The following is a 144,179-nucleotide window of genomic DNA, read 5'->3' as shown; positions in this document are numbered from 1 at the left end:
GCATCCTGTTCTCACAGTGGCCAGCCAGGTGCCCATGTGAAGCCTTCAAGCAGGACCTGAGTGCAAGAACATGCAGCAAATTGTTAGTTGTTTAATAAATTATTGAATTTTTACTCCTAGGGAAGGGGATAGGTGGCTGTGGTATTTCTTGCCTTGCATCCCAAAATAATGTGGCTAGCCTTGAGCACTAAACATCTTGACTTTCTTGGGCAGGGAGAGCATAATTTGCTATTCCACCTTAGGCAGCAAAATGCTTTGGACTAGTCCTGCCTGCGGTTCACAAAACAGATCAGAGTAATTTCATGGGTAAATCATAGGTAAGAACATTAGAAGAACCTGCTGGATCAGGTCCATGGCCCATCTAGTCCTGCATGCTGTTCTCATAGTGGCCAACCAGATAACCGTGCGAAGCCTGCAAGCAGTACCTGACCACACGAGCACTCTCCTCACTTGCAGTTTCCTGCAACTGGCATTCAGAAGCATGCTGCCTGGCTCTGACCATAAGATGTACATGGGAGGAAACTGGGTTGACAGCAGTCACAAACAGCAGATTAGGATAACCCCTTGTGCATTCCATACAATGCCCTCACCCACCTCTGTAGCCCCAGGGAATTCTCTTATGTGGCGACCGACTGCAAAACCCAGTCACCTGCAGCCCAGCTTCAAGTACAGTTGCAGCACCCGCCCCCTCTACTTATCCTCGCCTTTCCACCACTTCCCCCAGCCCTGGGAAATATGCCCAGAGAGCAGTCTTCTATGCAGTCCCTTCCCCATGCAGGGAAACCATCATCACCATGGCTTCCTCCCTAGTGGGAGACCCCAAACCCCAATAGCTCAGAGCCGGCTACACTCATCCAGGGAGCAAGAGAGGCAGCAACTCCTAGTTGGAGGAGGGGTAGGAGGCCTTGGCGGCAGCACCTGCTTAACGAAGGAGCCTGAAATAGGAGACAACTTTAAGTTTTGCTTGGCTCAGAAGAAGAGGAGGGACTGTCTTGAGCCCCATGGAGCATTCCTGGAGGGATCAAGAAATGCAGAAAGACCAGAGAGAGGGGCTCAGTGGCTTGCAACAAGGAGGTGTGAAAGGAGAAGGCTTCAGCACTTTTGACAGTGACAGCTGCTTCCCCTTTGCTCTGGCTACAACAGAGGGAACGCAGGCTGACCAGGAGCCAGCCCCTTCTCCTCCCCTCCAGGCCACCTCTTTGCCCAAGCTGCCATGCTGTGCATATCTCCTCTAGAGGAGGAGGATCTCAATGAGGTGTCGCTGCCGCCATTGCCCCAGGCACGCAGACAGCTACGTTGGCAGGCTCAGCTGCCCCCCATGTTTCCAACTAGGAGGAGGACCCACTTACTCGCGCATTCCTGTTCTTGACACCTTCCTCATGCAAGCAGAAAGAGCCCACACCAAACTTACTTAGGGGTGTGTGCCTAATTGCTGGTTTAAAAATAATGAACCCTGAGAAGGAGAGGGGGGCTTTGAAGCTGCCCACCAATAACAGTTAGCACATGGACAGCACAGTGAGCAGGTGCACAGTTCACCTGGTCACAGTCTTCCTCGCTACGGTGAGATGTTTTGTATTTCTCTTTCAGTCATAGCATTTATTTATAAATTTGAGCTGTACCTGTAAATTAGCATACCCAAATTACATGAAAATCCGTGTCCTCTTGTCTCTTTTTCTGAAGATACGTAAGTTGTCACCTTACCTACTTGTGAGCACCCCAAAGGTATGTTTGGCCACTGTGAGACTAGAACACTGGACTAGGTAGATGGTCTGGTCCAGTAGCCAGGCTCTCCTTATGTTGTTGTGAGCCTTAGACCTCTCATACCCTTAATCTGAGCGTACCTACACACATATATGGGGTGTGTGTGTTTGCCTGGTTCATTGGGGGCATTTTTTTAGTCAGTCAAAAGGTTTTCAATTAATTAATATAGCCAACTAATCAGCTAAATATTGCAGCTCTTTTTTAATGTGGAATTTTATTACCAGGACATGATTCCTTCCAGAAATGAAGTGACATGATTGTCAGCACTTGAATTGCTTGGCAAGTCATTTTGAAAAATACATCAGAGTTGTGGGGAAGTGAAAAAGCTTTGATTTGCTAGAGGTTGTATTAAAGCTCTGTGTCTTAATGAGCTCGCTCAGTTTAAAACCATTGTATATGTGTGTTTACAGCTGTGTCTTAGTTAAATGTTTGGCTTGCATTATTTATAAAGGCTTAAAACTCAATAAGGAGATTTTGAAAAAACAAGCTAGCGAGTGATGAAACCAAGGACTTAGAAAATATATGTTTTCAGAAAAATAATATAACAGCTTTGGTGCTCAGTTGCATACCAAATAGGGCTAGCTACCCAGCAAGTAAATTGTCATAACCTGATATTGCACAAATTTACAAGTATGCCAGTCATACTTGGAGCTGAAGGAGCAGAGTGAAACCAGGCCGCACTGCTACAGAGTCCTGCTCCTCTCAGTGGGACTCTGATTTTAATTTCCAGAGGACATTCAGAGCTCTTCTGAGGTGATGAAGTGCGAATGCACACTTTCCCAAGAGTAGGCCCAGCAGAATTTGCTTCCATGTGTATTGGGCTGTGATTTATGTAGAGGAGATGCATAGCTTGTCACCCACCAAGCTGAGCAGAGCTCACCAAGAGTGGAGGCCCCTTATGCATCCCCAAGAGAGAGGAAAAGCATCACCAAAAAAGAGGACAAATTAGGATTCAGTTTTGCATAAAATTTGCACATGCTCATTTATATGTATAGATGAAAACTTAGAAAGAAATACTTCTGAATGGCGACTGACCAGGTGGCCCCTGTACCTGGTGCTCTCTCTATGCTTGCGTTCTTAAGACTCGTCCATCTTTAAACCGAACTTGACCCTTCAGTCACATAGAGCACTTGTTCACATTACCCAATACCTAACTTATTTTTAACTACAGATACCCGTGACTGGGCATGGACTCTTTGTAACAAAAATTATGTCTTAATCAGTGCGAGGCCTGGGAAGAAGCCAAGAGAGAAATTGCATTCTGCCAGTTCTCAAAGCTAATCAGGGATTATGGGAGGTGGAGTCTAGCCATGTTAAGGCAGACACAGGCTCCATGCCCCTGCTCTAGGTAGAGTAGATTAGCTCGCTTTTGGTTCATCACACCACAAGATCTAGCAATGGGCTTTATTTTGAAAGATTTTTTTAAAATATAAAATTACAGCGTTGCCCTTCACAATTGGGGTCAACAGTTTATCTTCCAAATAAAGTTAACAAGAGTACAATTAACAGGATGGTTTGGCTTCAGGATTGTATAGTGGAATCCAAGTGCAATGTCTCCTTCACACACACACACATACACACAATATCAAAGAGAAACAGTATTTTTCTCTTCTCTGACAACATGTTTCAATGTCTCTGACAATATCACCAGAGGAATATGCATATTTATATTCTCACAGGGCTTGGCACAGCTGCCTTGCAAAATGTAGATGTGAAGCACATGACAATCGTGGCCACAAAGCATAAACACATGAAAATAAAACTTGCAGACCAGAAGTTTTAAAAGAAATTTGTATTATTACAAAGTTTGCATAAGGAAAAGAAGGCAGAGGAAGTTGCTCTTGCCCATCTTGCTCAGTACTGTCTTCACTGACTGGCAGCAGCTCTGCAAGTGCTGTAAAGATCTCTCCTCCCCCCCTCACCCCTTCACCTTTCTGATCAAAAGGGAGGGGCAGCGGAGTCACTAGCGGGAGTGCTGGGGGGTGCGGACCTCCGGCGCACGCCCTCCAGGCTGGCGGTGGAAGGCCCGCCCCGGCTTCACTGCCAGCGAGCGCGCCTGCTTTCCATCTCGCCCGCCCGCCTCCGAGCAGGAGTTGGCTGCGCCGACCCGGAGCGCTTTTCGGCTCCTTTGCTGGGCAACGGCACGGGGCGGGGCGGCTCTGGGTGTCACCCCCCTCAGGGTGTCACCCGGGTGCAGTCCGCACCCTCCGCACCCCAGTAGTGATGCCCCTGGGGAGGGGCAGACAAAGAGTACCCCAAGGGCCCCAGTCCTACCTCTTAACTGCAGAGGAGGCTTCGTGAGTCCCTTATTCCTGTTTTAGGAGGGCCAAGACTTACTTATCCTTGGGTTCCCCATCCTGCACCCCCCCTCACCTGCCAGTGCTCCCTTCCCTTCTCCCCACCACCTGAAGTTCCAGCTATGGTTGCTGCTTTCTGACCCACTACTGAGTTATTTGATGCAGAAAAAAAATCCTACTGGTATGCCCTGTGTTATTCCTACCTGACCTTTCCCACTATGACTCGGGTTTGCTGCCACTGTGGCTACTCTCCCTCGCTCTCCCTCTCCCTCCTCAACCACCTTTTCCCTTTATGTGTTGGCGCAAGAGCATCCTGCACAGCCAGCTATGATCATACAATGTCACTGCCAGCTAGAAATTCAGTGGGTGAGAAATTCAGTTCTGTTCGCATTTCAAGCCAAACCTATCAAATTTACACTTTCTGAAAGAGCACAAGAACTGACACACAGCCATCTTTCAAAATTCGCACTTATTTGAATTTTGCCATGCAGTCCGACAACCAAACAATGGTTACAAAAATGCATATAGTAGGGGAAAGTGTGCATAAAAATGAATATGTGAGTAAAAATAACATAAGAAATGCAGTAGATGAGGACAAATTGCTTGCAAGAATGTGTACGTTAGTCTGTGTTAGAATTGCTTTTTAATATGTTTTTTAATAATATGTTTTTAATCCTTTTTTAAATACGTTTTTAAAGCTTTTTTAAAAATGTTTTTGTTTTGTTTTAATGTATTTTAAGGTCTGTTTTTATGACGTTTTAAAGTGTTTTTAGCATTTTTGTTTGCTGCCCTGGGCTCCTGCTGGGAGGAAGGGCAGGATATAAATCCAATAATAAATAAATAAAATAAATAGAACTTCCTGCAGAAATGTACTGATCAGGAGAAATTAGCACTTTAATGCTGGAGAATGTTCATGGGGATTTAAAAGAAAAGATTGCTGTGGAAATACAGAGAACTGAATTTAAGATTGGGAAAATGAGAAGCAGAGAGAACCGCCACTGACAGATCTTTCCATCCCTACTGCCAGCCCACCCATGTTTACATCTGGCGAGGCTGACGGTGCCGGTGCGTGGAGGGTGGCCGACTCTCTGCATTAGTTATCGCCATCAAAGCACCTTGGAGAAGGGCCAGGGCTACTGCCAGAGAGCCTGCTTTGCATGCCAAAGGCCTCAGTTGAATTCCTGATGGCACATCTAGAGGCAAGGCGTGACTCTCTGCCTGAAATCCCAGAGAGCTGCTGCCAGACAGTGTTGACAGTACTGAGCTAACTGAATGGACGGTCTGTCTCAGCGTATGACAGCTTCCTCTGTCCCTAACATTAGGTGAGATCATCAATAGGTGGTTCTAATATGTGCTGTTATTTGCTTTAATGCCAGAGCCACAATACCAGACAGCAAATAGATCCGAGATAGTCCTGGAGTGATGTAAACTTAATATTTACCCCCCAAGCAATTAACTCAGCTGGCAATTTTACATTTTTGAGCTGTATTTCTGGAGATGCATCTCTGCCAGCGCGTTTCCTCCCTTTTGCTTTGTTGTTGAGCTACTTCTCTCTGACCTACTGCAAAGTCATAATGGTGGATGGTAGAACTTCACCCGTTTGCATTAAATGACTCAAAGGCTGATGCCGGATGGCTGAATGCTGTGAATTAGCAAGTACTCTAAGTGAACACGATAAAAAATAAATCAAGGATGCCGCATTACTAAAATGGGCTTTGTTCATTTGTTTCTGACAAGTTCGAGTTTAGCGTTAATTATTCATCAGGCTTTGCAGTGAACTCGCAAACGGTGCCGCAGCGTACTTTGTAAAAGTAATGAAGTCCGTGTAGCAGGAGCTTGTGTGGTGCCTCTTGCTTGTGGCAGCTTTGCAAGAAAAAACTGAGAAGACTCACCAGCCGGACATAGGAAGCTACCTTATACTAAGACAGGCCACCGGTCCACTACCTCATCTTCTCTGATGGGCAGCAGCTCTGGCATAGGTTCTTCTCATCACCTTTCCATCCCGGCATCTGGAGATTTCAGGAACTGAATTGGAGACCTTCTGCATGCAAACCATGTGTCTGGAAACCACTGAGCTTTGGGCTGTTCCCAAAGTGTTTTTTGCAAAAAAAAAAAAAAGTTGAGTCTTTACTGTAGGGAAATGTGGAACTTTGCAATTCCCCTAGATGCACTGTGAGATGGAGAAGCATGCTTTATTAAAAAAGTTAAAAAGTAATGTAAAACCGCATGTTGTTTTTGAAGCTCCGTTTGGTACAGAATGCAACCGACCAGATGATTGTGGTGGCTACGTATGGACAGCCAAAGTCAGTCCAAGGCATTTTGCTGCCTGAAAAGACAAGGTGGTGCCCCCATCGTTCTGTGAGTTGAATCTCATTTCAGCACTGGCAATGGGACAGGGCAACAGGCTAGCTTAGGGAGCGGACACAGCTCTGTCTAAGTAGCACACACAGCTCTGTCCCCCAGGTGTAAGTCTGTCTTGCTCTGTGGGGAACCTGTGGCCCTGCGCCTGATGGGAGCTGAGATCCAGCAACATCTAGGGAACTCCATTTTGACTATCCCTCAACTCCAGTTGCTATGAGGAATAGAGGCCCTAGTCTTCCACACTTATCTCTTCATGATAGAATCAGAGAGTGGCTTGAAGACCCTGGGAAAAGGGAACCCTTTTGCTTTGACAGTAACTGGATGTAACGGCATGAGTTCATGCGCACATTTGCAAAATGAATTATTGTGTGTTTAAATGGATATTGCTCTGTCTCTTTCTACTAGAAACCCTCCTTTCAGCCTTGGTGCCTTTAGCTTTTATGACGGGTTTAAATCAGCATTTTTTATAACTCTTTTCTAATCCAGAGGTGTGATTTTCGTGGCTGTGCATTTTTAACATTTTCAAAATTGTTAACAAGTGGAATAAAGACAGCCGACATGTCATTACGTTCTCCCCTGCGGTTGCAGAAGACGTGTCTTTCATCAGCTTTCTTTCTTTACATCGCCTCCAACACTTGCAGATGGAAATCATAGCCTGAGCCTTGTCCCGTCACACATTGCTGAAAATTGTTCTCTGCCTACTGAACACAAGCTGGACCAGCGCAATGTCTAACAGGCTTTGAGTTACAAATCAGAGGTCCCTGGTTCAGTTGCTGCATTGGTCAGGAACTCTTTACTTGGCCTTAGCCAGCCCAGTATCTCTCCGCCTCAGCCCCCTTCTCCATCCGCAACAGAGATAGTGATATTTGCTTACCTGAGAGCAGGATTGGAACCTGTGTCCCTCCAGATGTTGTTACACCATCCCTGCCAATTGGTGGCTGGGGCTTATGGGAGATGGAGTCCAACAACATCTGGAGGGCCACAGATTCCCCATCCCTGCCCTCCTGTTGCTAAGGCCACATATGTTGAATGGAATAATGGCATATATTACCCCCCGTCTATTTCCTTTCTTTTCCTCTGTTGTCTCCTCTACATCAAATCGTAGAGTGTAGGTTCCTTGGGGCAGGGATTTGTCCTCTTCTCCTTTGTAAGGCCCCATGCACATTAATGACATGATAATGAAGGAAAGGAAGCATCGCGTTGGCATTTTGTGACCACTTATATTTACTTGTGCGGTGGATTCAAGATGCATCTACTGCCCATTTCAACTGTTATCTTCTTGAGACTGGAGGCTGAAAACCCCGGCCAACATTTTATTATTTTTTCTTAATGTCATTTGCTATTTAATTTAATTTTTTGTATAATGTATTGCTTTATTGATGTATTGCCTTGTTGATGCATTTTTATATTTGTGTTTACTTTTTCTGTAAGCCGCCTTGAGGGCCATTTGGCCGAAAGGCGAGGTATAAATAGACATTAACATAACATAACATTATTCTTTATTATTTTTTATTTAAGCTATTTCTATACCGCTTAATATATAGAAAAATCTCTAAGCAGTGTACAGAAGATAAAACAACAGCAAATATAAAAATATACAATAAATATACAATAAAGCCACAATACAAATGCATGCATAATACAAATCGGCAAATAAATATCAAGACAATTGCTTTGCACTTATCCACTCAACATCTCTCACCCTCCTGGCATTCACCCAGGATCCAACACAAATTGCCCCCAAAGTGTCACAAGCTTCCCAGGGGATCCCAAAGATGGCGAACAGAAGGATGTGGGGGCAGCTGGAGGGCCAGGCCGCCCCTGCGCTGGAAGGCGCCGTTGACGAAGGGGCCATTCTTGCTGAGGAAGTGTAGGTAGAAGGATGTTTCTGCCTCACTCTTTCCAAAACATTAACACTCATCACAAGAGGCTATCACAGAAAGTGTATGTACGAAGACAACAGTTCCAAAGCACAGGTCTGATGTCTTTCACACCTCAAAATAGGAATGCTGTAAAAAAAAAGCTGGAAATTGCATGTTCCTCACATAACAATACCATGTTGCTCTTCTGGTGGGACACAATTTACATTTTGCCTAACGGAACATATTCTTCCCCCAAATCCTACACCTTCTTTTGCCAGCAATTGTGCAATACTGTGTGTGTGTGTTTATTATTTAATTTATATCCCACCCTTCTTCCCAGCAGGAGCCCAGGGCAGCAATATGGTCTACAGGAAGCACCTTTCACACTTTATCGAAGCAGGGGGAGGAGGCGAAGAGAGACAAACAGCACTTGAATTGCATTTTAATTGCAGATCATTGTTAAATATGCAGCAGTGGGGAAGCCTTGCTGGACAACCTCCATTAGACTTGCATTGTCATACATCTCATTGTTCCTGGTATTGTCTTCATGACAGCTATATCTTCCATGGATCTTTGCAGGTGGGACACTGTTGTGAGCATGCACATCAACATCCCAGGCACAAATGTCTCGAGGAGGGGATTCCATAAATTGTGATGCCACCACAGAAAAGGCTCTGTCCTCTGCTTTTACAACCTCACACTCCCTTCACAGATGGCCCTCAGAGGACTGTACCTGCAGTGACATAGCCAAGGTCAATATATGCAGTCACACCTCAAAAAGGATATTGTAGAATAGGAAAAGGTGCAAAAAAGGGCATCCAAAATGGTCAACTCCCCTATGAGGAAAGGTTAAAACTTTGGGGGCTTTTTAGTCTAGAAAAAAAACAAGTAAGGGGGGGGATATGATAGAGGTGTACAAAATTATACCTGGTGCGGAGAAAGGGGAAAGGACTTAAGGTGCCTGGACAGTTTGAGCCGGTCTTCCTGTTGGGCATTTCAGAACATGTCCTGGCATTGTGCTTCCATAGCAGAACTCTCTCCTCCCATACCAAGTATGGTTTACACAAACCAAACAGGAGATGCCCTTGGCAGGCACTGATTCATCCAGCTTGCACCGAGCCGAAGTGTTAAACAGCAGAGCCTGCAGCCTTCCTTTTGTTTCCAAGTACGGCACCGTGTAATGGACCAATAAAGCATACAGTTATTGCCTTTTCAGATGCCAACTGCTTCTTGAGTGGCATTAGCAAGCCAATACAGGGCAAGTTATAATAGTCTCTGGCAACTATAAAAGCAAAGTGAGACATGACACTTTTCAACTCAGCAAAAATCTGAAACGGAAAGGGGGACACACATCCTCGCCGAGAAAAGCAGGATCCCAGGTTGCCACCCCTTCAGACCTTTGTCTCTCTGCTTCCAGGCACAGCTGTCATGTCTGAGGAGGCTCGGGAAGGAGAAAGCTACAGCTGCCTCCGGCCTGGTCTCTCCCTCTCTTTTCCTTGTTCACATGTTGTTAGCAAATCCCTTCCCTTTTCCCTCCTGGGGTTTCCACCCTTTGGTCCTCCTTTCATCTCAGGTTGCTGTAATGTGGCCTCCCGTTGAATGAAATGGAAAGCACAATCATATAATAATAAAAATCACACCACAATAGCAACAGGACAATGTGTTGTTTTTGTCCCATTGTGGCTGCTGTTGGGCCGCTCAACATGATGACATGTCAGTGTCTTTCTGGGTCAAGCACAGCTGACTTGTGGTCTCGGGAGGGGGAAAAATAGCAGCCCTTGCCTCGTCACTTTTCAAGATGCCAGATCAGCATGAAACATAGCTAAAGATTGTCCTCTGTGTTGTAAATGTAACCTCGGTGCTTGGATCAGTAGCCCAGGGAACTGGTCAGTTGACTTTTTGCCTTGCTGCTTCCTGAAATCTTTACAGCCACCAGTAATATGTTGGCTCCTGCATTGTGTTCACACACAAGCCCTGTTCAGGTTGAACATCTCAACAAACAACACCAACACAGTGTGAAAAGAAGCAGCAAGGCCACTGGTGGGTGTCTCTGGCTGGCCTCCTATCACACCCGTCTTGAAAGATCATTCCTTGTTGCCAATTCACTTCTGAGCCCAAATTAAGGCATCAACATGGAGATATAAAGCTCTAAATGACTTGAGCCTCAAATATCTGAAGGAAGGCCTTCCACATCAACCTGCTCAGTGTTGAAGTTCAGTATGGGAGGCCCTGTTAACAGTGCTGCCACCGTCTGTGGTCTGAGGGGCAGTGGCACATGAGAGGGCCTTTTCTGTGGAGGGCCCCCTTCTGCAGGGTGGCTAGCACCATCACTGTGCTGCATTTCTGTGTATTACTGTCTTGTTACCCTGTTATTGGTTGTTCTGTGGTTTTATTTACGCTTGTTTCAACTGTGACATTTTTGTAACCTGCCTTGGGACCATTTGGTGAGGGGAAGGATGTAAGCACAAAAAAATAAATAAATGCCTGTAGAAGGCACTGGGCTGTGTGTACAGACCCTCCCCTGTCTCCCCCATTCCAGCCTTCTTGTGATGAGCCGGAAGGTCTAAGCACATTGTCACCCTTCCTGGTTGAAGGGAGGCTTCTAAGTGCATCCATCTGCTTGGGAGCCACCTTCAGACCTTCCAAGCTCAATGCAGGAAGGTCAAGAGTAAAGTGGGTGGGGTGGCAGATGTGCCCCCTACTCACATTGCATAATGCCTGAATGAGGCTTTAACATTATTGCATAGAATGGTAAGGGCTTAGCTGCAGCTGAACCCAGATCTAGGCAGTAGTGTAAATTCAGAAGTGCAGGGTACCTTCATGATTGTCACAACCATGCCACCTCTCCCCTTTATTTTGCTGCTGGGTTGATAATGAAATCCTTGTTATGCCTTCTCCCACAACAGCAGACCTCCTTAGGAGACAATAAGCATGAAAGGGGAAAGTGTTATCTACTGAGAAGAGTCTTCTCAGTAGCTGACTCACCTCCTTTCACTCTGATTGGCTCCAGTCAGCAGGAAAGGACAAGGAAGCATGTTAGAACATTCTTCTCAGTGGCTAACACTTTCCCCTTTCATATTGATTTGCTCATAGGATGCTGGAGATATAGGGACCCTGCTCCCAAAAAAGTAAGGTGTCTAAGACCCCCCCAAGATCCTGGATGACTACAAAGCAAAGAGCATATGCAGAAACTAGAAACTGGAGCCTGAAGTGTACTAGGTACCATAAAATGGCCGTAGCTTATAGACCACATGCTTTGCATGCAGAATGTCTCCATTTCAAGGCAGATTGGAAAACACTTCTGAGATTCTGCAGAGCCGTTGCCAGTCTGGTCCCCTCCATTCTAGACTATTTTTGGCCAAGCTGGCTGAGGCTGATGGGAGTTTGTAGTCCAACAACATTGAGAAGATACCGATTTGGAGAAGGGTGGTGAAGCAGACAACACTTAGCTAGATGGGCCTGTGGCCTGACTAAGTATAAGGCAATTTCCTTTGAGAGCGAGAGAAGTTTTCAAAGATATAATTATTTATTTTTATATATTTATTTAGCCCCATCAGTGTGCATGGTGCTTTAGAGAGTGCAAGAAAACAGGTCTCTGCTGTGGTTTGGTCTTGCTGTGTTCTGAAACCATAGCTGAAACAAACCACAGTTCTTCAGTTTCAGACGTCCCAGGGAACTGTGGCTAGTCACTTTAAAACAGGAAGCTTTTGTTCTTTGCAGGCATGGAAAAGGAGAGGGTGCTAGCAAGCTGCAGCAGTTCATTCTCATGGCTTCCCCATCATCAGAATCAGCCCTGCAGATCTGGTTTCTGGCTTCAGCTGGAAGGAGCTGTCCCAGGTCCTAAATATTTGCTGCTTAATCTGTTCCTTTGCCACACCCAGACAAAACACCTCCGTGGGTCCTAGTCTAGACTAGGAATCCAAGTTCCTCTAAGGTAATAGAGCCTTATCTATTCCTCCATCTTTCTGCTTGTACCTTGGGGAGCTCCTAAGGCATTTGTAGCCAAGATCAGTAGGAACTGGCCTGTAATTTTGTAAAAAAAGTAGCTAAAATTAATGGAATCTGGCAGAATGACGGCGCTATTCATACAAAAGATCATTTAATTTCATGGCAACATACCGGTATGCATGGATTTCCCACCCTCTTTACTTTTGTTCCAAAGAGGGCTATTTTTAAAAATTCAGTACTTGGTTTGACATTTATGGGTTAATAAATACCAGCCATATAATTCTGCATCCAGGTTGAATCTCACATAACTATAATTATCAGTGAAATATGAGCACTATTTATAAGCAATCTGAGACACTCCAAAAGAGTGCTTATTTTGGTTCCCACAAAAGAATGTGAACATCAGAGTGTAGAAAGAACAAACAGAGCCAATGAAACTCAAATCATTTATTGTAAAAAAAAACCTCACCAGGCAATCAAATATACTAACCTTATAACTGTGATCTCCAAACACAACTTTCCTCCTTGCTCACTTAAAATAGAACTTATTTGAATACGTTTGAAAAGTTGGTGGATGGGGGAGGGCAGGGAGCCCATGTTCCTGCATTTTGGGGACAAGCCTACAGATCCTGGTGCTCTTCCAGAGCCCTTCAATTTATAAAGGTAAAGGTCCCCCCGTACTTGTAGTGTGAGTCGTTTCCGACTCTCAGGGTGACGTCTTGCGATGTTTACTAGGCAGACCGTATATATGGGGTGAGATTGCCAGTTCCTTCCCCGGCCTTTCTTTACCCCCCAGCATATGCCAGGTATTCATTTTACTGACCACGGATGGATGGAAGGCTGAGTGGACCTCGACCCCTTTTACCGGAGATTCGACTTCCTCCTTCCATTGGAATCGAACTCCGGCCGTGAGCAGAGCTTCGGCTGCGTTACTTCCGCTTACCACTCTGCACCACGGAGGATCTCTCCTTCAATTTATACAGCAAGTTTAATTTCAGGAACATATTGAAAAATGAAATGAACTGCCTTCAAGTCGATTCTGACTTAAGGCGACCCTACGAATAGGGTTTTCATGGTAAGCGCTATTCAGAGGGGGTTTACCATTGCCTCCCTCTGAGGCTGAGAGGCAGTGACTGGCCCAAGGTCACCCAGTGAGCTTCATGGCTGTGTGGGGATTCAAACCCTGGTCTCCCAGGTCGTAGTCCAGCACCTTAACCACTACACCACACTGGCTCTCCAGGAATATATTATATGAAATTTATTGCACTCATCTTCACAACTCTGTGTGAGATTGGTCACACATCCACTATGGATTTAAAAGCCATTCCCTTTCTCTTGGAACTCTGTAATATTTAGCAGAATATTTTAGCCAAATTTTCAGCTGAAACAAAAATGTAGGGTTGTGCAACCACTTTGGATGAATCCTGAACAGAATTGGTTCAGGGGACTGCTGTGGAGTCTACTTTGCCCACTTTGCCCAAGACTGTCTTTATTGCCTGCTGCTGCTCCACCTGCCTTCTTGGCGACCTTGCTGCCTTTCAAGGTAGGAATTCAACTCTGCACTTAGAAGCTGCTCTTAGTGCCTGTCTGGCTAGGGAGGAGGCATGTGATCCACTCGCCAGTGCCAATTTGAAAGCATTCCATTGCTTTATCTGGCTGGTATCGATTGGAGTTCATTCTTTGTCTGCTAGCCGCTGCTCTTACTGATCTGTTTCTTCTCCCTCAGAAAAAATATTGATATTAATATCAATATTTTAAAAGGAAATGTTGATAAATTAAAGGAAATATCAATACATTGAAAGAAATAGCAATAAAACTATAGATATTAATATCACTAATTTAGATGCAGGCTGTCAGGCCCAGGATGCGACTCAGGAACCAGACCAGAGGTTGTAGTTAATTCGTGTTTTATTAGAGTAATGTCCAACAAAGACTGCGCTTTCTCATGAAGCAATACAGGGATACAGGTCCTGCGACATTGGGAGAAAGTTGACAGAGCAAGGGGCTGCTTCCCGCCTGTTCTTTAAGAAGGGGCTAAACGGGCGCGCAATCTTTCGCTCCTCCTTAACTGCCCCTCAGGTACTGCCCGCCTTCCCCCCCTTCTCTCCTGTCTTTTCAGCTGTCTGCGTGTGCGCGGTGAGGGGGGAGGCATCACCTCCTCCTCTTCTGAAGCGTCCAATTCCCCTATGGGTGATAAAGGAGGAGCTGAGGGTAAACCATCTCTCCGCCTTTCTGCTGTGATCAGCCCTCCCTCTTGCTCTGAGCTGCGGAGAAGGGAGGGCCTGGGAATGTCTGGGGGGGATTCTAAAACTTCAAGGCTCTCAGGCTCCCCGTTGCTAGGCGACCCTATCTCTGGCATGTCCTCTGTTTCGGCTTCGCTCCACAGAGGGTAAGTTCCTCCCTCCTCCCTCTGCCAGCCATTTGAATCCTCTTCTGACAACCCCCCAGGAGCCCAGCTCATCCTCCCGACACCATCCCCCTTCTCAAGCTGTGCCCCCCTCCCCCTGTCTGGCTTGGGGCGGTGAGGAAAACGTTGATGGAAAAGTTTTACTAACTCTGGAGCATGCACATCATCTGCATTTTCCCATGATCTGTCAGCCACTCCATAGCCCTTCCAGTGAATCAAATACTGCAGCTTGTGGCGTCTGATCCTGGAATCCAAGATTTCCTCAACTTCAAACTCAAGCTGCTCATTTATCAGGAGTGGGGACCCAGGAGGCTCCTCCAGCCGCAGCTCACTGGGAGGGGCAACTTTCGTCAAGAGGGATCGATGAAACACAGGATGTATTTTAAACGTGTCAGGTAGCTTCAGCCGGTACGCCACGGGATTAATTTGAGTTTCTATTTCAAAAGGACCCACCCTTTTGTCTTGTAATTTTCTACATTTGCCCGGCATCTGGAGGAAACGGGTGGACAGCCATACCTGGTCTCCTGGTTGAAGGGGGGGGGGCTCCTTCCTGTGCAGGTCATCAACTCGCTTGTACTCTGTTTTGGCTTCGTTTAACTGCTGTTTCAGTGTTTGTTGCGCCGCTTGCAATTATTTTAGGAAGTCCTCAGCTGCCGGTACCAGCATTCCTTCTGAGCTGCTTGGAAAGACTTTAGGATGGAATCCATAATTCGTGAAGAATGGGGTTTGTTGAGTGCTGGAGTGTAGAGAATTGTTGTAGGCGAACTCTGCAAAATGCAAATATGATACCCAGTCAGTCTGTTGATAGGACACATAACTTCTTAAATATCTTTCCAAAACGGCGTTCAAGCATTCCGTTTGCCCATCTGTCTGGGGGTGATGGGCGGAGGAGAGTTTTAATTCCGTCTGCAACTGTTTCCACATTGCTCTCCAAAATTTGGCTGTGAACTGAGTTCCTCGGTCTGAGACTACACTGTTTGGCAACCCATGCAGTCGGTAGACTTCTTTGATGAATAACTTGGCCGTTTCCTTAGCCTCTAAGGCCCCTGCACAAGGGAGGAAATGCGCCATTTTGGTGAGTAGATCTACCACGACTAAAACGGCTGTCATTCCTTGGGATTTGGGTAGATCAGTTATAAAATCCATGGAGAGATCCTTCCAGGGTTCATGTGGGACAGGTAGTGGTTGTAACAGTCCTGCTGGTTTTCCTGTTTGTGTTTCTGTCCGCAGACAAACAGAACAGGACTTTACATAGCTTTCAATATCCCTACGCATTTTAGGCCACCAGAAGTCCTTGGCCACGTTCTGAATGGTCTTGTAAATCCCAAAGTGTCCCGCTGTGATGGAATCATGGCACTGGCGTAGGATTCTGAGCCTTAATTCTCCTTCTGGCACATATCTGGCTGTTTTGAACCATAATAGTCCAACAACTCTGAGATCAGGGGCAGCGGGTAGCTGTTGGGGATGGTGATCTGGTTCAATGCGCGATAGTCGTTACAGGGTCTGAGTTCCCCCCCCCTTCTTTTTCACAAACAATAGTGGCGCTCCAGCAGGGGATTGTGAGGGGCGTATGAATCCTCGTCTCAGGTTTTTATCCAGGAATTCCTTCAGGGCCTCCCTCTCAATCTCTGTGAGAGAGTAGATTCTCCCTGATGGAATGCTGGCTCCTGGCACTAGATCAATCGCACAGTCGTAAGGGCGGTGGGGGGGTAAAGTCTCTGCCTCCTTTTCATCAAACACATCTTTGAATTCTTCATACTTTGGCAGCAGGGTCACTTGCTCGATCTCTTGCACTGCCCCCGCTAAGGTGTTCTTGATTCCTTCAGGTTGACAGTTCTCCTGGCAATACTGTGAGGTGAACCACACCACCGCCTCCTTCCAACTTATTGTGGGTTCATGCTTTGCTAGCCAGGGCATTCCCAGAATCACCTCAAAGTTCGAGAGATCTGACACGTATAGCGAAATGAACTCTTCGTGCCCAGGGATTTGAAGTTTCACTTCCTCCGTGGCTTGTGTCACCCCTCCTGACTTCAGGGGTCTCCCATCGATAGTCTCCACAGCTAGGGGAGCGTTCAGTTTCCACCGGGAAATTCCATGACGCTTGACTAACTTTACATCAATAAAATTTGTGGAGGCTCCACTGTCAATTAAGGCAGTGGAATTAAACACCACTCCTCTGGAAGTTGTAATCCGAATAGGCAAGACCAACACCCCCTTTGAGGGAGGTTGGATCGTTGGGGGGCCTTTATACAACGCTGCCCCCAGTCCACCGGCCTGCACGTGGACTGGGTGTTCTAGTTTCCCGACGGCTCAGCTTTCCCCCCTTTTAGTCCACAGTCTCTGGCCACGTGGCCCGGCTTTGAACAATAAAAGCATAAACGTTCTCGGTGGCGTCTTTCCTTTTCTTCTTCCGACAGTCTTGGCCTAGCCCCTCCCTGTCCCTCAGCTGCATTACCTGCCATTCCTGCAGAGGGAAGGGTCTTGCTGCGAGGTGCCGAGGCTGAGTATCTCAGGACCTCCTGCTTCCTTTCCAGGCGCCTTCCTTCCATCCGGTGATCTATCTGTAGGCATAGCCAGATGAGCCCTGGTAGGTCAGCGGGGGGGGGGAGGTCCTGGCCAACTCATCCAGGATTTCAGCATTTAATCCACTCCGGTACATAAACATCAGGGCGGCGTCATTGTAACCAGTTTCCTGGGACAGAATTTTAAAAGCATTAGTGTACTCGGAAACAGTCCCTTTAGCTTGCTTCAGAGCGCCTAGTTGCCGCGCTACTGTTTCAGCTCTTTGCGGGTCTTGGAACATCTCGGTCATCTCCTGTATAAATCCTCTGTACCTTCTAAAGACAATATCTTTTCTCACAAGATACGGAGTCACCCATTTTGCAGCTTCTCCCTCCAGGAGGCTAATCACGAAGGCCACTTTAGCCCCATCGTCTGGAAACTCCATGTGCCTGACATCCAGATATAACTCACATTGAGCCACGAAAGTTGCCAACTGATCACTTTGTCCCGCATATTTTGGGGGCAATCCAATGGGAACCTTTACTGCGGCAGCTGGAGGGGCTGTTTGCATCTGGTCTATCGTGGCCTTCAAGGTTTGATTATCCGTCTTCAGCGCCTTGACTGCTGCTAGCAGGGCTTGGACATCCGTCTGCAATTCAGCTACCTTAGTCCTCAAGAGTTTCACTTCTTCCGTCTCAGAAGTGGGGTTCGTCCCCCCCGCTGCTCCCTTTGACATCTTGTCCCAGTCAAGTGAAGAGAGCATTGTGGGTGATTTAGGTGGCTCTGTCAAGCTGTCAGGCCCAGGATGCGACTCAGGAACCAGACCAGAGGTTGTAGTTAATTCGTGTTTTATTAGAGTAATGTCCAACAAAGACTGCGCTTTCTCATGAAGCAATACAGGGATACAGGTCCTGCGACATTGGGAGAAAGTTGACAGAGCAAGGGGCTGCTTCCCGCCTGTTCTTTAAGAAGGGGCTAAACGGGTGCGCAACCTTTCGCTCCTCCTTAACTGCCCCTCAGGTACTGCCCGCCTTCCCCCCCTTCTCTCCTGTCTTTTCAACCGTCTGCGTGTGCGTGGTGAGGGGGGAGGCATCACCTCCTCCTCTTCTGAAGCGTCCAATTCCCCTATGGGTGATAAAGGAGGAGCTGAGGGTAAACCATCTCTCCGCCTTTCTGCTGTGATCAGCCCTCCCTCTTGCTCTGAGCTGCGGAGAAGGGAGGGCCTGGGAATGTCTGGGGGGGATTCTAAAACTTCAAGGCTCTCAGGCTCCCCGTTGCTAGGCGACCCTATCTCTGGCATGTCCTCTGTTTCGGCTTCGCTACACAGAGGGTAAGTTCCTCCCTCCTCCCTCTTCTGACAACCCCCCAGGAGCCCAGCTCATCCTCCCGACACAGATTATATGTTTTTACAAAAAATCCATTGTAAAAACAGCTGTGGAAAATCACTACAAATAAGCAAATTAATGGGAAATTTGGTATGAAATCCGAATTGGGCCAAATTCTAGCACATCCCTACTAGGGAATGTCTTCCTTTGACTTTAACTACCTGGAAGACTGAATTGCACCCTTCTGTCAATTTGTTTTTTACATTTTCATGGAACAGGCCCAACAGGAGGGTGAGAACTGGGCATGAGTGAACACTCAACTGACTATACCATCCTTTTTTTAAAGCACACACATGCACACAAAACCCATGGACCTATCTTCCTACAATTTGGTAGGATTAATCCCCTCTGGAAGGGGCTACTTTATCTCCAATTTGTGTGCACTTATGTGAAAAGTCAGGAAAGTTATGACCATTTTCCTTTGACAAAATTTATTTTTATTTTTCACTTCATTTGACTTAAACTGGAATTGAATTGATGCAGGTCTGAAATAGAGATATACAGTATGCTGTTGAGGAGAGTGAGATACAAAAGAGAATAGGGGGGCTCCTGCACCCTAAATAGTTGTATGGAATACTTGCTTGCATGACAAGCACAGGATCCCTGTTCTCTTCTACATCTGGCCACCCTAATCCTATTACTCCCATTTTACAGATGGCAAGCTACGGATGAAAGGTAGCAACTTGTCCAATGGCACAATGTTCTAAAGAAATCATGAATCCGGACTTCCGGGAAGGGTGACTTAGCCTGTGCCTGCTTTTGAGACGGGCTCCTGCCTCAAAAGAAGCTTATTCAGATATATCAGTCAGTTTTTTCTTTTTTTTTTGACTGATTAAACTTCTCCCGGGTAGGGAGAAACGAAGAGATTAACCTCAAAGCCTATTTTTGTTGGGACGACCAGATCTCATTAATTTATGGGACGAGGTCCAGCCGACGAAGGTGGGACGGATTTTCAACAGCAAGCTCTATCTGTTAAAGCGAACGTTCATCTTATCTTCTAAGAGAGAACGCACTAACAGGCAAGCACCCTTCTTTCTATATTTTTCTTTTACTTGACTTAAATTGTTGCTGTTTAAAAGAGATTTGCCAGATTGATCGGTTTTTGACATCTCACTGGGGAGCCGTAACTTCTCTCTGCTACGCACTAATTAATAGCTTATCTCTGTTTTTGTTGCAAAAAGCTGTCCTGGATTTGCATTCTAAAGATATACACAGAAGAGGGATTTCTATTCCAGATTTTTATTTTGAAAAATATTATACTGTTTTGAGACTACTCTCTTTTTGGTCTATTTTATTTTGACGAATCTGTTTCTTGACGATTGCCATTAATTGTTTCGATCCTGGGAACTGCATTTTGTTTACTTAACTATTGGAGAGATAAGGCTGTCTGCTCTGTTTATACTGTGATGTCACCAAGTTTGGAGTATTAACCCAATTGTTGCTGAAATAAGAAGTGGTTTTCCTATATTTTTCTTTTAAAATGGCAATTAAGAAAGTGGCTGAGAATCTGGAAATAACTATGTTTCAGAAAATAATGGATGAGATTGAGATAATGAAAATTGAATTGAGTAAAATGAAGCAGGAGATTAAAGATATAAGGGTCCCTGTGAGAGAGGTGACCCTGGAAGGGGTCCCTGTGAGAGAGGAGACCCCGGAGATTGGAACAGGGGTCCCTGTGAGAGAGGAGACCCTGGAGACTGGAATAGGGGTCCCTGTGAGAGAGGAGATCCCGGAGATTGGAACAAACGTGGAACAGGAACAAGATTTGGAGTCTATGGACTTTAGAAATAAAATCTATTGTTTGGAACTCAATGTTATCTCTGAAGAAATTAATGAAGATTCTAGAGATAAAGTTATCAATGGCATGGACTATCTTCTGGACTGGAATGATGTGATGGAGCCCAATATAGAGAAAATCTATGGACTTAACTGCAGCCATGTGACAATGGAAAAACTTTTAAGAGATGACCCAGTGTATTTTGAAAAAAAGAACAGAGATATGATTTTACAGCAGTATTTCAGCAACCTATTCAGAATGGATGGCAAGAAAATATTTGGGATAGAGGTAATTCCCATCAGACTCTTACTATATGACTATGGCTTTGACAGCAAGATTATTATGGAATACTGATAATGGAAGATTGGATATTGAAATTACTGGACTTAACAAGACTACTGAAGATGGAAGATGGAAAATGGAATTACTAGAGATAATAGAACAATGGCTACTGAAATTACTGAACCTAACAGATTCTGATGTGATGGATTAATTGAAATGTTTATTTTGACTATGGTTATGACAATAAGATTATCATAATTAGTAATGAGATGGATTAATCGATATGCTTATCTGGAAAAAAAAATTGATAGATATATTTCTTAAAGAATTGAAACCTCTCTTTGACTTTTTGTGGAAAGAATAAAGTAATGTTTATGAGATTTGATGATTAAGTAAGATAACTACTGGAGGAAAGTGATTTTATAATATGACTTAAGAGACAGGATTGTTATATATTATAGACTTATAACTGATTTGATCTTTGACAAATGGGAAGTCAATATTTTACTCTTTATTTTTTATTTTTGTTTTTTTTTTCCTTTTTTTCTTTTTGTTTAACTATTTTTGATTTTGTTTTTTGTCTTTGAATGTTTTATGATTTTGTCTTGTATGTTTTATGAAAATCTGAATAAAAATTATTGAAAAAAAAAAAAAGAAATCATGAATCCATAGCGGAGGTAGTCTACAGCCCTACTACTTTGAACATGTCGGATCCCGTCTGATCTCAGAAGCTAAGCAGGGTCACGCCTGGTTAGTACTTTGGATGGGAGACCGCCGGGAAATACCAGGTTCCGTACGGTTAGAGGAAGGCAATGATAAACCACCACTGAATACCTCTTAGCATGAAACCCCTATGAATACGTCCAAAAAAGATTCACAGGGTCGCCATAAGTCGTAATCGACTTAAAGACCTATAATAACAACAACAGCAGAGGTAAGAACCAAAATGACATCTCAAAGTCCCCATCAGATTTATCAGACTTCAGATGAAGCCCATCTATTCTGTTATATCTGCTTCTAAGCTCAGCATATTTTTGCTTTCACAGCTCCTGAAAAGTTTTGGTTTTGTTACTGCGCGTTGCTAGTGATGGCGTCTGCAGAAAAATTAAAAACTCACACATTTTCTGGTATAGAAAGCTGTCTCCAAATCACATCCAAATCAAATCCCCTCCAAGAGAGTTTCACCCAGCTGCAGTTCCCAGAGCTTTAAGAAATTTGTGCTGAAGAAAAGCACAGCTGGTGCTCCTTGCTCAGAGGCTGTATGCGTCAGAATGCCAGTTGCTGGAATCCACAGGAAGAGAGAGTGCTCTTGCACTCAAGTCCTGCTTGTGGGCATCCCGTTGGGGCATCTGACTGGCCGCTGTGAGAACAGGGTGCTGGATAGATGGGCCACTGGCCTGATCCAGCAGGCTCTTCTTACGTTCTTAAATCAATCCAAACCCCGCAATTTGGTTGTCTTTCCTCCTACCTACCAGTAGATGGCAACATTGGGCAGAAATGAACAGGTAGTCAGCCTTTGCCAACCACATACCCTCCAGATGTCTTGAGCTACAACTCCCATCAGCCCCAGACAGCACAACTAATAAAATATCATAAAATAAACAACTGTACTGGCTGGGGCAAATGGGAGTTGTAGTCCAAAATAACTGGAGATGACCAGTTTGACAACGGATGCACTATTATCAACAAAACGTTCAATCACCATCTTTAAAGTTTAATTACGATATATTTATCAACCTGCCCACCTTCTTGAAAACAGGGCACATCTACAAATTAAAACACTGTGAAGATAAAAAAAAAAAGCGTATGTGTAAAGCCATAGAGAAAAGAGCATGCTCCACCAAGTGGTGGATGCAGGAAGTGCAGAGAAAACAGCGTCCAAATCCAACATGCCATATTCAGTTGCATGTTGGATAGGGTTGTACTCAGAGCTTGGAAAAAGTTACTTTTGTGAACTACAACTCCCATCAGCCCATTCCAGTGGCTATGCTGGCTGGGGCTAATGGGAGTTGTAGTTTTAAAAAGTAACTTTTCCAAGTTCTGGTTGTACTTTATGTTTTACTGTGACTGTTGAATAAGTTAACAGGCAGGCGGGTGCTTAGTCCACTTGTGCCTTCTTGTCAGCCAGCAGTGCAGCTGGATACTGGTTCTTCCTGAACAGCAGTGACCTCTGGAGAGCAGGGGTCAAGGAGCTGGTCAAGGAGGGCAGAAGGGAATGACTTTTTCTTTGTGAAGAGGTAAGAATATTGAAGAGCTGAACCTGGGAACTGCTACGTTTCGCTGGCAGAATCACTACATTGGTGAAATCACACATAGGAGGAGAAGCTGGACAGGCACCTGTCGGATATGCTTTAATTTGGATTCCTGCATTGAGCAGGGGGTTGGACTCGATCCTATGATCCTATGATTCTAAGCTTAGAGCTGCCCTAATACCTGGGATCCAGGCGTAGCAAATTCCTATTGGCTTGAAGCTGAAGTGCTACAGACGCCTCTCCGCTGCCCCCTGCTGGAACAAGATATTGCAGTGCTCTCAGGTTCTGCATCCAAAGAGCCCTGTTTGCTGGCTGCATCCCTGAAATGACTAGGAGTGAGGCCTGAGGGCGCAGACTTCCTTTGGCATAGCCAGACCTTGGGGAGAAGGTGGGACATGGTGAACTGAAATATATTTTTGTACTGTTCCCTGTATTGCTAATCTTTTGTTGGTTCACTGTTTTAGGAGTGTGCTATGTTGAGAGAAGACTGCTACTCAGAAATCCAACTTGGAGTCCCAGGTTTCCTGGGTGGGGTCTTGAGCCAGAACTTAGTATAAGAAAAATATCCCCTAGACACTGAACCCAGCCCTGGGTGCTGACCCAAGGATCACATAGGCATTATCTCAATTTGTGGACCCCTCTTTATCACTTCCAGTAGGGGTGGGGATCCTTCTTCAGCTCAAGGGCCATATTTCCTTGTGGTCAACATTCCAGGGGCCACACAGCAGTGGTTTATATCACCAAAGAGTGGGCGGAGCAAAGGATATGACACTTACAAGCCATCTAAGAGTCAGAAGTTTACACACACACACATCTCTATATCCCCCATTTGGGCAAGCAAGAGATGCTATCACAGCATCACACGTGCCAGCCAGGCAAAAGCACTCAAGGAGAATGCAAAGCTGGAGAGGGGGGGCTGTGGCCTGGGGGGAGGTGGAGATGCCTGATGAGGGGAGGTTCAAGACAGAGAGGTATGGAAGGCTGCAATCAGCCCTGGACCACAGCAGGTTCTTCACTCCAACTTATAGTTATCACGGGGCAGTTTCCAGAGCGTCATAAACTGAACAGTTACAAAGAAAAGCATTTTCATTTATTTAAGTTCTTATAAACCATCCTTTTGTAAAATCACAAGCAGGCATTAAAACTAATGAAACAAAACAGAGCAGCCTTATGTGTTTACTTGAATATGGATCTCTGGTATCCGCGCTTCTAGGAGTGAGGTGTTCTACAGTTGGGGAGCCACAACGGAGAAAGCAGAGTGGGCCAAGCCTCCAGGAAGACAAAGGAGACACCCCCCCTAACCTCAGGGCCCAGGAAGGATGATACGGAAGAAGACGTTTTGACAAATATGCTTAATATACATTTAAACGCTTAAGAGTTAGAGTGAATTCACCCGGAAATTCTCTTAGCAAGCCCCATTGAAATTGATGGGAATGGTGCAAAATCATAGCAAAGTGCCTTAACAACACAATCCTAGGCATATAAACACAAAAGTAAATCCCACTGAGTTCAATGGGTCACATACTCTCATAGGAATATAACATATAAGATGTATAAGATAGCATAATGCTGCCCTGGGCTCCTACTGGGAGGAAGGGTGGGATTTATTCGTATTGTTTTGTTGTTGTTGATGATGATGATGATAGCCCTGGTGGATCTGGTCAGAAAGGCCTAACTAGTCCAGCATCCTGTTCTCTCACTAGCCAACCAGATGCCCCAATGGGGAGCCAGAGCAACCAGGACACGAGCGCAATCACCATCTCCCACTCATGTCCCTCTGCAACTGAAGGCAGTACTCCTGTGAACCAAATACAAGGCCTAGAGCACATCCAAGGATCCTTTCCTCCCATGGTAGAGGCACCTGGTGTCTGCAGCAGGGAAAATGCCCCATTATTTGGCGCTAGCCACCATGCTAGACATAGCTGCTTCGTTCACTGAGCTTTTCTTTCTCTCTCAAAAATTATTGTTTTGATCTCACTATAAATACATTGCCATATGTTAATTACGATGGCGGTGATTATGATTATTCTTGCTGTTGCGTTGCTGATCGCACGGCATGCAGCTCTTAAAAAAAAAGAATTCCCTTCCTCCTGACCTTTTTTGCTTAATTTTTACTCAACTTGAATGAGAAGATATATGCCAAATCCGTTCTGAGGATGTCTTATCTGTGCAGATATGTTTTTCCCCTTAATTTGTTCCCATTAAAAATTAAGTTAATTGCTAATAAGGAAGAAGCAGCACTGACCTATAAAAAGACATAGCAAGATATTTGGCTTCAAACATTCTTTAAAAAAAAGAGAGCAGGGCGATACGGAAAAAGAAAAGACAACCACCCTGTTTTGCGCTTGTTGGTACTTCTGGGTTCTTTGGCAGAACAGCCGTTACACTTGAAGTGTGCTGGAACACTTTGCAGCTTCAGTCAATTGCTTTCAGCGCAGTGACTGGAGCAGGGGGCAGGTAGAGGAGGTGCCTTGGAACAGGGAGATCTCTTTCATTCTGTAAAACAGAAGTCTTGGGAGAGCCTGGAGAAGGAAGGCCCTTGGCTCTTGGTAACATCATTTCTACCCTCTGCAAAATGAGGTCATTGCAACATTGCAAAAGATTGCCAATTCTAAATGTTTTGCTTGGGAAAGTTTTGGGAAAGAGTGGATTTAAAATGCCTTTGAGAAGTCCATGTTGTAATGGAAAGTTATAGGGAAGGAAGGTATCTACTTAGGCAGAGTCTTTGCTCACCAGTGCTGATGACACTTTGGTCTCCATTTTGTGAATTATTTATTAATTATATTTATGAGAGACCACATAAAATGATAGTCTGCAGGCATACATTCTGCCTTTCTCCTGTTGTGGGACTCCAGGTGGCTTCAGCTACAGAATAAAACAGTTACTTCTTCCAGGATTCTTGGGTAGCAACAATCCAACAGACATGACCAGCCTGCAGCCAGAAGGTTGCCAGATGTCTGGAGCAAACACACAGGTGCCCATCACAGTATGCCGTCTAAAGAGATAAGCTGGTGGCGTCCCTCAGCAACAAGGGCGTGAAGCAGATTGGGGAGACTATGATGATGATGAATTTGCTTGTTTGCCAAAGGTCTCCAAGAGACTTACAACACGTTTATAAATCTAAAAACATTCTACTATAAAAATAGAACAAAACAAACCCCGTAACAGCCCCAGGAAGATTTGGCAGCACACTAGTAACAAAACAACATTGTGTCAGTCTATCAAAAGCCTGGGGGGAAACATAGATCTTTACCTGGTGTCCACAAAGGCGCCAAGCGGATCTTGCAAGGGAGAGCATGACACAGACTGAAAAGGCTCTCTCCTTTGTCACCAACCTCTGAGCCTCCCTTAGAGCAGGAATCCAGAGAAGGACTCAAAAGATCTAAGGGTCCGGGTAGTTCCATATCGGGAGAGGTGTTCCAGACGATAATTGGGTCCTGAGCCATAAAGAGCTTCATAGGTCAAAGCCAGCATTTGGAATGGGGCTCAGAAATGTACAGGCAGCCAGTGCAATGGGAACAGGATGGGACTTATATGCTGTGTTCGCCTTGAACCCATCAACAATAAGGCATTCTGCACTAACTGAAGCTTCCAAATAGTTTGCAAAGGCAGCCCCGCATAAAGCGTATTGCAATATTCCAAGCTTGTGTGCATAGATTACCAGAGCATAGACTGATATAGCCAGGTTGTCTCTGTCCAGATATGGTCATAGTTGGGCCACCAGCCTAAACTGATGGAAAGTGCTCCATGCTATCAAGGTCACCTGTGCCATAAATGACAGCAGTGGATCCAAGAGATCCCCCAAACTATGAACCAGCTCCTCCAGAAGGAGTGCAACCCCATTTAGAGCAGGCCACACAGTGATAAGCTGATCAGAGGATCCACCCATCAACAGCAGCTCAGTCTTCGCTGGATTAAGCTTCAGTTTATTGGCTCTCATCCAGTCCATGATCACAGGCGGTGCAGCAGATTCAGCTGCCCCCCCCTCCCGAAGCCTGAGCCAAATCGGGCCCATTTGGATGTTTTTGGGCCCCAGCCAAGTCGGGTTCTGAGAGCCACAGATTGCCAGAGAGGCCTGGGGCTGTCAGGAGGTGGGGCATCAAGCACAAGGCATCTGGGGTCTCCTTCCACCATGATGAGCACAGCCAGTGATCCTCCAGGGTTGTGAGGCTTATTTTGTAAGGGGCTTTCCTGCAGGAAAGCCCTTTGCAAAACCGCATTGCACAGGATTGCTCCCTCCGCTCACAAGCTGAGGGAGTGATCCTAGCGGATGCTGGTTTACAAGGGCTTTCCTACAGAAAAGCCCCTTACTAAATAACTTTTGCAAAACAGGACCTTGAAGGATAAAACTGACCACTCTGTTGGTTGGGGGGGGGGGGAGATGCAATGTCTTCTTCCCTTCCATGCCATATGTTTAATTAAGGGCTTTTAACCCTAATTAGACATGAGCCCTGCCCCCCCAATCTTAAATGGGAGTGACTCCAAGCAGAGGTGGGTGGTCCCTGGGCTGACCCATGGCAGGTTGGCCTGATCCCTCCCTCTGGATTGGAGCCACAAGGCAGATGAGGGGGGTCGGTGCACAGCCCTAACAACCAAGCAAGGATTCAGCGCATCCACTGCCTCACCTGCAGAAGATGAAAACGAAATAGAGCTGTGTGTCATCAGCATATGCAGATGGCAATGCACTCCAAATCTCCATATGACCGTACCCAGCGATTTCATGTAGATGTTAGACAACATGGGGGACAGTTCCCCATGTTGGAGAGCCCTCGGAGCCCAGAAATGCTCACCACTAACAACCTTCTGGAGCCATCCATCCAAGTAGGAATGGAACCAGCACAATGCAGTGCCCTGATACCCAACTCAGACAGTCACCTCAAAAGGATACCATGTTTGATGGTATTGAAAGCCGCTGAGAGATCAAGAAGGATCGACAGAGTCACACTCCACCTGACACAGGTCATCGTACAGGGCAACCAAGGCAGCTACCATACCAAAACCAGGCCTGAACCCAATTGAAATGGATCTAGAAAATCTGTTTCCTCCAAGAGTATCCGGATCTGGTTGGCAAACACCCTCTCAAGGACTTTGCCCAGAAAGGGGACATTTGCTGCTGGTCTGAAATGATTAAGGGTCCAGGGAAAGCTTATTGAGGAAAGGTTTTACTAGCACCTCCTTCAGATGGCCTGGGACCACTCCTTCCTGCAGTGAAGATCAACTACCTCCCTGGCCCATCCAGCTGTCTCCTCCCTGCCAGATTGTATAACCCAAGGGGGCAAGAGTCCAAGACAGAAGTGACTGCATGAACCAGGCCAAGTACCTTGTACTTCAGGCCACAGCAACTAAAACTCTTCCAATGACATTGGACAAGAAAGCACTCCAGACACCTCACCAGGATCATTAGCACCAATGATGAAGTCATTGGGAGTCCAAGCCCTAACACACTCCCACCCTGCAATATGGGCCATTGTTGGGTTGTGGCGCATGATTTGCTATCGCAACCCATGATCTGATGCTGGCATGAATTGCAGAGTGGGAGCTCCTCCCTCCCAGCCCCAGTCACAAGGGGTCTTCTCAGGCACAGGGGCACTCAGCCAGTGCCCGACCTGGCCCCCCACTGACACCAGACCTGCCATATCTTGTGCCTTGAATCCAATGAATCTAGTACACTGATATCATGGAAGACAGAAAGAAAGGTTTCGTATTGACAGCGTTCCCCGCAGAAACATGTACAAAGCTCTCAGAAATGCTCAGTGCTCTGGGCTGCTGGGAATGCTGCTTGAGTCTCTCTCAGAAATCCACAGCCAGGGATATATCCCTCCTGGATTTAAAACCTTTGCCCACAAAGATGTCACAAAAAGCCCTGTTGTGCCTCCCTGTTTGGCAGAAAAGGGCCTGCTCCAAAGAGGATACCTGAAGGTGGCAGCTGTTCTGGAAGCCACTTATCCACAGTTGGCGAGTTGAACAGGAAAATGGCCCTGAGTAGAGAAATCAGTCCTCAGAAGCGGGGATATAATAGAGTGTGGGCCACTGTAATAATTAACATTAATGATCTCTGGGAAGGCACAACATGTATAAAACATGAGGACAGAGTTTAGGGCTGTTGTTCATGCACTCTAAAATATGCCAAGCAGCGGAATTGTTTATGTTCAGCCTACAAAGAAGAGCCTGGAGCTGCAACATCCAGGAAGAATGCAAGTGATTCATCCTCAGATCAATAGTTTGTGAAATGCATTCCATGTCCCAAGGGACTCCCAGGACAGTTACACTGATAAAGAGCCGTAATCTCGGCATGGAGGGAGCTCCCTGCACAGGCTGCAGATTGCTCTCGAGGGAGGAGAGAGAAAAGTATAAAAGGCAACAGATTGGGAGCTGAAATGTGTGCCCTTATCAGAGCCTTCGGAGTGTCCAAAATGGGATGACTCAGAGACTGCTGTGACCCAGCCTCCTGGGTCTTGGGTGGCCACGGCAGTTCACTATAGAACTGGCAAGCTTTGTCCAGTGATCACACAAAGTCATCCTGGTCAAAAAGCCATCCCGTACTCTCCCACACCCCATTTAATCCAGATTTATCATTTCTGCAGGGATTGTTTTTACTTATTGGATTGCCCATGCTTAAATGCGAAGATAATGTGGGACACCGTTTTGATGAAAATGACATCACATGGACGCTGCGAAAAATTTGCATGCAGGAGCAACACTGAGTCCACAATAAACCATCATGTGGAAGCAACCCATGTGCCTTCTGCAGAAGGCAGCCCTGTATTTGAAGGACTGGCTGGTCTAAGATGAGTAAGAAGGGAGACCTGTAGGGTTCATGAAGCTGGCCATCAATAGCCAAAAGACTTAACAGACCCACAGGTCACTTGATCACAGTATTTCCCACTAGGGTGAGATTAATGTATTTCTGTTTTAAGATAATGTCCATCATCATAAAACCTCTCCTTGGATTGGGACTGGGAGGCCTGAATATGGTGCTGGGCCAAAGAGACAGGTTAGGGAAGCTGTTGGTGTACCACCCACTCTGCTGCCCAACCGTTTTCCTGAGTTAGCTGGCCAAGCAGGTCTCCAGCATGGCGCTGGAGGAGCCCAGGACAGCAATCCTGGGTGACTTCAGCATTCATGCTGAGAAGGCCACAAGTCCACCTCAGGATTTCATAGCCTCAGTGGGACTGTCTTAGATGGGACTATCTCAGTTGGGATCTTTGCAGCAACACAGGGAACATTTAAACACCACCCACCTGGAGCCTAAAGTGATACATACCATCCTCTGTGCCACCTCTTGAATCAATACACCAAACTACCCCTGGTCCTTAAGGTCCCTGCTGGAGAAGCCAAGAACCCCAGAATGTGTTGGGGGGGAATAGATGTGCTACAGCAAAAGCTAAGAGCAGCCTGTCTCCTGGCAATGGCAGGTGGGAAAGCGAGCAGCCCTCCTCTAATGCCCCATCGCATCCACACGAGGGCAGAGAGACTTTGCCAACCACTGTTTCCCCTGCCTTGCCCCACCACCGCCCCTAGGAGCCTTCCTAAGGGAGCTGCTTCCAGAAGACTGTCTTGCCTTTTGCCTTGAGGAAGAAGGTGCGGGGAGGCAGAAGAGGTTGTTGTATCAGCTTTGGGGGTGGCTTTTGGAGATGTTGGCTTGCGCTTTACTCGTTGTTGTTGTTATAGGTACTTGTTGTTATGTGCCTTCAAGTTGATTACAACTTATGGCGACCCTGTGAAGCTTTTTTGGATATATTCATAGGGCTTTCATGGTAAGAGGTATTCAGAGGTGGTTCAGCACTGCCTTCCTCTAAGCCTATGGCACCCGGTATTCACAGGTGGTCTCCCATGCAAGTGCTAACCAGGCCTGACCCTGCTTAGCTTCTGATATGGGGTGCGTTCAGGGTAGTATGGCCTTGTTGAGCTTTCCGCTGCTTTTCATTGTGATGGGTATTACATGATTCGTTTTAGTGCTGCAGTGATTGTTCTATTTGTCACGTATTGTTATGCTACAGTATTTGGGCTGTTTGCTTATGTAAACCGCTTTGAGCACCATTTGTGGGAAATGCAGTATATAAATAAATTGACCGTTGACATCAACAAATATAGATGAGATTAAAACTGCGATGAAAACAGAGAGGAAGGAGTGCCACAAACCGCTGCCAATATTTTAGAGGAGGGTAAAGGCTGGTCTAGCACAGTGGGGAGGAGAGCCTGGTTGGGAGTCCAGAGTCTGTGAGTTCAAATCCCCACTCATGTCTCCTGGGTGTCAAGGGCCAGCTAAAAATCACCCCACAGGGAGTGGCTCAGGGGTTACATGCCCTGCCACCTGTGCAGCCGTGGGTAAGCTGCATAGTCCCAAGGAGCCCAGTTGCCCCCAGCTGGCAGTTGCAGACAAGGAAGGGGCTGGCATGTGCAGCCGTGGCAACCTGAGCAGGCCCTAGCCAGCTGGGGAGGACTAGCCTCAGTGGGAGGCAATGGTAAACCCCCTCTAAACACCCCTTACCATGAAATCCCTATTCATAGGGTCGCCATAAGTCGGGATCGACTTGAAGGCAGTCCAAATGATGCTCTGGCAGCTGGAGAGATGAGCCTGGCAAGGCTCACCCAAGCAAGCCGCCTCTCCCTGCCATCTGCCCAGGAGAAGGAGACAAAAGGGGGGTGGCTCAGAGGTGCCCCTGGCCAGAGTGGGGAGGTTGGCGCTTCCTTTGCGCCTGGCGGCTACAGCACCTCTGGCGGGCTCTTTGTCAGGGCGTGTGTGTGTGTTTCTTTTGAGCTTTTGCAGCCGCCTGGCAGCCACCCCACCCCAGCCACCCCCTTCTTCCTTGCACCCGCCTCCCGGCCTCTGTGTGGTGCCTCATCCGCGTCCCTGGCCGCCAGCGCGGGTGACTTTGCTGGGCTTCCGGAGACGGCCTCGCGGCGGATCCCAGTAGCAGCAGCAGCAGCCGTCGCAGGCGCCTCGGGTGCCCTCCAGGATCGTCCTCGGAGCAGGGAGCCTGGCTGGAGACGCGGGACATTGACCAGGGAGCGGAAGGCTGCGCGTCAGTTTCAGCGCCGGTAAGATTACAAGCCGCCCGCCGCGCCCCGGGGTCCGCTCCGCTGGGCGCCTTTCCTCTGTCGAGACCTCGCCGAAGCCGGCGTGCTTGGAAGCTCCCTTCCGTGGGCGTCCGTGGGACCGATTGGCTGGTTTCCCTGGCCCCGCGTGCTTAGGGCTGGCTGGGGCAACCCTAGCCACGCTTGCTGGCCCGTTCAGGAGTAAATCCAGCGGCGAGGCGGCGGCGGCCAAGAGTTAGTTATTGCAAGAAGCAAGCCAGACTAATGCGCTTGAAGGGCACCTCCACTCTTGCACTACCTCCAAGAGCAGGTCTTGGAACCCTGCTGTCCCCTCCTCCCCCCCAAAAAATCTCCTTGCACCCAGCACCAGCATCTCCACCAGCTTGTCATCCAGGGTTCAAACGGGCACCTGGGTAAACATCTTCTGCCTGCTGCTGGAGAGGAGGGAAGTTGCCCCAGCCTTAGGCGGCAATCCCCTGGGAGGAAGCCCCATTGGATTTAAGAGGGTTTACTCCCAGGAGGCATGGTTAGACGTGCGCTGTGAGGCCCCAATCCCTGCTGTAGCTCAACTGAAATATATGGAGCTGAAACAAAATCAGGGACCTGCCCATTAGAAAAGGTCTGGTCCAGGCCGCCCAAAGCTCATTTATTTATCTGAAAATTATATCACTTAAAATAATAATATTTCTAAACTGCTGACATAAATGCAATGAAAATACAACAAAAAACATTCCATGTGGTCTGCTATCAACCAGATAAAACCAAGACGAACACAAAATAGAAGTATTATTTTTAATTTTAATTTATTTATGTCCTGCCCTCCCTTACAGAAGGAACCCACAGTGGCAAAACTAGATATTACAAATGCAACTACTTAGACTACACAATAGAGAATTAAAAATGAAGAATCAGCATGCAGCTTGGGTAAAGAGAGTTTTAAAGAGGCGTTTAAAGATCTCTCCTGTCTTCCCCTCAAAAAGGGCCAGGGAGAGGGCATTCCAGAAGGTGGGTGCTATGACCAAGAAGGCCCTGCTTCCACCTTGTTGTGACAATCTGCTGTGGAACAACCTGCAGGATCCCCTCGGACAATATTAAAGATCAGCTTGATCTGAACAGGGAGAGGCAGTCAGATAGGCACCTTGGTCCCAACTTGTTTAGGGTTTGAAATGCCAACCACAAAATCTTTACCTTGGCTCACAAACTAATAGGCAGCCAGTGTAGATCTTTCAACCTTGGTGGGATATGTGTGATGCTGGCCACCTTACCCTAGCCACTGGGTGCCACATCTTAGCAGCTCCATTTGGCAGTAGCTGCAGCTTCCAAACCAGGCTCAAGGGTAGCCCCAAATAAAGCACATCAGAGGAATTGAATCATGAGGGTACCAATGTGTGGACTACCCAGGAATGGTCATTGTTGGGGCACCCACTGAAGCTGGTATTGGGTGCTCCGAGCCACTGAGGTCACCTGGGCCTCTAGTGACAGCAATGGATCTAGGAGCACCCCCAAACCACTCACCTGCTCCCTCAGAGGGTGTGAAGCCCAATCCAGAGCTGGTATACAACCCAATTCCTGGAACTGGAAAATGCACGTCCATAAGATTCTCCATCCTGCTGCCATTTCCCTTCCTTTTTTCTGTTGTCTCCTCTGTGATTGCAAGGTCTTCTGGGCAGGGATCTGTCCTATTATACTTCATCAAGGGAACTGATTGATGGCACTACAGCCAGCCAGCCATCACCAATGTGACAATAAAAATGGAAATGGACTGCCTTCAAGTCGATTCCGACTTATGGCGACCCTATGAATAGGGTTTTCATGGTAAGCAGTATTCAGAGGGGGTTTACCATTGCCTTCCTCTGAGGCTGAGAGGCAGTGACTGGCCCAAGGTCACCCAGTGAGCTTCATGGCTGTGTGGGGATTCGAACCCTGGTCTCCCAGATCGTAGTCCAACATCTTAACCACTATGCCACACTGGCTGTCAATGTGACAATAACTCACTTCTTGAGTCAGGCCCAACGGGATTTGTTTCTGAGCAAGCGTGGATTCATCTGCATGGGTTATTGATTTACTTCTTTTATATAACATTTCTATCCCACCCCTCTAATATCCTTGCGCCGCTCAGGTGCCTCACAACCATTTAAAATCACAATAAAATATGAAAATGCATATGAACACAACATTAATGGCAGAGCTCACCAATAAAAATGACCTGCGCAGATAGTACGTAGGAGACAAAATGCCAGAATAAGCTTGTATTTACCAGCTGGAGAAATAAAGGCAGAGAAGGAGCCATTCACACTTCACTGGGCAAAGTATTCCACAGTATTGGTGCAGCCATGGAAAAGTGGGTCATTCCAGAAAGGCCACCATCTTATTTGGAACACTAATCCTTGATATAGTGGTGGCAGCAAAGATGCAGCTCAGAGGGTGACGACAATTTCCTACTGCATACACAAGTGCAGATCTAGATCTTCATTACTATACAGAGCAGGGTTCCTATCACTGATTTCAGTATCAGAACCAAGATCACAGCCCTTCCACACAAAACTCCACTCCTGTTTTTTTCCTTCGCAAACTTTCTTGAGGCATTGCCAGATGAGCTGTTTATTGAGCATTCAGCCTGACTTGTTTGCAGGGAGATTAAATGACATTGGCTATTTAGCAAGCATTCATTCTGGGGGTTAGAGAATGTTGCAAGCGGGTTCGTTGTGCAAGACCTCCCAACAAACAGAATCCTGCAACCTGAATTTACTGGTATATGATTGAATCCCACCCGAAAACAGTGACAGTCTGGATGTCCCCATAGTTTCAGCATCGTAATTTGGTGGCTGATGAGAAAAGAGTTTGGTTGCTATTGGTCAACAATTATGAGTCATAAACCAATGCAGATCTACCTTGTGGCTGACCCCAGATTTCAAACTCACAACTCCCCTGTAACTCTAATTATCCCCATATAGCAAACTAGGGGGCAAAATAGTTTGACTAAAGCCATCTCAGCATGCCTGAGGCCCACCTAGGCTGGATTAGTGTTGGTCCTCTTGGTTTTACTGATGCTTTGGAATATCCTTTTGAGATGTGTATGGTGTTTTATATGGTCTAAATTGTATTTTGGTGAAGGTGAAATATTGTTTTATGCCGTATGTACTCAGTCGATCACTGCACTCTTCAGGTGAGGGCCTCCTGTGGATACCACCTTATCAAGAGGTCCATTCTGCACAACATGCAGAAGCGGACCTTTAGTGTCGTGGCCCCGACAGTCTGGAATTCCCTCCCCTTAAATATTAAACAGGCGCCATCTCTGTTAACTTTTCGGCACCTACTGAAGACCTTCCTCTTTCAGCAAGCCTTTTAAGTGGAGACCTCATCCCAGTCTGCGGCTGCACTGGGCTTGTTTTTAATATGCTTGCCTTTAATGTTTTATCACTTGTTTGCTACTATCACTTCTTGTTGTTGTGAGCTACTTTTGAGAGGAAGGGGGATGATATAAATTTAATAAATAAATAAATAGTTTTGAAATGTGGCTTGTAAGCTGCTTTGAGGAGAAATCTTCTTGAGAAATGGTATACAAATTTATTAAATCAATATAAATAAATGAGATTGTGGCTGAGGCAAGATAAACTGAGGAAATGTCTTGCTAGCCAATATGCGTGTGAGCCTCCGCACACGATGGGGGATGGGCTTCCTTTTCCTACCCTTGTGTGCTTCCCTTTCAGGAAAGGATGTGTGACACAGCCCTTACTCTATAAATACTCCTCTTTTTTAAAAAACGTTACTCATTCACAATCTTTTCTTCTTCCTCTTCTTTGATTCTTTCTTCTAGCCTCCCACATGCTCTTCTTTCCTTCCCACGCTTTCGTGCTCTCTCCGGCTACAGGCCTGTTGCCTGCTTGTTGTGCAGCTGTGATGTTCCGTTCACAGCACTCTTGCTGCTGTTTCCTCCCGAACTGCGATTGCTTGTTGCAGGCCACATGTTTCCTCCTCCCCCCATGACAGTGCTGGCTGGCCTGAGGGGAAGAGGGTTTAATGTTTGTTAGTTAATATATAAAATCTCTTGACGTGTTTTTTGGGAGGAGTCACTGCACATGTTCAGAGGCACGCTCCTTTTTTGTACTGTGGTTGTAACCTGGCCTTGGAAACAGATTCCAGGATTGAGTCCTAATGAATATGGAGTTACCAAGTCACAAGCTGGCATACTGCTCTGTCGCTATAACTGCCCTGTAACCAGGGCTGGATGAATGTCCATTCTGGCTTCTCTTAGTTTCTCCAATCTTTTTCAATCTTAAGTTCAGTTCTTGACACTTCAGATCAGTCTCTGATTATTATTTAAAAAAAAAAAACAGGCCTCATGAAAATTCATCAGCATTTTAGTGCACTTTTCTCCTTATATATTCATTTTTGAAAGCAATCTCCTCTAACGAATGCATTTTTTTTCACGAATGCATGCATTTTTATGTACACTTTCCCCTAATATATGCATTTCTGTACGCACTTCCTGGCTGGAGAACTGCACTGGAAAATTTGGAGAAGTGTGAATTTCAAAGTGTGGCTGAGTTTCAGTTTGTGTACTGTTTCGGAAAGTATGAATGAGGTAGATCCACCTTTAAATGTGAACTGAACCCCTCCTCCGTGTCTGCACCCAGGTAAAACCATTTCAATGCACACTTATTGGTGGTGGTGGATCAGCAGGGGGATTCTTATGCTGACTGGGGCTGACAGGAGTTGCAGTCCAAAACATCTGGAGGGCACCAGGTTAGGGAAGGCCGCTCTTGGCTGATGTGCAGCCACCCAGGGGCAGTTCCAGACCAAGTCACCAATCGCTTCCCCTGCCACTCTTGTCTCCTGCTCTGTTTCACGGCCAGGCTCCCTCGCAGCCCCTTTGCCCGACTTCCTACTGTGTCAAAGCCCTTAATGGAACATTCCGTCAGGATAACGGATGGACAGCAACTCTGTATCCCTGAACCATGTAAACAAGTTGTATAGCTCCAGGCCTTGTGGTGTTTTATTAGTTAGGACGGCAAGGAAGTTTGGTGTTGTTGACCTCTCCTGGGCAGGCTCAGATTTATTAAAATGCCTTCTTTCTGCTGCTTTTTTATTATTTCTTAAGCTTGCTGCTTTGTTTTCAGTTCTACTGATGGAATGCTTACAGGTATGTGTGTGTATATATATATATGTGTGCCTAAAAGTGAATTTTCCAGTTCCTTGCCTGTGCAAATATCCCCCCTGCCTAGGCCGCTTACCCACCCCCTCCAGCTCGGGTCAATAGTTTTAATGGGGGTGAACATTTTTTGAGACTAGCCTTTCTGTTTTTCAATTTCTTTGTGGGATTTCAGAGTTATAAAGGGTTGCTTTCGGAGGTGTGTAATTGGTACCTGTGGCACAAAGCCAATGAGTTGTAAAAAGTCTTTCTTTCCACTGCAGGACCTGTGGCTTCCCCCGGCCCTTTGATGCCCTGTGTTTGATGGGGGGGGGGGGGTTGTTCCACTTTGCATGATAGCAGGTTGGGCATCTAGGGCTACCTGTGGCCCCTTGGCCTAATTTCAACAGCCTTCTGCGAATGCTCAGTACAGACCTCTGATGACAGCAGCCTCTTCCCCTCCTGGCAGCCTACTAAGGAGGGACGAAGGAAGAGGGGAAAGGAGTGGCTCCGCCCACTTTTGCCTCTGGCCCCTCCCACTGCTGGATTCGGCCCTGCCCATAGTTGGCATGCGGTTCCTGGGAGATGATCCCTGAAGGATTGCAGCCCTTGACAGAAACAAGGCTGGCCACCTCTGCATTACAGTATGGGAAAACAGTGGGGAGTTTTAGAGGTAAGCAGGTCAGTATCATTGGGGGCCTTCCCAGGCCCACACCCCCACAAGGGATCCACTCCTCACCCCTGGAGCCCCCTGCGACCTCCCACATGCTGCGGCTGCCTCCTCTCTGGGTCTGCAAGCAGTCACAAAAGTGCAGAGAGGGTGCTGCATCCTTCACTTTCCTTGTGCTGCCCTGCTCTGCCCAGGAGAAGAGGGCAAGCAGATGGAAAGTGATGGCAGCAATGAGGGCGGAGGTGCCCCCCCCAAAAAACCCCTAGAGCCAGCCCTGGAGGCAAGGGCAAGAAGTTTCCGCTGCATGCAGAATCCCACCTACACTGGGAAGCCAGCCCGGAGATCTACAAAGGGCCACCAGATGTCAGAGCAACAGCGAAGGTTTGGGCAGTTTGGGCGGCGGACTTTTGAATAGAAGTGAAGAGGCTGAAGTCTTACCAGTTGCACATCAGTCCAGTGAACCTGGTGGGCAATTCTGGCTAAAATGCCTCCCTCCTTAATTTGTAATGGTGGACCCAGGACATATTTTGGAATGAAGCAATTAGCCTTTTCATTGCCAGATGCAGAGCTTGGAAAAGTTACTTTTTTGAACTACAACTCCCATCAGCCCAATGCAGTGGCTATGCTGGCTGGGGCTGATGGGAGTTGTAGTTTAAAAAAAGTAACTTTTCCAGATGCCATTGCACGTAGGGAGGCCAATTGTTCCAACAGACTGCTCCAGCCCTGCCTTTCATAGCAGCTTGAAATTTAGGTAAGAACATAGCATACTTACCAGGAGCAAGGACATCAGAAGAGCCTGCTGGATCAGGCCAGTGGCCCATCTAGTCCAGCATCCTGTTCTCACAGTGACCAACCAGGTGCCCATGGAAAGCCTGCAAGCAGGGCCTGAGTGCAAGAGCACTCCTCCCTCCTGCAGTTTCCAATGAATGGTATTCAGAACCATACTGCCTCCAGCTATGGAGGCAGACCATAGCCATCAGAGCTAGTAGCCGTTGATCGCCTTCTCCTCCATGAATTTGTCCAATCCTCTTTTAAAGCCATCCATGTTGGTGGCCATCCCTGCCTCTTGTTGGAGTGAGTTCCACAGTTTAAATATGCTGTGCGTGAAAAAGTACTTTATTTTGTCTCTTATGAATCTTCCAACGTTCAGCTTCATTGGATGTCCATGAGCTCTAGTGTTATGAGAGAAGGAGAAAAATGTCTCTCTATCCACTTTCTCCACGACATGCATAATTTCACACACTTCTATCATGTCACCTCTTACTTGCCTTTTCTTTAAACTGAAAAGCCCCAAATGCTGCAAATTTTCCTCACAGGGGAGTTGCTCCACCTGCCTGATAATTTTGGTTGCCTTTTTAAAAACCTTTTCCAGCTCTACAATAACCTTTTGGAGGTGAGGCAGACAGAACTGTATGCAGTATTCCAAATGCAGCCACACAATAGTTTTATATAATGACGTTATATCAGCAGTTTTATTTTCAATACCTTTCCTAATGATCCCTAGCATGGAATGTGGCTTTTTCACAACTACCACACACTGGGTCGGCATCTTCATTGATCTTCATTCATCTTCCACCACAACCCCAAGGTCTTATTCCTGATCAGTCACCACCAGACTCCATGAGCACATGTGAAATTAAGAGAGAGAGAGAGAGTTTCCTCCAATATGCATCACTTTACACTTGTTTACATTGAGTTGTATTTGCCATTTTTCTGCCCATTCACTCTGTTTGGAGAGGTCCTTTTGGAGCTCTTCACAATCCCTTTTTGTTTTAACAACCCTGAGCAATTTAGTATCATCAGCAAACTTGGTCACTTCACTGCTCACCCCTAACTCTAGGTTGTTAAAAAGCACAGGTCCCAATACCAATCCTTAGGGGAGTCCACTTGCTACATCCCTCCATTGAGAGAACTTCCTTTTATTCCTACTCTCTGCTTTCCTTTTCCTAGCAGTTCCAGAGCCACAAGAGGACCTCCCCTCTTATTCCATGACTGTGAAGCTTACTCAGGAGTCTTTGGTGAGGCATCTTGTCAAAAGCTTTTGAAAGTCCAAATACACTTTGTCCACTGGATCATCTCTGTCTATATGCTTGTTGACACTCTAATAGGTTAGTGAGACAGGACTTACCCTTGCAGAAGCCATGCTGGTTCTGCTTCAGCAAGGCTTGTTCTATTTGTTGTTGTTATGTGCCTTCAAGTCGATTACGACTTATGGCAACCCTATGAATCAGCAACCTCCAATAGCATATGTTATAAACCACTCTGTTCAGATCTTGTAAGTTCAGGTCTGTGGCTTCCTTTATGGAATCAGTCCATCTCTTGTTTGGTTCTACTCTTTGATCATCCCAGAGTGCAGGACACAGAGTAATGGGCTCAAGTTGCAGGAAGCCAGATTTTGACTGAACATCAGAAAAAACTTCCTGTTAGAGCCATATGACAATGGAACCAATTACCTAGAGAGGTAGTGGGCTCTCTGACACTGGAGGCATTCAAGAGGCAGCTGGACAGCCATCTGTTGGGAATGCTTTGATTTGGATTCCTGTATTGAGCAGGGGGTTGGACTTGATGGCCTTATAGGCCCCTTCCAACTCTACAATTTTATGATTCTATGATTCTACTCCCTTCTGTTTTCCCCAGAATTATGTCTTTTACATGCTAGGTTATTTTGCCTTTAACAATACTTTCTACCACTATCCCCAGGACAGATGTTAAGCTAATCAGCCTATAATTACTGGGATTCCCCCTGGATTCCTTTTTAAAGATTGGTGTAACATTATGGAAGCGGATCTGAGGGACACATTACAAAATCTTGGGAGAAGTTCAGCAATCTCACATTTGGGTTCTTTGAGAACTCTCTGGTGGATGCCATTTTGTCTATTATTTTAAGCCTAGAACTTCATCTCCCATCACCGCTATTTGTGATCGTGTTTATTCCCCTGCTCTGGAAAGCGTCACCTAGAGCACACTGACCTGCCACTAAAGCACTGGTGGCATCCCTCCAGACCTCTCTGTTTGGCTCTTGGGACTCACTCTCGGCCACTCCCCTCCCCAGCTCACAGCCTCTCCACACACCCCTTGAGTGCCGTTGCCTGGCTGAAGGTGTCCCTGAACTGCAATAAGGCCTCCTGCTTGCCTGGGTGGAGAATGGAGTGACGGGCAGGTGTGTAAAACCTCTGGCTTCTGCATAGCTGAAATGTAGCCAACTGTAAAAAGCAGGGCTGGAGAGCCTTGGCTTTTCAGACATGGTTGGACTCCAGCTTCCATCAGCCCCAGCCAGCATGGCCAGTGGCAAAGAATGATGGGAACTGGAGTCCAGCAACTGGAGGGTCACAGCCCCACCAGCCCTGGTACAATGGTAAGAGTCACACCCGTGGCTCTGCCCAGTGTTGCCTTTGGATGTAAGATGTACTCTTTCCCCAAAGGAGGATGATCGATGATCAAAACACTTTGTTGGGAACAAACTCAAACAAACGTTTGGCACCAGGAAAAGCCCACCAGAAATCCCTGGTCCCTAGAGCTTTGTGTAAAACCTGGACTGGAGCGGCTCCAGACCCTAGGGAACTCGAACGCACATAACACGTGGACTGGACTCCCCAACGTTATATGGGCTCCATCTGCCATGGACAGGCAGCTCCTGGGCATTTGCCCATGTGGAAATGGAACCTTCGAAAAAGGTTCCCTCCTCAGCACTGATGGTTCAAGGCAGAGGACAGTTGGCAATCTTAGCTACAAGTTTCATGTTGCTGTAAAAGAATATGGGCAAGGTGTGGGAGACCCAGGGTTCGAAAGAAAGGCTGCACAGCCAGTTCTAATAGCATCCCTTTGCAGCCTTCCTCACAGCCACCTGAAACAAAAGAGAAGCATATCAACCATCACCAGAAGGTTATCAGAAATGTCAATCCAAGGCTTCAATCCTCCAGCCAATTCCTCTGAAAGCATCCTGTGACTTCCCTGGAACTTCTCCAGTGTAAAAGATCTGGAGGCTCACAGCCCTAAATGTTTGATGTGCTTTTGTTGCAAAGGTTAAATATACATAGTATTGTCTAAAGATTATGAAGAAGTAGCTTTGTAAACTGTTGTTCTACTGAAGGGCCAGCCTCCCAAAGTAGAAACAGCTTTGGGTCCTCGTCCCTGAAGTCCCATTCAAAAGGTTGTTCTCCAGTTATACAAAGCAGCCTCTGCTATTTGGCAAGGGCACAAGGGAAAGCGCATTTCAAAGCAAAGAGGATGAAAATGATTAACAGGATTACGAGAACACAAAGATTTTTTTTACCTCTGGGCAGCAGAGACTTTGAAGCAGGCCCAAATACAATGAAATCTGGAACAAAATTCCCACGTCGGCTGGATGGCAAATAGACTTGTAAATTCATGTATTGAACCGCCTAGCACAGAACAGTTGGGTCATTAAAAATAATACTTTTATTAGGGACAACCATGCAAGTTTTTGAGTTACACAGAACTGTTCTGTGAGCTTTCTCCGATAGTGCTGTTTATGCCCAAAGCGTAGTCTGAAGGCACATGAGGCCACCACCTTGCTGAAGCTAAGCAGGTCTGGGTCTGGTCAGTGCTTGGATGGGAGACTGCCAAGGAACCACATGTATGCCACCTTGGGTTCCTTGATGAAAGCAAGGCAGGGTATTAATGTAAGAAAATAAATAGATAAATGCCCAGAAATTGCTTCCTGAATGATTATTATATGGTGTCACACGCACATACACACACACACACAACTCTCTCTCCAAATCCTTCCTCAGAAGTGCCATCTAAGTCCTTTTCTCCAACTGAAATGAAGCTTAGAGCTGTAATCCTGTGCACATTTACTAGGGTGTAAAATTGCAATCTTATACATGTCTACTCAGAAGTAAGCTGCACTGAATTCAATGGGACTTACTCTCAGTTAATTGTGTATCGTTTGCATACTTACCTGGGAGTACGTTCTGTTCAACTCAATGGGCTTGCCTCTGAGTAGACACGTTTAGGATTGTACTGCAAGACATTGAAATGAGTAAATCTGTGGAAAATTTCACTGTACATAACTCCATATATCACATTTGCTTCTTCACCCTTTGTGGTCTTTCCTCCTTCCCACCCACCCCTCTATAGCTACATTTAGACTGTAAACTCTTTGGGGTAGGGGCCTGACATTTGCTTGTGTTTCTCTGTAAAGCACCAAGTACAATGGATAGCACATGACAGGGCCTTTTCTGTGGCTGCACCCCGCTGTGGGATTCTCTTCCTTAGGATGCTTTTTTGCCCACCCTTGCCTCTGTTTACTTTCCAGTGTCTGTTTGAGACAATTTTGTTTAGGCATGTTTTTCAACAGACTGTATATGTTTTTATGCTGAGTCTGGTTTTAATTATATGTTGCACTGGATCTTTTATGGCTTTGAGAATTTGTGTTTGCATTTTTTAACTTTGTCTTGTATATACACATATCCACACTTGTTCATATGCGAAGTTGTTCATGTTCTTATTATAATTATTTTTGATACTCATTTTCATTTGGCTTCCTGTGACTTTGTCTTTCGTTACTCATATTTGGGGAAATGAGGGCAGCTTTCCTAAGGATAATTAGGGCCCCACCAGATGGTGGGGTTTTTTTTAATGTGTTTGTTTTGTAGGTATATTCTGCAACATCATCATAATTTATCACCTGCCCTTCACCCAAAAGTCCCAGGGCAGATAACAACAGTTTTAAAATACTGCATTAAAAACAACCTAAAATCATAAAATAGGATGGGTCCTAAAAACATGTCATTAATGCAATAATTGTGCATTAGTGGTGGATTTATACCGGACCATCCTCACATAATTCCGTGGGGAGGAGAGCCCGGCTGGGAGTCCAGAGTCTGTGAGTTCAAATCCCCACTCGTGTCTCCTGGGTGTCAAGGGCCAGCTAAAGATCACCCCCACAGTGAGTGGCTCAGGGGTTATGTGCCCTGCCACCTGTGCAGCCGTGGGCAAGCTGCATAGTCCCAAGGAGCCCAGTTGCCCCCCAGCTGGCAGTTGCAGACAAGGAAGGGGCTGGCTTGTGCACCTGTGGCAAGCTGAGCAGGCCCTAGCCAGATGGGGAGGACTAGCCTCAGAGGGAGGCAATGGTAACCCCCTCTGAATATCTCTTACCGTGAAATCTCTATTCATAGTGTCGCCATAAGTCGGGGTCAACTTGAAGGCAGTCCATTATTATTATTATTATTATTATTATTATTATTATTATTATTATTATTATTATTATTATTATTATTATTATTATTATTAATCATAATCATAATCATAATCATAATATAATTACCACCCTTCACCCAATGATTCCAGGGACGATAACCACAACTTTAAAATATGACATCAAAAACGGTTTTAAAAACAACTGTCGGACAAAAAAAAGTTACAGGATTTCAGTGGGAAGCTACAGAACAATGCAGTATGTCCACCGTGAAACTTTTGCATGTGCAAATGGTATTGAAAGTGAGTTCACCTCTGACCACACATACACCATCATGAGCACAAATGATCATGAATGCACAATAAAAAGAATGTCTGCAGGGGCCGTTACTTGGGATAAACCCCATTGAATTCAGCTAAATTTACTTCTGCTTTTGCTGATCTTAATCTGACTAGTCCCGCAGCCTGGATATTACACAGAGGGGGGGGCTTTAAAAAGTGTTTGCATAAAGGCCCCTTTTCTCATTTTTGGATACTGATGTGAATGTTTTGGACACTGATGTGTTGCCACCGTAGCAATTTTGGGGCATCCTCTGTTTTTGTGCTGAATATAAGCAGGTTTTGTTTCCTTCTGTTTCACATTTTGTAACCTTGTCTCTGTGAGGTATTAACATATGAGAAAGATGATGACTAAATATGTGTTTTAAAGACAGAAAGAACCCCTAGACTTCTCATATATGTATTGTTCCCTGCTGATTCCAGAAACCCAATTTTGTCTCAATCTCTCTCGGCATTTTATGGACCAAATTACAGACAGGTGACAACTCTGCTCAGGATGGTGTTGTAAGGATCAAACAGCACAATGCAGTTGTAACCAACCTAAAAAGCAAGTGAAAAATGAAGGGCTAGTAAAGATGATGATGATGATGATGATTGCCCAGTTCTTCTTCCATAGACTTCAGGTGTTGCTTTGGGATTGTTGTTTTTTTAAATTACATTTATATCCCATCTTTCCTCCAAGGAGCTCAAGGTTCTCCTCCCTCTCTATTTCATCTTCACAACAACCCTGTGAGGTAGGGTAGGCTCAGAGACTGTGACTGGCCGAAGGACACCCAGCAAGCTTCAGGATTTGAACCCTGGCCTCTCAGATCTTAGTCCAACATTCTAGCTACAATGCCACACTGGAATGTGTGATATGAGTTTTTAATAATCTTTTCCCCATAGCTGGTAGTAATTTGTGCTGTGGTTTCCTTCCCCCCCCCTTCACATACCGTGTTATCCATTATTGCCACCAGCTCTGCTGTGGTATCCTTGGAGAGGAATCGAAATAAGGCTGCCCCAGTTAGTGAAGCCCAGCGGTGATCGAATAACACAAGAGAATCAAACTCCAAATGTCTGGAAGAACGAAAAATAACTAGGTATTAAGCGCATTGGCTGTTTGCTGTGAGCAAACAGCAGGAATATATTGGCAGGTATAAAGTTGCATGCTAACCAATGCCAGGGAAACAGAAGGCTGCGAGTGCCTCCCCATGCCTCTTGCACAGTCGTCCAGCTCGATGAGTGGCCATCAGAGGATGGGATGCAACGCAGCCTGAGCAGGGGTGCAAATGGGTGTTAGGGTTAGGGTTACACTATACTGAGTTCCAAAAACAACTTTAAACTGCCCAGTAGTTTCTTTTTAAATGTGGTCTAACAGATTTTCCCCAAGTAAAACAGCTTTTCCCCCCAGATAAAAGATTAAAAGCCAAATATCAGCCTGCTCAGAGGCTTAATATGGGCAGCTGGCCAGGCATAGAATGAAACCCAAACTGATCAGCTCCTTTACTGTCTGCCTTTTGCATTTGCAGGTGAAGTGTCCTGGCCAACTCCGTTGGAATCAGACTCACACTCACTGGTGTGTTTTTCTCTGCTATGTTTAGTGTGGAATTTCAGCTTTCATAGATCAGTTTACAGATTACACAGGATTTTTTATCTCTGCACAGCTTAACTAGGCATGACTACTCAAAGTGGAGACGTTGTCGCTGGAGTTAGATACACCCCCTGAGACCCTTTAAGTAAGTTTGGGGTGGGCTCTGTTTGCATGGGAAAGGTTCCACTCCTCCTAGGTTGAAAAGCTGGTACTCTCTGTGCACGCCTGCACATCTGTCTGCGCCTCATCAAGACCTGCTTTGGACACTGGCTTGGGTGGAGCCTCTGGTTCCTTCTCTACAGGAGGCGCACACAGCGAAGGGAGGTGGGAGGGAAGGAAAAGCGGCTGGCCCATGGTCAAACAGTGTTCCTGCAGTTGTAACTGGAGCTAAGTTCGAGGTTCTAGTCTTGGTGTACAAAGCCCTACCCAGCTTGGGACCAGGATACCTGAAAGACCATCTTACCTTTTATATACCCAGTCGATCACTGCACCTTGCAGGTGAGGGCCTCCTGCAGATACCATCTTAGCAGGAGGTCCATTCTGCACAACATTGGAAACAGACCTTTAGTGTGGTGGCACCTACCCTGTGGAACTCCCTACCCTTAAATATTAGACAGGCGCCATCTCTGTTATCGTTTTGGTGCCTACTGAAGACCTTTCTCTTTCAACAAGCCTTTTGAGCAGAGACCTTATCCCAGTCTGCATCTGTGTTGGAATTGCTTTTTGAAAGCTTTTTTTAAAGAAACATTTTAAAAGATGTTTTGTTTTAATGTGTTTTAAAGTTTATTTTTATGATGTTTTAACGTGTTTTCAGTGCTTTTGTTTGCTGCCCTGGGTTCCTGCTGGGAGGAAGGGCGACAGATAAATCAAATAATAAATAAATAACTAAGGTGGAGCTGTCACTGTCTTCTATTAACACTCTTATTCACTCTTGTTGCGGGTCAGATTTTTATATAGTGGTTTTCCGTGGCTATATCTAGAAATTGATTTTTTAATATAATAAAAATATGTGTCTAAAATATTGATATTAATATTGATAGTTTTATTGATATTCCCCTCAATTTATCAATATTTCCTTTATCATCATTTCCTTTCAAAATATTGATATTTCTTTTTAAAATATTGATGTTAATATCAATATCCTTCCTGAGGGGAGAAACAGATCAGTAAAAGCAGCGGCTAGCACGTAAAGATCGAACTTGAATCTGTTAGGCCTGTTAGATCTATGGATTGCTTTCGAACCAGCACTGGCAAGCAGACCCCATCCCTAGTTAAGGGTGTCAAGAGTTGTTAGGAGACCCCTATTCCCCTTACAGAGATACAGTTTCCAGAGTTCCTTGGGAAGAGGGATTGACTGTTAAATAGGGATGGGGTTCGGTACTGATCCACCATTTTTTGTTTTAGCAATTGCCAATTCACAGTTTTTCCAGTGAAAAAAATTACTGAATTGCTAACAAGAATGCTAATGAAAATGTTTATCCTGTAGGCACTTGTTCCACTGAGTGAAGAATGCATCAGCTTAGAGGAAAGCTGATTGCAAAGATTAGGTCAAAATCCGGTAATAAATCAAATTTAGGGAATATTCTCCCCCATCCCTTCTGAGAATCAATCCATCCCAAAGAACTCTGGGAATTAATTTATATTTTGTATTTTTACCCCACCCTTTCTCCAAGGCGGCTTACAAGGTTCTTCTCCCCTACTGATTTTATCTTCACAAGAATCCTGTGAGGTAGGTAAGGCTGCAAGAGAGTGACTGTTCCAAGTTTACCCAGCGAGTTTCATGGCTGAATGGTAATCTGAACCTAGCAGATCTCCCTGACACCTAACTTGTTGCTGCCATACTACAAATGTCAGCATTTTGGATTGGCATTTGTTGTTTTTGTTTGCATATGTACCCCACCCTTCCTCCTAGGAAAGAACTTAGGGTACATGGTTCCCACTCTTCCCATTTTGTCCTCACAACAACCCTGTGAGGTAGGCAGGTTAGGCTAAGAGACAGTGACTGGTCCAAGGTCACCCAATGGGGATTTGAACCCAGGTTTTCCAGGTCCTAGTCTGACACTCTCGCCACAGCACCCACACTGGCATGAAACCACACAGGGTCTTTTGCTGACACATCTCACCTTATTTCTGATCAGGGACAGGGAAATGGGGGAGCACGTAATGAAAGGTGGTGACCCCTTTCTTGGAAACTAGCAGGACCCTGGGCCTGAAAGTGTTAATCTAGTTGCTGCTGCCATAGTGTGGCTGTGTACCATTTTTTGTTTGTATTTTATGCTTGAAGTTTCAGTGCCTCCACCCATCTTCCACGGTGACTTCATTAGCAACAAGTTGCTAATTAAATTCCATATTTATGACTGGAAAATAAAAACCATTGGCCCCTTTGAAAATAGATTTTTATGACTTCAGGCTCAGGCAACTGACTCAGCAGTTCGAGATGTGCAAAAGCTGGAAACTTAAAGGCTTCCATGAGAAAGATAAACAGAATGAGAAATGACAGATGGAAAGACTTCTTGGAAATCCCAACTCGTTTCTGGGCTGTATTAATTTTTTAGCACAGGGGAAAAAAAACAAAAACACAAAACCATAGTGCTGTGTGTGAGCTTTCTTCAGCCGCTATTGCAGAGGGCTTTTGCGGGTGGGAGCATATCATTAGGCCAAGGCAACACAAAAAACCTACAGAATTTGGTTCTGGATATGAAATTCAGCCTCTTAAGACTCTTTTGCATCATTTGGGGGGGGGAGGGGAAGTTTCTAGACCTTATGATTGCAAAGATAAGCTACAAAGTGTGTGGGTGTTGTCCACTGAAATCTCAGAAGCTGAGTAAGTTTTCTGGAGGTTGTAGGTGGGGCCTCAGCACCCTCCATCATTCCATGCTTCTCCCCCTCATTTGCAAAACCAAAATTAATGATGCAAAGCAGTATACAGATACCAAATAAATTATGCAGAACAAGAGGAAAACATGGACAGTACTTAATTTGCATGAACTGAGCCTTCCTTAGCATGGAATTCAGATTAGCTTTTTCAATGTGCTTTGAATGGATGGTGTATGTGCGGCCAGAGTTTCAGGGTTAGTTTTGTTATAGCACTGAACACATGCTTACAGTTTCTCATTCTGAAAGATAGGCTGGTGTTCTTTACTGGCCAGCAACTAATTTTTTAGTAGAGGCCATATTTGTGAATTGAGCAAGAGCTAAGGGACCAACTGTTAGCTCCACCCACTCGCGCCCTTGCACATCCTGGGCCAAGGGTGCTTTAACTCCTTCCTCCCCAGTGTGAACAGTGACAGAGGCTTCCACAGAGTTCTCCCCTAATAGGCCCCAGCTGCTTGCTTCCAGTTAGACACTTGCTTGGGGCTTGTATGCAGGAGGGGAACTTCTTGGTAATTCCACCGCCCTCAGAGGTTTGGAGAGGGGGTGGTGACCCAGGAGAGGGCATTCTGTGTGGCAGCCCCTAAGCTGTGGAACTCCCTCCCCACTGAAGTACATCTGCATCCTCACTGCACAATGTGCAGCAAATGGTGATGATCCACCTCTTTACTCCTACCTGAAGCGTATGTTTTCAGGATCCACCCTATTCCTGTGCTTGTGATTTGTTTTAATTGTTTTTAACCTATAAAGACTTACATGGCTTGGGAACACAATACCTGATGGAATGCCTCTCCCGATACAAACCCACCCGTGCACTACGTTCAAGATCAAAGGCCCTCCTCCGGGTGCCTACTCCAAGGGAAGCTCAGAGGGTGGCAACAAGGGAGAGGGCCTTCTCAGTGGTGGCCCTCAAATTATGGAATGATCTCCCTGGTGAGGTGTGCCTGGCGCCAACACTGTTATCTTTTCGGCGCCAGGTCAAGACTTTCCTCTTCTCCCAGGCATTTTAGCATGTGTTTGAAATTGTTTTTATATTGTTTTAAATTTTAAAATTGAGTTTTAAATTGTTTTTAAAATATGTATTTTAAATTTGTATATTTGTTTTAATGTTATTGATTGCTGTAAACCGCCCAGAGAGCTTCGGCTATGGGGCGGTATACAAGTGCAATAAATAAATAAATAAACAGCAATAATAATAATATAATTGGCCAGAGCGCAAAAGAGAGCTGTGTCAGAGCTTTTTTATTGAGGGGACAGCTGCTAAGATGCATTCATAACAAGGAGTTTTTTGGAACCAGGAGCCTGCACATATTCATCCCACGGAGCCCAAACATATTGCTTTTTCGGGTCGTCCTCACAGCACCCTGCGACCTTAAGCCCATTACTCCAAGTCTGATCGGTTTTTATTGGGATGTGTTTTTAAGTAGTGTGTTTGGGGCATTTAAGAGCAGTGGGGTACATCAATATTCTTCTGATGGCTGACTTGGCCATTTCTAATATGCAATTCACAATGTCTAAAAAAGGTAATTGTGAGAAACTACTTTTTGTGCCCATTGTTTAACAACTACAGCAACTTCCACTCATGAAATTTTAGGGAGGCAGACCCCAGAAAGCAAAAATAGAGACTGTGATTGATGAGTGATAAGATATCAGAAAAGAGGGACCCCCATCCCCAGGGCCGGCACCGGGCATGACTGGGCCCTTGGGCACCAGCCTGCCCCAGGCCTGTGGCATTGTAGCCGAACCTCCCCATACATGCGGCATGGGTCTAATAAGCCCACCTGCCTGTCCCTACTACCTCTCCTGTCCCTGTGAATGACATTGGCACTGCACATGCATGCCTGCCATCAACCAAGATGGCGGCAGGGGCATCAGCCCCTTAGGGAAGCATGTCATTCACAGGGACAGGAGAGGTAGGTGGGACGTGCGTGCAGGCTTATTGAAGCCTGCCCTGACTGTATTGGGGGGGTGCCTGGGAGCTCCCTCTCCACTATCCACAGCAGGGTTGGGAGCCAAAGCTTCTGCACATCATGGAATGGGAGCACTACCCTCCCAGCTTAAGGAGAGGCCCTTTAGGGGCCCTCAGCTAGGGCCCAACCTGGCCGCCCTCTGGTGCTGGCCCTACCCATCCCTGACAGCAGGAGAATAATCAACTGACACCTCGGTGCCACTCACAGTACTCAAAAAGAAGGGTCCTGCCAGTGCTTGAATGAAATGGGGGGACAGTCCCCTTAATCTTTCATGCTGACAGGGCCAGCCCAAGACATTTTGCTGCCAGAAACAGAGCACCCAATTCCTCCACACAGACTCAGGCAAACACTTTCATGAAAATTCATCAGCATTTTAGTGTGAATTTCTTGTAATTCAGTTAGGAGTTTTGCATGCGGTATTGACCCATGCACACATTTTGGCAGTCAACGCCCCCATATCTAATGCATTTTTGTATGTTATTTTCACTAATATCTGCATCTTATGCACACGTTACGCTCGTATATGCACCTTTGTACGCATTACTTGGCTGGAGAACACATTGCAAAATTCAGAGAAGTGCGGATTTTGAACGATGGCTGTCTTTTGTTTCGCCTATGGTTTTGAACGTGTGAATTAGGTTGCCTTTGAATGCAAGCTGGATTGAATTTCTCCCCTGTCCCTCCACTGAGGATACTATACATCCTTTTGGGGGTTTTCTGCTGTAAGAGGAACCATACTGCAAGCCGCTCTCAGCCCCTGAGCAGAGGAGAAGGGGAAGCGAGGCCAGCCTCAGCTTGTTCTCCCTGCTAAATATAGGCACCTGGTTTGCAAAGGCCAGCGATGGGTGGGTGGCTGATTCCGGAAGCACGTTGCATGGTTCTGCAGCAGCAACAGCAGCAGCAGCAGCAACAGCAGCAGTGCTTTCAAGGGGCGCGCACAGAACGAGAGGAAGGAGTATTGGTCTGCAAGATCTAGATGGGAAGGAAAAAAGAGCGAGACTCTGCTGAGCAGCTGGATGGTCTGGTTGTTTGAAACGCTCCAGCAGCAGAACCGTGTTCCTCTTGTGTTGCGTTGTGACAAGCAGTGCCTTCCTGCTCCTTGCAAGGTTCTAAGGTAGGCTGATAAATTAACGTAGCTCCTAGGTGGGGTTTTGCAGAACTACCGGAACTAGAAAAAGAGAGTCCAGCTGTCCTCTTTCCTGCCTTTCCAGATGTTGATGGACTCTACTTGCCAACAGCCGCAGTATCCAGCGTGGCCATTGGCCAAGGACAATGGGAGTCAGAGTCCAGCGACATCTGGAAGGCCACAGGCTTCCCACCTCTGTCTTCGCAGGGCTTGGGTCCATCAAACCTGTAGGAACACCTCCTGCTACATTAATCTCCTTATTTTTGAGACTGCCCAAACTTTATGGTCACCAATTGAGGCCCTCCTCCGTCTCCTGAAGTTAAGTGGGTGGTGACCATGGAGTAAAACCTCTTCAGTCACAGTGATCCATCTTTGGAATGTCCTCCCCAGAGACACTTGCTTGGTGCTAACTTTGATGTCATTTCAGCACCAAGAAAAGAGCTTTTTTATTGTAATATAAATTGCCTTGAATATGGTTTTTATCTGTTCTGTGGAATTGCTGCTTCTGCTGCTTCTGTTTGTATTTTTGTAGAGCTTTTTCTGAGCTCAGTGGGGCTCACTCCCAGGTTAGTGCGTACAGGATAGCAGCCTACGTTGGGCGATTGTGCTCATGCCAAAGGGGAATTGGGAGCAACTCCTGGCTTCCCAGAGGAAGGGGCATCTCTCTCTCTCTCTCACGCACGCATGCACGCACACATACACACACAGAACTGCCACCACAAGTTTGCTAAAAAAAAGCCATCTTGCCCTGTGCGTAAGAGAAATCTAAATGTCAAAAAGTGATTCCCCAACCCCATTATTTGTCTTTACTGTTTTACTGTATATATTTCTATTGCTGTTTATTATTTTAATTTTTAAAATGTATACCACTTTGTGAAGTAAGAACGACCCTCTGGGAGTACAGGCTGCATGCACGTTGGCTCTGCATGCATAATCTTGCTTTTCAAAGGTTCCTTCCAAAATTATGTGGAATATGCATAGGGGACGGAGCCAGTGGGCATAATCCTGCTCCCTACCCTCTCTCCTAACAGGCATGTTCAGTCTTCACCACTGTTCTTCAACCTTGGGTTTCTAGATGTTGTTGGGCTACAACTCCCATCAGCCCCAGACCACATGGTTGAAGAACAGTAGTCTGTGCCAATATAGTATCTGCAAAATATAGTGTTGCTCAAGGATTTCGTTTGGACTGCAAAGTGGCCCACCTGACTGGCACTTCCTGAACTAATATGCAGATCAGAACACACATCAGAGTCACCCTTCTTCAGTTTTTAGACTTCACTAAATTTTGCAATACAGTCCTCGGCTCAACGATTGTACAAAAATGTGTACAGAGATGCAAATTTCAAGATAAACTCGTGTACCAAAAATTTGATTTTTTAAAGAAAAAAATCAGAATTATGCAGAAATGGGATGGAGTTGACTTGTGAATTATGATGATGATGATTGATTGATTGATTAAATTTATATCCTGCCCTTCCTCCCAGTAAGAGCCCACATGAAATAAACACATGAAACTGACCGAGACCAAAACAAACCCATCCATCCCTATCGGCACAGCCCTCATGTAACACTGATGTAAAATACCATCAAACTCTAAACATGGACCTGGTAATCTCTGTGTGTGCCCAAAAGGCTCCGAGATATAAATGAAAGGACTGCCGCAGCTGCTTGTCTGTGTATGAATGTCTTTTAAACCAGCAGACTGGAAACATGGCCAACAGATGCACCAGAGGCGAATGCAACGTTCAAACGGCAAAAAGTCCAGCTACTCTGAAGCGTTTGCCTTCCATTGTCTCTGTAATCATCACCCCTCTCATCATTATGCATGGCAGCGCAGAGGGTGTGTAGATTAAAGCCTTTATTAAATGCCAGTCTTTCATCTCCTTGCTTGTGACTTCTGAAATCCCTTTAAATAGATGCATTAAGTTCCTGTGGTAAATTATAAAAATTATTGTGCCATTAGTTTGATTTGCATGCTCTGATCTAACACTTATCTCAAGGATGCCAAGATCCATCTCTGGACCTCAGTCTCTTTATTTCTGCACTTGTGTTTTGCTTGTTTGTGTTTCCTCTTATTGGATTCCTCGCTCACCCTTTCCATTTCCCCATTATTATTATTAATTATTATTATTATTTTATTTATCAAATGTATATCCCACCCTTCTTCCCAGAACACTCGAAAAGATCATAAAAACAGACTTTAAAATATACTAAACAAAACATCTTTTTTTTAAAAAGCTTTAAAAACATCTTAAAAAGCAATTCCAGCACAGACACAGACTGGGATAAGGTCTCGACTTAAAAGGCTTCCTCTTACATTTGAATATTCAAAGCTGCCCATTCCAAGTAGGATGAATCTGAGAGGTGGGTTTGCTCAATGGGGGGACATCTGCCCTCCCTGACCTGTGTACATTCATAAGTCTACCTGTCAAACAGGACTGGGGAGCCTTTGGCCCAAACACAGCCCTCCTGATCGGCCCTCTCTGTCCACCCGACGTGAACATAAGAACATAAGAAGAGCCTGCTGGATCAGGCCAGTGGCCCATCTAGTCCAGCATCCTGTTCTCACAGTGGCCAACCAGGTGCCTGGGGGAAGCCCGCAAGCAGGACCCGAGTGCAAGAACACTCTCCCCTCCTGAGGCTTCCAGCAACTGGTTTTCAGAAGCATGCTGCCTCTGACTAGCTGTGGCAGAGCACAGCCATCACGGCTAGTAGCCATTGATAGCCCTGTCCTCCATGAATTTGTCTAATCTTCTTTTAAAGCCGTCCAAGCTGGTGGCCATTACTGCATCTTGTGGGAGCAAATTCCATAGTTTAACTATGCGCTGAGTAAAGAAGTACTTCCTTTTGTCTGTCCTGAATCTTCCAACATTCAGCTTCTTTGAATGTCCACGAGTTCTAGTATTATGAGAGAGGGAGAAGAACTTTTCTCTATCCACTTTCTCAATGCCATGCATAATTTTATACACTTCTATCATGTCTCCTCTGACCCGCCTTTTCTCTAAACTAAAAAGCCCCAAATGCTGCAACCTTTCCTCGTAAGGGAGTCGCTCCATCCCCTTGATCATTCTGGTTGCCCTCTTCTGAACCTTTTCCAACTCTAGAATATCCTTTTTGAGATGAGGCGACCAGAACTGTACACAGTATTCCAAATGCGGCCGCACCATAGATTTATACAACGGCATTATGATATCGGCTGTTTTATTTTCAACACCTTTCCTAATTATCGCTAGCATGGAATTTGCCTTTTTCACAGCTGCCACACACTGGGTCGACATTTTCATCGTGCTGTCCACTACAACCCCGAGGTCTCTCTCCTGGTCGGTCACCACCAGTTCAGACCCCATGAGCGTATATGTGAAATTAAGATTTTTTGCTCCAATATGCATAATTTTACACTTGTTTATATTGAATTGCATTTGCCATTTTTCCCTGCCCCTGTTCCATGCCCCCCAGAAGCACTTGGCTGGACTGTGTCTTTTTGAACTCTGCTTCTGCCTAACCCTTGCCTGGATGGAGAGATGTGTATGGCAAGTAGGGATGAAAAGATCTGCCAGTTTTGATTTTCTCAGTTTCTCAGATTTCCAATCTTAAATTCAGTCTTCCACATTTCTGCAGCAATTTGCTAATTTAAAAAAAATCCTCATGAAAATTCTCCAGTATTTTAGTGTGAATTTCTCCTAATAATTTTTTGTAGGCAGTTTTGACTCATATACACATTCTTGCAAACAATTTCTTGTCATATAATGCATTTTTCTGCAGTTGTCACTCATATATTCCTTTTTTATGCACGCATTTCTCTAACAAATGCATTTGTGTAAACATGCGAACTGCATCACAAAATTCAAATAAGTGTGAATTTCCAAGGCTGCCTGCGTTGCAGATCTCATATTGTTTCGGAAAGTGCAACTTTGATAGATTTGGCTTGAAATGCGAACTGAATCTAATTTCTTGCCCATCCCTAGTTTGCAGAAACCTCTGGTTTTTACAAAGCTGGCCTGTAGCTACAGAGGTAAGAGACATCTGTTCCTCTGCCCACTTTAGCTTTGGGGCCCATGAGGCAATAGAGCTGTTGGGGTGAAAATGGCTCCCTGCCCCTGCTCTAAGGAGCCCCTGTGCATGTGAGCAGACTCCGATAAGGGTGTTCTAAAGAATGTATGTACACTGGTGCGGAGCCCATGTGTACACTAGGGACAGAAGGATCTGTCACTCTCTCATTTTTCCATTCTTAAATTCATTTCCCAACATATCGGCAGCAATCTGTGAATATTTTTTTAATTGTTGCGAAAATTCTCCACCATTTTAGTGAGAATTTCTCCGAAGCACATTGTTGATGCAGTTTTGACTGATGCGCACATTTTGCAAGCAATGCATTCTGTATGTTATTTTCACTAATCTTTTCACAATTTGTGCATACTTTCCCCTCATGCATGCATTTTTTGAAACATTGGTTGGCCAGAGAACAGCATCACAAAATTGCAAATTCCACAGGATGGCTGTGTTTCATTTCTCATATCGTTTTGGAAAGTGCAAAGTTGATGAATTCAGCTTTAAATGCAAACTGAATCTGATTTCTCTGCCATCTCTAGCACACACTGGTACACAGCATAAATAAGTGGATGGGGTTCAGTTGTACTCGGGTACACCCCTAAATCAAAAAACACTCCATGTATTATGTGTTTGTTGCAGGAAACAACACTTTAACGTCGTGGAGACGTGTCCCCTTGGTGCACTTGGGGGGGGGACTTTGGGGCAGGAGTCCAGGGCCCCACTCAGTAGAATGAGCAGGAGGGGCCCCAAAAGCACAAAGTTGACTCTTGCCCTACCCTGTTAAGTCCAGAGTCTAAAATTACCAAACTGAGCATTCCCAAACACATATGCACATATGTATGGCATCCATGCTTTATGCAGGAAATGCTGGCATTGTCAGGAGCAAGTGTAATGTGCAGAGTTACCCACACTTTGAGAACCCTAACTACCACTTGATTTTCAAAATGAATTTAGGGACATGACTGATTTTGTTGTAAGCTGGGCTGGCAATGGTTGGCCGTAACATGAAGCTTCTTTGTGGTGGTGGTGCATTTGGACACAGGAGCGGAAGAGCAAAGTGAGGGGGTGCGTGGTGATCCTTCAGTCCACTTCTGGTTCCTAAACTCACGACAGGTTACTTCCATTGCATCATTGGGCCATCCTTCTCTCCTGTTCTCCTCTTCCCCTTGTTCCTTTGCCCTCTTAGAAGCTTTTTTTCTTTAGGCAGCTGTGCAAGATCTGCATGAGACACAAGACTAGCAAATCTTGTTACATGCATTCGGTGGTGTCACATGTTAAAGTTTGAGAGCAGATGTCCACATTGCCAAATTTGTGTTCACCACCACCATTTTTCACATATTTATCAAGTTGTTTGCTGGTATAGCGCAGTGGGGAGGAGAGCCGGGCTGGGAGTCCAGAGTCTGTGAGTTCAGATCCCCACTCGTGTCTCCTGGGTGTCAAGGGCCAGCTAAAGATCACCCCCACAGGGAGTGGCTCAGGGGTTACGTGCCCTGCCACCTGTGCAGCCGTGGGCAAGCTGCAGAGTCCCAAGGAGCCCAGTTGCCCCCCAGCTGGCAGTTGCGGACAAGGAAGGGGCTGGCTTGTGCAGCTGTGGCAAGCTGAGCAGGCCCTAGCCAGCTGGGGAGGACTAGCCTCAGAGGGAGGCAATGGCAAACCCCCTCTGAATGCCGCTTACCGTGAAATCCTTATTCATAGGGTCGCCATAAGTCGGGATCGACTTGGAGGCAGCCCGTTTCCATTTTGCAAGGGTCACCGTTTTCATCTTTTCATAAGCTACTGGTGTTCTTTCAGGCTCCTCTACAGTTGTCTGTAAATTCAGCAGTCTAATGCAAAAGTTTTAAAACTTTACTGCATTGTTGACTACTAGACTGATTTGTGTGTCTTTGGGAACCCCCACATTTTTCTCGCAGCTTGAAAGGTTTCTGAATTAAAATGTGGCTCCTTCTGCACTCCGATGCAGCTGTTCTGAAAGCACAAATTGGCTGCCAAGAGTACCTAGCTGGAGAATTTGTACATGTAGCAACAAAGGAGTGGGTGTCATTCAATAAGACGGAATGGAGGAGTGGGGGTGCCCCAGAATGACAAAGGAAAACGTAGGTAGGAAAATACCAAAAGTTTAATGAGGAGCATGTATTTTTAAAAAGATCTTGTAAAAAGCCCAACGCGTTCCGGCTAACAATATACAGCCTTCATCAGGGGCAATTACTGAATGTCTGGATACATACGGTGGTTTTAGACAAAAATGCTTTTAGGAGGGCATTGGTGATCAATGATCGTGATATTGATCACCAACGCTCTCCTAAGAAACAAAAACAGGCAGAAAGAAGACTTGCATAATTGCCATAGTCTTTTGAGAGAGTTTCAAGGAACTTCTCCAGGTTACATTTGGTGATGTAGTGACGGATGGGCAAAAGCTAACAACAGGAGAGAAATGAAAACCAATAGTGCAAGAAAGAGCACCAGAATGATCCAAGCCCTGGAGTGCCTTCCTTCTGGGGAAAGGCTAAAGCATCAGAAATGTTTTCTTTAAGGGTGAAAAAGCTAAGCAGAGAGTCCCGATAAAGTTTTGCAAAAAAATATGACTACCACACGGGTGATAAATTTTTCTTCCTTCCTCACTGATAAGACTGGCGCTTGAGGGCATCATGAAATGTTTCTGATTAGCAGTAACGTCCCCAACATATAACCTGCTACATATCCATGCAACCTATGATTAAATGCCAGCGTGTCGCACTACGAGACTATGTGAGATGTGGCAGCAGCAGTTAGAATCCATTAGCTCAGGTGGCTTGAAAGGGGGTTAGACAAAAAGTTGGGGGGAATTAGTAATGAGAAATGACAAAATGTTGCCCTTAGTTCCAGCCTGCCATGCCTACTTCCAGGATACTGCATTCCATACCGACTTGTGGATTTCTCCATTTCTCCCTTGCCTGTGGTCACTGAGCATGCATAGCCCTCATTAGGCTCTGGGCTATTCCCCCACCCTTCAAGTGTTTTTTCCTCAAAAAATGTTGTACTTCTGCAAACCTTGAGATCCCCCTGAGCCTGTAGATACCTCCTTCTTGTGCATGATAGTGCCGTTTGAGCTATTAGTATACATCATGGTTAAACTGGAACCCCCACACGCACAGGCAGTCTATCTGTAAATGCCAGGCACTGGGAGCAAGTGGGAGAATAACACTGCCTCCCCACGTCTCAGGATGTTGGATTAGATGGAGCTCTGGTCTTCTGGTCTAATACGTCAGGGCTGCTCTTGTGTTCTGACGTCAGCTGTGGAGATAATCCCTGCTTTGTTTAACAATACTCGAAACTGAGTGAAGAGGTTGTGGATAATTATTCCAGTAAGTGTGCAAGCCAGCAAGGTTGGATGACTTGGTTTTGCTCTTAGTGGGTTGGTGTTGCAGCTTGCAGCAGATCTGTTTGCCGGTGGTATTGTATACAAATCAAGGTCTGGGGTCACTGCGCAAACCCTTAAAAAGGTGGATATTAAATTAACTTGTGGTATCATTTCCTGCCCCCCTTCTGTCTTCATCAGTCTGCTTCATTATTTATTTATTTGTTTAATTATTTGATTTATATTCCACCCTTCCTCACAGCATTGACATTTGGCCACACAGGGGCAGTTTTCTGTGGCGAAGGATCTCCATTGTATAACACCAAATAATTTATAGACAGATGTGAAATACTTTTGCTGTTCTGTTTAATAAGGCTGGGAGCAAATTCTCACCAGCATCTCTTAGGTATATGTATTTGGGCAATTGTCCCAGCTAGTGATATAAAACAGTCGCATTTATTAGGTGTGGAGTCAATAGAATTAAATGCCATGCCAAGATCTATATAGGAGCATCTCCAGTTTGGCTTCCTGGTTGTTAAATCATGGCTGCAAAACACCATGTAGTATTCTCCATGGCCACATACAGTGCTTTATGTTGTCATTTCAATATGACCTAGAGCCCTCTCCTTTTTAATTTTGCCGCTCTGTGATCCAGGCAAGCCGGCTGTGGCAGAGGCAATGGTGCAATTCTAGCCACGACTCTTTCCACCCAAGAAATTATTTATGAGTTGAGCCTAAAGAAATCCTACACTGGTGTGTAAACATGCAGACATGTTACTTCTACTCAGAGTAGAACCAGTGAAACGAACAGACATAATTAACGTAGGTTCGTTCATTTCAGTGGGCTTCCTTTGAGTAGAACATAGCTAGATAAAACCCATATATGCTACAGATGCACACAAGGAATGTGCCAGAGTTCCACCCAATTCAGAGTTGGTACCTAATTTTCCATTAATTCACTTATTCACTATCATTGCGGATTGATTTTTTATGTAGTGATTTTCCACAGCTATTTTCAAAAATGGATTTTTTTAAAAAAAATCCGCATTTAAAATATTGATATTATTATTGATATTTTATTGATAATTCCTTCAGTGTATTGATATTTCCTTTAGTTTATCAACATTTCCTTTACAAATATTGAAATGAATGTCAATATTTTTTCTGAGGGGAAGAAAACAGATTGGTAAAAGCAGCGCCTACCAGACAAAGAACAAACTTGAATTGGTACCAGCCTGTTAAGTCAACAGATTCCTTTTGAACTGGCACTGGCCAACAGATCCCATCCCTATTGCACACTGAACAGCAGAGAGGTAGTCCTACTGTGAGATGGGTTTGGTCGCCACCAAGGCTTTTGTGTGAACTTGCCTTCATCGCCCTGTTGCCCTCCAGTTGAATAGGACTACAGCAAATATGCTGGTTGAGGCTGATGGGAGTTCTAGTCCAAAGCATCTCGAGGACACCGGGTTGGCAAAGGCCTGGTAAAGCTCCCAGGCCAAGGAGCCTTAAACAATCAGCCCTGTGTAGCACTCTCACTTGCTTGGACCTACCCTGAAGTCTGTCTAGGCTATGGGTCATCCAAGGACATATTGGGGTGGTTTGTCCTGATTTCCCTCTCCTTGTTTTCACACCATTGCCACAACTCTGGGCCTGCCTCACCCCAAAGTTGGCAATTATGTGACAGCCTTGGGTCTTGCCAGGGACACTCTTAGTCATGATGAGTGGCTCAGGGGTTCTGTACTGCAGTCTTCTGTGCTGGGACCTGGATGTCTCTGGGAGGTTTGCAAGTGGTTCATAAGGACTGTAGCATACCCTGCCCCCTTGTGTTATGCTCCCATCTCTAAAATGGCCAAAGGTTTTCTGAAGAAGAAAAAATGCTGTTTATGCTTAGTTCCTTTCTTAGATATAATGTACATCATGGGTGTTGCTTGACTAACTTTCTGGACACCTGCACTTCCACTGATTCCCCCACTCGCAGAAGCTGCCCTCAGAAGCTTTTGGTCTCTGCTGCCTTTTGGTTCGGCTCTGAGGATGAGACTCCAGGTTTCAAAAGATCTATTCTCAAGGCCTCGCAATGCTTGTTTTTAAAAAGAATAATAATGATATTCCAGGTTCTTCGTACTTCTCAAAGTGAAGTTTTAGGTCTGACCTGGATTGCGTGGCTACCAGATGTACACACACACACACACACACACACGTGTTGACTGTGGCACATGGAAAGAACACCCCAGATTTTGTGATGAAAGCTGGTTTGCTCAATTAGTGCCTACATTATTGGCGATATTTCTAATATACATTTGGTGTAACTGGCAGGTGGAAGTGTAGTGGCAAATTCAGAAGTGCAGGGTCCCTTCATGATAGTCACACCAGCCACTGCCCCTTCTAAAATTATACAATAAAATGAGCTTTCAGTCTCTGACTTTGTTTGGAGTACTTTCCCTTATTGATGCATTGCAAGAATCAGTGCAGATCTCCATGTGTTGCCTTTCATCTAGATCTAGAAGGTAAGGAACTTCCTTGGCTGAGTTTGCGTTCTTTGTTGCCGTGCTAAGACTAAAGGGAAGTGTGTTGGCTATTGAGTAGAGTCCTCAGTGGCTGACTCACCTCCTTTCATTCTGATTGGCTTCAATCAGCAGGAAAAGACACTGAAGAATTAGGAACCCTGCTGGGGCCCTGTTCCCAAAAAAGTAAGGGGTCTAAGAGTCCCTGGGACCCTGGACAATTACACCCCTGCTGGCAAGCATCTAGTCCTTATGAGAGGTGAAATAGAGGGAAATTCTCCATTGAACAAATAAATGAACTGTCTGTCTCATTCCTGCAGTGGATAACTTTGAAATCACAGGCTTAGAGCAGGTGAATTTTACTAGGCTGCTCCACAGATAAAGGCTACCTTACATACTAAGCATTTTGGATGCATACATGACATTTCTGCAAGTAAGCAAAAGCTTAGCCACTGTGGCCATTCTGATATCTTATTTTAAGACACACATATGGCATATTCTTCATTTTGAGTCAACCCACGATGGTGACTTCACACCTGCGATTTGCAACTGATGCCACAACGTTTCCATGACACTCGAGCAGTTTTTACAAGGTGTTGCATTGTACCTTAAGTGGCACTCAAATCAGAGGCTATAGAATATACTGCTGGAGAGCAAATGTGCTAAAACTGAAATGTGTTACAGCCATTTGAATCCCTTCTTGTGCCCTTGCTTGAAGTGAAGACAGCTTCATTGCACCAAAAAAAGAAACGAAAAAAGACAGAGCAAGGAAGAACTTGCCACAAAAAAAAGGATCTGGCTGGGTTAAGAACAGCAGCAGTAGCAGTTATGATAAAAATTATATGATTATTTATTTATTTATTTTTATTTATTTATTTATTTTATTACATTTTTAGACCGCCCTATAGCAATAAGCTCCCAGGGCGGTGTACAGCATAATAAAACAGGTTAAAATACAAGTGGATGTAAATACAATACACAATAAAACATAATTAAAAATTTTCAATTTTAAATTCAAATTTTAAATTTTTTTTTAAAATGCCTGGGCGAAGAGGTAGGTCTTTACCTGGCACCGAAAAGATAACAAAGAAGGCGCCAGGCGTATCTCATCAGGGAGGGCGTTCCATAGTTCGGGGGCCACCACTGAGAAGGCCCTAGCTCTAGTTATCGTTCTCCGTGCCTCCCTATGCGTTGGGACACGGAGAAGGGCCTTCGACGTCGAGCGCAGCGACCGGGTAGGTACATAGCGGGAGAGGCGTTCCGCCAGGTATTGCGGTCCGATGCCGTTAAGGGCTTTATAGGTAAGAACCAACACTTTGAATCTGGCCCGGAAACATATTGGTAGCCAGTGCAGCTGGGCCAGGACAGGTGTTATCTGTTCAAATTTTTCTGTCCCAGTAAGAACTCTGGCCGCAGCATTCTGCACCAGCTGAAGTTTCCGAACCGTCTTCAGAGGTAACCCTACGTAGAGTGCATTACAGTAGTCCAATCTAGAGGTTACCAGAGCATGGATAACTGTGGCAAGGTTCTCCTTATCCAGATAGGGTCGTAGTTGGGCTACCAGCCGAAGCTGGTAGAACGCATTCCGTGCCACCGAGGCTACTTCAGCCTCCAGTGACAGGAGCGGATCTAATAAGACCCCCAAACTACGGACCTGCTCCTTTAGGGGGAGTGTAACCCCATCTAGGGCAGGTCGGACATCAACCATCTGGGCAGAGAGCCCCCCCACCAACAGCATCTCAGTCTTGTCAGGATTGAGTCTCAGTTTATTAGCTCTCATCCAGTCCATTATCGCGGTCAGGCAGTGGTTTAGTACATTAACAGCCTCACCTGAAGAAGATGAAAAGGAGAAGTAGAGCTGCGTATCATCAGCATATTGCTGGAAACGCACTCCAAATCTCCTAATGACCTCGCCCAGCGGCTTCATATAGATATTAAAGAGCATGGGGGACAGAACTGAACCCTGTGGGACCCCATATTGGAGTACCGAGGGACTCGAGTAATGCTCCCCAAGCACCACCTTCTGGAGACGATTCTCGAGGTAGGAGCACAGCCACTGCCAAGCAGTGCCTCCAACTCCCAAGTCCGCAAGTCGCCCCAGAAGGATACCATGGTCGATGGTATCAAAAGCCGCTGAGAGATCAAGGAGAACCAACAGAGTTACACTCCCTCTGTCTTTCTCCCGACAGAGGTCATCATACAGGGCAACCAAGGCTGTTTCTGTACCAAACCCTGGCCGAAAGCCCGATTGACATGGATCCAGATAATCAGTTTCATCCAAGAGAGCCTGGACCTGGTGAGCGACCACACGCTCTAAAACCTTGCCCAGGAACGGAACATTTGCTACCGGTCTATAGTTGTCAAGATTTTCAGGGTCCAAGGAAGGTTTCTTTAGGAGCGGTCTCACCACTGCCTGTTTCAGGCAGGGTGGTACCACTCCCTCTCGTAAAGAGGCATTGATCACCTCCTTGGCCCATCCGGCTGTTCCGTTCCTGCTAGCTTTTATTAGCCATGAGGGGCAAGGATCCAGAGCCGAAGTGGTCGCCCGCACCTGTCCAAGCACCTTGTCCACGTCCTCGAGCTGAACCAACTGAAATTCATCCAATAAAACAGGACAAGACTGTGCTCCGGACACCTCATTAGGCTCAACTGCTACAATATTGGAGTCAAGGTCCCGGCAGATGTTTGTGATCTTATCTTGGAAGTGTCTCGCAAACTCATTACAGCGGGCTATTGATGGTATTATTGCGTTCTGAGGACCAGAGTGTAAAAGTCCCCGAACAACCTTATAAAGTTCCGCTGGGCGGTTAGAAGATGACTGAATGGAGGCAGCAAAGTACTGCTTCTTCGCTGCCCTCACCGCCTTCACATAGAGCTTGGTAGAGATCTTCACAAGTGCAAGACCACAGCCGTCGGGAGTTCGTCTCCATTTGCACTCAAGCCGTCTCCTTTCTTGCTTCATCACTCTTAGCTCCGGGGTAAACCACGGAGCCAATTGAGCTCTGCAGAGGAGAGGGCGCACTGGGGCGATCGTGTCAACTGCCCGGGTCATTTCCGTATTCCACAGATTGACCAGGGTTTTGACAGGAGCGTCAGTTTTATCAGCCAGAAAACTCCCCAGAGCCTTCTGAAAACCTTCAGGATTCATTAGTCTCCGGGGGCGGACCATCTTAATTGGTCCTCCACCCTTGCAGAGGGGAGAAAACATTGTGAGCCTACACCTCAATAGGCGATGATCTGTCCATGACAGAGGAATAGATGTAAAATCCCTCACTCCCAGATCACCATCCCCTGCTCCAGTAGCAAAAATTAAGTCTAGAGTGTGCCCCGAAATATGCGTAGGGCCAGTAACAAATTGAGACAGCCCCATGGCTGTCATGGAGGCCATGAAGTCCTGAGCCGCCCCAGACAAAGCGGTCTTGGCATGAATGTTGAGATCCCCCAATACCATAAATTTGGGGGATCGCAACACCAAACCCGAGACCACCTCCGTCAGCTCAGTTAGGGAGGCTGTTGGGCAGCAGGGTGGACGGTACACCAACAGTATTCCCAGTCTGTCTCGCTGACCCAACGTAATATGGAGACACTCCAGACCATTAGCTACCTGGATAGGGTGCCTAATGAGAGGGATGGAACTTCTATAGACCACAGCGATTCCCCCTCCCCGACCCTCGGATCTACCCAGATGCTGAACCGAGTACCCAGGTGGGCACAGCTGGGAGAGATTAATGCCTCCCAGATCGCTCACCCATGTCTCAGTAATAAACGCCAGATCGGCCGCCTCATCCACAATTAAATCATGGATGAGGGAAGCTTTATTATTTACCGATCTGGCATTAAGAAGCAGCAACTGGAGATCCGAGAGTTGGCTGATAGAACTACCAGCAATCCTGTGGATGTGGGGAGGACCGGAACACGGTACAGCCACCAATTGTCTGGGCCGAGTTCCCCTCAACCGGCATGTCCTCCTCACAACACCATACCTCCCATTACCCGTCACTACGCTAACAGGGGCCCCCTCTGGTCCCCCCTCCCAATACCCTATCCTCCCGCCCAGGCACATAATAAAATAAAATAAAAATAAAATAAAATAAAAATACACACACACTCACAACATACAGGCATACAAACATCCACTCATTCCATTCAGGTCTACACAACAACCACAGTCCCGTGCTCCATGCGCACCAACGCAGCTCTCAAACCGTTCTTCCTGGGAAAAGCGCCACCTGGGGCCTGGTCCTGCAAGGTGCCCACGTGCAGAGCAGGAGCCCAAGAAGGAGAGAGCAGAGATGTTGGCCAAGCAGCAGCAGCAGCAGCAGCAAAGCAGGCAGATGGCTCTCCCTCCCTGGGCAGTGATGGTCCTCTTCCCTTGCAGGCACTGGATCTCCCAAGCCCCCTCAGCCAGCCGGCTTATATATCCCTTCCAGAGAAGGGACAGGTGGAACAGTATCAGGCACAGCTGGCTGAGTACCTGGAGCCTGGTCCTGCGAGGTGCCCACGTGCAGAGCAGGAGCCCAAGAAGGAGAGAGCAGAGATGTTGGCCAAGCAGCAGCAGCAAAGCAGGCAGATGGCTCTCCCTCCCTGGGCGGTGATGGTCCTCTTCCCTTGCAGGCACTGGATCTCCCAAGCCCCCTCAGCCAGCCGGCTTATATATCCCTTCCAGAGAAGGGACAGGTGGAACAGTATCAGGCACAGCTGGCTGAGTACCTGGAGCCTGGTCCTGCAAGGTGCCCACGTGCAGAGCAGGAGCCCAAGGAGAGAGCAGAGATGTTGGCCAAGCAGCAAAGCAGGCAGATGGCTCTCCCTCCCTGGGCGGTGATGGTCCTCTTCCCTTGCAGGCACTGGATTATGATCTTGGCTGCATGTTTGTAAAGCTATGAATGTTATAATAACAGTCTTGTGACACCTTAAAGATGAACAGATTCATTGTGTTCTTACTTTTGACTTTATTATGATATAAGCCAACCTTTGCCAGCCTGGTGCCCTCTAGATGTTTTGGACTGCAGCTCTGTGCTGGTCGGGGCTGATGGGAGCTCTAGCCCAAAATATCTGGAGGGCACCACGTTGGTGAAGCCTACCAGAAGCTTTCAAAATGGTTCTCATATGTTATCTCAGTGATGCTGACAGCAAGACTGTAAGATAGGTCAGTATTGTTAGACCCATGCTGCAGATGGATGGGAGTGGAAGGCTGAGGCTGAGAGACCAGTGGCTCAACATGGCATGCAAAATTTGAACTGGAGACCTTCTTCCATGGCATGCTCATAGCCACAATCAGGTGGTGGAGCCAGAGCCATTAACTGGGAGAGCCACCTAGTTCTGCTTTTGCCCCCATCCTCATCCCTGCTGGGTTCTACAAGGGCAACCCTGAGCAGAATGGAATGACGAGTTGTCCCTTATGTGTACCAGGACCTCCCTTCTGGCTGTCTTCAGGGTCCAAGCATGGGATGTGGAGAAGAGAGCGGACACTTTCCCTAAGTCTGGGAAGCCTGGTCAGGGAGGCAAGACCATTACCATGGAACAGGGGAGCTACACTGAAGATTGTGGTTGAAGTTGCTTATGCACACTTATTTCCCTGCATTTTGTTTTGGGACCTCCAGATCTTAGGAGATTTGCTGGAGCCAAATCAGAAGCAGAACTGAACAAGCAACTTTGTCCGTCTTCTAGAGGAAGGGGTGGGCAAAACCTGCCCTCCAGCCCTGACATTGGGTGACCCCACCCCCTCATTTACAGACTGCCAGGGAGAGGTGGGAGGTCATGCACTGTGTACACATACCTGCAGGGGGTACTGTAGTATGTAAGCCCTCGCTCCAAGCCCCTACACACACACACATACCTCTGTTATAATGAAGGGCATTAACATTATGATAATATGTTGAGATTATTTATTTATTTATTAAATTTATACCCCACCCTTCCTCCCGAATGAACCCAGGGCAGCAAACATACCAATGATAAAACCATTCAAACATCTTTAAAACATCTAAAAAAGCAGTTCCAGCACAGACGCAGACTGGAATAAGGTCTCTACTAAAAAGGCTTATTGAAAGACAGAGGTCTTCAGAAGGCATCAAAAAGATAACAGAGGTGGTGCCGGTCTAATATTTAAAGGGAGGGAATTCCAAACGGTCGGTGCCTCTACACTAAAGGTTCCTATGTTGTGCGGAATGGACCTCCTGACGAGATGGTATCTCCATGAGGCCCTCACCTGCAGAGCGCAGTGATTGACCAGGTATATAAAGGGTAAGGTGATCTTTCAGGTATCCTGGTCCCAAGCTGTGTAGGGCTTTATACACCAAAACCATCACCTTGAACTTAGCCCGGTCACTACCTGACAGCCGTTTAGCCATTCTCCATCATTATGGCACTGATCCAAGAAAGCCAGCGAAGTCAGACAGGATTGAGAACCAGGAAGGTCCCATTCAGATCTTATGGAATCTGTGATATCCCACAACTGTTGTGGTAAAATTGGTCGTCCAGTTTCTTTATAATGTTTTTTTCACTGAGAGGGCCACAGCACTGAGGCTGCTGAGGGGAAGTGACTTAGCAATGGTTCCAGATACTTGTGGCCACAGCTGCGTGAGCGGAGGATATTTTTGGAGCTATTTAAAGGGTGAACACATGTTTGCATACCTGACTCCTTGTTTGATGTGCACTTGTGCAAAAGGAAATGCTGCATTCCTTGCAGCCATCTCCCCAGCCACTGGGCCATGGGATTGCCAGGCCAACCTGTAGTACACACACACAGACTCATGCATGTGTGTGCTCCAGAGAGCTGAGTGGGATCGTGATTGCTTGTGACATGGAGTTAAATCAGGAGGAAGTGAGAGCCCTGATACATCCTCTTGCTTGCTGAGCTCTGCAAAATTAATCTCTTCCTCTTCCCCACCATTTATTCCAAAAAACATACTCTGTCTGCTTTGGCCCCTCCTGTACCACAACAAACAGCCAGAAGAGGAATTTACAGGCTTGTGGTGAGAGAATTGCAGAGTTAACAAGCTGATGGAAGTCTCACTCCAGAGCCAAATGCAAGACAGTAGGCAAAGCCTGGAACGCGTGGCTTTGAGCTGCACGCTGCAGCCCCTGTGACTTGAGGACAGGTTGACTCTCTCTGGACAGATTGCTTGCAGTAGTTGAGGGCATTGCTCCTCGGTTTATTCTGAGTGACAGGCTGTTTTGGTTTTTAAATTGTGCTTGGGTTCTTCCAAGGCAACTTGCATGGTTTGTTGTTGCATTTTGATATGCTGCCAAACGTTCCCATGGCTGCGTGGGGGTGCTATAGCTATTATTTTGTTATTGTGCATTGTTAGGTTTTTATAGTGTGTGTTATTTGTTTTCGTTTTAACATTGTGTAAGTCGCTTGGGCACCTTGGGTATCAAGCGACTAATAGTAATAATAATAATAATAATAATAATAATAATAATAATAATAATAATAATAATAATAATAATAATAATAATAATAATAATAATAATACAGCAAACTTCATAGCTATGTGGGAAGCCAAATTCACATCAACTACTGACTCTTTGGGGCTTAATTCCATGTTACCCACACACCATCTTTGTGTTCAGTGAGCTAGCTGTGCCCTGCCTTCTTCACATTAACCCAGACCTCCCCCTGCTCTAGTCTCTTAGACCAGGAGGAACCCTGCTGCAGGTCTATATGTGGAGCTCTGCCAAGGAGCTTTATATAGACCCTTTAAATAAACTAAAGCTTTGCTTCTCCCAGGAGGACTTTTGGCTTGAAATCTATGGGGGGGAGGGGGAGGCTTGTACTAAAAGAGCGCCCTCCGCCAGTAGGCTCACCTTTTTTCACTGTTGCTTCTCCCGGCAACAGAATGGCACTGGGGGTGGGGGCAGGCAGTTGCCATTTTTCCTGGCAATGCTATCACTTGATGCTGTAAGGTCCCTCCCAGGGGACTTGTGAGACATAAAAGGGGTGGCCACCCAAGGACTGCTGGCAAGGTCCCTGACCCCTTTGTCCCCGTTTTGCCTACCCCAAAATCAGTGTAACCCTTTTCTTCACTGTAACTTTGTTGTGGGCAGTGAAATTAGCAGGAAGCGGGCATTTCAGCTCAGGCTGAAATTAGTTGCCAACTCCTGTGTGCGACCTTCTACACATTTAAAAAGGTAACGGTGTCCCCGGCCCGCACTTGTAGTGCGAGTCGTTTCCGACTCTTAGGGTGATGTCTTGCAACATTTACTAGGCAGACCGTATATATGGGGTGAGATTGCCAGTTCCTTCTCCGGCCTTTCTTTACACCCCCCCCCAGCATATGCCGGGTACTCATTTTACTGACCACGGATGGATGGAAGGCTGAGTGGACCTCGACCCCTTTTACCGGAGATTCGACTTCCTCCTTCCATTGGAATCGAACTCCGGCCGTTACCGCTTCCTGAGTTCAATCGAACTTCTTTTCTTTTCTAGCAATAGAAAACCCTTGGTTGCCCTGATGGATGCCTTGCATCAAGACCGGGAGTGAGACTCTGCTTCTTATCCCTGTAGCTTTTGATACTGTTGACAGTGGTACCCTAATGGGCCAGGTCCGTGGGTGGCTATTGGAGGCACTGTTTTTCAGTGGTTTTGCTCCTGCCTACGGGGTCACATTCAGAATTCTGGAGAATTCAAAATGGCTGGCATCATAAAAATGGGTGCCTCCCTTGCCTCTCACTGGGGGCTGCCATTATATTGGATGCCATGGGGGGGTGGGAGAGGAGAAGAGAGGAATCAAAGCTTACCAGTGCCAGCCCTGTGCATATCTAATCCCCAGTGAGAAAGCCCATCAAGTTCAAAGGAACTTACTCCCAAATGAACAAGCTAAAGAATCAACTAAATGATTTGAAGAAACAAAGTTTATTTATTATTTGATTTATATCCTGCCCTTCCTCCCGGCAGGAGCCCAGGGCGGCAAGCTAAAAGCACTAAAAACTTTAAAACATCATAAAAACAAACTTTAAAACACATTAAAACAAAACATCTTTTAAAGAGTTTGTTTAAAAAAGCTTTCAAAACATCGTCTAAGATTAAAAATGTTTTTAAAAAGAAGGTTTAAGAACATATTAAAAAGCAATTCCAACACAGACTGGGAGTGAGTCAAGTTGGAGTCAATTTCATAAAGCCCCTTCCTCCTCAAATGACTGGGTCAATTTCACAAGTGCTTGGTGGAATCAGGCTTTCTTACCAGACCTACTTCATATGGAAGCAGAGTAGCCACTCCTGATAAAAAGTCATGTGTCCCTTCCATTGTTCAGGGTACCGAATCTTCCTGAATCATTCTGTTCACTGACCAGTTCATCCTCTAGGGAGGCGAATCAGAAATGGACGACTGCATGGAGACCCTGAAAGATGAAGAAGATGCCCTATGGGAGAATGTGGAGTGCAATCGTCACATGTTGACCCGGTACATCAACCCAGCCAAGCTGACCCCTTACTTGCGCCAGTGCAAAGTCATTGATGAGCAAGACGAGGATGAGGTGCTCAACTCACCAATGCTGCTCTCCAAGATTAACCGAGCAGGTACAAGCAGGTGACTGTAGCTAAGCCAATTCAGACTTTGCGGTGGGACCACTCTTCCATCAGGGCCTTTGTACCCAGTTCAGGGCTCCTGATAGGGTTAAGCCAATTGAAAAGTTGGCCCTGGAACAGAACCACTTGATTCTGTTATGGAAATATATATGATGGGATATTCAGCGTCTGAGCTGTATGTGTGTGTGTATTTACCTAAGTAGCAGGCTTTTCCCCTGAATTTAGATCACTGAGACTTAGTAAAATAAGAAAAAGCTACTTTATTTATAGAAATACATAGTAGATAGGAAAGGCATACCTAGTTCTAACTGACTAGCTAAGTTGCCCAGACTTGCGTATTGCCCTCGTGGCTCAGGAGAGACAGCAAGGACAGCGATGTCTCCTCTCTCCTCGGACAGTCGAAGAAGAAGACAAAGGAAGGAGGGGCAGATAAGTTTTCCTGAGCATATCAGTTTACAACGGAAGGAAGTTAGGTAGAGAAGAGCACAGGTAAAGGTAGGCAAGGCTAGCCAGCTGGAGGACCCTAACTCCATCTTCCTTCTGGAATACAAACAAAAGAACCCCAAAAGGAGTTGCTCTTGCCCCACTTCCAACAGAGTCTTTGTTGTCAAGAGTTCTCCTTGCTCCTTAAATGTCTTTGGGATAGGGTGTGGATTGCCAAAAACCTAGAAAAAAGTTTTTGTCAGTTAATGGCTGGTACAGTAGGGGCCCGCTTTTCGGCGTTCCGCTAATATGCCGACTTTCAATTAGAGTAATTAGAGTAGGGCCCCACTCTTGTAGGGCCCCACAGTGCTTGTTCCGCTTTAACGGCATTTTTCAGGCGTTGGGCACCATTTTATTGACTGAGCTCCGCTTTTCAGCAGGTTTGGCTTTTAGGCGGAGGTCTGGAACGTAACCCACCGTATGAGTGGGGCCCTACTGTACAGGAAAAAAATGGCATAGGACAATTTTGTCAAAACTGCAATTCTAAATGAATAAGCAGGTTCTGAAGACACACTGACTTTTTTCAGGGTACACGGGGAGAGTTGTGTAATGTTTTGGGGATTGTGAATTACCCTGAACCAGGGGTGACTAACCTTTGACCCTCTAGACGTTGCAGGACTACCAAGTCCCAACATCCTGACCAGTGGATAAGCTGGCTGGAGTTGCTGGGAGCTGGAGGACCACTGGTTCCCCCCATTGGGAGGGCCACCGGTTCCCCATCCTTGGGCTAGCAGCTCCTTTCTTGGTTTCCAACTGGAGTCTTTCCAAGTCCTACCTGGAGAAACCAAGGACTGACCCTGAGACCTTCTGCATACAAAGGATGTCCACTACCACTGAGCCTTGTCCACTTAGGACTACTGTCTGTGGCCACTGGGGACTAATATTGCCACGCCACTCCCCTTCAGGTCTCAGGCACAGAGTGAGGCTTTGCCACACCCCTTGTTGCTGCTCTTGCTGTTGCCTTCCCTGGGCTTGACCTCAGCCATCAACCTGTCCTCGTGGATCCTTTCCTCCCCAGGCCATTCCTCCTCCTCCCACTTGAAACTCTGCAAGGCAAGTTGTGGGAGCTTCCTAAAGTGGTCCTTCCCTTTCAGAGATGCTGCTGATTCCGGGGTCAAGCCACACGTTGACTTAACTGTGTTACGTGTGGGGCCCCAATCCAGATGGGACCCTAGCAGGGAAGGCAAAGCGTGTTAACCCTTTGCCCTCTACTCCCCACACTAGGGTCTCAATCCAGACCAGAGCCCCTGTGGTGGCAATTTTTTTGAGGGGAGGGCTACATTCACAGGTAGGCATGTGCTGGCCTTTCGATTGCCTTGGCAATTTCCAAGGAACTGCTGACCCCTTGGCTTGAGGCTTCACCACTGCCCTGGCTGAAAGGGACAGCAACCATTGTCTCTTCTCACCCGGGTAGCTTTTGTCTGTAGGTTTTGTTTACAGACAACAGGTTTGACATTTTGAAAGCTCATGCTTTACTAGATCAGCTTTCCCCAACCCAAAGCATCATGTTAGGGAAGGCTGCTTTAGATATATATGGAAGTCGTTCTAAAGTTTCTATGCCAACGTTGTATGCCCTCTCCCAATTATATAAATATGTAAACAGGGATGTAGTTGTACAGGGTCCCAGGAAGTCTTAGAACCCTTACTTTTGGGGGAGCAGGGTCCCCTATTTCTTCAGTGTCCTTTCTTGCTGATTGGAGCCAATCAGAGCGAAAGTAGGTGAGTCAGCCACTGCTAACACACTCCCCTTTAGTCTTAGTATAGCAACAAAAAAGGGAAACTCAGCAAAGGACGTTCCTTACCTTACAGCATCTTAGTACATTTACCCATGAACATGCAGAAAAAAATAGTAGTTCTAGATGAAAGGCAACACATGGAGATCTGTGTTGATTGTTGCAATGCATCACTAAGGGAAAGTACTCCAAACAAAGTCAGAGACCTAGAGCTCATTTTATTGTATAATCTTAAAAGGTGGTGTGGGTGGTGTGACTATCATGAAGGGACCTTGCACTTCTGAATTTGCCACTACTCAACTGTATATAAACAGAATAAGAGTTCTCCTTGATTGTCTTATCAAGATATTATGTGTCTGGGCTATCTGTAGGTCGACTGCTGGACATCCTTCACACAAAAGGACAGAGGGGTTATGTGGTTTTCTTAGAAAGCCTTGAATTTTACTACCCAGAACTCTACAAACTGGTGACAGGGAAGGAACCAACACGGCGATTTTCCACAATTGTTGGTAAGTTGGATCCAGCCTTCCAGGGCTCAGTTGGTGAAGCAGAAGTGGGAAGAAACCATGAATGAAAATGCTTGTATCACCTTTCCTGGCTGTTACATGGAGCTGTGATAGGAGCAAGCATGGGGAGCCAGGTAAGGACAGGAGGACAACCAGTTTCTAGCATAACGGCTGCAGCTGTGGGGCCCCTCCAGAGGTTGCTGGGCCCAGCTCTCATCACTCCTGACCATTGGCCATACTGGCTGTGGCTGATGGGATCTGGAGTCTCAACAGCCTTTCCCAACCTTTGGGTCCCCAGATGTTGATGGACTACAGCTCCCATCAACCCCCCGGAAGCATGGCCAATTGTTAGGAATGATGGGAATTGTAGTCCAGCAACATCTGGGGACCCAAAAGTTGGGAAAGGCTGATCTAGAGGGTTGTAGGTTCCCCAGCCCTGTCTTGTTGGACTAGTCCAAGGGTCCATATAGATAAGCATCCTGTTTACTGCAGTGGCCAGCCAGAATTCTTCCAGGAATCCCACAAGCAAAGCATAAAATCAATGGAAGGCGCCTGCTGCCACCTGCCCAGCAACTGTCTTTCAGTGATATGCTGCCTTTGAACGCGGAGCTGCCATTTAGCCACCACGAGTAATCACCGTCAACAAGATCTATTCTCCATGGGTTTGTCTAATTCTCTTTTAAAGGCATCTAAGCCAGTGGGCATTACCATATATTGTGGCGGTGGATTCTATAAATTAATTGTGCTTTTTGCAAAGACAGAACTGATGGGCTTCCTTCTGATAAAATGCCTGTCGTGTTGGACCTGAGAAATCAATCAGGGATGTCATGTTGGACCAGAGCAATATATCAGGGTTTCAGGAGAACTGGAGCAATCTGCTCTTTCAGTGCTTGCCCAGTCTGGAACTGTGGCATGAAATCATAGAGTTGGAAGGTAACACAGTCATCTAGTCTAACCCCCTGTCAGTGCAGGTAATCTGCTACTACAGCATTTGGCTTTTGTTCATCCATTGCTTGGCCAGTCTGGAACCATTGTGGCTTCTGTTCTTTGCCTTCTGACTCTCCAGATGAATCCAAGGCTCTCTGGACCAGGGCATTTTGCCTCCATCACCTTGATCCATACCGCTACTCACTTTTGGTGATGTAACACTCTCAGCTGTGTAGCCATGCTACCCTAATTTCATCCCTTTTTTATTTCAGTAGAAGAGGGTCACGAAGGCCTCACGCATTTCCTGATGAATGAAATCATCAAGCTGCAGCAACAGGCCAAGACCAAGGATGCGCAGCGCTGTGAGCTCTTGGCCAAATCCCGCCAGTTTGAAGACGAGAGGAGGCAACTGAAGCTCAACCTGAAAGAGTTGCTGACCTTCCAGGAGAGGTACAACAAGATGAAAGAGGAGCGGAACAACTACAATGACGAACTCGTCAAGGTCAAAGACGAGAATTACAACCTGGCGATGAGGTATGCCCAGCTGAGCGAAGAGAAGAACATGGCAGTCATGAGAAGCCGAGACCTCCAGCTAGAGGTGAGAGAGGCAGCATGGCTCATTGGCTTGTTTGGCTTGGTGTCTGGCTGCAACGCATACACCATTTTTGCCCATTTGTCTAAGGTAGGGATGGGGAACCTGTGACCCTCCAGATACTGTGGACTCCAACTCCCATCAGCCTCAGCCAGCATGCCCAATAGCCAGGGATGATGTGTGTTGCAGTCCAATAACATCTGGAAGGCACAATGTTGGCCATCAGTCTATGTTATTGACATACGCTGGTTGAAGAGTCATTCTCTCTCCCCAAAGAACGTCGGGAAGCGTAGTTCAATATCCAGTTGAAAAGTCTCAACACTCTCAGCAAATGACAGTCCCCATGATTCTTTTTTGGGGGGGCGGAGTCACAGTAATTAAAATAAAGCAACTATACATTTAGAATGTTGATAAACCCCATGGCAGAAAGCTAAATTAACATGATTCCTTTAGGCTTATAGTTACTTGCACTTCCTCTGTCACAGCTTCTTTGTAATGTCTGAAATGACCCTGGGATGACTTTGTTTTATTCCCTGCGCTGTTCTGGGTCAATGATTTCTTGCTGATTTGAGGAAGGGGGGTAGTTCAGTGGCAGAGCAGATGTTTTCCATGCAAAAGGTCCCTGGCATCTCTCGCTGGGCTAGAAAAGACCCCTGGAGAGCTGGCAATTAATGTGGTCCACTGTTCTCCAACTGTGGGTCCCTAGATGTTGTCGGACTACAACTCCCATCTACCCCAGACAGCTTTGCCAGCAGCCAAGGATGATGGGAGCTGTAGTCCAACAACGTCTGAGGATCCAAGGTGGAGAACGGTGATGTAGGCAATACTGAGCTGGATGAACCAATGGTCTAACTCAGTAGAAGGCAACTTCCTATGCTTAATGAGGCAATCACCTTTGTTAACCCTTAAAGGAAGTTAACCAGAGATTCCTTTGCCCTGGTTTAATAATGCATAAAGCTGGTTGGGATAGGTGAGTTGGAGACCACCCCAAGTGTGTGAAATGTGGGCTGTTTCGTGCACACCGTTAACCAGAGTGGAGTTTACTGTTGGGGAAAATGTTTATTTGATGTGTGTCCACTTGTTTCTCTCTCACACACAAACAACACACATACACATGCTCACATTGGTAGATTGACCAGCTGAAGCACTGGCTGAATAAGGTGGAAGAGGAATGTAAGCTAGAGAGAAACCAGTCCCTGAAGCTGAAGAACGACATTGAAAACCGACCAAAGAAGGAACAAGTTCTGGAACTGGAGCGAGAAAATGAGATGCTAAAGACCAAGATCCAGGAGTTGCAGTCTATCATTCAGGTGAGTGAGGAGAAGTTTCTGGTTGGTACATACAACCCATGGGGGCACTGTTGGGCAGCACAGGCGGGGGCTTCACTTGGTACTTGAAAGACTTGGAGCACAGACCCATGGCATAGGTTTGCATACAAATATGCGAATGTATATGTATCTTGTTCTGCTGAGGATTGGTGCTCGCTGGGGACATGGTAGCAATTAGGAAGGCAAGGCAACTCTCTGCAGGCCCTGCTGGCTGACCTTTGGAAGATGATGTCTGAGCAAAAGACCAGAGTCATCTGAAGACTTAAGAAGGCTGGCAAGGCCTTCCTTTCCAGTGGCTCCACCCACTTGGGAATGCTGCCTACTATCCCTAAAGGGCCGACAGCTGGTTCTGCAGTTGCATGCTCTTGCATGCACGTGGTACAGGAAAGCCTGAGGGGGGTGGGAGAGCCACATCCTCAGGCCAGGACAGTGTCAAAGAGGGTGGAGAGGGCTGTGTCCCCAAGAGTGGGCGGGCTTGTGAGTGGGGATGTACGCAGGTGCCTCAGTCCATTAATTCTCACTGTCATCTGGCATTTTCCATTCCACTGCAGTTGGCTTATTTTCCACAAGACTTTTCTTTGCTTGGTGAGGTTCTAGTGATCTGTTTTGGGAGAAGTGAGAAACAATGTTTCATGCATAGTATTTAATAATATGTAATATTTATTTACAGAGCTCTGTGTAGTCTGTAATTCTATGCAAATACAGCAAAAGAAGAGGGTAGCATGCAGCATGTAGAGTTTAACTTTCTGAAAATCTTGGCTTTCACTTTTTAAAAAGGCAAGTTTCTAGGCCTCATGCTTCTGGGGGCATGCTTGTCAGTAAGTGGGGCGCTTGGCAAAGTCTCAAAAGCTGAGTAAAACTTTTGGCGTCAGGGTGCACCTTCAGTGCCTTGCCCTCCCCTATAGACAAGCAAATGCTGGAAAATTATGCAAAACATTAAAAGCTAATTATGCAAATAAGGGGAAATACAAATCATGGAAATTTTGCATAACTTACATAAGGCAGCTTTCCAGGTGCAGAAACCTAAGCTAAAAGTATGCACACGTGGGTTTTTCTATGTGCTCAAAGTACTGCATAGTAGTTCTTCTTTACAACGACTCTGTAAGGTAGACCAGATTTATTACCCCTGTACTACAAATGAAAGGCAGACACTGAGAGAAAAGCAACATATGTGAAGCTACCCAGTGTGTTAGTGGCTGAGATAATTTGAAATGGGGACTTTCTGGTTCACTCTTTTAATCGCTCCATTACACCAGCTCTCATGGAGTATCTTGCAACTTTCCGTCAGTGAAGAATAGGGATGGGATGTCTTAGCCAGTTCTGGCTCCAAAGCATTCTGTCAGCCTAACAAGACGGTATCAGTTTGAGTCCATTCTTTGTCTGCTAGCCACTCCTTTCACCAATCCTTATTTTTTGCAAACTATATAGTTAATACGTTATTTTTAAAGGAAATAGTGATAATTTTAAAAGAAATATCAATGAATATTTCTGAAAGGAAATATTGATATTTTAAAATGAGATGTCAATAAATTAAAGGAAAGAGCGATAAAATTATATTTCTTAATATTAATATCCTAGAAGTGGATATTTTTTTAAAAAAATATTTTTGAAATAGTTGCAGAAAATTGCTACATAAAAATCTGATCCGCAACATTAGAGAATAAATGAATTAATGGAAAATCTGATACCAAATCCGAACTGGACAGAATTCTAGCACATCCCTAGAGCAGAGTTTTGAGGGAACTGGAGAGTTTGTTACCCCATGTCAAAATGAGAGTAAGTTTCCCGCCATGCTGGAATGTTCCAGCCCTTCTAAAAGAGGAACAGAGGTGCCATGCAGCCTTCCCCAGCCCCTTCTTACTGAGACCCGAGCAACCCTTCCACTCACCAAGTTTTGGTGTATTCCATCGTGCAGTCTAAAAGGACCCTCCCCATATTCCCATCTGCTGGCTGTCGTCTTCCCGGGAGATGCATTGCAAGTAATCATTTGAAAGAGTGAGAGCATTAATCAGTTATTCAGCATGACTAACTTGAGCTTAATCACAAGTTGGAAACAAAGCAATGGAGAAATAGAGCTGTAATTAATTGGAGCCAGACAGATTGGTTCACCCAGCCAGGAGGGCAGGGGAGGAGAGGTGGCTACGTAGCCATGTACACTTCCCCTTGAACTCGGCGAGACTTAATTTTGAGTAAAAATGCGTAGGATGAAGATTTCCATGGAGTATAGATCTGAGATCTCGTACAGGAACAGTGCAAGGAGGTGGGGGAGGTGGCTTTTTTGTTTTTGTTTCAAAAGGTGATTTTTTGTTTTGTTTTTTGCTTGTCACATAATTGTGCTTTTGACTCCCAGTTTATGAGATTATTTTTGGACAGCAAATCATTTCAAGGCAGAGGGGAAAGAGCTCACTGCAGCTGAGAAGCTAACATTTGTTCTAATCACCAGCAGACATGGATTCCCCCCCCCCTATTATTCATGGCGTATTGCCCTGAAATGGCTCTGCATGATTTAAGAATGTCTCCGCTTATACTCTTAAGCCCTGCCCTCTGTGGCAAACAACAGATTTCACTCTCTGGAAGCCGTCCTGAGCTGAGAAGTTATTTGCATGCTGGGTCTCTCTGGAAGGATGTGGTCAAAGGGCCGGAGCATGTGACTGGGGACCTGAGACTCTGGGGGCCTGGTTCAGATGTTGGTTGGGAGGCACTCCAGTTCCCAGGGCGGAGGGGCCCAAGGAATGCTCAAACCCCTCCACCACTTTACCCCAACCCTCCAACGCTATCCAGATGAAAATAGAGACACGCTGGGGAGTTGTGAACCAAAATGCACCCCCTCCCATTTTGCCACCACATTTGCAGGTGTCAAAATGGGAAGTGGATATTAGGGGTAGAGGCGAATGTACCACCAGCTGCAAGGTGCTCCTCTTGACAGCTGGTGGATGGTGGTCACCATAAATACGTAAGAAGGGCCTGGTTGCTGGATCAGACCCAAGACCCAGCATAGTCCGGCATCCTGTTCTCACAGTGGCCAACCAGATGCCCCGGTGGGAAGCCCACAAGCACGACTTGAGTGCAAGAGCACTCTCCCTGTCTGTGGTTCCCAGCAGCTGGTATTCGGGTCCTCTAGTACTCGAAGTAATATAGCCATCATGAATAGTAGTCATGTGTACCCCGCAATCTTCTGCATGAATATTCCTAGAGAAGCTAATAAACTTTTACCCACAGAATGCCCCCTTTGAGCAATGCTACCTCTTCAGATGGCATTGTTCCAGGGGGCATTCTTGGGAGGGAAATGGCACACATGATCATCCTTCTGGCAGGTGGACACCATTTTTCCTCCAGAAACTCCTCTGTGTGATGGTAGCATAGTGCAAATGTCTCCTGCTAAACACATTTTTATAAGAAGTTTTGATTAACGTACACATTTTTGCAATCAATTTCTCACCATATAATAAAAATAAAGTTTTGTACTTTATTTTCACTCATATATTCATTTTTATGCACACTTTCCTCTAACATATGAATTTTTCTAAACTTTGGTTGGCAAACAGCATTGCAAAATTTAGTAAGTGTGAATTTCGAAGGCTGGCTGTGTTTCAGTTCCCATATTGTTTTAGAGAGCACAAATTTGATAGATTCAACTTGAAATGTGAACTGAATCAAATTTCTCACCCAACCCTACCCTGTAACAACTCTGCCTGTTTTTTCCTTCTGCCTATACACCACTGCCCTCTATCCATGCCTTTTAAACATCTCCCTGTTATAGGCTGGGAAACCTAGCTTGCCGGATTCAGACAAAGCCATTTTGGATATCCTAGAACATGATCGCAGAGAAGCTCTGGAGGATCGACAGGAGTTGGTCAACAAGATCTTTAATCTTCAGGAAGAGATCCGCCATGCAGAGGACCTCCGTGATAAGGTGTGATGGAAGGCTGGGCGGAGAGCAGAAACAGAAAGCAAATTCTAAGTCTAACTGTTTGGTATTTATTTATTTATTTATTTATTATTAAATTTATTAGTCGCCCATCTGGCTGGTTGTCCAGCCACTCTGGGCGACGTACAAGATAAAAACAATACATTAAAATGTTAAAATTTAAAACCATAACAGTAAAAACCTAACCCACCCCAAAAGCCTGCCTGAAGAGCCAGGTCTTCAAGGCCCGGCGGAAGCTCATCATAGAAGGGGCATGGCGGAGATCATTTGGGAGAGAGTTCCACAGGGTGGGGGCCACTATTGAAAAAGCCCTCTCATCTGTATCGATGTTGTACATTCAGCAGAATGCCCAAGTGAGAGGACGAATCAGTTCTATGTCCAGGGTTGGTTTTCATTCCTGTGCACCCGTTCTCCCAAAAGCAAAGCCGAGACAAGCTGGAAGTAATTCTTGATTGTGTTTGCTTGGCACCTCTTCTGCACAAAACCAGCTGCTGTCATGTGCAGTTTCCCCTTCCTTTGCACTGGTGCTATTCACACAGTAACGTGCTTTACTGTGTTCGGCTACCCGCAGGCAAAGGGTCAACAGCCTGGCCTTGTGCCTTCACTTAGCCTCTGAGCATATCAGTGTCTAGATTTTTGTCTGCCATCTGGAAAATACGCTTCATCGTTCCATGTGGCGCAGTATGACATTTGATCTTTTTTTATCATCTATGCCCATTTTGCACACTATGGAGACGGATGCATCCAGAGCAGTTGCCCCAATTATGCTGCCCCCATGTTATGCGACCACTTGACCAGCTTCCCTAATGGTGGGATGATGTGCAACAAGGCCTTACAAACAGATTCAGAACAATGCCTCTGCAGCGTGACTCCTTGGCACCTCAAAGCCTCCTGTCTTCCTGCAAGTGGCCAAGCTCATGTTCTGGCATGCGGAGAGACAGATCAGCAGGGCTCCATGAGAAGGCTAGACCTTTATCGATTGCCTTGATGCACTCTCCTTATTGATTGATTCATTTGTAGTACCTTGAAGAGAAACAAGAACTGGAGTTAAAATGCTCAACTCTTGGGAAAGACTGTGAAATGTACAAGCACCGCATGAACACAGTGATGATTCAGCTGGAGGAAGTGGAGAAGGAGAGAGACCAGGTACCTGAAATCACAAGAGCTGGGGGGCCAGGGAGGGAGGATGGGAAAAGATTCAAGGGAGGAAGGGGGAAAGGGCTGAGCCAAGAATTCCTAAAGGAACTTTTTTCAGCTCACATTCGGCAGGGGAGGGAAAAGGCTTTGGGAAATGATGTCTCCCCCCCCCTTCCCTATTCATCTTTTCTAGTTTGTTTGTTTATTTGATTTATATCTCGCCCTTCCTCCCAGCAGCGGCAAACAAAAACCCCTAAAAACACTTTAACGCATCATAAAAACAGACTTTAAAAAACATATTAAAACAAAATATAATTAAAAACATTTTTAAAGCTTTAAAAACATCTATTTTTAAAAAAAAGGTTTAAAAACATCTTTAAACGGTTTAAAAGCATCCGAAATTTGCAATAATTTTAAAAGCTCGAATAAAAGCTGCCCAACAGAATGACTAAGGGTGCAGTCCTAATCCCACTTACCTGGGAGTAAGCCCTACTGAATTCAGTAGGGCTTACTTCTGAGTAGTCATGGTTAGAATTGTGCTGATACTCTAAACCAGGAGTGGGGAACCCTTTTTTAGCCTGAGGGCTGCATCCCCTTAGGAGCAACCTTCTGGAAGCCGCATGCCACTGGTGGGTGGGGCCAGAAGCAAAAATGGGCAGAGCAACAGATGTGACTCTTACCTTTGTAGGCCACTTGCCAGCCGCAAATGTCAGCCACACTCTCACCCGGCTTATTTCTCCATCCTGCACCCGGGCAAGCAAGTTCAAAGGCACATTCCAGCCAGGCGAAAGCACTCAGGGAAAATAGGCCCAGTAAGGGGCATGGCCTGGAGAGAGTCCGAGGGGCCAGGCAGACAGGCTTAGAGGGTCACATCTGGCCCTTTGGCCTGAGGTTGCCCACCCCTGCTGTAAACAATACAAATAACGGTACTATTATACGAGCCAGTTATACAGTTTTTGAACGGCTGCACCCAAAAGCAGAGCTTGGAAGATTACTTTTTAAAAGTAATAAATTATTATTATTATTATCTTTATTTATACCCCGCCTTTTTTCCAAACTGGAACTCAAGGCGGCTTCCAGATAAAAGTAAGTACATATCATTAAGAACCTACAAACATATAAAACATATAAACATATAAAAATCAGCATTAAAACAGAATTAAACTATTAAGATGTTAAAAGCCCAAATTTGTCCCACTTGCTTTGCTTTTTGAAGGCATTCCATTCGCGGGATGAGGCACAAGCGCAATATTCCCAGTGCTTGATCGAGAAGGATAAGTACCGGAAGCAGATCCGGGAGCTTGAGGAAAAGAACGATGAGCTCCGGATTGAGGTGGTCCGGAAGGAGGCCTGCATCTTTAATCTGGAGTGTAAACTGAGACGTCTCTCCAAGGACAACTGCTATGATCAGGTAAAACCAGGGAAAGTTGTCGCTCTGGTCTCTTGCTCTGAGTCGCTATTCTAAGCTCTAGGGGAAAGTGGTATTGCATTGTACTTATTTATTTATTTTTAAAAAATTGAAACTCCATATTCATCCAAAAGATGTATACAATTTTAAAATAAGCAATGCAAACAAAAGCAAAAAGCTAAACAATGTAATAACATCTGAGAAATCATAACCCAAAAACTATTCAGTCAACTAAGACTCACTGTTTGAAAAGCCTGAGCAAATAAAAATGTCTTGCCCTGGGGCCAAAAAAGAATACAATGTCTATGCCTGTCTTCAAAAGTTCTTCCAGATCTTTCCTTCCTGCTAGGTTGTCCCCTTCCATACCTGACAGGAGTGTAGAGGGCCATATCTTCCCGTCTGAGGCTGTCTGAGCTCTGAGATTGTCGGGGGCAACTCTCGCTCCCGCCACCCTCACAGGCACGCCTGGTGGGAACATGAGAGAGGGCCTTCTCAGTGGCTGCCCCCAGGCTCTGGAACTCCCTTCTTATGGAGGTTAGGCTGGCTCCCTCCCTGCTGTCCTTCTGTCAGCAGGTGAAAACCTTTCAATTCAAACAGGCTTTTGGGGAACTGACTGCAAGGGCTATTAACAGGATGATGTTTACTGATTTCTGTTTTGTGTTTTTTAACCACTATGTTTTGAATGGTTTTAGTTCTAAGGATAGCTTAATTACATTTTAATTATAACTTTCCGTATGTTTTGCTTCTGTGTTTTCAAGTATATTTGTTTTAATTTTTGTAAGCCGCCTTGAGTCCCAGTTCTGGGGAAAAGGTGGGATATAAATGAATGAATGAATGAATGAATGAATGAATAAATAAATAAATAAATAAATAAGGCAAGTATGAAAGCAATTTGTAATCAGAGCAAGTTGCAGAAGGAACAGCATCTTCTTGGGAGCTGTTAAAGTCACTGAGTAATCTGACCCCAAAGCCTTTACAGAGGTCACAGGAGAGCACCTGACTCCCCATGGCCTATTTTGGTTAAGAGGCTTTGCAGGCTGGTGTGACCATCTCCCTGCAGTTCTCTTCTTTGAGCCAGAGCTGAGTTGTGCTGCTTAGATGCAATCCTTGCTTGACATTCCTCGGATCTCAGGTTCAGAAAATCGTGGAAGCATGACATCACCGGCCAGTACTAGGTGTCTCGGAGCACATTGAAGCAAGCCTAGAACTTCTTGCCAGCCCTGGAACTTTGGGCCATAGCCCAAACCTTTTGAATATGGGCCCTGCCTCTGATTCTACCATGTGCAAGGGGCTGTCCTGCTAGATCAGGGAAGAGAAACCTGTGGCCTTCCAGATGTTCATGGGTTGCAGCGTCCATCACACCTGGCCATTGGCTGTGCTAGCTGGGGCTGGTGGGAGTTGGAGTCTAATAACATTTGAAGGGACACAGGTTTCCCACCCTTGTACTAGATACACAATTTGTAAGTGTGGCATTAGAGGTCATTTAGTCCAACCCAATGCTGAGTACAAACTCTTCAGTGCAAGCTGCAGCTGCAGCATCCCAGACAGTGCCCAGCCTCTGCCTAAATTCCTCTGGCAAAGGAGGGACCACGGCCTCCTAAGGCAACCTCTTCCACAGCTGTCCCCATTGGGAAGCTTTTCCTGATCATCTCTTACAAGCAATTCTAACCATGTCTGCAAAGAATTAAGTCTGATTGAATTCAAAGGGGTTTACTCCCAGGCAGTGGGGGGAGGTTGATAAAAGTGCTATGGATGCCAGCATGCAAGGATTGCTACGGGCAGCAAAAAAAAAAAAAAGTGACAGTATGCTGTACCAGTGAGTACTGTTTACAAAAGCAGCCTTGCTCTCAGGTAAAAGGGGCTAGGACTACAACCCTGATTAGGAGGCCATGTTGAGCTCATTGGTCACTAAAGCCCTCCTTTTATATACTTCCAGAGTTTGCCGAGGAATCTTCCCCTCACAGTGATTTCTCAGGTTCTAGAAACCCCCAGCCCCAAAATCAATGGCCAGGAGGCAGACGATTCCTCGACCTCTGAGGAGTCTCCAGAAGACTGCAAATTCTTCATTCCCAATCAACCGCGAATCAGAAGGATGAACCTGAAGGGAATCCACGTATGTTCCAGTACAAGACCATACTCCTGGTGGCCAACGGTTATGCTTTAAAACCTCTGGGGCAGCCTTCACCAACCTGTGCTTGTCAGATGTTTTGGATGGTAATTTGTACTCCAAAACACCTGGAGGGTGCCGGGTTGCTGGAGCATGATCTGGAGGGCAATCTGCATTCGGGCCATGCTGTGGCGACAGAGGAGTGTTACACTTCCCTCCATGCCCTTTTCCTCAAGATGAAAGCTGACCCCAAAGATGTGATTGATAGGGATGGAAAGATCAGCCTAAATCCATCCTGTTTCATTTTTGCTGTCACTCAGTCCTAGTGCTCTCTGTTTTTGTGTGGTTTTTTTTGAAAGAATGCATGAAAAGTTCACATTTAACTTGTGCACATTATTATTATTATTATTATTATTATTATCCCGCCCTCCCAAAAGGAGCATTATAGTAATTTCCCTAAAACAGTACTTCTCAATGCTTTTCAATTAATTTTTTCTATAAAATATTCATTTTATACACATTTTAACAGTAAAATGTGTATTTTTGTGCGTGCTTTTTGTTTGCCTACTGAAACTGGATTGCAAAAACCGAAGTGCATAATCCAACTGAAGTTGTGTTCCGATCTGCAAGCAAGTTGCAGACTGTCTATAACTGTCAGTCTGTTGCAAAAAGCAGACCAAATACACTCCTCCTCTGCCTACCAGGAGTATGCTGCCAAAGTTATTGGTAGCAAATAGAAGCTTGGGGGGGGGGTGCTGGGAAAATGTCACAGAGAAGAGGATTGCCCCCCTTCCTGTTCTTGCACTATGATTCTGATTCAAACTAGGGCTCCCCACAGTTGCTTTCACTAAAGCAAGAGCGGTCCAGTTTTAAGCAGAACTTTTAAAAGCACATCATTAAGATACAGTGTACTGTTTGACTCTTCCTTTGGGGTATATAAGCATCTAAGGCTACTAAGCATTTCTTCTATTAAGCATGCTTGAGTTTTCAATGAAATTGTTATGTTTGGTTTCCTAACACACCCTGCTTCTTAGTGCAGGGTCCCTTCATGATAGTCACAGCCATGCCCCCTCCTCCCCTTTTTGCTGCCGGGTTGAGCATGAGATCCTTGTTAATGCCTTCTCCCACAACAGATGTCCCTAGGAGTTAATAAGCATGAAAGGGGAGAGTGTTAGCTACTGAAAGGAGTCTTCTCAGCGGCTGACTCATCTCCTTTCACTCTGATTGGCTCCAATCAGCAGGGAAGAACAAGGAAGCATGTTATAAGACTCTTCTCAGTGGCTAACACACTCCCCTTTCATGCTGATTGGCTCGTAGGATGCTGGAGACATAGGGACCCTGCTGAGACCTGCTCCCAAAAACGTAAGGAGTCTCAGACCCCCTCAGACCCCAGACGACTACACCCCTGCTTAAGCCAATGTGTGACAGGCTGTTGCAGGGCACACCATGCTGTTAAAAGCTTGCTATATAGCATAGGGCAGTGGTTCCTAAGCTTTTCCCTCCACGGATCTCTTGAAAATTGCTGAGGGTCTTAGTGGACCATTTCATTATTTTTCTGCCTGTTGTAGCAATTGTAATGTACTGTGCTGGATGCAGTATGATTTTTAATTGCATTTTTATTGCTTCCTTTATTTCTTATAGATTGCATTTTAATGTATTAATAATAAATTACAATATAAGACAGAAAAGAAGCAATAAATGTACAATTAAAAATATATATGAATATTTAATGTCATGATGTGCCATCTCCCATCTTCAACTATAAATCCGCAGACACACCACAGGCCACCTGAGTGAAGGTCATGGACCACTAGTGATCCACAGACCATGGTTTGGGAACCTCTAGCATAGGAAACGCCTGCAGTGATTTGGGGTGAATGATGGGCACGTCCCTCAGTGGCTGGGCTGGTCCGGTCCATGGGCCACAGTCCGGGGTGAGTCAGAAGTCAGGAGCCCAGAGCTGTAGGACAAGGTGGTATTCTGTACCAAAGAATGTCAGGAGTGACTGACAGATCAGGAGACAGGATCAAGGAGCGAGCCAGGGACCAGGACTGAAGAATAACCAGGAATTCAGAAATACATCATTGCTCAGGAAGACTCTTCATTTGCTGTTATAATTCCTTCCTGCCTAGTAGGGATGTGCTAGAATTCCACCCCATTCAGATTTGGTATCAAATTTTCTATTTACTCACTTATTCACTTTTGTTGTGAACTGGATTTTTATGCAGCGATTTTTCCCACAGCTATTTTTGGAAACAGATTTTCTGAAAAAACAAAAATCTTTGTCTGAACTATTGATATTAATATTGGTATATTTACTGATATTTTCCCTTCACTTTATCGAGATTTCAATTTATCAATGTTTCCTTTAAAATATTGCTATTAATATCAATATTGTTTTCAGGGGGGCAATGGATTGGTAAAAGCAGTGGCTTGCAAATTGATACAAGCCTGTTAGGTCTGTGGATTGCCTTTGAACCGGCACTGGCCAGCGGATCCCATCCCTACTGCCCAGGGAAATCCAGTGGTGTGCCTGGGTGGCTGAGTCAGTCCAGAATCTGAAGGTATTTCACTAAGAAGACTGCCGTCTGCAGTTGAATTGTTCCCCCACGGGTGAGCTCCACATGAATCCATCAGCTCCTGACACTCAGGCAGTGATCCTGGGTGTGAGGATAGGAGTGCTACAACAACACAAGTGTCCATGGTTCCATCTTGGAGGGTATGCAAGTATTAATGGCATAATATTGATAATACCCTACCTTACAGATGGCAAGCACAGGGTGTGCAGGTAGCATAGCTGGATCAAATGGTACAAATAGCTGTCGATGTGACACAGTTGGGAAGAAATTTGTCGTCTGCTGTGTTCATTGGAGCTCCTGTGATCAGAATACAGCATTTCTCTGCCTTCTTGATAGTTGCAACAAGAAAAACAAAGCCGGCAAATTGGAGTGATCCTTTAAGCCCAGTGCAAATGGAAAAGCTGATGGACAGCAGAGGACTGATGGGTAAATTCCTATTGGCTAGAAAGGATAATAGGAAGAAGGCAGCCAAACCGCAGAGCAAAATTAGCTACCTAATTCACAGTTAAATTAAACGATGTCTTGGACTCATTCAAGTGTTCACGGAAACAAGCTTGAACTCCTTGATTCTGCTTGATTGACTGAGTAACTGGATCTTCTGCCACTCTGGTAAACTCTTCACAAGTTGTACTAACACAGATCCAGCTGCTGTGGAAGAATTGGACTATTTCTTCCTGCCTGTATTTGATGGCCCTTTGCAATCTTTGCTGTCATGACTGCCAGAAGCAACAGAGCTCTTGTTCATGCTAACGTTCAGGATAGCTTGGATTTTAGTGGCAGATTTAGGGATTTATTTTTTTTAACAGTCTCAGGATTTGCCGTAGTCTGCTGGCTCCAGAACTGGCCTGGTGCTGCTTGGAGATTTCTACTTCCTAGCTGGCACACCTTGATGATTTCATTAGCAGACATCCTATGGCATGCATTTCTTTATTTCTGTATGCATTTATACAATGCCTTTCCGAACAGCCACTCAAAACTATTTAACATGAAAATGTAAATTGAATCTCCAGACTGTTGTCCATTGTTTCTTGCCAATAGTAATCACAGGTTCAGGTCTGGCGCCAGCGGGCAGCCAGGTTGGGCACTGACTGAGGGCCCCCGCAGCTGGGGTTTGGTGGGTGTAGCTCCTGCTCTGTGATCTGCACTAGCATCAGGTTATAGTGCACGTGCCCTGCGACCCAATGCTGGCACAGATCGTAGACCAGGAGCCACCCTCTCAGGCAACCCCCCTCCACTTCCTGTGTTGCACGTCAACATGCTGTGAGTACACGCTTGCCATCAGCCAAGATGGTGTCGGGGCCATCAACATGCCCCCGATGCCATCTTGGGCGATAGCAGGCGTGAGTACACAGCACGCTTATGTGCTGATGTGGCCAGGCCTATTTAAGCCACGGGCAGAGACGGTCGTGCTGCCACATTGCCCAAGAGCCCACTGCAGTCTGATGCCGGCCCTGCACAGGTTTACTGCCTTTGAACTTTGGGGTCCTGTCTACTTTTTGTGAGGAACTACTAGATCTGTGTGTTTGTGGCTGCCCCATGTGGTGAATCACTGAACTACATCTGGCAGCTTTCTCAATGAAGAATCTGCAGGAGTGATCCTGCCCACCCAGACTGGCCATTGCATCCTTTTGGACAGGAAAGAGTATAAAGAGAGCTTCCGGCATGTTGTTTATGATTTATTATTATTATTAGTCATTCTTTTTTTCAGAAAGAAACATTAAAAACAGATATAAAAACAAGAATAAAAACATCCTAAAATACACATGATGTATAGGCCTGGGTGAACAAAAATGTTTTTATCCAAAAACAGGCAATGATGGCGCTAGGTGTGCATCCCTGGGGAGAGCATTCCACAACTGTTCCTGCATTGTTGGCTGTTCTTTGGTCCTGATTTATCCCTGCCTTGCCCACTGCTTCTGACCGCTGACCTGTCTCATGGCTCCCAGCTTCTGACTCACCTCTGACTGCTGCCCATAGGTCAGGCCTGACATACACCTGTCCTTCATGAAATTGTTAGATTCATTTTTAAGCAAATGGCCTTCATGCATGGCAGGGTTCTCCATGAGACAAGTATATGTGATTCCTTTTGCCAGCCCTACTGCCAATCAACATGATTGAGCAATCCCAATTTTTAGCATTATTGAAAAATGGAAATGGACTGCTTTCAAGTCGATTCCGACTTATGGCAACCCTATGAATAAAATTTTCATGGTAAGCGGTATTCAGAGGGGCTTTACCATTGCCTCCCTCTGAGGCTGTGAGGCACTGACAGGCGCAAGGTCACCCAGTGAGCTTCATGGCTGTGTGGGGATTTGAACCCTGTTCTCTCAGGTCATAGTCCAGCACCTTAACCACTACACCACACAGGCTCTCTATTTAGCATTATTAGCAGGGTGGATTTCTCTCTCCATGCTCATAATTTTATAAACCCTCAATTTTTGGAAGTAACATATTGTTCTCTTACATTCATGTGAATGCAATATTGTTCAGTTTTATAAAATATAGCAGTTGCAATATATTTATGCTTGTTTGGCCATTTATTTTCTCCAAAGAATTGCCGCTTGTCATGGGAAAGCGTGGGAGGTGTATGTTTTTACAGGGAATGCTACCATGTGTCCCAAGTTCAGTTTGATTTCTGTCCTCTTCCAGCTGCCAAGAATGAAATCCCCCGTCAGTATGAGCAAGGCATCGGATTTTCAAGGTCAGAAAAAGTGCCCATGTCCCCATTGCCTGCCTCGTCAGTCTTCGCTCTTAATGCTCAAGCTGTTTCCCTTGTTCTACCTAATGTTTCCAGCCAAGCAAGCGCAAAACTAGTTCCCAAAAGATAAGAGTCGCCATTCGTCCCTGATAGCAAACACTTTTTAAGAGTCAGTTAAAATGGACAGGCATATGGCCCAGTGCATATGGCTTCCCATTTTGCTGGAACTGAAATAATCCTACACAAAAGCAGGCAGGTGTCAAGACCAGCCCAAGCTGAGTCCCAGAACCAGACGAGGTTCTCCTTGGGGGAGGACCCCAACCCAGCATCGCTCTCTCTCTTTCTCTCTCTTGAATAAAGAGGAATTAGTGTAGCATTTTAGACAGATTGTAGTCCATCTGTATGCTGAATGTTCAGATTCAGAGTTGGTTAAGCAAATACTAATCTGTCATTTTTTAATATAGTTGTTGAATTTAGGTTGATAGTTTGGGAAGGGGGAAAGATTCACTTTAGTTTGGCAATGGGAAAAGAGTCACTTTAACAAAGGAATTTGAATTCCAGAAGGGCACACTCCAAAGAGACGTGTATGGTTCTGCTTAGACCAGCTTTTCCCAACCTGGTGCCCCTGAGACACTGGACTACACCTCTCATTTTCTGCAACCATTGGCCATGCTAGATGTGGCTGATGGACGTTGGAGTCCAACAACACCTGGTTGGGAAAGGCTGGTTTAGACCAATTTCTCCGTCCTGGAGGGTTTAAAGAAAGAATGGGAAAAGATCAGGAAGTGAAAGAGATTTTCTTGCATCATAGAGCACAGGGGAAAAAACTGAGATAACACTCTAGGAAGTGGGAGTGCAATTGCAAACCAAACGAGAGCAATAATCATATGTGATAGAAATCTTGTTTGCACAGCACCATTTCCATCGGAGCAGACCTTAATGCCAATATCTCGGGCTCCTCTCGCCCTCTCTGACTTTATCTGCTTCTCTCATTTGTGAGTCCAGCAGTCCGAGGACACGACGAAGACAAGGGCGATGGCAGCAGCAGCCGCCACCCAGACACCAATTCCTCTAATCCCGTTTCCATCAGCAACTCTGTGGGCAGCTGCGAAGTTGGCAAAATTGTAAGGAGGTTGTGGGACATCCCTTGTGTGACCTTCCCTGTCTTATGTGTCTAGGGAGCCCCCGGCCACCATTTCCATGTTGCGAACAATTCCAGCCATTATGCAATTGAAAGACTCTCCAACCCACAACCTTAATCCTTTTAATGGTGTTTTTTTCATATATGTTAGACTATTATTAAACTTTCATCTTAAAAAATATCCTATTGCTGGGTTGTGTTTATTTAAAGATATTTCAGCAGGCTCTTGCTGTCTCAATGCTCAGTTTAGCGGCAGGGGGAAAAGAAGGGGTTTGCTTAGCTTGCAGCAGTGCAGTGGGTTTTATTTTATTTTTAGCAAAACATTTTAGATTCCTGACGGTTTCTCGTGCCCTGCATGTCTGTAAGCCAAAGCTGGGTCAGGAGCACGGTGCCAAATGCAAGTGGAGGGTCCCGCAGGCTCTCTCCTGGGTGGATGTATTCCCATAATCTCCGAAGGTTGATATCCCATTGCAGACAATGTGATTACTGGCACAGCAGGTGCAGTTAGTAACAGAGAGGATTATCTTGGAGAGTGCTGAAGGACAAAAAATGCCTTGCTGGAGTGGTACTGTTTGAAACGCTGCCGCCAGGATTCCTTCCTGGTAAAACTGCCTCCTATGGACTTGAATTGTGCTGCCAGTGTTTTGATGTAGCACAGCCAGGGAGGGGCGAGAATTTAGTTTGCATTTGAAGCCAAATCTGTCAAATTTCCACTTTCTGACACAATATGAGAACCGGCACCCAGCCATCCTTCAAAATCTGCACTTATTCAGATTTTGCAATACAGTTCGCCAACCCAACAATGTTTACAAAAATGCATACATTAGGGGAAAGTGTGCATGAAAATAAATATATGAGTGAAAAGAACGTACAAAATGTATTTATTTATTTATTAAATTTCTATCCGGCCCTTCCTCCCAGCAGGAGCCCAGGGTGGCAATGTATTATATGATGGAAATGGCGTGCAAAAATATGGCAATAGTCAAAACTGCCTACAAAAACATTGTTTATTAGGAGAAATTCACATGAAAATGCTGGAGAATTTTCATGAGGAATTAAAAAAAAATAAATCTCAAATTGCTGCAGAAATGTGGAAAACTGAATTTGAGATTGGGAAAATGAGAAACAGAGAGAACCAAAATGGGCAGAACTTTCCATCCCTAAATACAGCAGACCTCTCCAACCCGGTGCCCTCCAGACTTCGTGAGGCTCCAACTCCCATCTTCCCTCCCGAATCAGGAACTTCCACAGGGTGCTTTGGGTCTCTCTGTGCAGGATTGGTCTGAGAGATCTAACCAAGGGATTAGGCAAAAGAGCAGGACAGAGAGGCAAGCTGAGGTCAGTTCCCAAAACAGCAGTCCAGACAGAGGGAAGCTGCCTCATTCCAGGACCAACGATGGTCCTGTTCACATTTCCTAGTAAGCTATAATTTTTGGTTTACCATGAACGAGCAGCATGCTAGCGTATCCTGTTTCACTTCCTCAAGCTGGGAGCAATAAACCATGAGCCTTGGCTTACTGTGACACGCGCACCATAGTTTGTTTCTCCCAAACAAACCATGTCAGAATGAGCCAAGGCTCGTGGCTTGTTGCTCCCAGCTCAAAGAAAAGCAGAGCGTTAACAAGAGCAATTCAGCAGTGTGAACCAACATGCAGCTTATTGATGGTGAATCATGGTTTATGGCTTACAGTGACATTCCGGCATGGTTATTTGTCCATCTACCCAGTATTTTCTACTCTGACTGGCAGCGGCTCTTGGTCTCAGGCAGAGGGTGGTGTCCCCCCATTTCTTGCTACCTGAGAAAGTGACTCCAGGCACTTCTCCTACCTCTTCTGCAGCAGCCCAACAGCTTTCCAAGCCGTATTTCTGCCTCTGATGTATTTAATTTTATATTATCATTATTGATTTTTTTTATAGATTTGCTCCTCTAATTCATTTTTCTTCTTTTTTTCCGGATCCCTTATTGTCTGCTTGCATTTCTTCAGCCAGAGTTCCTGTTCCTTTTTATTTTTCCACTTCGTTTGGGCAAGACTTTTCTGGAGAAGCTTTCTTGCCTCTAATAGCTTACTCAACTGTTCATCAACCATGCTGGCATCCTCTTGGCATTGGTGGTGCCTTTCCTGATCTGCAGTATTTTGGTTCTTCACAGTTTTATTTTTGCAATTGCTACTTGTTTTTTTTAAATGGATTTGTAATATTTCCTTTATTATAATGCTGTTCACTGCTGGGTTTTCTTCTTTATTGTGTGCCTTTTGGAATCTGTCTTGAGCTGAAGAACTCAAAAGCTTCCTCATTATTTTGTAACATTTTGGTTGGTTCTAACAAATGTATAGCCCAACAATGGATTTTGGAGTATTTTCTGATGCACTTTTTACTTTTTAAATTCCTGGTTTGGGATGCTATAAGAAACTGCCTTTCCAGTATGCTTTGGCACCTTGAAAATATTCAGTATGCTGAATATATATTGACAGTATAGCACCTCAGAAGTGAACTGAGCATTACAATAAGGCCGTGATCCTGTGCACATTTACCTGGGAGTAAATCCCAATTAACTTACTTCTGTTTAGATGTGCATAGGCACATTTCATTTTTGCTGTGTTGTTCTGCCTTTTGGAATACAGCAAACCCTACGGAATCGCAACCCCAGTGTGATGTCCACAACCCCCGAGCCTCCAGGGAATGACTCCATCCTCCGGCGTTGCAAAGAAGATGCTTCACATAGGTAGGTGCTGCCATGCCATTAAAGATGGGCTCCCCAACATGGTGCCTCTGGGCACCATCAGATAAACCTGCCCCAAACCCCTTGCCCCTCCCAGTTTATTGTTTTGTTAATTGAGGGTTTGGGGGTTGTTTGGTTGTATGGTTGGGGGTTAGCTGTTGGGGTTACCTGTTTTTTCATCTGTGTTTTATTCGTTTTGGGAGGGGGGGTTGCCTGTTCTTTGATGAAGGTATTGAGCATCACCAGTTTTTCTTCTGTGAAATGGATGTTTTGTGGTGCCCATGACAGTTTCTTAGGTTCCAAGTGTCCCCCGGGTCCAAAAAGGTTGGGGACCACCTCAATAAGAGATACTTCATAAGGTCTGGGAGTTCTGGTGGGACTTTGAGATTATGGCATGCAGAATCTGGCTCAAATTCCAAAAGAGCAGCTGTGTCAGTTTCAGCTTTCAGTTTCACGGTGGCAAAGGCAGGGAGAGTCTGTGGGGCTTCTTCTGCTTCTCTGAAGCTGTGGCTGTCTTCTGCACTCTTTTCAGGTGCAGCATTAGTGAAAACACACACACACACATACAAGGGGGGAAATCTGTATGGAACTGTCAGAATGCTTTTGATTGTGTTTGACAAGGTGATTGGGGCAACTCCATTTTTCCTTCTGATTCTGTAGTGCCTAAAAATGCGTGCCATCAGTGAACCTGTGACATTTTACATGTATTGTGGAATAAAACACACACACATACCTGAATGTGTGAGCGCAGCAGCTTCCCGGAACATTTCAAAGGCAAGAGATGGCAACAGTGCAAGCCAGCTGAATTCATTCAGGGCTGGTGGGGAAACCAGGGGTCTCCTCCCGTAGCAAGCCTCCTGTCTTGCCCCCTGGGTGCCAACGTTTCCATCTTAACATCCTCCTCCTCTTCTGGCATTCCTCTGTAGACGTTCCTTCTCTGTCCTCCTAGGCCGTCCTCCACACATGCTTGTCTCTGTGGGTGGCCTTTTGCTCCTTCCGCAGACACCACAGGAAGCCTCCTACAGTAGAGATATCTCCCCACCCCAGCTTTTTGCTACCTGCGGCGGAGTGCTAAAATGTGTAAAAAGTCAGAGAGAGAGAAAGGGAGAGAAATAATCTTTATCCCTTAATTTCAGCCTGACTGAAGAAGAGAATGACAGTTTTGGCTGCGATGCCTTGGAGTTAGAAGGTAAGGACTTGGAGAACACTGTTTCTTTTAAAAGCAGAGGCCCCAGTTAACAGCATCTGGTGGGTGGAGGTGATGCCCTTGGGGTCTTCCTGAAGGGCATTGTATAGGGGTTTGGCTCAGTTCACTTTCTTATGCAAGTCAATGCACGATACACAAGTGGAAAGACAGCTGTCCTTCTCCAGAGTTTGTGATATAGTTTTCCAACCCCAAACAAAAATGTTATCTATCAAGGGGACGTGTGCATAAAAATACACATTTACAATATTTTATTTATTTATTTATTTATTTATGAACATTTACAGACAGCAAATTTCAAAGCAGGCATAGATTCATGAAAATAGCATACAAATGCATTGCATTAGAGAAAATTGCATAGACAAAAATTATTTATTGTGTTTATATCCTACCTTTTCTCTAAGGAGCTCAAGGGTGGAGTACGTGGTTTCCCCCCTCTCCATTTCATCCTCACAACAGCCTTGTGAGGTAGGTTAGGCTGAGAGGCACTGACTGACCCAAGGTCACCCAGTGAGCTTCATGGCTGAGTGGGGATTTCAAACCCTGGTCCCCCAGGTTCTGGTCCAATACCTTAACCATTATACCACACTGGATATTAGGAGAGCTGGGTTCACATGGATTTCTTTTTTTTTAATTGGAACCTGATCCAGAAGCGTGGCAAAGTTGTAGTCCAAGGCTTGGGGGGCCATAGCTTCCCTGCCCTCCATCTGGTCCAGTGCTGTCTCCTCTAAGGCAAATGTCCTCCTCCATGCAATTCTTTTTCCTGGAAATACCAGTGGTTGAACCTGGAATGCTCTATGTTGTGGGCAGCCAGATGTTTCTGAACTCCTGGTCCCATCAGCCCCAGCCAGCATGGCCCGTGGGCAAGACTAATGGAAGTTGCAGCCCAACAACGTCCGAGGGTACCCGGTTGGCTACCCCTACTCTGTGTGCTCAGGAACATGGAAATCTGCCTTATACTGCCTTATATCTAGCTCACTATTGTCTACACTGGCTGGCAGCAACTCTCCAGAGTTTCAGACACGGAGTGTCTCCCAGCCCTGCCTGGAGTTGCTGGGGACTGAACCTGTGGCAGGTGCTCTGACACTGAGCTCTGACACTGAGCTGCTCCTAAACTATAGGCCATCTCCAAAAACAATACACAGACTGTCTTAAGAACGTACGAAGAATCTTGCATTCTTATCAAATGCCTATCTAGTAGAGCATCCTGTGGCCACAGTGGCAAACCAGATACCAATTGAAACTCCACAAGCAGGCATGAGCACAACAGCCCTCTGATCCACTTAGCTAATTGCTCTCAACTCTGACAGTGGCTTTCCAAGTCCTTAGGCGGGCAGGGGCTCCTGAACCTGTCCACTTGAGACCTTTTCAACTGGAGGTGCTGGGGCCTGAGCTACAGGCTCTCATCTACACATAGTATGGATGGGCAGTTGCATTTCAAGCTGAATTAATCAAATTTGCACTTTCCAAAACAAAATGGGAACTGAGACACAACCATCTTTCAAAATTTGCACTTCTTTGAATTTTGCAATGCAGTTTGCCAACCAAACAATGTTTATGAAAATGCATATGTTAGGGGAAAGGATGCATATAAATGAATATATGAGTGAAAATAATGCATTGTATGATGAGAAATGGCTTGCAAAAATGTGTCCATTAGTCAGAAGTCCCTACAAAAAATGTGTTTATTAGGAGAAATTCACACTAGAATGCTGGAGAATTTTCATGAGGACTTTTTTTAAAAAAAAAATGCAAAATGCGCAGAAATGTGGAGAACTGAATTCAAGATTGGAAAAACGAGGAACTGAGAGAATCAAAACGGACAGAACTTTCCACCCCTGATGCATATATAAAGGCACCATGTTAGGGTGGAGCAGGTCTATGAGGGCCTTGGGAAGTCAAGAAGAGGTGCTTGTGTTGGAATCTGTTGTTTTCTTTCCCTCTGGTGCTTGCTGCTGGGACATGCTTTTTCCTCCCCTGATGTTTTCCTGCGCCTTCTTTTCCAGATGACTTTCATGACAGGTATTCACACGGACCATCCTCATTGCCCTCCTCCTCGTCTTCCCACCAGTCTGAGGGGCTAGATCTTGAGCAAGTCAACTCCATCTTCAGGAAATTTTCTCTGGAGAGGTACTTTGGAGAATTTGAGGGTGGGCGCATGAGTGTCATTTCTGGGCCAGCTTATACAATCAGCAAACTTGAGTGGCAGAACCTTTTCGAGGGGTTGGACCACTTCAGTGGCAGGCTCTATATGAGCACTCCTTGTGATGTTCCTGTGTCTCTGGGATTACCACCTTCTTTCCCAAATGCCTGGATCAGGAAATCCACAGGACATCTGCCTCAGCCGGAGTCAGGTATGCCCTCTGAGCCATAAGCTTCAGCCTTACCACCTTTCAAAAGGTGACTACTGGTATCATCTGTCTGTTAAATGGGTATAGGTATAGGTACAGAATAGGACCATAGTATGGTAGACCTCTTGACCAAGCTAATGCATGGGATTTTGAATCAAGAAATAAACTTTATTATATACAAGATGTTAAATGTGATAGTAAATGAATGAGGCTGCAGTCCAATATACGTCTCCCCAGCTCCATTATAAGTGTGTACGTATTGGATTGCAGCCTAAGTTATTATTGTCCCTATCCTACCTACCTATCCTACTCCACTAATCCCAAAGAAATCTTCACCTAACCCGCAGCCCTTCTAACTTGAAATTCTCTTCTTGATCCCTAATCCTACCTCACCCTGTCAAACCCCAATAGTTTTTCTCTTTCAAAACTCCCCTCAGAATTCTCACTCACATACCCCTCACCTGTCAGTCATACCTCATCTGCACTTACTAATATACTATTAACACTTTCCTACCTGAACACAATTTCAAAATGTTTTAAACATATAAATAATTCTGATTTTGTTACACTCTTCCATGGATAAAGCAACCTGCACAGTAACTAGTAGGGTTCAGCCTCGCCTTCTCTTCATCATGCTGGTTTTCGAAATGCAGGGAGGATGCTATAGAAATCTATTAGAACAGACACCATCTATTGGGATGTCCTTCTACAAAAGACCACTGAAATGAATAGGACCTGCTTTACTGCACAAGGTGTCCTTACACACTTCCCTGATGTTTCAGAGGGGTACAAGAGCTACCCCATGGACTGTGTCCAAGCCTTAATGTGACAAGTTCATATCTTTTGACTAGAAAGATGACTAGAAGACAAAGCTTGGGGTACATGAATGGATGTATTCCTCTTTGATTTGACTGGTCGAATCAAAGTAGAAGCCACCCATAAACACAGTTGTTCAGGGCAGAGTACATTTTACAGAGGTCAGCGTGAGACTTGCTTCCAGGTAAGTATGCTTTAGATGATGGCTGCAGCCAAACTCCTGCTTTGGATTGAAGATGGCCAGAAGTGCTGGACTTCTGACTCTGTGTTGTGACCCAGGACAAGGGGGAGGGCTTGCAGGAGGAGGACTCTGACTTTGAGGACTTGGGGTTGGGGTTGAGGGAGGAAGGATCTCAGCACACCCAAATCCCAACTCCTCTCATGGAAGCACACAAAGAGCTGTCAGAGGTTGCTTCTGAGGACACGCCCCTTTCTCCCGCACCCAAGGGGCCACCTGATCCACATGCTGATTCCCAGCCAGGCTCTCAGCAGTTTCCCACGCCTACCCAGTCAGCTAGCCCCCCTCATTCAGAGGGAGAAGTTGAGGTCCAGCCCCTTTCCACCCGCTCTCATAGAATTCAGAGGGGCGAAGAACAACGGCCGGTGGGAGTTAGGAGGAGCTGTCATTTGCGTGTGAAAATGAAATCTAGGGGGGCATTAACAAGGAGGGGGTGCTGAGTCAACCTCTGTAACCGAAGGCTTGCTTAGTCAGCGCTAGTCAGGGAACTAATTCTTAGAAACATAGTTAGGTGAATGAGTCGAAAAGCTTTTGATATAACTGTAACCTTAATAAAAAGAGAAAACCATACTGAACCGTGTGCTCCTGCGTTCCTTGGCTCTGGACAGGACACCCTGATGAGTTTGTCTTTCCTCGGTTTTCTGGCCATTAAAGTCTTTAATTCAGGAGTGGGGAACCATTGGCCTGCAAGCCAGATGTGGCCATAGGGCCTCCTCATTTGACCCACAGCCTCTCCTCCCCCCTTTGCTGTGTTTAGGCTTCCAAAAAAACTTCTCCTAATGGCACCCATTGAAAGGGCTTTTTGGAGCCTAAATGTGGTGACCTCTCTGCGCCCTCCACAAAACCCCACTAACATACTGCAATTAGGCTTAGAAAAAGGCTCCTATTGAAGCCTCTGTGTGTGTGTGTGTAGATTACACTGAGTCTGTGTGAAAGAAAATGAGTGAGTGTGTGTGTTAACAAATGTGTGTGTATATTTATGACTGTAGGTATATGTGTGAATGTGTGTCTGTGCATATGCATGTGGAGTGTCACCCTGCCCACTCCCAGCTCTGGACCTGCCCACTTCAGCCACACCACTTTCATTTTGGAACCACCCACCACCAGCTTTAACCTGCTTTAACTGCAGACAAGAGCAGTCGGTTGTTGCCATCACCTCTTTGCCCTTGTCCTATTTGTCCCAGGCACCAAAATCCTCTTTTGACATCCCTGATGGCTGTTATCTCTCTTCCCTAGGCCATTCCGTCCCTCAGTAACATCTGTTGGACGCCTCCACAACACGTTCCACGCTGTCCAGCACTTCATGTTGAACGGAGACAGCCTGAGCTCGGAGATTACTCTGCTGGGGGGAAATCTCAATGGCAACTTTGTCAACTCTGTCAAACTGAACTCCCCAGCGGAGAAAGCCGGCCTCCGGGAAGGGCACCAGCTGCTTCTGGTGAGGGTTTGGCAGTAGGAAATAGGCTTGACCCTCACCCCCCCTCTGCTTTCTTTCTTCCTGTTGTTGTGAAACTTCCATATACCAGATAAAGACATATTTGTCTTTCTTGTCCAGTGTTCTGTTCTCATAACACTCCAGAGTCTCAAGCGGGGAATGGTTGTACCCATCTCCTCCTATTTGATCCTTCAAAATGGAGGTGGTTCCACTAGGAGGCTATTGTAATTCCTTGAGATTTATGTCCCAAAATATAAGGGAGCATTTATAGAGTGGAGACTGGTCACTCCGGTGTCAATGGGGCAGTGAATCTACTCCAGGTTTTAGTCCAAACTTGCAAGGAGCTGTCCAAGGTGCTGAAACCTGTTCCCAGAGTAGGCTCGGCATGTTGGACAGCTCCTGGAAAGTTCAGACTAAAACTTGGGCAGGATTCACTGCGTCACTGACATCAGAGCCACCAGTCTGCATGGCTTTTACACTAACTCGCTTTCATGTTGTCCCCTTCATCCATTTTGAAAAGAAGACTTAATGGCACTCCCAAAGAGTATCGTATTTGCCTATGTGGTAGGGAGAACTCAGAACAGCCTTCCCTCCAGGTGTTGGGGGTGGGGAGGCTGAGTTTGAAACTATATGTCAGGTGTTGCTATTGAGAATTTTTTATAGAAACAAAAGGATCATATTTGTTTGTCCCTCAGTTGTTTTCTCCCTCAGATGGTCTTTAGAGCGGCTTATGGCCTACAGTCTCATGTAATCAGTTGTAATGCTATGTTCCAAATTATAAAGGTTCTGTAAGAAACGTTTATAGAATTGTGAAGGGGTCCTGCTTTTGGTTTTGTCTTAATCTTGTAATATTTTTTAACAATGAAAAATGTACTGTTTGTGGGCTGTCTTGTATTTTTGAGTTCCTTTTCGTCTTATTGTTAGGAATGACAGACAGACAGACAGACAGACAGACAGACAGACAGACAGACAGACAGACAGACAGACAGACAGACAGACAGATAGATAGATAGATAGATAGATAGATAGATAGATAGATAGATAGATAGATAGATAGATAGATAGATAGATAGATAGATAGATAGATAGATAGATAGATAGATAGATAGATAGGCATGCGTGTGTTGGAATTTGAAGATCTGTGGGCTACTAACGAATGTGAACTGAGCTAACTGTAGGGCTAGGGATTAAATATGGGACCTGCACTGTCTCTGAGCAATGGTCCCTTCCATCGCAGCTTGAGCTCTCACACAGACAATTTGCTTACATCATTTGTGGCTCTCCAGATGTTGTTGGACTCCCATCAGCCCCAGCCAGGATGGCCAATGGTCAGGGATGGTGGGAGTCCAGCAATATCTTGGGAGCACCAGGGATTTCCACATCCTTTTGTTACATCTTGCATCTAGGCTTGTCATTTGGTTTAGAAATCGTAGGCTGCAATCCTTACCCCAGTTACCTGGAAGCAAGCCCCACTGTCATCTACAGGACTGAGTAGACAGGGGTAGTATCAAGCTGTTTGTGGATTAAATTTTGGATTTGCTGGTCGTTCTCCATAGGAATGCCGTGTTTGTGGAGCCAGCACCGAGTGAAGACACTCCATCTTATTCCTTCTCCTTCTGTTTTCAAGGTGTCTGCTTTATACCTGTTCCTCTGTTTAGCTGTTTATTGTTGCTTATGTTTTCTGGTGTTTTGAGAACTGGGGTGTTTTCATCCTAAACAAAAGTTGTCTTTTTTAGTCTATCAATCTAACTTAGAGATGAAGAAGCTGCGGTCCTTCCGATGTTTGTTTATTTATTTATTTTATATCTCGCCTTTCCTTCAAGAAGCTCAAGGTGGTATACATGGATCTCCCCTTCCCAGTTTATCCTGACAACAACCCTGTGAGGCAGGTTAGGCTGAGAGGCAGTGACTGGCCCAAGGTCACCCAGTGAGCTTCATGGCTGAGTGTGGATTCAAACCCTCTCAGGTCCCAGTCTGATACTCTAATGATTATACTACACTGGCTCTGGATGTTGTTGAATTCCCACCTTGTGTCATCCCTGACCTTTGGCCAAGCTGGCTGGCACTGGTGGGAGCTCAAAGACATCTGGAGGGCCTTCAGTTCTTCATCCCTGCCTTACCTGCCACCAATTGCCCCTGGCCTTACATCAGCCTTGACTGTTGCTCCATACATACAATCATTAGTTGTATTCATTGTTTGCTAACCAAATACAGGCCATGTGTGAAGGGAGGAGGACTTAGAAGTTGCAAAGGTCTCTCAGGGGCACAGTGCCCCTTTGTGCGCACAGGTACATAAATGGCACAGGCACCCTTGTAGGATTCCTGTCAGCAAGCGACATGTTTTGCCTTCACGGCAAGTATCCCCAAGGACAGTGCTTCATTTTCCTCCATAGGAACAAATGTCAGCTGTTCACTTACATAGTTGGTCTTCAGCCTGATCTAAGGTAGGTCACAACAGCAGGACTGCCACCATTCAAATACATTGGGGGAGAAATTAAAGCTGGGTCCCCAGGCACATATATGGACTAAACGGGGGTCCCTCAAGACTTATGTGGCAGGAAGTGCATTTGTGCATGGGGGGTGTCACAGAAAAGGAGTCAAACTTTATTTTTGCTCCTGGTGACCCCATCCATTGAGGCTGTAGCTTGCTCCTCTGCATTGCTTTGCATCTTTGTCTTCATAGTTCTGTTCTTGGTCACACTAGGACGTGACAGAATTTGGGGACTTGGCCATTTGTCATATCCTTGTTTGCCAAATATTTGTACCAGAAGCAAGAGGGAGCATGGAACATGCCTCATTTCCTCAAAGAGAGGTTTTCCTCACATCCTTGTAGCTGCATTTATAGAGCAGACATGAATGGCCAAACAGAGTTATCAATACATCTATTGCTTCTATTTTATAATCAAGAGGCTGCAGGGAACAGAGGGAGAGGGAGAGATGATTATCAGTGCAACTGTGGAACAAGACAGGCCACGTGTTCCAAATTGGCGTTAGCTGCATAGTTTAATCGGTTGAACAATTGCCCGAGCGCTGAGAATAATGCTTCTCTCGTATTTCTAGGTGGAAGGCTGCATCAAAGGGGAAAATATGAGTGTTCCCTTGGATACCTGCACAAAGGAAGAAGTTCATTGGACTATTCAGAGGTGTAGTGGACCAATTATGCTGAGCTGCAAATCGAACCACGAAGGTGAGAGGTGACATGTTGCTCCTTGCAAACTTCAAAACAAGTGTGTTTATTTACAGAGGAAATAAACACAATAAAGTGGAGGGGGGGATCCCCAGCAACCAGGGTAATCTGTCATTCCTTCATCCGTCCCTGCCAGTTCCCTCAATCGATGGCAAATGCTGGAAATACAGACGTGTTAATGGAGACTAACATATTTGACGGCTGCACGCTAAGATTAAGGATTTCTGACTGAGGATTTTGATTAACCAAATTATGAGTGGCATTGTTCCTCTGGTGCCAGATATGGTCCTAAATAGATTTTTGAAAGGGTTCAGATGTAGAACTCAAGTATAAGTCTTGCTTTACTTGTTGCCTTTCACCAAACTGGTAATTGCTAAAACAATAGAAAAGGCAGCAGGGCAACCTTCGCTAACCTGGTGTCCAGATGTTCTTGAGGACACCTCTGGCTGGGGCTGATGGGAACTGTTATCCAGAACACCTGGAGTGCACCAGAGGTATGCCTGCAATCCATTCAGTTAACATATGGGGGGAGGTTTAGAAAACACCCTACAAATCGAAAGAAAGCATGGGGGGTCCTGAGGCAGTGTGAAATCACGTTGACTCCACCTCAAGTTCCTTTAAGGAGTTACAAAATCCACACACCTGTCACCCAAAAGGTCTGAGCATCACAGTAGTTGGCATATTATAGAAAATGCTTTAAAATCGTTCAAAAAACCATTTTGTAAAAAAATCCCACAGAACATGTACTTGTGTTCTCTAAGTACAAAGGTCAGGGGAATTCAGAAAGATGAATTTCTTGCTGGGAAGCTATCTTTCTCCAACAACCTCCCACTCCTCTCCTTCATGTTTTCAAACATAAAAATAAATGCTATACTTGGCAGGAGCCAAAAAGCAGGATACAGATTGTGTAAGGTGCCAATTAGAGTTAATTATGAAATGATTGAGCTGCACTTTATACTGAGCACATACACACACCCGCACAAATGCACACAAAGAATAAATCACAGCACACTTTAAAGGCTGGCGGCTGTAAACGTTTATTTTATTATTTTATTTTATTTTCATCTTTCATGGACAGCATTTGCTTGAATAGCTGCCAGAAAATAGGGTCACCGTACCTGTTCTTTATGAAGAGTTCTTTTTTATAAATGCCTAACACCTGCTGGAGAGATTTCTCCATGCATTCTAGCTGCTAAATTCAAAAAAGGGCAGTCTAATGAAAGAGTCCATCGCTCAGCGATAGAGCAGCCGTTTTGACTGCAGACGGTTCCAGGTTCAGTCCCTGCGTCTCCAGTGAAAAGAGTCGGAAACAATGATTGAAAAATATCTTTCTCCGCCTGAGACTCTAGAGGGCTGCTTACCAGTCAAAGCAGACAGAACTGGACTAGCTGGGCGGCACGCTCCCCTTTCATGCTGATTGGTTCATAGGATGATGGAGACATTGGGACCTTGCTCCCAAAAAAGTAAGGGGTCCAAGACCCCCAAGACCACAGATGGCTACACTGCTGAGCTCTGCCACTGCAGTACAGTCCATGGGTGAGTTCTGATTTTCCTTCATATGGTCGTGAAGCTCAGCTGATGCCCATGAGAGCCACTGACAGTCAGATAACTACACAATGCTATGGGTGCTGCTACTTGTGATCACATTGCGAATTTTCCTTTATTTAGTTACAGGGACAAGGGGACCATCAGGAGAGAGGAGCCAAACCTTTCTCACACACCCCTGATTGCTATGAACATGGCATACCCATGCACTTCAGTTTAGGCTTAGGAGGGAAAATACCCTTGATGCCAATGGCATCTTTTTTTAAAAAAACCAAAACATTTATTATCAAATTTAGATCCCGCCCTTCCTCCCAGAAGGAGCCCAGTTCTAAGCCTAACTGCAGTGTGCGGAGGCGTGGTTTTTGGTGCAATCCTGGTGTGGGGAAAAGGTTAACCCTCCCTGCAAGCTGTGTTCCTAATTAACATCATACACCTACCCCAGTAATTAAAAAAAATATCCATGATGTGCTTGCAAGTGACACAGTTGGCATCATATGGAGATGGGCCCCTTGGCTAGGTTGCACCAATGGGCAGCTCCCCAGGTCCGTGTGATCAGCTGAGCCTGGATTCTTCCTGCTGCAGGCTATAGGAAGCTGGTGTCCGAAATCGAAGAAGGGTTGGTCATATCCGGAGACTCCTTCTACATCCGCCTGAATCTGAGCATCACCAGCCAGTTGGACTGCTGCTCCCTGTCAGTGAATTGTGACGAGATACTGCATGTTCTTGACACCATGTACCAGGGGAAATGTGAGTGGTTTTGTGCCAGAGTTGACCCCTTCACCGACAAGGATTTAGAAACTGGAACCGTCCCCAATTACAGCAGGTGAGCATGGCAAAAATCTCCATTTCCACACATCAGATCTGGCTCCAGGTTCGAGAGGGTCCTGGGCAACCTGTCTTCTGGTGGCTCCCACCTGATGTTGATGGCCCCACTCAGGCATACCTGTTAGTGGCAGCTGCATACCAAAGGTGGCTGTGGGCTGCCATTTGGATTTCCCACAATGCTCTGGCGCACCCACCATAGTGTCACTCCAGGGCACTGGGGAAATTAAAGTGAAAGACTTGGGGCAGGTGTCAGCACTGGCTGGTCCTACTGGAGCATCAGAGTTCTGACAGTTGAGAGCAGGTCTGTCCACACTTGAGAGGCTGGAAGCTACAGAGCTGAACATGCTTGCTGTTCAAAGGACTCAGCTATCCTGGCTGCACAGTGATTTAAGGGGACTCTCCTATGCAGTAACTGCAGCAAAGATTCCTGCAAAACTGTCTTCGGAGATAGCTATAAATTGTCCTGGTGATGCTCTGATTTGATGATGATATTATTTATTTTATTGCCTCAGGTGTGTGTTTGTGTGTTCATACATTTTTAATCCTTTGTTTTTACTGCCTCCTTTTCATTCTTGATTCTGGATTGTATTTACTATGTTTTATATACATGGTATTTTCAGTAAATGTATTTCAGTATTTGCAAATGTGGTTTGTTTGATATATCTTGGAGCTTGTTTGAATTTTTGCAAAGGCATAAGCAATAAAAAAAATTGCCTGCCTGCCTGTCTGTCAAGGCAGGAGTCATAGAGCACACTGTTTGCTTGCACAAGGTTCAGTGTTCAATCCATGGTAACTCAAGTCACTGCTGCCAGTCAGAGTTGCCAGTGGCCTGACTTGGAATGAGACAACTCCTTGTGTTCAAATTCTAAAATGTTACAAACATAGAACTGGGGGGCGGGATTGGGATTGGTTCACATTTTAATGCAAACCTCCTTAATTCACACTTTCCAGAACAGTAAACAATGCAAAACGGAGAAATCCTTTCAAATGTGCACCTCTCCCCATTTTATGATGCAGTTCTTCAGTCAAAGAATGAGTACAATGTGTATATTATGGGAAATTGTGTTCCTAAAAATACATATATTAATATGTTTGGCTAAGTCCAGCCCATTTCATTTTTCCTGGCACCCAGTCATAGGTTCACTCCATCCTGTATCGTGTGGATTTTTTGAAAGAATGCATGAAAGGTTTGCATGTAACTTGTACACATTATATAATGCATTATTGTATGCATTTCCTCCAAATACATATTTTTCAAGGCTTTTCAGTGCACTTTTCCATAAAATTCACACTGTGTGCACATTTTAACAGTCAAATATTACTCTTGCATGCACTTTTTGCACACCAAAACTGCATTGCAAAATCTGAAGAAGTGTGTAATCTGTGTAATCTGATCAGGAGTGACATTCCAATCCGTCAACTAATTCTGGACCATCAAATTGGCTGCATCCGCTGCAAAAAGCAGAGCAAACGAATTCTTCTTCAATCCCTATATACTAATGAAAATAATCCCCATTGTTTGCAGAGCCCAGCAGCTTCTGTTAGTGAAACTGCAGCGTCTGATGAATAAAGGCAGCAGGGATGAGATGGACAGTCCGTACAGTACACTCCGAACCCCCCGTGTGAGTAGCCACTTCCATATCCACAGACGTTCCTCAAGATTTATGTCCTTTCCTCTGGTTGTTGCAGATTTACTCCCCTTCATGTTTCCACAAATGTTCTGGCCCAATCCCATAGAATGGCAAGCGTGCCTTTAAGACCAGTGCAGTTTTTATGACCCTTCAGACGTTGGACTCCAATTTCCATCTGCCCAGCTGTCACAGCTATTGGTCAAGGATGATGGGAGTTGTAGTCTCAACAACATCTGGAGAACCACAAGCTGACCACTCCTGATCGATCATCTCCATTAAAACTAAACAAAACAAAAGAATAATGTTGCTGGTGATGGAAAAGACCTTGTCGTGAGACCCTGAACTGGAAGGACAGGAAACCGGATCTGCAATGTAAGAAGATCTTTGTGTTTCTGGATCAACTGTGAGTTGGGTGGTTTTGGCTAGAGCAGGTATAGCAAACATGGTGCCCTCCAGATGTTGTTTGTGGTTTCTTTGTTTGTTTGTCTAGATTCTAGCTCTTCCCAACCTTTGGTTCCACAGATGTTGGACTACCAACTCCCATCAGCCCTAGCCAGCATGGCCAATGGTCAGGAATGATGGGAATTGTAGTCCAGCAACATCTGGGGACCCAAAGTTTGGACATTTATTGTTGTTGTTGTTATTATTATTATTAATTTATTACCCGCCCTTCACCCAAAGGTCCCAGGGTGGGTTACAACAAATTTAAACACATAATTCATTTCTGTCTGAATTTAGTCATAGGAAAAATTTTGTTTCATTAAGTAAGTTTGTATGTTTTTTGTTACCAGACAAAGAAATATATATCTCATTGCGTGTTTCCTTATTTGCCCTGGCAGCTAGGAATTGAAGAGCTAAATTTGTGTCTCAGCTTTGAATGATCTATGTTTGTAATGGCATATTGCTAAACAAATAAAACAATTATGGCATGGTAACGCATAATTAAAAACAGTTAAAAATACCTTAGCAACATCACAGAAAATAGGGTGAGTCCTGAAAATATCTAGGATGTTTATTAAATCACTTCATATTTGAAATTCTCTGTATATAACATATACAAAGATAAAACAACTTTAAAACATTATAAAATTTCAACAATCTACACTGTAATCAGTGGAAGACATAGCCAATATTAATAATCCAAGAATTTTTGAAACTTAAAAAAAGTTTTAAGGAGGTGCCCAAAGCACAATGGGTTGTATCCAATGCTAGTGCTACTCATAGTAGGCACCCTGAAATGGATGGACATGACAAACATAGGTTCATTAATTTCAGTGGGTTTACTCTGAGTAGAGGTGGGATCCTTTGGACAGTGCCCGTTCAAAAGCATTACATCAACCTAACAGGTTGGTATTGATTTGAGTTCGTTCTTCGTCCACTAGTCACTGCTTTTACTGATCCGTTTTTCTCTCTTTGAATAAATATTTATATTAATATTGATATTTTGAAAGGAAATATTGATCTTTTGTTATGAAATATCAATAAATTAAAGGAAATAAGGATACACTGAAGGAAATAACAATAAAATATTGATATTAATATCAATATTTTAGACAGATTTTTTTTAAAAAAACTGTTTCCAAAAATAGCTGCAGAAAATCACTATATAAAAATCTGATCTGCAATTATAGAGAATAAGCAAATTAATGGAAAATTCTGTACCAAATCCAAATTGGGCGGGATCCTAGCTCATCCCTAACTCTGAGTAGAACAGCTGGCTATAAGCCAAAATAGTTGGCATCTGTCTGATTTCAAGAGAGGGCTGCAGCACTCAAGGCCCTGCCCTTGAGTGACTGTAGGACAAATCTAAGGAACATGTGGTACCAGTTAAAGGGCCTCACCAGTGATCAAACAGGTCTGTAAAGGAGAAGGTGATCTTTTTTAAGTAACCTGGTGCCAGGTTGTTTAGAGCTTTGTAGAATAAACCTTAAACATGGCCTGGTAGCATACTGGCAGCCAGGAAACTTCTTTCAGCAGAAGTGACCCATGCCAGAGGAGACTTAACCCCACTCAGAAATCAAGCTGCCACATTTTGCACCAGCTGCAACTTCCAGCCCAGCCCTACATAGAGAGTGCATAGTGGTAATCCCATTTTGAGATTGCCAGAGCACAAGCTGTGCACTGTGGCCAAGGTATCCCTGCCCAGGAATGGCTGCAGCTGGTAACAAGCTGAAGCTGGTAGAAGACACTTCATTGCGGCAATCTGTGCCTCCAACATTCAGGAGCATCCCAAGCTGCCAACCTCTTCTTTCAGAAGGAGTGCAACCCCGTCCAGAACAGCCAACTGATCAATATCTGGGACCCAGGAACCAATGCCCCACAGGACATCTGTCTTACCACAATTCAGTTTCAGTTTATTGGCCCTCATCCAGACATTGATTCAGGACTCACACAGTTGCCCCTGATTCAGATATTACGGAGTAACTGATGACACATCCCTTAATGACCACTCCCAACGGCTTCATACAGATGTTGAACAAAACTGGGGACAAAAGAGTGTTTTGTGGCACCTGACAACTTAACTACCTGGGAGCCACCCAATTCCTCCGTCTGAAGCCGGGCCCGTTGGTAGGAGCAGAAGGGACAGTGCCTCCAGTCCGCAGAGTCAGTTCAGAAAGGTCCCATGGTATCGGAAGCCAATGAGAGATTGAATATTGGATGACAACCCTCATCATTCCTAACTGTTGGCCATGCTGCCTGGGCTGAGAGAATTTGGCATCCAAAAATATCTTGAGGGCCACAGGTTCCTCTTACCTGGCCTAGAGCTTCTGTTCTAGATTGAGCAGGCTTGGTTATTTCTTTCTCTGATATTTTTCCCCCTGCCAGAATACACTGCAGCCAGATGAGCTGACACCACCAAGTGACCCCAAAACCAGCCCTCGCCTCTCTCGAGCCAGCTTCCTTTTGGGCCAGCTCTTACAGGTAAAAAAATTTAAGCAGCAAAAATCCTTCTCACACCAAACGTATTTTTTGCTGTCCAATCGAAGCCTTTTGTCTTCGCCGCAGTAGCCTTGACTGACAACTCATTTTTTGCAACTCCTGTTTCCCCATCTCTGCCTTCCATCCAAAGGTTTTGTCCACTCCAAGAGGACTATGATACCAAGTTGTGTGGCCTGAGTGTGGGGGTTGCCTCTTTTTAAATTGGCTGGTACTGTGTAGTACCAGAGGTCTCAAACAATGACTTCATTAGCGGGATGCAGGTGCTTTGCCCATCTGTGCCACCAGAAGAAGCAACAACTGGTCTGTTCTCTGCTGTGCTTTAGCGCCTCCACTGTGAATGGCCAAAAGATGGTATTGCATCTGTCAGCTCAGCGGGGGTCAGGTGACAAGAAAGGCTAATACAGTCCCACCTGGTCCTGTAAAGCCGTTACCTCTAGCGTGGCCTGTCTCAGACCACCAGCAAGGATCTTCCTGGCTGTCAGGAATTGCTCGTCTCAGCCCTGCTCTGCTTTGGAACAAAAGCTCATCCAAGGATACTTCACCTCCCGAGGTTTCTTTGGCTCCGTCACCCGCAAAAAGTAGCAGGAAGAGGATGCTGGCAGGGCTGGCCAAACAGCTTCTGTCAGAGCCATCCCTCCCATTAGGCAACTGAGATACATGTCTCAGGTGGCTGATTGGGAGGAGTGGTGTAGCAGTGCCCCGCCCACCACCCACTGCTGGACTGACCACCGTCGCTTCCCCTGCTCCTGCAGTTCCTCACTTTGAGAAATGGTCATTCCTTGGAGTGAAGCCTTGCAGGGCGAGATGAGTGTGCAAGCGGCCATGGCAAATCCTGGGAGGGAAGGAGCCAAGTGATGGGAGGGGCCTCGCTGTCTCACCTCAGATGCAGTCACCACTTCCCACTGTAACCTGCCCTAGGTCCTCACTGGACAACTCTCCATGAAGCATCTCCATCAGGGCTCTGGTCCCAAGTGACCAGGGAAGGCCAACGTTTGCTCCAACGGGGCCAGAGACAAGTAGAGCAGTCAAGACCAGGCAAAGGTTCAGGTTCCAAAAGCAGCAGCTGTAGGTCAGGAGGGCTCCAGGCAAGCAGGAACTGAGGAAGCTGCATAGACTGAGTCAGACCACTGGTCCATCTAGCTCAGTATTGCCAACACTGACTGGCAGCAGCTCTCTGGGGTTTCAGGAGGAGGTCTCTCCCAGCCCAACCTGGATATGCTGAGGATTGAAACTGGGACCTTCTGCATGCAAAGCAGATGCTCCACTGCTGAGCTGCGGCCCTTTCCCGAATCCAGAACAAGTAGGAGGTGACGCTGTAAGAGCAGCAGAGCGGCGGAAGCAGGCAGGTGTTTTAGCTGGTAGGGGCGTGCATTCAGAGATCCGAAAGAAAACCCAGTTCTGGAAGAATCTCAGTTGTATTTATTATTTTATTGACTAAATATGAATTGAAATTAATCCGAATTGACTAATCATGAATGCAAAGCTTACAAAAGAAGGAAATTATAAAGACAATTTTTAAACCCAGAAAATGAATGGAAATGCCAACACAGCTCCCCTTGATAAGCCCCCACACACACATCTGCTCTCAGTTTGTTAGCAGGTCTGAGAACAAATACAAGCGCATGAACAGCAACGAACGAGTCCGCATCGTCACGTCGAAAGACGCCCGTGTCAGAACGGAGGGGCATCCGGTGACAAAAGCGCTGCTTGACAGGTTTGAAGGTACAGAGCTATCCGTGTGACTGGCATTTCATGATGCATTTGGGAACTTTGCAGGAAGGAAGAGCAAAGTTGTCTTGGGGTGGGAACGTGAGGCGGCTTCCTCGGCCCTGCCTCTGAACAATTACAGCCCCCTTCACCAGGTGATCCTTATTGTGTCCCTGCCAGCTACTAATTAGAAACATAGAAATCTGCTTTAGACCGGCTCTGACTATCTGTCTACCTAGTCGAGCATTATCTCAGGCAGAGATCGTTCATGTCGCTATTCCTTTATGCTTTTTAATGAGAGGTGCCAGGGGTTGCACCTTGAGTCTTCTGTCTGCAAAGCATGTGTGCTTCTGCTGAGCTCTGGACCCTTCCTCTTTTCCCTTGAAGTCTGTCACTCCAGAGTGACTGATGTGGGGCTGACTCACGTTTCCCTGCAGTGACACGGAACCACCTGGGAATATATTGTCCCATGCTGTTCTGGCAATGGCTGTAAAGGATTCCACATGTACAGGACTCATGATATGGGCCCTTCCTTTGCAAGCATCAGCATCCTTCTCAGCCAAGTGAGATTGCTGCAGATGCAAAATGAGTCATTGGCTCCTGCCCATATGATTTCATCATATGCTTGTGTCTGGAGCAGTGTGGGAATTCACACTGTGAGGTTGTGTGCATACTCACTCACACAGTGGAACAGCAATGGGAACACATTAGACCAGTCCTCCCCAGTCTTATTATTAGTATTAGTATTTTTTGTTGTTGTTATGTGCCTTCAAGTCAGTTATGACTCCTGGCGACCCCATGAATCAGCGACCTCCAAGAGCATCTGTCATGAACCACCCTGTTCAGATCTTGCAAGTTCAGGTCTGTGGCTTCCTTTATGGAATCAATCCATCTCTTGTTTGGCTTTCCTCTTTTTCTACTCCCTTCTGTTTTTCCCAGCATTATTGTCTTTTCTAATGAATCAGGTCTTCTCATGATGTGTCCAAAGTATGATAACCTCAGTTTCATCATTTTAGCTTCTAGTGACAGTTCTGGTTTAATTTGTTCTAACACCCAATTATTTGTCTTTTCCGCAGTCCATGGTATGCACAGAGCTCTCCTCCAATACCACGTTTCTAATGAGTTGATTTTTCTCTTATCTGCTTTTTTCACTGTCCAACTTTCACATCCATACATAGAGATTGGGAATACCATGGTCTGAATGATCCTGACTTTAGTGTTCAGTGATACATCTTTGCATTGTATTAGTATTAATATTAATATTAGTATTAGTATTAGTAATTGCATATATACCCCACCTTTCTCCAAGGACCTCAAGGTGGCATACAAACATGGCTATCCCCCTTTATTTTATCCCCACAATAACCCTGTGAGGTAGGTTAGGCTGAGAGGCAGTGACTGGCCCAAGGTCACCCAGTGAGATTCATGGGTGAGTGGGGATTTGAATCCTGGTCTCCCAGGTCCTAATCGAACACTCTAACCACTACATCACACTGGCTCTGATACTGTTTTGGACTACATCTCCCATCATTGCTGGCCATTGGCCATAGTGGCTGGGGCAGAAGGCAGGGAGACCAACAGCAGAGGAGCCAGAGCCAACTAATTTGAGTTTTGTCCCCATTCTCCTCCCTGCTGAGCTGTCCAAGGGACTGAGGAGGAAGCTGGCAGCCGGTGCCCCCCTCCCCTGGGCTGGTTGTAAGTAGGACGGCAGGCAGGTGGCAGCTGGCTATTGTCAGAGTGAGGTTGGTTGGTGGTTGTACCCCATGTGCCCTAATGGGCCAGCCTCCAATGGCTGGGGCTGACTCAAGTTGGAGTCCAAAATATCTGGACAGCACCAGGATAGGGAAGGCTGCATTAGGTATTAATGGTGCAGGAGATGCTCATCAGAATGGCATCATTTTTGGATTGCTGTACAGATAGGAATCCGGCTGGCCTAGCACAGAGCTCAGCTGAAGAGTTAGATTTTGTTTTACGGTTTTTTTAAAAAAAGTTTATATCACATTTTACCCCTAAAAAAGATATTTACAGCAATTACAGTCCCAAAACAAACTAGAGAGCTTTAAAAAGACAAAATGGAAGAAAGTCTTCTAGCCAGCTTAAAATACACTAAAAGCCTGGCTGAATAAAAATGTCTTAACCACCCACCTAAAGGACATCAGAGAAGGAGCCAGCCTAACCTCTCCTGGGAGGGAGTTCCCTAATGAAGGGGCTGCCACCAAACAATGACTACTCTTGGTGGCAGAATGTGGCGCAGGGCCTACAGCTGATGGGTAGGTTCATCCCTGGTGCAGTGGTCTTCACGTACATGTAGGGCTTTATAAGTAATAACCAGCATCCTTGAATTGGGCCCAGAAACAAAATGGGCACCTATGTAATTTGAACAAGGTTTTGTTTGATTCCACCTTATCTAACAAGCACCGGTGACCTGTCTTGACAACTTGTTGAATCCACAGTAATCTTGCACACTAAGCACTTGTTTTCTAGCTAGGCTGACATAGGTTCTGATGTACTCGTTGCCACCAAGCCTTTGTCTGATGGGTGCATTTCTCTGTGTGGCTTGCCACTGCTGAGCTCGCTGTGGAGTTATTTGCATTTCTGGAGTGTAAACACTCACCTCTTTCTTCCCTCAGAGTTTGACTCAGTGAGTGAGATCAATAAGGGCTTCAGCCTGATTCCATATAGCTCAGTGAGACCCACCCACTGTGACCGTCGTCGCCCCGTCCTCTTCAGCCCCACAGTGCTCTCCAAGGCCTTCATTCAGAAGCTTCTCAACTCTGGAGGGGCCCTGGAATTCAACTTATGCAAGCCAGGTAATCTCACCAAGGAGAGTGACTGTAATGCTTGTTAAGAGCCAGCCCACCCTATCTCTAATGAACCACAACTGTATTCCTTTGGAACCTTGGCAGCGGTGACAACTGAAGCTGGTGTGAAATTGGCCTGGTGTGAGGTTGGTCTGCTGCTGGTCAAGTGTGTTAAGAAGTCCTGAGTGCAAGGAGTGTGGTGGCTCAACTTGATCAGGGGGGAAGAAAACTCCTCCTAGACCCATGGCTAATGTAGTTCTCTCCAGATGTTGTTCGATGTCCAACTCCGATCAGCCCCAGCTGATGTGGCCAATGGCCAGGGGTCATGATGGTGGGAGTTGTAGTCCAGCAACATCTGCAAGTCACCATGTTGGCTACCCCTCGCCTAGACCATTAGATCAAAGCTTCAAGCATTGCAAGGGTAAACTTTATAGTAAACTTTATAGAACACATCACACTACACTGAACATAATAGAAAATGTCAAGGAAATGCAGTCATTGTTTCTTGTAAAAAAAAATGGCATGTCCATTGTTCATTCAAAAAATGATATCAAATTCTTCTTCTCTTATTATTGTTGTGTTGTTACTATTCCAACTTGCATGACCCTTTTCAAAAGCAAGTGGTTCGCAATGAAAAGGTTTCAAACAAAAAAATACAGCAGAACATCATCAAAATTCCATCACTGAAATCTAAAACTATCAGCATTTTAAAACCTTACAACCTTAGCAGCCAGCCTATCATCATCATCAGATCCTAATAGTGGCCCTGTCCATATCAGCTTCCAAGTCTCCTGCTGTTGTTCTCTGGCTTCACTTTGCTGCTGCAGAGCCTGTGGTTTGAAGCTTAAGTTCATTCATCTTGGAGTCAAAATTCAACTGTCTACCAGGATATTTTTGGGGTCTGTGTGTGTGTAATTTTTTCCTCATTCTGCTATTCTTTTGGGAAATGATTTTTTGTTTTGCGACAGAACATCCTCCAAAATTATTGCTAGACACATCTCGGTCTGCAACCCTACACATGCTTACCTTGGAGTAAGCGCCCACTGAACATACTGGGACTTAGTTTGGAGTTAACATGCCTAAGATTGCTGCTATTAATCAACTGGACCAATCTCTGGATACAAAGCACACATGAAAAGTAGCGGGCCATGCAAACATACCATCAACTCTCTTAACTGTGGTTTTATTTAGTTACTCAGTTAAAATATTTATATGCTGCCCTGTATTCATGTTCTCAGGAGGGCTTATAACACAGACAAACACTTAAGAAAAACAACATAAGTGGGACATGCAACAAAATGTTGCAGCATGGCCTCAGTGCTCTTGTTTAGGATACTCCCTTCCATTACCCTCCCACACCACCCAGCTTTCTGTTCCCACCCACCCAACTGTCAATCTACTTTCTGTGGGCGCTGAGCACACTTCATTGGATTGTTTTGGGGGGTTCCCCTCCCTGTCATGTTTTCCTCCCTAAAGATTTGTCGAACCTCTGCAAACCATGGGGCTCCTCTGAGCCTATTGATGCCTCCTTGCTCTGCACTTGGAGAACTGAGATTGCTATTGGTATATGATAATCCAGAAAGAGACATAAAAACAGCATGATTATATTTTATTTGGAATGTTTACATCTCACTTTACAGCCCCAAGAGGCTCTCAAATAGACTTATAAAAGATTCTCACAGAAAAATCCCATGCAAGTCTGGTATCAGGAACAGACATGGGCGTCCTGAAGGTTCTAGGATTACTCAGGCAACATTTCCTGCCCTTCTCCTTTGCCTCCCCCAATGTCCCCTCTGGCCTTCATCTACTCCTATCCTCTGAGGTTGATCACCTGGGACTTGCTCATCCCGCAATGGAGGCAGATCTTCTTCCCTTGCTGGAAGTTGGCGGTTTGATGAGTGCATCCCAGAAGCACACACTTCCTCCCTACATCCTCTCCACTTTGCAGCCCAGTTCTGTGCACAGTTACTTGGAAATAAGTACTGCTGTTTTCAGTGAGACTTCCTGTCTCTAGCAGAGATGGATTGATCAGCCTGAGCCTGTTCTGTGCTGGGGTCTCTGGTGTGTAATCTTAGGTCTGTTCTGCCCTGACTTTTTCGGTTGTATCCAGTGCTAGTCTTACTCAGAGCAGACCCACTGACATTAACAGACATGACTAACTTGGGTTCATTGATTTCAGTGAGCTTACTCTGAGTAGAAATTAGTTGGACACAATCCTCTGAAAGAATGCATGATGTAAAATTGTACACATTTTGTACACACTCTTTCCTTTAAATACAGATTTTTCAGTGCAGTTTCCCACTAAAGTACATGTTTTGTATGCATTTTTAACATAAAATATGCATTTTTGTGCACACCTTTGGGGCAGAAGCTGCATTGTAACGTCAAAAGAAGTGCATCATCCATCTGATGCCTCCTCTATCCCTAGGAGTCCCTAGTAAATGTAGTTAGGACCGCAGGCTTCATGCTAAACACATCTGACATATTTATTAGGCCACACTGAACACAGTGGGACTTACTTCCAAGTAAATGGGAATAGGATTGTGCTATAATCATGCTTAAGTGATACACATTGGCACCAGTCACTTTGAAAAAGGATTGGACAACCATCAGAGCTAAATGGGGTCCCTCACATTGAGAACCAGGACACATCTAATTGCTAGGTCAACGTTTTCCAACCTGGTTCTCTCCAGAGTTTTGGACTACAACTCCCATCAACCCCATGGCTGTGCTGTCTGGGCTGACGGGAATTGCAGTCCAAAACATATTGTTGTGGGCCACCCCAGTCTCCAAGCTGTGAGATATCTCCAAGTGGTGAGAGATCTCCAGGGGCCCCTGTGCTTACCCAGAGTTTGATTTCCTTGGAAAGAAGGCTAGCTGAGACTGTGGTGTCTTTATGAAGTGTGGTTTATTTATTTACACACATTCCAACCTGAGCTTAAGATGGAGGGGTTCAAAGCATCAGCAGTCCAATAGATCTTTTCTTTTGCATCAGGCTTATAGGAGGCATCCTGAAGCCATGGTGCAGAGAGCCAGCCTCTCTGTGCGTCTCCAGTTCCCAAGCCTTTCTTCAGACGCAATTGAAAACAAGCTTCTCTTTGGCCCCAGGAGGGGGGGCTCTCCTGAAGAGTTTCAATAACAATGGGATCACCCTGGCCCAGTTAATGGGCACTTGAAAGACCCATTAGCCAACCTGGCCACTCTATTAGACTAACAAAAGAGACTTATCTGACCAGCAGAGCAGGTTTCTCTGCTGCAGAGCCCACCTCCAGGTGCAGGGTTCCAAATCAGAGGCTGGAAAGGGACTCATAGAAATAATCTATCTCAACCCCCAAACCCATAACAATATGTTAGTGGATATACCAAATGCTGGGAACAAATAATAGGAGTCAGCCATTTTCTTGAAGCATTCTTTGTATACTTTCCAGCTGGCTGCTAAATGTTGGATTAGATTCACCTTCCTGGTCCATTCCAACAAGCAAGGCAATCCCTCTGTTGTTATATCTGTTGCAGATCTTGCACACATTGTCAAAGAACAGTCTTTCAAAAGGACCTGACATCACAACACGGGCTGGCAATTACACAGACATCAGTTATTCTCACATCCTGGCAATCCATGTGCTGTTTCTTGAAATAGGTCATGCTCAAGTTCACCAGATTTAACTGTCTTGAGGATAAACACACAGGCAGCGCCATTCTCTGCCAAGTAACACCTGGAGGTTGTAAATCTGAGGATAATAACTATAACAAATCATTATTCTGCACCCTTTATGTGCTGCATCCTATTCATCTCAGTACTTTGGGGATTCTGAAGCATAGCCTTTGAGTCAGCTTGGATTAGAGTCAAGTCTCAAATGCAGGAACAAAGCAAGATGGCGGTTCCAATGCTTCCCCACTGAGCTCTGAAGTCAACTGGACAGCCTTTGAAAACTATTGTCTCCCAACCTAACCTACCTCACAAGGTTGTTGTGAGGCTGAAACACCATTTTTGGTTTTTTTAGAAGGGCAGGATGCAAATGTAATCAAAGATCAAATGTAATACATGGAGGCTCCTGCCTTCTCAAACAGAATTCCCACGGGAATTGTAGCCCCAAATACCTGGAGGGCACCAGGTTGCAGAAGGCTGGATTATAAGATACTTTCTTTCTCTCTGAGGTTTCTTACTGGCCTCATTTGCACATCATGGTAAACTATCGTTACTGGTTTACTATGAATGTGCCAAGCTGTTTCCCTCCTATTTATTTATTTTATTTAAAATATTTCTATCCCGCCCTTCTACCCTGTAATAGGGCACTCAGGGCGGCTTACAAAAATAAAATCAAACACGTACATAATAAAATTGTAAACAATTAAAATAAATTAAAATACATAAAATATTATATTGTGATTAATTGTGATTAAGAAAACAGAGGTTTTTATTGTATTAACAAAACGTTTCAGCTTCCGCCTTCATCAGCTGCTAATATACAAATGCTTTCAGGAATGCTCAGAGGGGTTTCATTTGCAGAAGCTAAGTATAGAAAAGTCCAACAGATGCAACAGCATTGACTAAAAGGGAGAATTTTTGGATTTACTCCCTGGACACATTGGCACCCCATGGCCTGAACCTGGAGGACAGTACCGCCACTACTTAGCTTCTGCAAGTGAAGTCCCTCTGAGCATTCCATCCTCAAAGCTCTATAACTGCCACCTTGGTAACAGCATTTGTACGTTAGCAGCTGATGAAGGCGGAAGCGGAACGTTTTGTTAATATAATAAAAACCTCTGTTTGGTAAATCACAATTACGTTCATATATTTTTAGGTGATTAACGGAATCATTATAGGGATCCAGAGCAAGCTTGAGTGAAGTTCTGTTTGTTGCTTTCAAAACTGTCTGTATATAGGGAGTGGTACTAAAGGCGACTACAAGGGTAAAATTTAACGTAGAAGGCATAAAATCATAAAATCACTATTGGACAGGGGAAACAAACCACGATCCCTGCCCTAGCATAATGTCCAAACCAGGAATCATGGTTTGTTTTGCCCCCTCCCACAACACAAACCCAAAGTTTGTTCTTGGCAAACAATGATCCCTAGTTCAGACATAACTTGAAGCCCCACCCCCCAATGCTAACAGGGAGGAGGAAAACAGCCCAGCTGGACATGTCACTGTAACATGATCCGCCACAGGGGTGGGGAACCTTATTCGGGCTGAACAGCATGCTGGGGACCGCATCCCAGAGGTGCTAGGAGCAAAAAGTGGCCAGAGGAATGGATAGGACTCTTGCCTTTGAAGAGCATAGGCTACATTCCAGCTGCAGAAGTGTCAGGTTTCTACACCACCACCCAACCACCCCTGCATCTTTCCAGCCACCATCTAGACATGCATGTGGGCTCGTGACAATTCAAGGAGACATTCTAGCCAAAAGCAAGTGAGGGGTGCAGAGTAGGACTGGTGTGGCCTAGGGATGGATGCGGACTTGGGGAAAGCCCCAAGGGCCACATAGAAACACCTGGAGGGCCACTTTTGGACTGATCCTGACATTCCCTTCCTCCTAGCCACGATTTACTGTGGCTTGCAAGCTGGGCTGCTGTGTGCCTTTGGTTTGTTTAAATATACATTATGAAATTTCCAAAATTCTACATTTGCCCCTAGCATTTGTAATGCTTTTAACATTTCCAATAACTCAACGTTTAAACTCTTTAAAATGTGGTGGTAAATTCCTCTGTATTAATATTTTTAATTAGCTTTATTACTTTTAGAATTCTTGTTTTGTTTGAACTATTGTGGCAAGGATCTGCCCCTTCTGAGTGTTTCCTCCTGTTTATTACGTGACAAAAACCAGAATAGCTCTTTGCTTGGCAAGGGGGCATCTAAAATTGACCTAGTTTTTGTTATGTCTGTGTACCTGCCTGTCTATTTCCCTGTGTGGCTGGATGATGGTGCGGATTCTCCAAACCACAGCTGGAGATCTTCCTGGGCTTACAGACCATGCATCACTACCAACTTTGTATTCCTCTGCCTTCTTTTCCAGATATAATAACAAAAGAAGAATTCTGGAGAAGACAAAAGACAGAAACAATCATATATTCCCGAGAAAGGAATCCGCACACCTATGAATGCATTTTTCCTGCCAATATTGATGCAGTTGCTGCCAAGGTAATTGGGTTTGTCCTAAGCCAGTCTTTCCCAACATGGTGTGCTCCAGATGTTTTGCCCAGCAACTTCCATCAGCAGGAGGTAGGGAGTTGCCGTCCAAAACGGCTGGAGGGCTACCATGTGAAAGAAGGCTGGCCTAGGTTATTGGGTAGGGTGGAGAATCTGCCTTATCTAAATTGCCAAAGGTCTTGTGTGCTGTCCCAAACGGTGACTGATGCCCAGCACAGTGCTTTTGGGCTCTGCAGAACTTGAAACTTACAGTGTCTTTGTAATACAGTGAAAGTTTGTTATAACGCAGGGGTCAGGGAAGAAAGGATGCAGCCGTGTTATCGGGCTTCCACATTATAATGAACACTGCACTGAAAGGGTTAAAGCTAGTGAGTACTTTATTGCTGGTTCTTAGAGAGGCAACAAAAAAAACCCACCGCTTCAGATTCAGAGTGGGAAGGAGGAAGCAGGAGGGGGCAGTGAAGGGAGCTTCGAGACTTTGTGGGTGCCAATGAAAGGTGCCAAATTGGCGCCCCATTGCTGTAATAGAGGCAAGGCAGTCTGTGACAGATGCTTTGATTTATAGCACACTATTCTCTGTCTGTTTATCTGAAATCAAACCCGCTGGGTTCAATCAGTGTAGCTTCCCCTTACCTACCTATGTCAGTATAGGGGTGGCAGCTTTAGATTTCTAGACTTCCATTTCCACTTTCCTCTTAATTCAACTGTGAACAAATTGTACTAACTCATCAAGAAATACACAGTGTAAAAAGAGTTATCTTTTCAGCACCAGGTCAAGGCTTTCCTCTTCTCCCAGGCATTTTAGCATGTGTTTTTTTTAATTGTTTTAAAAAAAATTAATTGTGTTTTAAATTGTTTTTAAAAGATGTGTTTTAAACTTGTATATTTGTTTTTAATGTTTTTAGTTACTGTAAACCGCCCAGAGAGCTTCGGCTATGGGGCAGTATACAAATGCAATAAATAAATAAATAAATAAATAGCTTGAGAGACATTTCCCAATTATCAGGAGACCAGCTCCAGTCATTTTGCGCCTATAAACCTCCACTGACATCCTGAGCAATTAACCTGCAGTGCTAGACTTAATGGTGTAAACGTGGGTTTTAATTCCCTCTCCTCCAGATTCCTCTCAAAACCAGTTCTTCCCAGGTCTTTCTTTAAATGTTTGCTACTTTCTAGTGCTGCAGCCAAGCAGAGAGTATCCTCAGTTCCCTTCCCTTCTCACTAGGACTAGCAGAAGCAGAATAAAATTTGCAGAGATGCCTCCTCTGAGAACAGCTGTGTGTCTCTGTCCCATTCATGCCCCCCCCCGTATGACTCAGTATCCTGCCTGGCCAGGAGCTCCTTGGTCCAAGATCAGGATAGCAGAGGAGTTGTCCAGTAGGGAGCAGAGGCAAGATTAGTGTTGCTTCAGCACTGTTGAGTGAGCAACTTTTATTGTTAGTATTGTTGTCTTACCCTTTACTGGCCTGTCATCAGGGCCCTGATCCAAAGGGCATGAGAAATCTGCCCATGCAGGGCTCTCGGACACTTGTCCTCACACTGCCAGATGAGTGCTTCACCTTCAGCTCTGGCTTTGCATTTGGACACAGCGTTGCCTCTGCCCCAAGAGGCAGTCCTGGTAGGTTGGGAGCAGGGATGGACAAATCCATCAAATTTTGGTTCTCCAAGGTTTTGGTTTTTCAGTTCTCCACATTTCTGCAACAATTTGTGGTTTTTTTAAAAAAAAATTCTCATTAATATTCATCAGCGTTTTAATGTGAATTTTTCCTAATAAGCATATTTTTGTAAGATGTTTGGATTAATATACACATTTTTGCAAGAAGTTTTCCCTAATGTAATCCATATTTGTACGTTATTTTCATGACTATATGCATTCATATGTGTGTGCATTTTTGTACACAGTACTTGGCTAGAGAACTGCCTTGCAAAATTTGGAGCACTGCAAATTTCAAAGGATAGCTGTGTGTCACTTTGCATATTGCTTTGGAAAGGTGTGAATTTGGTTGGTTCACCTTTAAATGTGAACTGAATCTAACCCCCCCCCCCCCCCCCGATCCCTAATTAGGCGTGGGTGATGAGCAAGGTGAGGAGACCATCAGGGTGTAATGTTTCCTTTAAATCTTGCTCATTCCTCCCTCCAAGGCAGCCAGGTGGAATAGCTGCTGACAATTTTTGTCATATCTCTGTAAGGGCAATACTTTTTCAGAAATCCTTACCAGCTGTCCCTTTCTTCTGGAGGTCAGCTGTCATCTTTTTTCACCCTCAGCTTCAGCTGCTGAACAGGATGTAACTAATCTCGAGAGACAGAAGAGGCTGCATCGGGGGGGGGGGGGTTAAAAAAGAACAATTTCTGTAAAGATAAATGAGAGCAGACATTGTCTTATGACTTAAAAAAACATACCCAGTGCTAATCACAAATCAGGATCAATTCTGAGAACATTAAGCAATTTATCACACCTTTACTTTCTCGCTTGGTTCCCAACTGCCACAGAATTTTTCACCTCCTTCCTTGGGAAGCTGGTCTCTTTTTGAAATCTAGCTCCCAGATTGCATAACAGGGGTGCTAAGCTCTTTACTCTGACCTTTGACACCTGAGGGAGAGAGAGAGATTTCAGGACCCACTCTATTCTTGTCATGGTATTAAATTGTTTTTAGTATAGTATTTCCAAATTGCTGTGACTTTCACCTTATGGTGAATTGCAGATAATAATATAATAGATAAAAGTGGGGCCTGCATAGAGTGCTCCTGTGCAGTGTTGCAGCCAGCCAGCCATGCCATCTTCCAGGAGACTCCATTCCACCTCCGTCTCCACAGGAAAACAAAATCACCTTTGCATGTCCTCTAAGCATGCTTAATCCTTCTAGGACTGTTTTGGGATCCTCGGGGCTTTTTTTTTTTACAAAAATGTTGTTGATTCAGTATTTCCGCAGACCTTGGGTTTTCCTCAAAGTGGCAGCTGTGTTTTCCTTGTATGCTGGTGGTGCCCTTGAATCCACGCCCAGAGAACGAGTTTGCAATGAGATATATACATATAGTGACAAGGGATCCTTCTGTCATCCTTTCTGTTACCGTCTTCCCAGTTTGATATGGAAATTTACTTTTCTTCACAGTTAAACTTTTCTCTTTTCATTCTTCTCTCATCTTTCAGGATCGGCTCCATCTCTCTTCCACTTTTTTAATTGCTTCGTTGTGTGATTCACCATCCTGAACGCAGCCAAGCACCCTTTAGTTCTTAAATTCGCTGTTCCGTTCCATTCTTTGGATTTTCATGCACCTGTATGGGAGGGATGGGACTCTGTTAATTTTTATGTCTATAGAAAAATGAGGATCTGAGCTGCTGAAGGAGACAGTGATGTGAAGAACAAAGATTATAATGTCAAGCCCAAACAGATGGCATCAAATATTGGCTGCTTGTTATGCAGCGGGGAACAAACAAGTATATGAGTGCTGGTTTGTTTTTTTCTTTTGAGAAGTAATTATAGAACATTATACATTTGAACAAACAAAGTTCAATTATGTGCTTACGTTTTGTACATGCTCCCTTCATTTTTGCATAATCCCCACCTTTAGATCAGTTAAAGCTCCTTTGGAAAGGGGGCTTTTATAGCAAGTTAGCATATGTACGCAACAGGGAAGTATTTTGTTGATTGACTCAGCATTCAGGTGGGAAGATTCTGGAACCAAAATCTTTACTGATGATGCATCATGATCAAAGTAACAATGTTTTACAGTGTTGTGGCTAGGTGTTGGGATGAGCCACAGACGTTGCACCAGCCACAAACTAGAGGAAAAGGGCCAAAGACAGTGTAATTTTAGACTCCAGGGATGAGATCCGTTGGGAGGTGCCAGTTCAAAAGCATTCCGTTGACCTAACAGGCTGGTATCAATTCAAGTTCATTCTTTGTCTGGTAGGCACTGCTTTTACCATTCCATTTTTTTCCCTTGCAAAAAATATTGATATTAACTTTGATATTTTAAAGGAAATAGTGACAATGTTAAATGAAACATTGATATTTTGAAATGAAACGCAAGAGGAAGGCAAACGAAGACGGTTGGATGCATTTAGGCCAGTGTGGTGTGAAGCGGTTAGACTAGAGTGTTGGACTAGGGCCTGGGAGAACCGTGAAGCTCACTGGCTGACCTTGGGCCAGTCAGTCACTGTCTCAGCCTCAAAGAGGTGTTGTGAGGATAAAGAAGGGAGGGGGCAGCATGTATACCTTTGGCCCTCCAGGTGTTGCTGAACTACAACTCCCATCAGCCCCAGCAAGCAGGGCCAATGGGTGGGGGTGATGATGGGTTTTGTAGTTTAGCAGGGCCAAAGGCTCCCCACGCCTGCTGTAGAGGTATAAACATGTAATAATTTTAGAAGGGGATTAGGATGAATGGGTTAGGCCAGGGGGAGGGGGACTGGCTGCCCGTAGGGGAGTTGGATCTGACCAGAGGCCTCCCCACCCCTCTCTTCCTTGCCCCCCCTGCAGCAATTAGGCTTACCAAAAAAAGCTTCCATTTGCACAATCAATCCGCATAGGAGTGATTTTCAGAGGGTGGCCGCTGGGGAGGAAAAGATTCATCTTCCCATCCCCTTGCACTGCTGCCATCACCCCATAAATTACCTCTCTACACATACCCTTAGTAGAAAGGTGTTGTTTTTGAATGGCCTTTCCCCCCCCCAAGCCTAATTACCACACTGGGGGAGGGTAAGTTTCAGAGTGATGGCAGCAGTGCTGGGGAATGGGAGTCAGGAAGGTGGCCGTGAGAGTGAGACTGAGGGAGAGAGAAATGGGTGGCCTTCTCCCGGCTCCAGCCCTGCCCACTTTTGGCTTTGGCTCCTCCCACTCCTGGCTTCAGTCCCTCCCACCCCTGGTATGTGACTCCCCATGGATTTCCCCCAAAGGAATGCAGACCTTGGCATTAAAGAAGAAAGGGTTCCCCAGTCCTGGGTTAGGCCAAAGACGACTTTATGGTGAAGGTGAGTTTAGAAATGGTTTCGGAGAGAGGTGGCGGCAGCATGTGGGGTCCTGGGCATAAGTCATTAAAGAGAGCAGAAGTGGAAGCGTGAAAGTGACAGGCAGGGATGTCTTGGAGGAAATTGGGCACAAGGATAGGAGGGGTAAATCCTTGGAGAGCTTTGAAGGTAAGGGCAGACGTGTCAAGTCATTTGATCAGGTGGGTGATGAGTGGGACGTGATTTGCCCGATCCTGTTTGAGATTGTGTGCTTACGAATCCCGAGATGTACTTATCACAGTCCTTCTCCTGACTTCATGTTTACAGAACAAACATTGCCTGCTTGAAGCTGGAATCGGCTGCACAAAGGATTTAATCAAAGCCAAGATATACCCCATTGTTCTCTTTATTAAAGTCTCAGAAAAAAATATCAAGAAGTTCAGGTATGTTGAATGTCCTGATAATTCTGATGTAATTCATTGGATGTCATCAACAAAGGTGGACAAAACCATTCAATTTCTTCCCTCCTGAGCAGTAATTTCACGTCTGGCACTCTTCCATCCCGTACTTTTCTTCCTCCTCCTCTTGGGAAATTGAGCATGATGGGGATCAGGAGCACAAAAATCCAGGAATCCGGTAACCCCTGAGAATTTAACACATTTGGCCGGGCAATCAGCAACCAGGCAGCTGAAGAGGCAAAAAGCAACTTTCCTTTTCCCTTCCCGTGCCATCATTGTACAAAATGGCTGCCTCTTCCTTGTACATCCTAATTTTTCCGTAAATATGTTGTCATCTTCCCCTCCAACCCACACCCCACATAATGTTAGTTTTTCCCCTACATGTTTTGTACGTTTTTTTAACATGTCCTCTTTACGGAGCAATTCAACTTGAATTTATGCGGGGCTGGGGGAGTTGGATGTGGCGGACCCCCAACTGAACTGGTAGGCTCCCGGCACCACCAACTCCACTAGCAGAAACCCTCCATCCCAGCTGAGCTGTGACAGCGCCGGTGCCTGCCAACTCCACCGGGGCTTTGCCAGGGATGGCCAGCATGGCAGACAAAGAGCTGGTGGGAGAGGGCGGGAGCCCCGAAAACGGCATGGCAGGGGGGGAAGCATGGGGGGCTTACTTTGAGCATTTCCATGGGTCCTGATCTGGCCCAAAGTTCCGCTGGCAAAAAGACTGGCACAGTAAAATCATTCTAATGGTGGTCTACGGGGAGCACTGGCTCCTGGATAGGCCTGTTCATGGGAACTGGCTCTTCCCTTCTGGCTTCCACACATGGCACCCAATGGAGCCTGCGTTCAGCCAAGCCAGTGGCTTCTGAGCAGCAAGTGGATGCAATGGAGCTTTCCGACGGCTCCTCCGGCGGCAGCTACCCCTGAAGTGGATTGCTCTGTTAGTCAATAGCCCCTCCTTTCCTCTTCCACTCAATATTTTTTCCCTGATTCCTTTCCCCATTTCTCCACACAGACACACACACTTTTTCATTTTTTCCATCTTTCTGTTTCTTCAAATGTTCTTCCATGGAAGCAGGGTGTAACTTCAGCCAAAGGGAGCAGTTGTAGAACCTCTTTCAGTACTAGACTTGAGCTCTGAAAAATAATGAAGTAGGCAGTTGACCATGAGTGAATTCTCTTCAGCTTGATCTGGAAACAGCAGAGTGTTCACAAGCTTTCTCTGAGGTTCCTGTGCCCACACACAGCACACTTCTTTTTTTCCTGAAAGTTCCCTCCCAGTTCATCGTGTTAGTGCAGTCTTTTAAAATTTTTACTTTCATGGTTGTTGTTATCAAAAGGCATCTCTGCGGAGTCATCTGCTGTTGAGGACTTTTACACAGCTCTGAGTTGTGATTTGTGTCCCGGACTTGAACGAAAAATAAATGAATTTTTTAGGGGCAGTTGAAAACTCAAGTGCTCCTGCATGTACAGAATATCATTTTACATTCTGACCTGGAGAATAATTTTTCAGGAAAACAATGCTCGATTCATAATACATCATTCAAACGGAACAAATTCATTTCCCCAACAAAAGTTAGCAACGTGCCCATGTGCAAAGTGCCTTTCCTTCAATTCAGTTTGCATTTAGGGGTGAACTTACCTAATTTGCATGCTGTGAAACCATATGTGAACCAAAACACAGCCAACCTTTGAAATTTGCACTTCTCTGAATTTTTCAGTGCTTTGGGAGAGTAATGTGTACAAAAATGCATATACCAGGGCAAAGTGTGCATAAAGATGCATGTATTAGTGAAAATCACGTGCAAAAATCCATTATATTACATAAATTTGCTTTGCTAAATTGTGCTTTAGGCAAAATTGCATACAAATATGCATGTATTAGGAGAAATTTGCACTAAAATGCTGGTGAATTTTCATGAGGATTTTTTAAAGATAAAAATGTGGAAAAGAGCTGGACGTAAGGTTGAAAGAATGAGAAACACGGAGAAACTGAAATGTACACATTCACCCATCTCTACAGGTACATTCAAGAGAGAGCTAGGATTAGACACTTCATAACACTTGGCCATGTTGTGTTGTTGTGTTGGCTCAGGACTCAGGAGTGCACTAAGAAGCTGTGGGAACTTGTTTAAATGGAAAGAAATGTGTGTGTGCGATGCAAGCCTTCTTTGTGTAACCCATGTCTTCTTTGTTTCCTTACGTGGTACAGGAAGTTGCTCCCAAAGCCAGAGGTAGAGGATGAAGTATTACGGATGTGCCGTCAGAATGAAAAAGAACTGGAAGGCTTGCCTTGCCTATATGCCTCCTTGGAAGCAGATACCTGGAACAGCATTGAGGACCTCCTCCGGAGCATCAAGGAAAAGGTTTGGGAAGAACAGCAGAAGACCATCTGGATTGATGAGGATCAGTTGTGAAGCATAACAGGGAACAACAGAGAACCTGCTGGTCACTTCAGAAAGCAGTGCTGGAGGCTCTGAGATGCCTCTGATGTAGAGCCCACCACCCATGTTCCATCTTTACCAACTGCTGGGGACTGAGCATGAGACAGGAATCAAAGGCTGTGAGTGCTTGGCAATCAGCACCCCAGATGCTACATTAGAATTTTGACCAGGATTCTGCCGCTAGAGGGGTTGGCCATTGTGCCACAGATATGCATCTCTTCTGGAGCAGCACTGAAGGATGGAGATCTCGAAGATAAGTTTGTACTATAAACCTATCTCTGCAGTTCTCAAACTGGGAAATGGAGGCTCACACTAAGGGGGTTTTCACAGTTGCTAAGAAGGACTGGTGACTCCCACCAACAAAGTCTCTTTGGAGAGGTTGGTTCAACTTGATGGGAGAGGGGGCCCATCCTCAGGCCACAAAAGAATGCATTCCATGGGAGAGGATTCCAGGCTTGATAGCAAAGCGACTCTTATATTTCACTACAAAATATATATCAATTTTGTGCCAGTTTGTCATGACTTTCACCAAGGAACCTTGGGAATTATCATGTAGGAAACGGCTTAGAATTCTCTGTTTGAGATCCCTAACCACTTTTCCCTTTCTTTACATGGCTTTACGATTTCCAGAGTTTGCCCAGGACTGAGAATGGCCATTATATACAACTGTGCTGAATACTCTTCAGTTTCAATTTTCAGATAGAACGTAGTAATCTTAGAAAGATAGAAATGTTTCCTGAAAAAGATTTCAATTATACAGCTATTCACCTTTTTTCAACCCTGTTCAGATCCATAGTTTCCTGTAACAACTGATGCTGCTTTGGCACCATCCCCCATGCCAAATACTGCCGCATCCTCCCAATAAGGGACCACCCAATAAGGGATCATGGAATCAAGAGGAGGTGTTACACCTCTGTGCTCCCACACAATCAGGGATCACATAATGCAGGATGATGACCTGACATCTCTACATGGCCAATCAAATATGACTATGGGATGACACCGCTGAGGTCCATGGAGAGTAGGGCAATGCAAATGAATAGATGAATTTTTTCTCAAGGAGTGCTGGAAACTTGCTGCCAAGGGGAGGCGTTTCTCAGCAGTGCTCCTGTTAAACCAGCTTAAGTCCATAGTGTAGATGTGCCATTAGCCTTAGAAATGTTGGTTGTCTGTAGTGTCAAAAGAACAGTCCACCAGGCCCTCCTGCCATGAGCTTCTACGCCTCAATGGGGCTTACATGGGTCTAAAATAAATTGAGGTTGCACAGCTGTGCCTGGCAGATTGTGTCCTATGCCTGCAGCAGACGAGGACTGTTTAAATCCAGCCCTTTGAAGAATACAGATTGCCGGGGGCTTTGTGGCTGGCAGCTAGAACAATTCCCCCACTTGAAAATCTTAAATTAAGCAGTGAGTTTTTCCACATACCCATAGCAAACTGCCTTGTCACTTGACATATTTTGTTCTATAAAAACATTTATGAGCACATAAAAATAACAGTCTCTCTCTCTCTCTCTCTAATAAATTGCACCATTGGAAACACTGCGGCTTTTAGTCCTTTCGCTGATTGCAGCAGGCTGTGGGTTGAGAGAAAAAGATGTAAGGAGAAACTCAAATGTGGTTTTGGTGTAAAGTTGGTGCCAGCAGTTGAAGAGGGATAATTGGAGGAGAAATTTGAAGGTTATTTATAAATGGGCTTATATATAATATATTTTATGGAGAGGGAAATGCTGCATTACGGTGGTAAGGTGGGATTCAGCATCTGCAATAATAAAAACAAGGAAATTAGACAGCTTTTCTTTACCAATCGGCTTTGCCCAGCTGATCAAATGATTTTGTATTATATAAAGCCAGGAGCATGCGGTTCAGTGCGTAAGGGATTTGTTGCTGGTGAGGATTTCCTACAAACTTTATTTCACAGTATTTGATTTTCTTTCTGTGCCAACATGCTGGCTGGAGGCTAGCCCGTCAATCTTGTTGTTTGTTTATTTGTTTTTTCCCTTTTTGCTATAGCAGAGAGCACCATTTGGGGAGGAGGAGGGTGGCGAGAGTGTTTCATCTTCCCCTACCTAGTTAAAATGGAGATTAGCCCCAGTGACTATAAATGCATCACTAGCCCACTTAGATATTTCTCTTAGCAGATTCTGCTGATCTGTATTCATGGCCTTGGGTTGGCAGCACAGACCACATGATCAATCTACGTTACGCACACCGAGTAGACTAATCACAGAGCTGCAGACATGCAGAATGTTTGTATCATGCGGACTAGCAGACCAGGGCAAACACATATGCAAAAAATTAGGATTTTTGAGCAGCATGATTTATTATTCCATTCTGTAGGAGCTCGAGAGAGAGCAGTTAAAGCTAACTGTTGGAGTGGGAGTACTGGCCACATCCTAGGCTGACAGGGATCCAATGGAGGCTGGCCCGCTAGGGCAGATGAGGCACTGCCCCACTTGTCTGCCATAGGCCAGTCTCCATTGGCCTTTCACCTTACTTATAGCCAGTCCGGGGGTGGCCCTGGCTGCCAGGCTCCTCCAATCAGCAGGGAGGAGGATGGGGGCAAAACCAGAATTAGTTGGCTCTGCTTGTCGCTGGCTCCACCTATCGCCCCCCAGCCTTCCGTCCTTCCAGCCCCAACGGGCACCAGCTACCAGTGGAGGGACCTAAGGATCATCTGGGACAGGTTAGCCCACCAAGCAAATTGTTGGCCCCAAAAGCAATTGTGTCTGGCCCTGGTGGTCTTACCAAATTTTGAGTGAGACAAAGTTACCAAAATATTTTCAAAACCTCATGTGCTGTCCTCTCTGCAGTCTGGAAATGCAAAGAACTACTGCCAGTCTATTCCTTGAGAGGATCTTTCTGTCAGCATGTTCATTCCTGGGGCTCCAGGCCCCTCTCAAGGGTCCAGCATCAAGACCAGCCCAAGATATTTTGCTGCTTGAGGCAAAGGACAAAATGGCACCCCCTCATGTCGCATGCGGGAACCAACTGTGGCGTCAGCTAAATCTTACTTCAACACTGGGGGTGGGCAATGTCCTCCATAACACCAAGGTAGAGAGTGCAAGGCAGGCTGCATAGCATGCAGCTGCCTCATTCTGCCTAATGGGAGGGCTGGAGCTGGTTGGCATGGATGGGCACCTGACGAGAGCCCAAACCCTGCCAAGAGACCCCTGGACCACCCCTCTTCAGCACTGCAGCCTGCTTGCTCAACCCCCTGTCACTCTGGCCCAGACAAAAGTAGATGCTGCTGCCTTCTTGCTCTGCCCAGCAAGCAAGCAAGCGCTGCACCAGCAACAGGTGGCAACAATGATGTTGAGGACAGAGGGGGCCCGTGGAGGGTCTTCTAGAATCTGGAGTCAGCACTGCTCAATCCTCACCTGACTCCCACCACCCAACTCTTTCATCATGTAACAGCCTTATAGAGCCATCCATCATTTCATTGGCAATCACTCATGGCCGAGTAAGATTGTCTTCCAAGACAAGATCTTTAACGGTGAGTCCGTAAGTGACTGTGGAGGCCAATTCTGGATCCACACAGCCTCCCACAGTGAGGACATAGGTTTCCAGATGGAAGATGGTCGTGATGAGGATTAGTTTGACGTGCCTTCCGCTTAGCTCGTTTGTCTCGTTCGCCCTGCATGCTTCTTCGAAGTCCACAGCACCTTTGATAATAGCCGACCTCCATTTGGGACGTTCATGGGCCAAGATTTCCCAGTTGTCAATGTTCATGTTACATTTTTTTAGATTCACTTTAAGAACATCTTTAAATCTCTTTTGCTGTCCACTGATGTTCTGTTTTCCATCCTTAAGTTGGGAGTAAAGTAGCTGCTTTGGAAGACGGTGATTAGGCATTTGAACAACATGTCTGGTCCAGTGAAGTTGATGTTCAAGGATCATTGTTTCAACACTGGTAGTCTTTGCTTCTTCCAAAATGCTAACATTAGTCCGTCTGTCTTCCCAAGTAATTTCCAGGATTTTCCGGAGGCAGCTTTGGTGGAATCTTTCAAGATGTTGGGAGTGGTTTTTATAAATGGTCCATGTTTCACAGGCATACAGTAAGGTCGGTAGTACGATGGCTTCGTAAATCAGCATTTTGGTCTCCCTGCGAATATCCCGATCCTCAAACACTCTATGCTTCATTTGGGAGAATGCGGCACTCGCAGAGCTCAGACAATGCTGAATTTCAGCATCTATGTCAGCTTTTACAGATAGATAGCTGCTGTGATAGGGGAAGTGATCAACGTTCTCCAACATCACACCATTAAGCTGGATTGATGGTGCTACAGTACAATCTACTGGTCCACCTTAACCACATGTTCCTTTATCAGTAGTCCTCTTCAGGTGTTATGATAAAAAATTAAGCAAACATCTTAAGGGGGGGCGGTGAGAATGACCCTGCTTGCTCCACCACATTTCTGGAGGTTCCCTGTGCATTTTGGAAGCCTCCACAAGTACAGAAGCCATCCTGAGGATTGTCCTGCATGAGTTGGAGGGCAATGGGACAGGGAGCTAGCATGCTCATCACCCCCTCACTCCCCAACGTGTTTGAAATAACTCTCTTTATTATAATGACTGAAGGGGGCTAGTGTGACCTGCTGGCTAGATGTTCTGGATCACGTGGAGAATTTTCATGCAAATAACGGATGCCTCGAAGAACATCTAGGGCTAGTGCTTGGAATGAACATCACTGAACTAGTTCTAAAATGCTGACAGGGGCTGACATTCATGCCCATACAACCCCCCTGTTGCAACAGCTTCACTGGTTGCCGATTTGCTTCCGGACTCAATTCAAGGTGCTGGTGTTGGCCTTTAAAGCCCTTCACGGCCTGGGCCCTGTCTATCTGTCCGATCGGTTGTCTTCTTATGAACCCCCCCGTTCTCTCAGGTCCTCCGATAATTTGTTCCTTAGGATACCTTCATCCACACAAGTTCATCTTTCAGGAACCAGAGACAGGACGTTCTCTGTTATCGCCCCTAGACTCTGGAATTCCTTGCCAATAGAGGTCCAGTCGGCCTTCTCGCTTCCGGCATTCCGTCGCCAGGTCAAGATGTTCCTTTTCCATCTCGCATTTAACCTGGACTGAGGAATAGGAAATCTCTTGACCATGAGAGACTATGGAGTAATGATGTTGTTTATTTTACTGTATATAGTTTTACTATTTTAACCTTATCTTATAAGTTTGTATTTATGGTTGTATGTCTTGTTTTTATAAGGTATTTTTGTCTATGTTCTTTTATTATAGAGTTGTTCGCCGCTCTGAGCTTTCCAGGAAGATAGAGTGGCATAGAAATGTTTTAAATAAATATTTAAATAAATAAAATCTCTGAGGTACCCCTGAAAATAGTTCCCATACTTGCTGGGTGAGCTAAAAGTGAATTATGTTTATTTTAAGGTAGAACTTTGAATGATTTCTAATTCATCTTCATGTTCATTCCTCACCCACCCACCCCTTTGCAGGAGGCTTAGACTCTTAGTTTCCACTTAAAAAAAAGTAAATTAGACATCTATACAGAAGATTAGAAAACAAAACTTTGAAGCAATGTTAAGGACTTCCTTTTTTAATATAAATGAAAGCTCAGATTCTGGGCTTCCTGCTGGAGGTACTACTGAAGGTCTTCACAGGTGCCATGGTACCCACAAGTGATAGGTTGGCAATCCCTGTTCTAAGGCTTATTAGGCAGATACTGAGGTGCTAAGAATGGTTAATCACTTAATCATTGTTACTAAACAATCTGAAGAAAGGAATGTGAGGCATTTCCTGTATCTTCCTTGCTGCAGAGTTTAGGTCTTTTCCAACAGGAACAGCTTCCAGTGAAAAGTGCACAAAGGGAATGATGCCTTGTACTTTTGACAGCTGGGCGGCAAGTAAAAATTAAACAGGGCAAGCCTTTTCTAGTATGGAAATACAATTATGGGGGGGGGAATTACATATTGATATTCTGTTTGTTAGACATCTTCTTTCTTGTGTGTGGGCTCTGATTTACTTTTGGACTCTATACTTCATAGAGTACTTCATACTATACAGCAGCTTATAAACATTCTGAATCCTCGAACTTTTTTTAACCAAGGATGAACTTTTATGAATAAAAAGTTCATTTGGATGATCTTGAACTGAATTAGTTTGCTTGTAAAAGAACGATCTTGAACTGACGATCTTCCTATTTTGACAGGATGAACTTGAACTAGAACTAGTTCCTTTTAAAGTTAGCTTTCCAAACACTGTCCCAGGCCCACAAAGAAACTCTCTGTGATTGGAAGGATCCGCTGAAGACCACTGAAGGGACTTACTATAGAGATAAGTGATGGTTTAGGCCAGGCCACACGCAACTTTTTATAGCCTTTATCTTGGGAGGCAAATTAAGTCAATCAGTTGTTACATCCAAAACACTTAAAAACTAATCAAGACACTAAATCCTTTAATTGGATGGCCATCCTAGGTGAAAATGCTCAACAGTTTCTGTATCCACAATGTTTTAAAGGTTGTTTTCAATCTTAACTTTTCTGTATTTATACAGCATCAGCTTCAGGGCTGAGTGAAATTTATGTGGGCTTTGCACTGTCTCCCTTACTGCTTCACTTATTCAACACAGGAGATTTGCCATTTGGAAACCAACTCTTTCAAACTCCAAGTCCTGTGCGACTTCTATTAAGTGATTATTGACCCTGAAGTATGTGTCACACAGATCTTGCTGCTCTTTGAAACCAAGGGATGAGTTATGCCCTAATGCTTCACCATAAAGAACCATTTCTGATGCAGCTTTTTACAACAGGGTTGGGGAACCTGGTGCTCTCTGGATGTTGCTGGACTACAACTCCCATCATCCCTAACCACTGATCATGCTGGCTGGAGTCCATCAACACCTGGGGGGCCACAGATGTTCCCCATTCCTGCTTATAGTTTCTGTTTCCTTATTGCCCATCTTTAACAGCATCTCAGACGTTTGGGGGAATAGTCAGATAATGTGGCTTTCCTCTTCCAAGATCTTAACAATATCCTTTCCCAACCCTTCCAGTTCATAAGGACTACCTGCATAAATAAACTGGATTAGGACACTTCCATGTTACCCCAGATTTTTCTTCCTTCTTAAGTTGCTATCTCCTGTAGAGCATCTTTTGCCTCGGAAGGTTAGCTCTGTCATTTAAGGAGGATAGTTCAGTGGTAGATCACATGCTTTGCATGGAGAAGATCACAAGGTCAACCCCCAATATCTCCAGGTGGTTGGTGATGAGAGGAAGGGGACCTGCTTAAGAAACTGGACAGCTGCTGCCAGTCAAAGTGGACAATACTGGGTTGGATGAACCTAAAGTCAGGATAAGGCAGCTTCAGGTGTTCTGTGCTTTCTTGCTGTAATAATACTCCACACTCCTGTAATTATCTATATCCACCTTATCCTCTCTATCCATTTTGGTGCCATGGGCAAGAGGCGCCATTGGAAAAATGAGAAAAAGAGAAAGGTAACAGTGTTTGCTTCCCTTCACCACCCCAGTTAATGCTATGCATATTATAATCACAACATGCACCCTATTGGCTCCCAATGTTGGTGAGGAAAAATACAGTGCAGGACCCAAATTATGCTTCTATTTGGATTCCTGCATAGAGCAGGAAGTGGGACTCGATGGCCTTATAGGCCCCTTCCAACTGTTTGATTCTATGACCCATCTAGTAGTACAATTACTGTTTCAGAATCATACAAGCTTCCTCCAATTGCTGGTAAAAGATTCTATGTCTACATTCCGTTTTCTCACATTGATTGGCAGTTTCTCCAATTTTGTACCAGTTTCTTGGCCAACAGGAGGGACAGGGATTTAGCAGGACAGGGCCCTGGGGTGGAAAAAGCTGTCCTTGGCAAGTTGGGAAAGATGCACAATTTGGGGACAATAATACCCAGCCTTTTTTACAGGCTTGTTTTAAAGATTGCTGCACCAGTGTTTGCACAGAGCACTGAATGCTCAAAAGCATTTTATACATGCCAGCCATTATTACTCCAGAGCTTAAAAGTGTTTTTAACATCACTTCTGCAAACAGCCTCACAGCATAAACACAGCAATCCTACAGCACCCCAGGATGGCTTCTAGTCTGATTTTTTTAAAAAACAACACAAAAACAAACCTGATTCTGAATCCAATTTGTAACAACTAGGAATCTGGGCACAGCTAAATCTTCTTTTATATGTTCACCTCACGTGTGAGTCACACAAGCACATAAGAAGTGGCCTTATACTGAGTCAGACCATTGATCCATCCAGCTCAGTATTGTCTACACTGACTGGCAGCCACTCTCCAAGATTCCAGACTGGGTACATTGCCAGCCCTTCCTGGAGATGCCAGAGACTGAACTTGGCATTTTCTGCATCCAATGCAGATGCTCTCTTTTTCTGTTTCAGAAACCCTCTGATGTTCAGATCACATGCAGCCTTTTGAGAGTTGCATCTACCATTAGTTGACATGGAAAGGGTTAAAAAAGAAAGATCCATTTAAAACCAGATGGTGAGTGATAAAAGGACCACTTGAATGTAAATATCTACCCCAAAGTGACTGCTTCATCAGATATTAGACATCAAAAGTGGGCTGACAGCTTAGAACAAACAGGTATATCGATTTTATTCCAAACAACAGATGTGCACAGAGACAGGAGAGAGTGGAATGGAGAGAGAGGTCATTCTCTGTCATCAGAGCAGGCCCATCCGCAGCCAAGTCAGAGCCAAGCTTGAATAGCCACAGGACCAGCGTTACCAGGAAGCTCCTATAGCTGTTAGGGGGGGGAGGGAGGGCTTCTTCATTGCTAAAAAGGATGACAAGCAGTAGCAAAATTTTGCATATGCTGATATTATTTGTATAGATGCAAATTAGAAATAATTATAATTTAAACAGAAATACATCTCACCACAACAGAGAAGGCAGCAGTCAGTATGCCTACCTACTCACTCTGCTGTCCAGGTGAATGAATGCTCACTGTGACTGGGCAATGTCAAGGCTCTCCCTCTGTAGGACTCTTTAAACCAGGCAGCTCTCCAGACGAGAGAACTCTTCTCTGTAAAGTAGGACACCTGGCCACCCTGAGCTCTTGCCTTGATGCTCATGGCATCATCCTGGCTGAAGGGAGGCTGAGGTGCTTGCTAACCAGGATGAAAGCTGATGTGCCAGGAGTGATATTTGGGGAAGAGGCAAACAGGAAGGGATGTAACCAGGATGCGGCACTGTGCAAGGAAGTTACCAGGCAACTTCCCCTTGACCTGGAAGAATGTATAGCCCAGCCAGATCAGCGAACACTTTCTGTGCTGTTTGTGTGGTGGTGGAGTTGTGACTCCTTCTCCACACCTGTTTTCTTTGGTGCGCTCTGTGTTGCCCCCTTGACCCTCCAGACCAACTTCATGGTCACGCATCTCCAATCACCTTGGGAGACTGAGCCATTGTTTCAAAGCCAGCCCTCCTCCTGTGAATGATGGCTTTTTGCCAGCCTTGCTGTCTTTTTCTGCGAGAAGCAATCCATGTTCCCCTGGCCATAGGGAGGCTCTGCTCATTATCAGATTGCTCGTTATTAATCAAAGCAGCAACAATGAGACAGGGGAAGCTGAAATATGGCAGGGCTGGTGATTCATTTGTTCCATTGATTTTCCCATCACTGTTTATTATCAGTATTTACTTTGCAAGCCTCCAGAAACAAGCCATGCAGCATGATGGGGCGCGTTCCCAAATTCCTCTGCTAAACGGCCTATGCACTGGCTTATTTCCATGGTGATAAGAGCAGCCAACTGGGATCATGATCTCCGTGACTATGAGACAAAACATCCTGCTGTGTCCATCTAACTGTTGCTGTTAGTTATTCAGAGCCAATAATGCAGAACTCAGCGGTACCATCAGTAGGCATGTCTTTAAAAAGGCATGTATATAGTATTGGTCACAGAACTGGTTTCCAGAAATCTTAGATTTCTTTTTTTAAGCAAGTTTCTAGCCCTTAAGACTGTGATGATACTCTTCAGTTCTGCATAGCTCTCTGTTCCTGCTCATGTCTAGCAAACCAGAATTATGCAAAATACTGAAAATGACAGAATTAATTATGCAATATGGTTAAATTATGCACCTTTTCATAATTAGCATATTTTTTCAAAATTATGCATAATCTGTTCAAAATTGGTGCTGAACTTTAATGTTTTAGCACAGAATACACCTATCCCTCACTACGTGTCCAGGATGTTTGGTACCCAACAGCGTTGTTGCCCAATTGAAGACATTTTTGTAGATTAATCATACAAGTTTCAGGGCTTGTCCACACTAGAGTTTACTGTGTATTTGCAATTGTTTGCATTCCCATTTAATTTGCGTGGCCCACAGGATGTTACCCTCAAACAACATCAATTTTGGAGATAATCCAATAAGTTGGGAGAAATCAGGTTCCAAACTGCTCTGCTTGGGGTCACAGATGATTTGTTTTGGTGGTTTTTGGTCAGTGGATGAATTGCCACTTTTTGCTGTTTCTGTTTCCATGCTCATGATTTCCTCCATGCTTTCATTTATTTCCCAGCTCTGTTTGTAATAATTTCCTGTGTGCTCCTGAATGGTCACAGAGGTATTCTTTTGACCTCTCAGATTTGCACACGCACCCCAACTTCACAAGCAAGCCACATTAAACATTTCTACATTTGGAATTATTTATTTATTTATTATTTGATTTATATTCCACCCTTCCTCCCAGCAGGAGCCCAGGGCAGCAAACAAAAGCACTAAAAACACATCAGAACATCATAAAAACAGACCTTAAAATACACCAAAAAAAAAAACTTTTAAAACATTTTTTTAAAGCTTTAAAAACATTTTAAAGGGTTAAAAACATAATGTTTAAAAAAGAAACATATTAAAAAGCAATTCCAACACAGACACACACTGGGATAGGTCTCAACTTAAAAGGCCTGTTGAAAGAGGAAAGTCTTCAAAAGGCGCTGAAAAGATAACAGAGACAGCACCTAAAAATATCAGTTTTAAGAATGTGCAGCTTTCTAGATATCCAGAAAATAAATAATGGAGAGCTCTGCTCTTTTCTTCTCACTGCTCCAGAAGTGCACAACTGAGTACTTCCTTCCTAAGAGGGAACAATTTTTTAAAAAAAACTCTCACCTGCAGTTAAACAAATTTGCACATGCCCAATTCGTTTGCAAACAGAGAGAGTGGGGATATCCAATTAGGAGGCGGGCCGCAAACAGCCATCAGGATTGATCCAACACAATGGAACCCCCACTGACATGGCTGGAAGACATTGGCTTTGCAGCTGGAATTCAGCCTGCTGTGTGAAGCACTCCAACCAATTTCCAAGGTAAAAGGAGTGTATTTGCAGCAAGATCCTGCTCACATGTGGGCAAGCCCTCCATCAGTTGATTTCCATGTGGATAAATACACTCTCCCCCTGCGCCTTCCGGCAACTGGTTTTCAGAAGCATACTTCCTCTGACTATGGTGGCAGAGCACAGCCATCCTGTCTAGCAACCACTGATAGCCTTATTCTCCTCCATGGACTTGTCTAATCTTCTTTTAAAGCCATCCAAGTTGGTGGCTTTCACTGCTTCTTGTGGGATCTGTAATACGCACCATCCCAAGAAGCAATGGTGGCAAACAGGACTGCAGAGTTCAGAGGATGCCTGGGAACACGCAGAAGAGGTAGGACCATCAATAGCTATTAAACTACGGCAGTCTGGGAATGCACGTTCATAATGAGTATTTGGCTGCTCACGAGAAGTCAATAATAGGGAGCTGACTATTAAATGACTCCATCAGGAGCACAATGGGGGCTGCATAAACCATTGGTCTGAGCAAGTATGGCTCTCCTTACGTTCCAAGCTGGGTGACGTCAAATCCAACTGGAGGGAGTTTTCTTCCTCGTGTTTTATTTTCCTTCCCCAACCCCGTAACTTTTGTCCTTGGGCTGCACCAAATAATCGTTTTCTCGCTGGTTTTCAGGAGCAGCAGGAAGGATAGTTGAGCCACTGTACCATAGGGCACCAGGCCAGTAGGGGTTAAGTGAAAGCTAAGCTGATCCCATGAGCAGAGCCAATTTTAGGGTCGTTGTTTGCTAGCAGGAAGTCTGGGAAATATCAGTTTGAGCCCTTCATATCCTAAACGCATTGTACAAGTGCAAGCTTTGTGACTGATGGGAGGAAAGAGCTGGAAGGATGGGTGTGCACAATGTCACTCACACACACACACACACACACACACATACGCCAGCTGTGATGGATGAGACCAGAACCAGGTTTAGAAACCTGGATAAGGCACAATTCAACAGCACTGATCAGAGACTGGAAGCAGTAGATATCTTTGTTAATCTGGCACTGGTTTAATTCATTCTTAATATTATTTTTGTTATTAGAGTCCATAATTTATTGCACTCAGCTTGGAACACTGACAACTGGTTCTCTCTCTCAAGATTTTCATCCTGTGCTCTTTTCTCTTTAGACACTTGTAGTAACAGGAAAGAAAAATAGAAAAGATTTGTTGAACTTGGGTTATATGGTGGCATGCTCCTTTCAAAGTACCCTAGCTCCCTCTATAGGTAAAAGTAGGCTAAAAGTTACATCCCAGACAAGATTGAGCCATGCAGATGGTGAAATATCCCTGCAGATATACCTGTGCAGGGCTTGGGTAAATAAGCCAGAAGGGATGAAGACAGGCAGTTGCTTCTGCACTGGCTGTTTGATTTGGAGATGCCATCCTCTATTCACCTATTTAATGGGGCAGGGAAGACTAACAAGAGGCGCCTGCAGTATTCCAACTGAAACCTACACATATCTCCTGCAGCAGGCTGAGTGCATTCTGGAACAGTTTGTTCATGCACGGACATCATTTGATTCTGTCTGCTTGATGACTGGCAGCTGTGAGCTATTTGACACATTGTGGAGAATGAGGAGACAGACCTCTGGCCTGTACCACTGCAAAATGCAGGTGGTGGAAAGATGTTGTTCATTGGTGGGGGGGTTAAGAGAACAGAGCTGGCACTCAGACCTGGGACTCAGCTGAGAATTTTATTTATTTATTTATTTAGTATTTATTTTATTTTATTTATTTATTTTAAAATATTTCTATCCCGCCCTTCTAGCCTATAATAGGGCACTCTGGGTGGCTTACAAAAATAAAATCAAACACGTACATAATAAAATTGTAAACAGTAAAATCACAAAAACATTAAAATAAATTAAAATACATAAAATACAATATATATACACACACACATATATACATATATATAGGGAGTGGTACTAATATCCCACCCTTCTGCCTAAACGAACCCAGGGCTGCAAACACATCAATAATTAATATTTTTTTTAAAAAATCTAAAAACAGTTTAAAACATTCTCTTAACCAGTGATTTCAGGGTTGCCAGGAACAGGTTCTTCCACCTGTCAACAGGCACCACAAACCTCTAGAATTGAAACCGAGAGTATGCATTGAGCCCTCTGGGATCTCTAACCCCTTGGAGATTAGGGTGCATGTAACAATGTTCTTGAATACTCTCCCTCCCCCATAAGAAGGTCCTTGTGGCGCTGTGGTCATAGGGTTAGATTAGGGTTGGGAGACTCAGGTTCAAAGCCTCACTCAGCCATGCAGCTCACTGGGTGACCTCAGCCCAACCTACTTCACAAGGTTGTTGTGAAAATAAAATGGGAGGGGGGAGAGAAACTTGTGTACTGCCTTGCACTCCTTGGAGGGAAGATAGGATAGGATGCACATAATGAATACATAATAAACAAATAACACCTCGGGGAATAGACTCCGCTACACATTGCTCTTGAATTTGGTGCCGTACAATCCTAACCATGTGTACTCACATAAGTTCTATTGGATTCAGTAAATCATACTCCCAAAGAAGTGTGGTTAGGACTGCAGCCTTAGTTTTCTATGAGCAGGGAGTAGTCAAAACTATGGCTCCCCGTCTATAATCTGAAGTGGTAGAGTACAGAGTTCTATCCACCACACACACATATCTCATTTTACCATTTCACTCTGCATAATGTGTAGATCACCTCTGAATGCCCGAAGCAGCTCAATTGAAAAGCCTTTCTAGGGAGGCAATATGGAAGTTTTACCTGTGCTATTAGCTCCTTGATGGCCTATCTACCTGTGCAAGTCACCATGGATGCGGCAGTGATAAATGTGTAAATCAGCCCTATGAAAAGCTGCAAAACTAGTTTGAAGAGAAATGATGGTAGGATGCAAAAAATAAAATGGAATGTTTGCAGCACAAGCAATGACATCAGCACAATGCCACCCACATCTCTCTGAAAAGCTCCATGCCTGTGCACCCCCTAATGCAGCCAGTCACACCCCCTCAATATTGTCTCATGTTTCCTTTGGCTCCCCAGAGCTTGGAAAAGTTACATTTTTTAAACTACAACTCCCATCAGCCCCAGCCAGCATGGCCACTGGATTGGGCTGATGGGAGTTGTAGTTCAAAAACATAACTTTTCCAAGCTCTGTGGCTCCCACCTGCTCTGCTATTAATAAGCCCCACTTAAAGGACCTTGAATGTAGCAGCATCCTTTCACCGTTTGGAGGAAGAGACATGAATCCTGTTTTTCTTTCTCATGCCTGGGGCTCACGCAGTGCAATTCCCCTCTTCCCTAAATGCGGAGGCACAGGGTCTTATGCGTCAGGTTAAGCTCCATCGCCTTCTGATGAGAAGGAATGCAACGTGATACATTTTACACAGGGGTGGGTGAGTATAGAGAACCCAGCCCTCCCCTCTTTGGATTAAGCGTTTTTCGATTCAGCAGGAGCCACACTCAAGGCCTGGTCACTTTGCAGCACTCGAGGGAAACTATAGCCACTTGAACTCCAGGAAATATAAATGCTAAGTCTGGAACTTTCCCATGAGTCTTGCAACTTGGGTGCACAGTTGGAGAGGATCAGGGCCCAGCACGGTCAGCTCAGACCCTCCCGCCAAAGAGGTCAGGTTCCAGGACTGCAGGAACACTCGCTTCCTGTTGGAAGGGCCAGACCACTAAGCAGAGTTGCTCAAAGACAGATACCACGGGTCAGTTTCCAGAGCTAGGGAGATCCGATAAGGATAGTCAAGTCCAGCAAGGCAAGCTCATTCCAGGGGACC

The 144,179-nt window shown here is 45.3% G+C and overlaps 1 protein-coding gene across 4 annotated transcripts; it reads left to right on the top strand.

Annotated features, from left to right (window-relative positions):
* The first annotated feature begins 31,730 nt into the window (after positions 1-31,730).
* Positions 31,731-130,625, top strand: CARD11 (caspase recruitment domain family member 11). Of its 4 annotated transcripts, none has more exons than XM_061599472.1 (24): positions 31,731-31,876; positions 70,904-71,117; positions 73,714-73,851; positions 75,048-75,373; positions 76,498-76,677; positions 80,456-80,608; positions 81,644-81,769; positions 82,977-83,171; positions 85,105-85,281; positions 90,504-90,555; positions 91,558-91,676; positions 94,315-94,415; positions 95,549-95,601; positions 97,623-97,746; positions 100,258-100,459; positions 103,517-103,643; positions 105,771-106,011; positions 107,539-107,635; positions 110,471-110,566; positions 112,174-112,306; positions 114,922-115,101; positions 121,108-121,232; positions 126,515-126,630; positions 128,858-130,625. In XM_061599472.1, the coding sequence occupies exons 2-24, from the start codon at positions 70,919-70,921 to the stop codon at positions 129,060-129,062; spliced, it is 3,465 nt and encodes a 1,154-aa protein (XP_061455456.1). In that variant the 5' UTR covers positions 31,731-31,876; positions 70,904-70,918; the 3' UTR covers positions 129,063-130,625. The 4 variants fall into 4 exon arrangements, with proteins under 4 accessions (XP_061455456.1, XP_061455453.1, XP_061455455.1 ...); XM_061599469.1 differs by having other exon boundaries at positions 31,788-31,876; positions 70,892-71,117; XM_061599471.1 differs by lacking the exon at positions 31,731-31,876 and adding an exon at positions 51,566-51,700.
* The last annotated feature ends 13,554 nt before the right edge of the window (positions 130,626-144,179 follow it).

Source organism: Rhineura floridana, chromosome 17 (assembly GCF_030035675.1).
Source record: "Rhineura floridana isolate rRhiFlo1 chromosome 17, rRhiFlo1.hap2, whole genome shotgun sequence".
Lineage (NCBI taxonomy): Eukaryota > Metazoa > Chordata > Lepidosauria > Squamata > Rhineuridae > Rhineura > Rhineura floridana.
This window is presented reverse-complemented; position numbering and strand designations above follow the sequence as displayed.

Coding starts and splice junctions, on each gene's coding strand:
- CARD11 (XM_061599472.1), top strand. CDS start 70,919: ATGGACGACTGCATGGAGACCCTGAAAGATGAAGAAGATGCCCTATGG. Junction 85,282..90,503: donor TGAACCTGAAGGGAATCCAC/GTATGTTCCAGT, acceptor GTCCTCTTCCAG/CTGCCAAGAATGAAATCCCC. Junction 97,747..100,257: donor AGGAAATTTTCTCTGGAGAG/GTACTTTGGAGA, acceptor TCTCTTCCCTAG/GCCATTCCGTCCCTCAGTAA.